This window comes from Rhipicephalus sanguineus, chromosome 5, assembly GCF_013339695.2.
Source record: "Rhipicephalus sanguineus isolate Rsan-2018 chromosome 5, BIME_Rsan_1.4, whole genome shotgun sequence".
Lineage (NCBI taxonomy): Eukaryota > Metazoa > Arthropoda > Arachnida > Ixodida > Ixodidae > Rhipicephalus > Rhipicephalus sanguineus.
Genome location: NC_051180.1, coordinates 170,462,249 through 170,606,427, shown reverse-complemented (window position 1 = coordinate 170,606,427; position 144,179 = coordinate 170,462,249). Strand labels below are relative to the sequence as shown.

Below are 144,179 nucleotides of genomic sequence, written 5' to 3'. Positions count from 1 at the left end.
GGGACCCACAGCAGCAACAACGGCCATCGAAGCCATCGAAGCTTGCCGCAATCGCCGCAATGTATGTGGAGGGAGAACTTGACAACGAGCTGACTCTCGGACTCGGGAAATACCGATGGGACGGCGCTGGGGCAAATACTTGCTCGGATGGGCACATTGAAAGCCTTGAACAAGTTGCGGTTGGTCTCGTAATCCTCAGTACGAAAGTGCAGCGAGCACACACGCAGGGTTTTTGACTGTTTAGCACACTTGCGCAATGGCATGACACTAAGCCACTTCGAGCGTAACGGTTCATTCCGCGGCACCCAGTGAAAAGACACGTAGGTTTCCTTGCTGCAGCACTGGCGTTGTGCCCCGTTCGGGCATCCACCAATATCACATGCATGCGGCATTTTTTGGAACTTTCTGTCAGAGCGACTTTCACGAGCGCGCAAGACACACGCGGCAGTACGTGATCCCGAAACTACCCCTGAGACGCGACCGCGTGATCGAAGCAGGGCGCCGGGCGAAGCGCAGTTCGGCGAAAACGGAACATTTGAACCGCGCGCGCCGTTCCCCATGGCAACGCACAGAGGTTCTTCTAGATGCTAAGCATCTTATGGCGGAGTTCAATCCGGTGGTGGTGTGCGGCGTGACCACCCCTACTGCGCATGCGCGAACCCTCTCCACACACCTTACCCACTTCCTCTCCCCCTCTCCACTTCCCCTCTGAAACGCGGGCACGACATGCCGAGATGCTGCTTCGCATCGCCTCATGGTCCCCTTTAGGGGAGATGGTGTGATTTTTTTTCCACGAATCAAACGGAAACGAACAAACAGCATTTTATTACGTCTTTTGATGCACGGAAGGTTCTTTCTTTATTGCTGCTAGTTTGATTACTAGTCAATTATTAGGCAGACTCTCATACGTCATCGGGATCACTACGAAAATGTGCCACTCGTGGCGCTCATCATGTGATACATTTAGCTTAATTTCTCGGTAAGTAGGGCACTGCTGCTGATAATATTACCGTTTTAGATGTTAAGGCAGGGTGAGACTTCGTTTTGTCAAAAAAATTTAATTTTGGGATTTTGCAATCACCTGATAGGAGCATTTATTCATCTTTCAGAAAATATATTACACTAGGGCACTCGGGGCTCGTAGACAGGAAACGCGCGTGTACCCCTACGTAATTTCTGCGTTTTTCTCAAAACAAAATCTTTGGTGTTTGCGTATCTTTTGTGGAGCTATAAGAAATAAGCAAATGAAAATTCTCACGTGTGTTAATTAGTGGTGTTCACATAATTGAAACTAGAATCAGTAGCCTAGGTGCATTTGTATTTTTGTATACAAAGAAACCGTTCATAAGCGGCAATTTTCGTACATCGACAAACAAAAAAAAAAAAACAAATCTAATTTTTCTTGTACGCTGACAATTTTAGTTCCACTTCTGTAACGCGCGGCGTTAGTGGCTACCTTTGCGCAAAATTGCAATGCCATGCAAATAGCAGATCATAACAAAAATACATATGTCGGAAAATTGAAAAAAAAAAAACCACTAAATAAAAATGGAAACTACTTTTGAACTCCACTGCAACCTGCGTCTACCTCTAACTACCTTGCATATTTTATAACCATAGCTTTCATTACCATTAAGGTACAACGAAATTTCGACACTCACTTTCAAGGTCTCCCCCCACCTTAAAACAGTTCAATTGATGCCACTTAAACCTTCCTTGACCTCTATATCCGTGGGCATAACAATTAGCACATACATACCGGATGTTTGAAGAAATGTGTGCAATATTCTCAGAAATCAGGGAAATGCGATATTTGTTTGATGCCTTCGCAATTACTTCTTCTGCAGCCGCAGTCGTCTTAAGATCGCTAAAGACATAATTTTGTACAGTAATTAGGTAAGTGTTATTACTTGAGTTTTTTAATTAGTTGAGTTAGGCGGCTATGTCAAATGGGAGAAATGAAGTCCTTCATGCGAAGAACCCGTTCAGCTTTGGGATTGCGAAAATGCGGATTGCAGTAATGATTACATGAAGCGAAATTCACCCAAATTCAGCAGCGAAACCGAAACGCAGACGAGTGCAACTGCCATGTTCTTCTCAGACGTCCAGACACCTCTGTAGTTGTTGCCTTGAATAGTGACGTCATTCTGGTTCTCTGCTCTATGCGCTCATCGGTGCTTCGGCTTGTGTTTCTCCGTTGAATTAGGTTGAATTTCATTACGCCACAATAATCACTAGAGGCCACTTTTTCTATATCTCAAGCCACGATGCGTACTTCGCATGAAGAGCTTCAATTCTCCCTTTTGAGATAACCGCCTCACTGGGAACCCGGAGATTATGCGAAGCTTCTTCGAAGAATGTTTAGGCTGCGCGAATGTATATAGTGGTATGGCTTAGTTCAGAAGTGGAAGCGTCTAGGCGTACATATCCGCTTAGCTTAGAGCCCATATGTACAGTGCATTGCCATTCACGTGGACTACTGTACTGGTCAGCCGTCACGATCTGCCAGTGGGAGAAGCCGACGAAGAATCGTGCTATATGTTGTGTCCCCGTTTTTGCTCCGTATCCTTGAACCATTTCTATGCTGAACCGGTAACCGTTATTATCTTTTTCGGTTCAGGATGAGTTTGGGTTTAGGCCTATTCCGAGAATATTGGTTGGACTTCAGCCCCGGCTAAAACTCTGGTTCGGGCACGGTTTTCGGATCGGGTACGGCTCGAAACACATGAGGGACTCTACGTACAGGTTAGCTTATTCAGTTATTACTCTCGTAACAAAAAAAAGACACCTCGCAACTTCTGAAATGTGTATTATGTTGTACTATTAAATTGCGATTGTTCATGCCAACATGAAGTTTACCAAACACGAACAAACAATGCGCGATAGAAAGCAGCAATGTTTAAAAATGAAAAATAACCTGGACTGAAAAACGAGCACTAGGAAGTTTCTCTTAATATTTCAGAAACGCGTGAAGCCCAAAGATTACTAACCTTTTGACTGCTGTAGATGCGGCGGAATCTTGCCTCGTGTTCACGTAGATTTTCCTCGGAGTTTCTTGGACGGGGCTGGAGGCCGGTTGAGACGTACGTGTCTTGGCTCTGGCCATGGCTGGATCCCTGTAATAAAATAGCACATAAATCACATATCACAGTTCGACATCAGTAAGCCATTACTTGAAGAATAGTGAATAAAACATTTGCCGCCGTGATTTTCAGCCCAATCGAAAGCTCGGGTGCTAACATTAGTTAAGACAACTTTGCTTACGGGCATAAACTGGACCAAAATAATGAATTTAATGCGTCTTTCACAACCTTCCGCGTCTATCGGCGCGTGCCGTGAACTAGAGAAGGTGACGTTTAACTTTAGTGGAAATCGGCGCGCCAGCCATGCCAGCCATCGTCCGCGTCTCTCAACCCGCTCCGGTCTCATTACGGTTCTAGAACCAGTACGAACGACACCCGCAGCAAACAATGCTCCCGGGTGTGGCATCTATGAGTGCCTTTGTGAAAAGTCGAGAGAGGGATGTAAAGGAGAGGTAGGGAAGTAGCAGGACATGAAAGCGCGTGACCTGCTTCCGCTGCGAGGACGCATGACACCACGGCCGTTGATGCGCAGCTCCGCGCACGCTGGCGTGCAGCCGCCGCACGCACGCAATCATCCAGGAATACAGCCAACGCCTCAAAAGTATGTGAAATAAACTGTTTATCGGTATAGTGCCATCTTCCCAAAGGAATTTAGGTGCTTCTTTTTCTATTTTTTTCAACCTCAGTATCCCTTTAAGGTAAAGAAAAAGATTTTAGCAAATGTATGCGTTGCTACGTTTTTAATCGTGTCTGCGATAAACAAAAATGAGCCACGTAAGCAAAAATCGAGCAGATTCTTCCCTCGTTAGGTTGTACAATAGTTCGCCTACGTCGGAAAATTCAGTGACCTGCTGCGTGGAATTCCCCTCAGGTCCGCTGCTCCATCCTTATTCATTCATACTGTGAACATTACAAAAACGACCACAGCAGGCAAAAAGAGATATTTAGGCAGGCACAGAAGCACTCGGCTGATGGGGATATGCGCTTTCACTAACGCGTTGCAAATTGCGGCACGCACTCACAAACCACCATATCACCAAGGAGTAGCTTTTGTGTACTCTTCCTAGGTATTGTGCTAGGGCTAGCTCCAAGAGCGTAGTTCCAAGTGCGTTTCAAGGGTGATCCCCATGCTTCCTCCCTTCATGCCGGGATCTGAACATTCATCCGCGTGCGTAGCAGCGCTACACTTCAGTGGCTACAAGCAACAACGACGGCCACGCGTTCATATCCAGGCAACAATGAAATGTGGCGACCTGTCATGACAAGTCGCCTCGACAAAATGATCAGATTGTCAAGTCAGAAACGGCTGATCGCCGACAAGCGCGCGATCGAGAGAGCATCAATTATTGGAAAACGGCGCATAGAAATACGCATGTGACTGGCGAACCATTCCACGGCCACATTTCTGTACGCTCACTGTTTCGTCCGTGAGTACCGCATATGCACTGCAGGAAAGCCAACTCACAGAACTGCACTATGAGCGCGCACAACAGAACAATGGGGCACGACATCGTAGAACACTACAGTTTACATTCTCAGTTGTACCGATAAAAACAATGGGAACTGCAACGCCACAAAGTGCATGAATTTGCACTGCATTACGGGAGTCACGCAATGAATTCCCGGCCGTCACCACTGGTAAAGCGCGGGTGCAGCGCACGGCATTACAAGAGGCTGCCGTACGCGAACACAAGCGCGATCTTGCCCGCAGCTAAGCCATGCTAGATCGCTACTAGTTGAAACTAACGCTGCAGAGACCCGCGATGCAACACCATTCCTGCGTTGATATCACGTTTGCAAGCAAGCTGTGTCACGTTACGGAGACCTTTTCTGGCCGTCTACCACAGCGATCACAAGACAATACTATGCAAGTGTATAGACGTCCGTGAAAGTGTGAGTGAGCGCGTATAACCAACGGCTACGTGATCCATAATAAAGGCTATGAAGCTTAAAGAAATATGTCTTCATTCATCAGAAAATACAATCCTAAACAGCCATTCAAATCAATATATTCATCGCATCGGGTCGGTCAGCATTTCTTGGATTTGTTGCGTTGTCGTTGGCTTCAGACTGATCAGTTTGCATGGGAGAAAGCTTCACGTTCAACCATCTTTCTTTAAGAAAGGTGCTTTGATTTTCTCGCGTGCGACGCCGCCACCGAAATGGTTATAACGAGCTTTGCTTAAAGGGACTGTCTACCATCCTTCATCGCTTTTCTGTTTTGTACAGCAATCGAAAGCAAACAGCCTGAAGTGTCCAACCCTGCAGCGGTTTCCCTGGAAAGTGAGTAGAAATATTTAAAACACAATTTTTCGATCTGCTTTCGGTCTTCTTCCATTGGCGTGAAACATCCCCACAACACTGGTTGGTGAACGCGATGACGATTGTAGTGCCGGCAAAAAGTAAAAGCGAAAGCACGTGCGATTTCTGCAGGATTACATTATTTTCGCTGAACACGAATGTAATAAATGTAACAGTCGTTTTCAACGCGCTACCGGTTAAATTAAGCCTTATTAAACGATTACAGAACACTTTTTCTGTAATCGCAGTCTATGCGTTTATTTTAGCACTGCTGCTGCAATCCAAGCCAAGTTTATTCATCAAAAAGGGGACTATAAATGCACGCCTTCACAGAGCAGCACATGTGAGCCATCCTAACAACAATGCAGCGGCACGTTACAACCAGCGCGGAGGGCCGCATGGCATAGCGCATGAGTTGAAGCAGACGAAATCGAAGGCGGCGCTGCGAGCAGCGCCACCGGGCGCCTTTTTAGATGCGTGAGGGGAAAAAGGCAAAAAATTACTCTCTGACGCAACTGAAAGCTGCCTCAAGTGCGTGAAATACAATTTTAAGTTACACATGTTTGTTTTTAAGCAAACTGAGTCTACCAACGAAGATTTCTTGTCCTACCAGTAGACTGAACCACAACGTCGTTGGGTGATGCTAGCGGTCGTTCTTTGACGATTTTGAACATCAAATTCAAAATATAATTCCTTTTTCATGGGACAAAAGCATGCTCGTTGCCGCCGATGGGACGAACGATCTTCTCATTTTCACCACAATCAGAAAATTTTTTCCGAGCGGTAGACAGTCCCTTTAAGAAGGCTAGAATAACGCGGTAGGCGTTGAAGGCATAGGAAACGCGAGGAAATGGGAGAGAACCAAAGACTTCTAAGAGCACGGAGAGCGAGAAGCGGTTGGGAGGTGGCTTTGCGTCCATCGCCAGCTGACCGAGAGGCGACTTACCCAAGGCAACGCCTTCCCCCTTCTACGTGCTATGACGAAAGTTTCGTACAATAAAAAAACCTGATATTCAATGCATCAACTCGCTTACGAAAACGCACAAATTGTATACATTCCAGTTAAGCATAACAGCCGGAACGCCTCCGGCCGCCCCTCTGCCAGAGTGGGCACGTCCCTTTTTTCTAGAAAGGTCCATGGCGGTTTTCGAATTGGACGCGTGCGGCCTAGTGAGTGTTTTTCACTTGCCGCCTGCTTACAAAACCCTGACTAACCATATTCAAAAAGAGTCACCCCCACTTCAAAGAGAAGAACCACTGTTTCTAGAAGAAAATACCGTATTCGATTTGCATGAAGATCAACGGGAAATGGCGAACCGGCTGGCTTAACCGAGAGATGTAGAACAGTTTAGTGGCAACGCAAAACAGCAGCGCACTTCGCCCTTCGCCTTTCCGCGACAAGCTTAAGATTCCTGCGGGCTGGTATACGATGGCATGCACCGGAAAATGAAAGAAGTCGTCATACTTGCCTTACGAGAAAGGCTTGCAGGAGAGCCCAGAAGTTGTGTGGAGTTGAACGGAATCCAGCTGCACTTGCCGCGAGCTGAGGGGTGACAGGAAGCCTCCTCAGGCAAAGCGCAAACGCAGCTATCCTGGCGAGACGCGCGATCCAGACAGGCTGTTGTCAAGGGAGTGACATGTCCATAGAGCCAATGGGGACGAAGTTTGGACACGATGGTGGCGCCGTCTGGATTCTAACGGTAGTTGCAAAAACAATTAAAAATGTTATCTTGCTCTCAGCAGAAAAAGCTTTTATCATATTTCACATGCAATTTAGTTTTACGAACTACGAATATTGTTTGTAGATTTTTTAGCTGTGTATAAAATGAAATACGTTTCAAACGCACAAGGGCGCTTTGATATGGCGGCGGGCGTTCCGCATAGCAGACGATGCCGTCGTCGTCTGCTTCTGCGTCGCCGCTGTCCCCCCGCTCGCTCCGGCAGCCCCCTCTCCGCCCTCCCTGAATTTCTCTCGTTTCCATAACGTACACTGTAGTCAATTACTCATTAGGTACTCACAAGTATCTTACATACTTACTTTAGTAGGGTAGTGCTGCCGCATACAGGTCAAGCGAAATGACAACACTGATCACACAAACTTGCTGCAATTAATTATTTTATTGCGACTGCATCAATGTTTACACAAAACGAACGACACGTAAGTAGCGTTTTAGCATGTATACCAGTTGTCGGGCCGATAGGCCCTTATCTGCAGCACGCACGTTGGAAGCAGGGGGAGGAGAACACACGCGCATTGCCCATGCGCGTGACGAGCGGCAGCGGCGGAAAGCCACAGGGGGCGTGAAGATGGCTGGCGGATAAGAAGGGAGGTGAGACAAGGCCCAGGGCTTTTTGGTGGGCGGCAGGACGATGGGATGCGGCGACGGTCGCGCTAGGCGCGACGGTTTCCTCCGTGATTGCTGCAGAGCAGAGGCCACGCCGGTTTGGGACGTCCGCTAATAGGAGTCGTTGGCTCGTCTTCTACTGCGAGTTGCGCGTGAGTTTGCTTTCCTGCCGTTATGTTTCGCGCGTAGGTTCCATTTGACCGCCAGTATGCGGGGACTGTTCGTTCCGGGCTTTTGGCTCTCCTGTATACGTTAGTGCCGTGTTGCACCGGTCTGGAAGGCCGGTGGTGATTCTTTTGAGTCGTGAATTAAAACGGTTCTTGTTCCCAGCGTTGCTGGCTTGTGTCGTGCGAATTACGGCTCACTGACCCCCCTGAGCGGAGGCGGGGCCTTCATCTGGCGCCCAACGTGGTTTTCGCACGTAGCTGACCTTCCTTTCGTTCCTTGCAACGTGGTTTCCTCATGCAGTATTTATTCTTTTCGTTTGAGTTCGCTTTCGCACCGCGAGAACCGCACGCATTAGGCCCCCGTCCTGCCGGCCCATCGCACTCGCGATATGCTTTGTGCATATTCCAATGCTCTTGCGTTCCGGTACAGTTACAGCTCGCGAAGGTGAAAGCCCTACGGACCTCAAGTCTAATATAATGCCCGACAAGGTGAAACAGGACGCGTCCGCGCCAGATACTCCTCGTATCGTCGAGCAGCTGACCGCGTTGCTAGAACGCCAGGCTACACCAGCCGACACCTTTCGCTTACCGCTGGCCGTGCCTACGTACGAGGGACACACAGACAAGAAATCGGTCACAGACTTTTTGCAAGATTTACAAGATTATCGCGACGCGCAAGCCCTCCCAAATGAGACTCTTCTGCTACGCGTTCTGCCAGTCGCCCTGTCTGGCTCTGCCGCACGTTGGCGTCGTCGCCAGTCTTTCGAAAGTTGGTCTCACTTTGAGCAGCTATTCCGTGCCGAATTTCTGCCCCCCAACTACGCCGTCCGCATGAAAGATGAACTTCGCAGCCGTACACAGGCTGAGGAGGAAAGCCTCCAAGAATACATACGGTCCTTACAGGAGCTTTACGACCGCGCGGACCCTTCGGCACCTGAAGCGGAAAGAGTGGCTCGGGCAGTTAAGCAGTCGCATCCGCGTTTTCAGGCGTATCTGAGGGGTCGTTCATTCTCTTCACTCGACGTCCTCGCTACAGCAGCGGGTGATATTCAGGCGGCGATGTTGGCGGAGCTCACGTACCAACCACCGCCACCGCCTGAATCCACTCTCGAGCCATCCTGTGCGTGGCACGGTCGGTCCAACCCAATGGCCTCACCGATGACCCCACCAAGGGCTCTAGACCCATTAAGCCACCACAATCTGCCTGCTCCGTCTGCCTTCCCGTCAACTACCCAGGAACGTGGGACACCCACACCGGGCGCCTCGACCCAAGGCCAGCCCGTAGCGGTCGCCGCCCATTCTAGTGCCGGAGGCACAAGTAGGAACCCTCCGGTATGCTTCCAGTGTGGAGGTCGGGGCCACTATAGGAGCCAGTGCCCAAGCCGACCACGTTCTGGCCGCTGGGGAAACGATCGGGGCCGGCGATGGTGAGCGCATGCCAATCGCCGGCCAGCATTCCACCGCCCCCCGGGGTCCTCTCACTTTACGCAGGTCCTGGAAGAACTACGGCGGCTCCTCTGTGGGCTACGACTCGTCTTCAAGAGCAGCCAGCCACGCTGCAGAGGCCAGGCCACCGGGTGTTTTGGTCTTCACATCATCCAGCCGCCAGGAATCACAGACGCGGCAAACCTTCGACAAAGCAACGCACGCCCAAAGGGACAAGGCCGCATCCCTTCCCGCTCGGACAACTGCCAGAGAACCAAGCAACCAACGCTCCTGCGAAGTGCTCCCCGCTCGATAACAGCCATGGTGTACTCAACAATACGGTGAGCGATCGTCCGCCTACATTCACTCCCCTCGCTGCCCACGCCGATAAAGCACCATTAGTGATTGTTTCCATGGCAGGAGTAAAGGTCCCGGCTCTGTTAGATACTGGTTCAGCTGTTTCCGTTTTCGGCGATCGCATTAAGAATGCCTGCGAGATGAAAGGCTTAACTTTGCGAAGTGTAAGCACTAATCTGCGCGTGGCCTCTGCTCATGTTGTCCCTGCTACGCTTGCAGCTCGCTTAGCGGTTAGACTCGACGGGCGAAAACTTCGGCAACGTTTCCTACACCTACCCGGACTTTCCTGCCCCGTAATTTTGGGACGCAATTTTATAGCGAAGTCGGGTATCGTGCTTGATGTCCGTACGGGCACCTACAGCCATGGCAGCAATGCAAAACCACTCGCGTTTGTGACTACTTCGCCACAACCCCAGTCTGATCTGCTTGCAACAAATGTGCACCTGTTCTTCGAGGCCAGGGAGGACTTCTTCACTATTATCGAATCCTTCAAAGGGCCATCACAGCTAAAAGCTAGAATCGAAGCAGCCCTAAAGCCCTTTGCGGCAATGTTCACAGAGGCTCCTGGCAGGGTTAATGTATTGGAACACACTATCGACACAGGCGACGTCCGCCCTATCCGTTTCAATCCTCGTCCCCTGAGCGTCCACAAGCGTGAACTTCTGGACGCTGCCCTCGACGAAATGCTCGCCACCGGTGCTGTAAGAGCGTCCAACAGTCCCTGGGCGTTTCCAGTTGTTTTAGCTCCAAAGAAGGACGGTTCTGCTCGGTTGTGCGTTGATTACCGGCGGTTAAACGCCGTCACGGTTCGAGACTCGTACCCCTTCCCATCAATCGACTCTGTTATGTACTCCCTTGGAGCCGCCAAATTCTTCACTACCCTTGACTGTAGCAGAGGCTTCCTGCAGATCCCGTTAGCAGAGCGCGATGCTCAGAAAACGGCATTTACTTGCCACAGGGGATTGTTTGAGTTTTCGAGGTTACCTTTCGGATTGTGCAATTCACCGGCCACATTTCAGCGCGTCATGGACATTGTGCTTCGAGATGCCAAATTCAACTACGCAATGGCTTACATGGACGACGTGGTAGTCTTTTTGCAAACCTTTGACGAGCACCTGACCCACCTAACCACTGTACTACAACGAATGCAGGACGCAGGCATCACCGTCAACCCCCGGAAAGTTCAGTTGGTTTCAAACAGGATCAACCTACTAGGTTTCATTGTCGAGCAAGGCACAATACGGCCAGATGAACAGAAACTTCAGGCCATCCTGCATTTTCCACCACCAACGGGCGTTAAGAGCCTGCAACGGTTTTTGGGTATGGCGGGCTTCTACCGTCACTTCATTCCTCACTGCGCCGATCTGGCAAGACCACTTCACCAGCTCCTGCGCAAGGGTGCCCATTGGTCTTGGACTAACATGGAGCAGGCAGTCTTCCAGGCTCTGTCGGAGGCTATCGCTGATACAGCACGGCTGCGCCTCCCTGACCTAAACTTACCCTTCACGGTGCAGACCGACGCAAGCGATTATGGCCTTGGAGCAGTTTTGCTCCAGGAATATCAAGGGATGCTTTACCCGCTAGCATTTGCGAGCCACACGCTCTCGGGCGCAGAAAGGAACTACACCGTAACAGAGAAAGAATGCCTTGCAATCGTATTCGCACTGAAGAAATTCGACATGTATCTGGATGGAGCTGCATTTACGATTCAAACCGATCACCAGGCGCTGTCATGGCTGTCAAAGTTACAAAACCCATCCGGTCGTCTGGCCAGGTGGGCCCTTTCTCTTCAGAAATATAACTACACAGTGGAGTACAGGAAAGGCACTGGCAACAAAGTGGCTGACGCGCTTTCCCGAGCGCCACTGTCAGGGGATGGCGAACCAGCCGCCGAGGTCCTGGTCGTGACAGTCCCTGAAGAAGTCTGGGGAACACTGGTCTCACGACAGCAGCTCCTCGACGCTCAGAGAAGCGACGACCAGTGCAAGCAGATATGCAGTGGCCTGGGCGCTGCTAGTTCCACCGGGAACACACGGTCCGCAAACACCTATGGCAGCTACTTGCAAGCCGAGGACGGCCTGCTCTTGCGTTACGTCCCCTCACTTGACACTCATGATGACGAGTCCCCGTTCCGTGTTTTCATTCCTCGGACTCTACGCAAAACTTTCATGGCGTACTTTCATGACACACGCCTCGCTGGTCACAGTGATGGCAAGAGAACTTTTGAAAAGCTGTGTCGCGTCGCCACATGGCCGCACATGAGAAAGGACGTCATAACATACGTCCAAACTTGCCCTACCTGCCAGACCGCAAAACCGAGGGGAGGCAAACCACCGGGCCTCATGCAATCTGTAGAAAGCAGGTATCCATGGGAAATAGTTGCCTGTGATGCAATGGGCCCGTACCCCAGATCAGCTAAGGGGTGTCGATACTTGTTAGTACTCACTGACCACTTTTCTAATTGGGTAGAGCTGTACCCGTTACGCCGGCTGGATTCAAAAATAATCTGGGATTGTCTGCTGCAGACGTTCACTCGCTTCGGTTTTCCAAAGCAGCTAATAACAGATAATGCCACATATTTCACAGGCAGAATATTTGCGGACACTTGCAAAGTTCTTGGTGTACACCACAAAAGAACGACACCTTACCACCCTCAGGCCAACATTACTGAGCGCGTCAACAGAAACCTTAAAACAATGTTGGTGGCTTTCACTGACCGGCACAGGGACTGGGATGCCCGCGTACAGGAAATGGCATTCGCCACGCGAACAACAGTGAATCGTTCAACTGGATTTACTCCGGCAGCCATTCTATTAGGTCGCGAGCTCAAGTTTCCTATCGAACATGAGCTCACCCATGACTCCGAATCACCGCGCTGTAACTACGCGACGTTCGCGCAAAATCTCTCCAGTCGCTGGAGCTAAACTTTACGGGAGGCCAGAGAGAACTTGGAACTGGCCCGCCTGGAACATTGCAATCAATACAACAAGGGCAGGCGACCTCTAGAGTTCGCGGTTGGTGATGAGGTGCTCCGCCGCACGCATCCACTCAGTGATGCAGCAAAAGGGTTTGCTGCTTCCCTCGCACCACGATGGGATGGTCCCTACGTGATTACAAAGCAAATTTCTAGGTTGGCATACCTTCTCAAAAACAAACGCGGTGGTCGAGTAACAGGCCCTGTAAACGTGTGCGACCTCAAAGCTTACTACGAGCGCCCGCTAGACGCGTAAACACATTCCCCCGCTACCGTCGACATTGCTGTCCTGGGTATTCGCTGTTTGTCAATCAGGATGCGGTGCCTTTTTGTTGTCCTGCTGTAATAACCTTGCCCCGCTGTAATAACCTTGCCTTTCGCAGAACACCCCGCAGCAACTTCAGTGCCAACTAGCCCGCGACAAAGCACAAGGCTGGCACCCATCACGGAACGCCGACACAGGCTGCTGTGAACGCCGACACACGCTACGTGCACGTTCCATTCTGTGCAACCGGTGGGACAGACAGGGCACGAATGGTTATGTGGTGTGACGTGTGGGCCGGCTCCGTTCGGTGTAACCATCAGGACAAAGACATGCGACGAACGGTGATGTGTTGCGGTGCCTGACAAACTGTGTAGACAAGGACATGCGACACCAGGACAAAGACATGCGACGAATGGTGATGTGTTGTGGTGCCCGACAAAGTGTGTAGACAAGGACATGCGACACATTATGAACTGTTGTGGTGCCCGACGAACTGTGTAGACTAATTCAGAACTGCTTCTCAGTTCCCCTTTTCTATTTTCTGTGGTGTTCATTATTGCCCTTAGTAGTCGGTGGAAAATGACACTCACTGGAGTGTCCATTCTTGTGTGGGGGGGAGTGTCGGGCCGATAGGCCCTTATCTGCAGCACGCACGTTGGAAGCAGGGGGAGGAGAACACACGCGCATTGCCCATGCGCGTGACGAGCGGCAGCGGCGGAAAGCCACAGGGGGCGTGAAGATGGCTGGCGGATAAGAAGGGAGGTGAGACAAGGCCCAGGGCTTTTTGGTGGGCGGCAGGACGATGGGATGCGGCGACGGTCGCGCTAGGCGCGACGGTTTCCTCCGTGAGTGCTGCAGAGCAGAGGCCACGCCGGTTTGGGACGTCCGCTAATAGGAGTCGTTGGCTCGTCTTCTACTGCGACTTGCGCGTGAGTTTGCTTTCCTGCCGTTATGTTTCGCGCGTAGGTTCCATTTGACCGCCAGTCTGCGGGGACTGTTCGTTCCGGGCTTTTGGCTCTCCTGTATACGTTAGTGCCGTGTTGCACCGGTCTGGAAGGCCGGTGGTGATTCTTTTGAGTCGTGAATTAAAACGGTTCTTGTTCCCAGCGTTGCTGGCTTGTGTCGTGCGAATTACGGCTCACTGACCCCCCTGAGCGGAGGCGGGGCCTTCACAGTGAATAACATGCATGCATAAGCATTTATATGCAAAGAAGGTACGTACTACGCATAGCCCCACCACAGATGTCCGGAGCACAGAAGCTGCCCAGCGTTGGATGATAAATACACCGAACTGCACGAAGCCTTCGCTGGTATAAGAAAGGTATGCCGCTAAAGTCTCTGCACTTGTGCTGCTCAAGATGTCGCACCACTTCATTCACAGTATTCAGCAAACTGTCTATAACTGATATGAACATATACGCGTCCCTTGCACGGCCACCAGTGCTACCAGTGCGGCGTGACTGTTTGTTTTCTGGTTTGCGCTGCCACCAAAAGTGCGTCACTTTCAAATCTTTTTAGCCTTCGCGCTATACACGCTTCTGGCAGCCTAAAATTAAATGAGAAACGGTTTTTCATGCATAGTGATCTGAAGTCTTACAAATAAAATCGGCGAAAAAAAGGCTTAGATGGCGTTTCGATTACCGCTGCCGGCGGTGCGCTGTCGTCGTTTCGATGGGGGCGACACCTGAAGGCCCGGCCGCGAAGCTCGCATCATGCCACCGGCTTGCCGTTGTCGCCGTTGTCTTCAGAGCTCGATGCCCGCGTCGCGCTCGGGCGGTTCCATTCTGAGCTAGGGGTGACGGCGGAAATGCCGCCGCGTCGGCACCGCTTGTGTTGCGGGGGCGGACAGTGTCTTGCACCATTGGCGTGGACGCAAAGGGGGGAAGTGTTGAAACCCCTACCCCGAAATTTTTTTCAAGTTTGCATGTGTGTACAACAAAAGTTCTTTATTTCCAAACCGGTTAATAGGATAATTCGGACACGTTCTCTCCTCGCGGTCAACGTATGTATTTTGTAATACACGGCTCTCAACTTCATTCCCGCAAGCCAGGGACAGAGAAGCGGAGGAGGGGTGGGGAGTGATATGAACAAAATGTCCCCTCACGCTGCCATTTTAAAGAGCTCATTTCCAATATATCATATATGGGTTATTTCAGAACAGGAGTTTTGGCGTCCGGATTCGACAAACATGTCGATACTGGTCTACAGAATGACACAAATGTGAACGCCGATTCTCAGATCTGGAGATTTTGTTCCGCGGTAATGCTTTAACACATCGTGAGCCCGTGGTGTGCCTGTCGGAAAAAGAATGCTTGAGAGCTGTCCCACCTTTGAAGGCTACCGGAACAAAGCGTTATTAATCGCAATAGGCGAGTAAACAATGCTCGGAAGGACCATTTACCAAAGTCCCAAACATCTTTTTCGTTGTGAAGCCGCGGGCCGCTAGCGAAACGTTCGCGGGCCGTGTATTTGAGACCCCTTGTTTAATGGCTTCAAGCTCTCGTTAATTCGGTCATATTTGGCCGCAGCCCGGTTAATTCGGGCTATCCTCGGAGCGCCCCAAGCACGAAGCGCCGCAAATGTGAGACGCAAAGAAGCGATAACAGCGTTCGCGAACAACCCAAACGGCCGGCGGCCTTCAGAAACGCGTGGTCTCCATACACAAGCTTACCACAATCGCATTTTGGCGACCAAGACTTCAGAAGCTGCGGCCAACTTGTTTCGTTTTCGATTTTACTCGGCTCACACAAACTGCATGCGTGGGCTCTTTTGTGATCGCGTCGATAGCGACTGGGTCAAAGCTGCCACAAGCAGGAGTATTGTTTTCGTCGCGTGACTTCAGAACTGCGTGGACGCTGCGATCGTGTCTTTGGCGACAACGGGTTCGTCCACAGCGGATGCGGCACTCAGTATCTTCGTTTTGGCATCGGGCAATGCGCGCGCAATGTCACAAAACTCAAACGTGGTGGAAGCTGTTGATGAGGAAGAGCTCCAGCCGTAGTCCGCATGCTGACACAAAACTAACTTCCTACATTGTGATAGACGAACGATCAGTTGCCGGTCATTTTGCTGGAGAAAAAATTACTGTCCCGTGCGCGCAGAGGTTCAGAGCGCGTTTCAGCTTATGGGACAGGAGTTTGAGCCGTGTTCACATTGAGAACAAAGTCGCAAATGACGAAAATTGCGGCTTTCACACAGCTGTTATGCGAAATAAGTGCCGGATTTACGTATTCATCTAGAAAATGGAAATGCATTGATGCAATAGGGACTTGTTTATTGTTTTGTTGATGCTTTCGATAATTCGGCATTCGGTTTATTCGGACATTTTTTTTTGGTCCCCTAAAATCCGAGTTATAACGAGCTTTTACTGCATAGCTTTCGTGTTCATATTCTTAAATAGTTCTAAGCATCCCCCGTAATATTCTTTCTTCCTTTCCATGGCGCTTAAGGAGTGGAAGAACTTGCGCCTTCTTCACACAAAGCGAGCTTTCGATAGCCGCGCAGTTTCCACAGCGGTAACAGCTGATAACCGCGCTCCTGTGAGTCATGCCATGCGACGACGACGCTTCTCTCGTCGGAGGCCTGTCTTCCATCTTTCGCCGGTCACCTCCTCAGCCGGTCACCTCGCTGAGCCGCTGCTCGGCACGTCGGTAACTTCGACACGTTGGGATCACCTCGACTTTTGTGCTCGTCGATCGTCGCGGGTTCGCGCAGGCGCAGTGAAGCGCCAACTGCCGCGAAAACGCATACACACCGACGAATTCAGTGCGAGCTTGCCAGCGACGGAAGAAGCTGGAAGAACCTCCCGGCGAACGAAAGAAAGTTTGCTAAGCCTCGATGTTACGACGTGCTGTTGCGGCGAGGCTTCCTGGAAAAAGCTATGCAGCTCCATTTCGTTCGTTCCGAATCGTAAAGAGTGAGTGAGTATGTCTCTACCTTTGTCACGCCATATTTTGTTGCCTTGCGCGCATAGTTTGACGCTGCGCAAATGTGGGATACTCATAATGCTTCGTGCTCCGGCAGCACTGGGCGTGTCCGCCATCTTTTGTTGGGCGCCCTCGCGGAATAGTCTCCTAGCGGCTCTGTAAGTAAAGGCCATGGAGAGGTTGAGCAGCAGTCGTTGGCGGAGCTTTCGGGCCAAGAAAAAGTGGCCGTTTTCTTCTACACCCAGAGCCGAATGGCCCGAGGATCTCACTGACTGTGCTGCCATAAATGGACGAGAACACAATATCATAGTTCTGCGCGCTTAAAAACTCATCCGAACGGCAGCTGCAACATGCGCACCGCTCCGCAAAGCCGAAATGCTGTTCTTTAGGGGCGTGCGCTTCCGATCTGAGGTAGGCGTTCAAGATGAGTGTTCGTTGCAGAGGAGTTGTGACTGTCAAATTTCTAAGATAACATTGCACTGCTGTACATCTCCATTGGATTTCCCACTGCGATTTTATACACGCGTCATAAAGACTCGTCAGATATCGACACCACTTTGTTTCTGCGCGGCCTTTGAGACGCTGTGCTGCTTTCTGATCGGCTCATTTCTTTAGCCACAAGTGTACACCCTCCGCAGTAGCGTGTGTCGTAGCTTTATCGAAATAAACAAGGCATGGACATAGGCATGAGCGGTGCGCCGCAAACCAGACAAAAATGTTGATCGTGCGTTTGAACTGTACAGAAAGAGAGCAGCCCGAGTAATGCTATTTTACTACACAATGGTTGTTTAAATGCTTCGTCGTCGAAATCTAAAGCGCGGATTTAGGATTGTCGTTTGGTTTTCTGGAACGCTATACATGTGCGTTCATTGTAATATCCTTTAAGATATTGCGTGCGCTCTTTGCTTTCGCATGCCACGGAACCGCGTCTCAGTGGTTACCGTTATGCACGGAGGCGCGCGAAAGCCCGCGATCAGCGGAAAGATGTGTGCGACGATCTACCTACCAAACAAAGAGCTCCATCTGCTGTACGGCTCCGTAACTCTTTGCTCCGTGTTCTCGGCGCACGCTGACTGAAGAAAGCAAAAAGAAAATTTCGGCAGATCCCACGCGTTGTGGGAATCGGTATTATGCGAAGAGTGAACGAATACATTTATGCTGTATTTAATGGCTTTGAGCCAAAACCAGTTTATAGACGTGGCATGGCTTTGTGGTAAAATACTCGACCGCCACGCAGAATGCTTGGATTTGATTCCTGCTGGGATCATAATTTTTATTCTTTCCATTCGTCAGGTCAACGCTGCCAATGTCCCTTTTTCTTAACGCTCTCGTATTTAAATTACCAATGTCTGTTCTCGTCGTTCCTGGGTATATATAAACTGTCAATCACATGTGGCGCATATTCGTACACTGCGGCCTGTGATAAACGGGTATGTGCCACACGTGTCTGGAGGAAAGGGTTGGACGACGTACGCGACAAGATTTTCACGTTATTCATGTCCTGACCCGACAGTCATATTCGTCAAGTCCTGTTACCCTCTCATGCCAATTGTCGTCTACACAAATTTAGAGAGGCGATCTCGAGAGCACCCAGCTGTAGGCGGCTAGATAGATAGATAGATACGTAGATAGAAACGCTAAAAATGCCAAAGGTTCGCTAAGAGATGCTTCGCATTTTAAAAAAAAATATTTGGCCGCGTACCTCCGTGCTTCGCTGCAAATGTCGTCGAAAGACGATAGTCTTCTACCGGCCGCACTAGACGAGTCCTGGTCTCATGCGCGGCCACCCGTGATGCTGTTCCCACGGCCACTGCCAGGTGGCAGCACCATATCGTCGGCAGAGGGCTTTTTAGTGCACAGCGTCGCATTTTCAGCGCAGCCTAAGAAACACTAGGTTGTTTAGAATTACATATCTATGTATCTTCTAGTAAAGGAACACACCACCTTATGCTTAAGTATTGATCTCGCGCCTCAGATATGCGTAATATTTGCCTTTTGATGGACAATGTTCACAAATATGAACGCAGCTACCAGTTCAAGATGACTGGGCGTTCAGCAAGTGCTTAAACTTTGGCCGGTTGGCTGAATCGTGTGACAGACAGACAGAAAGGCAGGCCAAACTTTCTTGTGTTAAGGACACCCTGTGGACTTGGACATTTCTGTTAAAGCGTTTCATGTATATTGTGCTTAGTGATTTGCGTATGTTAATGTCGTTGTTGTATAGAGATTGTTTCCAAGTGTTCATAGCGTCTTTTGATGGAATAATTTTTTTCTAAACACTTTCTGCGTTCAAGTATCCTAAGAAAGACTACCGTCTTCAAAAAAATGAAAGTGGAGGTATAAGGGGGTGTAAAGCGAAGGGCACACTTCGGCGCGCACTGCCTTGGGATCGAAGCTTGCAAGAGATGGAATCTTTGCGCCGATCGAGTCTCGTGTGGCGGCACTGATTTACAGAGGCCGCGCGCAGCAGCGTCTGCAGCAGCACCGTCTACACACGTATATATACAAAATCCTTGCTGTAGTCGATCTGCAAAGCCGACAAGCTAATGTTGATCAATCATGCTCTCTCGCGCGTGTGCGACGTCGGCCGTCTCTCTTAGAATGCATATATAGTATAATATTGTCCTGCAAGTCTTGCTTATGTTGAAGCGAGCAAATAAATTGCACGGAGAAATAAGAACTGAGGTTGAAGAGCGCTTTTTCGCTCGCCGATCATTTCCGAACCAAAGCAGAGTGCGGTACATTCTTTTTCTTCATTGAGGTAACTGATAAATTCGATTAAATATAGTGTTACCTACATCCCGGCATTGTCAGGGCTCCCTCGTTGCGTGAACAGCGCACGAAGCATTGGGAAGTCATCGCAGAATGAAGATAAAGAACCAGTAGCTAGCAACTGAAAGGCTGCGATATGCGACTGGTTTCGTTCTCGCGCCATACAAAACATGGCGGATTGAGCTTATGGGTTCGGCGACAGATGGCGCTGCACATTTTGAACATTTGTTCGCTGGCTAGGGCAAATTAATCTTGCCCGCCCAATACAAAGGGAATAGCCCCAAGTCATCATCATCATCATCCAGAAGGAATGACAGAAGGGATATATGACAAACTTAGAGAGATGAGAATAGACGAGGAAGGCATTAACAGCTTGGGTAGTGATCATAAACGCATAATATTACAAATGGGATATAAAACTGATAATAAGAACATAGAATCAAAGTTTGGCAGCTTGTATCTAAATGACAAACAAATAACAAATATAGCCGCAAGAGTCGAGGAAAAAGTAGACGAACTACCAGGTGAAGACTGGAGGTATAGTGAGCTGCTACATATAATCACAAAAGAAATGGAAAAAGAGAAGAAAACTATTTGTTGGAAAGTAAAGAGAAAGCCAAAAAGTTGGTGGAACAAAGAAACCCGGGAGGCGACCGAGAAGCGACGTGAGGCATCACGGGAGCACAGACAAGCAAAAAAGGAGAAGCGGCCACAGGACGAAGTCAACCAAATATGGGAAATATATTTAGAGCAAAAATCCATTGTGCAGAAATTAGTCGAGGCAAAAACTAAAGGTGAAAGTGAACGCTGAATGACAGAGATTCGCGAAAAGAAGAAGGCCGCGCCTAGGATATTTTGGAGCCACATAAAAGCGCTGGGTAGGAAGTCTGTCACAATGCAACAACATATGGTAGATGAAGGAGGAAATAAATTGGAAGGATATGAAGCGCTAGGTTACATCCGAAAGATAACAGCCGATTCGTTTAAAAAGGTCGCCCAGGGGATTCCCCCGGTGAGTAAAAGTACGCAAAGGACTGCAACCGACGAAGATGTAGTACTAGAGAATTTCAATTGGAAGAAAGCCGAAGGAAAAATTCCTAAGCGCACTACACCGGGCTTAGATGGGGTTCCCGTCAGCCTCATTAACGAACTCGGACGTAACACTAAAGAAGCACTGCTGAAAGCCATAGAAAAGTGCTTACAGGAGAGGGAAATACCAGACAGTTGGCGAAAAAGTAGAATTAACTTAATCTATAAAGGCAAGGGAGAAAAGGATAACATTCGCTCGTATAGACCGCTAACAATTACATCGGTGCTATACAGGTTGGCGATGCAGGCAGTAAAATTAAAAATAGAAGCGTGGGTAGAACAAAATGATATTTTGGGAGAACTTCAGAATGGATTTCGAATCGACAGGCGGTTAGACGATAATCTGTTTGTTCTTACCCGGTGTATAGAAATATCGAAAATAGAAAACAGGCCCTTATACGTAGCTTATCTAGATATTACCGGGGCGTATGACAACGTTAATCAGGAAATTTTGTGGGATATACTGAAAGAAGTGGGCATAGGAGACGACTGTATACGGCTTTTGAGGGAAATATACCGAGAAAATACAGTTTGTATAGAATGGGAAGGAATAAGTAGCAAGGACAGCGTTGAAATTAGCAAGGGGCTGAGACAGGGATGTCCTTTGTCCCCGCTGTTATTCATGCTGTACATGGCGAGGATGGAAAAAGCGCTAGAAGGTAGCAACATTGGATTTAATTTGTCACACAAACAGGTCGGCACGATGGTTGAGAAATATTTTCCTTTAGCATACCGCTATCATCTTCCTCTACATCCTATTATGTTTCTCGGCGAAGAGCCGCTTTTTGACGCAAAATCAGTCCTTGGCTTTTTAAAAGATGTAGTATTGAATATTTTTAGCCCAACAAGTTCATAGCGCATCCTCTGTCCAGAAGATGCCGCTGTGATAGCAGCTTTCAATGAGCCCATGCCTCGATGCCCTTGTTTTAAGGGCTCTGCCGAGGTACTAGTGCTCCACGTCAAGTTTTTATTTGATTTTCGTATTATTTTTAATGAATTTTATGTCTCCATAGCACACATCATTTGTTATTGCCATAATTTTACTCTATGTATATCTTACGCACTTACAGCGACTGTTTTTAGGCCCATTTACAGCCACGTAACATCTGTTTTATCCACACTGCGTAATGCACAGTTCATTATCATCGCTCTGGCGCTCTTTGGCCACATCTGGCCCTTGCGCCAATAAACTCCACTAATCAACGATGGTTGAGCAGAAGCTCCCAGGTCTATTTTATGCTGATGATATTGTCTTATTTGCGGACAGTCAAGATGATATACAGCGACTGGCAGATATATGCGGAAGGGAATGTGAGGCTCTAGGACTAGGATTTAGTGCAACAAAATGTGGATTGATGGTATTCAATGATCATGAAGACCATGCGGTCTTTATACAGGGCCAAAAAATACCGAGGGTAAGCCAGTACAAGTACCTCGGAGTATGGGTAAATGAGGGGGATAGATATATGGAGGTACAAGAGAAAGCATCGGTAGCAAAGGGAAAGAGGAATGCTGCAATTATGAAGCACAGAGCTTTATGGGGGTACAATAGGTACGAGGTGCTTCGAGGGCTGTGGAAGGGTGTGATGGTCCCGGGGCTTACATTTGGGAACTCAGTGGTGTGCATGAAGTCAGAGGTACAATCAGGAATGGATGTAAATCAAAGGACGGTGGGCCGCCTCGCGTTGGGCGCTCACGGGAAGACAACAAATGAGGCTGTAAAGGGTGATATGGGATGGACAGGCTTTGAAGTGAGGGAAGCGCAGAGCAAAATGAGATTCGAAGAGACGCTGAGGAAAATGAAGAAGAGTAGATGGGCAGAGAAGGTTTTCAGGTATTTGTATAGAAAAAGCGTTGACACGCAGTGGAGAAAAAGAACTAGGAGGCTCACCAGTAAATATACGGCCAGCAGTGCGGGCGATATGGCAACAAGGAACATTAAGCGGAAGGTCAGAGAGGCGGAGAGGACTTATTGGATGGCAGCGGTGGAAAAGAAGCCGGCTCTGAGTAACTACCGAAAGGGAAAAAACGAAATAAGGAGGGAAAGGTTTTATGATAATTCAAGGGGAAGCGCTTTACTGTTTGAAGCAAGGTCGGGCTGCCTTAGAACGCGTAGTTATAAAGCGAGATTCAGTAACGAAGAAGAACAATGTACATGCTGCGGGGGAACTAAGGAAACGATGGAACATGTACTGATTGAATGTGGCGATATTCACCCAGGTATACGTGTGGGCACGAGTCTACATGAAGCCTTGGGTTTTAGGGACAACAATGGAAAGCTGAACACGTCCGCGATAGAAATAAGTAAGAGACGGTTAGAGTATTGGTGGCAGAAAAGTAGAGATAAAGAACAAAAATAAATAATGGGGGAAAAATAAGGTCATTCTGCCTTAAGAGGCAGCGAGATAGACCGCGAATTTATATTTTTTTGGTATAATAACATAGATTTAATCAATGTAGATAAGGTATTAGGCCAACATGAAACAAGGAAGCTTTTCTTTTTTTTTTCTTCGAGCCTTGTGGCAGACATGTCACCGCCCCGTTACAAAGGGGACGCTCATAGCATCCATCCATCCGTTAGGTGACGACTGTGTACAGCTTTTGAGGGAAATATACCGAGAAAATACAGTTTGTATAGAATGGGAAGGAATAAGTAGCAAGGACAGCGTTGAAATTAGCAAGGGGCTGAGACAGGGATGCCCTTTGTCCCCGCTGTTATTCATGTTGTACATGGCGAGGATGGAAAAAGCGCTAGAAGGTAGCAACATTGGATTTAATTTGTCACACAAACAGGTCGGAGCGATGGCTGAGCAGAAGCTTCCAGGTCTATTTTATGCTGATGATATTGTCCTATTTGCGGACAGTCAAGATGATATACGGCGACTGGCAGATATATGTGGAAGGGAGTGTGAGGCTCTAGGACTAGGATTTAGTGCAACAAAATGTGGATTGATGGTATTCAATGATCACGGAGACCATACGGTCTTAATACAGGGCCAAAAAATACCGAGGGTAAGTGACTACAAGTACCTCGGAGTATGGGTAAATGAGGGGGATAGATATATGGAGGTACAAGAGAAAGCATCGGTAGCAAAGGGAAATAGGAATGCTGCAATTATGAAGCACAGAGCTTTATGGGGATACAATAGGTACGAGGTGCTTCGAGGGCTGTGGAAGGGTGTGATAGTTCCGGGGCTTACATTTTGGAACTCAGTGGTGTGCATGAAGTCAGAGGTGCAATCAGGAATGGATGTAAATCAAAGGACGGTGGGCCGCCTCGCGTTGGGCGCTCACGGGAAGACGACAAATGAGGCGGTAAAGGGTGATATGGGATGGACAGGCTTTGAAGTGCGGGAAGCTCAGAGCAAAATGAGATTCGAAGAGACGCTGAGGAAAATGAAGAAGAGTAGATGGGCAGAGAAGGTTTTCAGGTATTTGTATAGAAAAAGCGTTGACACGCATTGGAGAAAAAGAACTAGGAGGCTCACCAGTAAATATACGGCTGGCAGTGCGGGCGATATGGCAACAAGGAGCATTAAGCGGAAGGTCAGAGAGGCGGAGAGGACTTATTGGATGACAGCGATGGAAAAGAAGCCGGCTCTGAGTAACTACCGAAAAGGAAAAAACGAAATAAGGAGGGAAAGGTTTTATGATAATTCAAGGGCGTAGAACGCGTAGTTATAAAGCGAGATTAAGTAACGAAGAAGAACAATGTACATGCTGCGGGGGAACTAAGGAAACGATGGAACATGTACTGATTGAATGTGGCGATATTCACCCAGGTATACGTGTGGGCACGAGTCTACATGAAGCCTTGGGTTTTAGGGACAACAATGGAAAGCTGAACACGCCCGCGATAGAAATAAGTAAGAGACGGTTAGAGTATTGGTGGCAGAAAAGTAGAGATAAAGTACAAAAATAAATAATTGGGGGAAAAAAAGGTCATTCTGCCTTAAGAGGCAGAGAGATGGACCGTGAATTTATATTTTTTGGAATAATAACATAGATTTAATCAATGTAGATAAGGTATTAGGCCAACATAAAACAAGGAAGGTTTTTTTTTTTCTTCGAGCCTGGTGGCAGACATGTCACCGCCCCGTTATAAAGGGGACGCTCATAGCATCCATCCAACCATCCATCTGGCCTTCAATGCAAAGAAGTCTGCTACGTTACAGTTTATCAGGATCCCACCCTACTGCCGACATATACCTGCCAGGAGGAGGTCAGATACAGTGGGCCACTGAATATCGGTACCTCGGGGTGGTATTGAGCACCTCCGGTGACTTGTTGGGGGTGCATGAAGAAAATCTGTGCGTAAGACTTCGCAGAGAGCAGCAAACGTGCTGCGCCGGAAAAGCCTATGGGGACGCAACCGTTTTCTCCTCATCCGAGACTTGCGGAAGGCTGTTCACGTCCCAGGCCTCAGATTTGCCAATGCCATACTGTGCCTCACTGTGACAACCAACTAATGCTACATACGAAGGACGCCAGTGACTCATGGACGACGAACGGTGTCCCAGGCGACTGACTGCTCAGATATGCGAGCCTAACCGGCACACAAACGCAGTGGTGCAGGCGCCTGGGCAACCTGAAAAGAAAGTTTGCCTTCTCTGCAAAACCTGTGATTGATGACAAGATGTACAAGACTGGGCCCATGCCGTGAAGACGCAGGTGTGTGAGGAGATGGAGCAGTGACGGCGTACCATGGAGGATAAATCCACACTGCTCTCATACCGCACTCACAAGGCCGACATTGGCATGGAGCCCCTTTATGACAACAGCGGTGGCAGTGCACTCCTTTTTGAGCCACGTGCAGGAGCGCTGCGGACGTTGGGATACCGTCGCAAGTTCGACACACTTGCGGTCGTGGCCCGGGCCATATGCCGAATATGCGGCGTGAGGAGAAGATCACAGCACACTTCGTCCCCCGATGCGCTGACTTGTGCCTCGGTCATGTAGAGGGCACCACTTTCCCGCTGGCACTGGAATTACGAAGACATACGGACAACAACACAGTGGTGGCCAGAGCGATCCACATCACAAAACAGATTGGTGCAGTGGTGGCGCAGAACGCACAGACAATGCCGACTGGCATACAATGTAGCTGGTCTGCAAGGAGACACTGGCTGGCTGCGGCGAACGTCATAATTCGTTTTGTGTGTGTGTATCGCAATTTTATTTTCTTTCTCTCTTCTCTCCACCTTTTTTTTCTGGTTAAGGCACTTGAGAGCTGCCTACCCGTTACAAAGGGCAGGACCAAAATTCATCATCATCATAATCCCCTACTTTGTCGAAACTTCGTAAATATGCGTAGCGTATCCTGGACGCCAGCGCCGATTAGCTCGATCTGTTCCGCCTTTCTGCTGGTCTCGACGTCCGCTTGAGTCCTAACGAAGCGCTTCTTTATCGTTCCGCCCTGTGGTGTTCTTGGAAAAACTTCGCATGTTTGTCATATGCCATAAGGATTCCTGGGTCAATCGCGGCAGGTCATGAATTCGTGATGCCTGATGTGTATACCTACTTTTCATTCTCGGAATATGCTCTTAGTCCTAAAAGTTCAGAGTGAATATTTGGCCACAATAAACCTTCATACTCAGTTACTGTGAAGCGAGCGCTGAAAGTTCCATACAATCTCAAGTGAAAAAATTCCTACTGGTTCTAGCTGTAACCACTTGAACCGTGTTATAGAAAAATTTCCGGATGGAACCAGATGCCAGCTGGAAGCAGTTGCCTACTTGTCCCAGTTGAAACCAGCAGCCAGCTCGTCCCCACTAAGCCTTGTTGGCTTCTGGTCCCAACTTCGACCAGTGCCAACAAATACCATTCACACAAGGTACGCACTACATAAGCACAAGCCATATATTTTCACAAGCGCACGTACGAACGTGTCAGTTTGAGAGGACATATACAATGCAGCTGTGGATGCATGCGGTTCGGTGTGCGTATGACATCAGCATAACTGAAAATTTTGACTTGCAACCAAACCTATTGTAATAAGCAAGTATTGTTTACGACAGCGTTCCAATTTGAGATCATAGGGCAAAGAACTTTTGGGGAAAGAGATCTGGATTTACTCTAAGTCCTAAATTTCATTTCCTCTGTCGTCGTGTAACATAGCTTGTGTTGTAACACGTGCATCACCGACTTGAGCACTCGAAGACCACCTGTGAGAGCTAATTTATTTCTCGCAGATGAACCGCATCATTTCCACACGTAATCCTGGGCGCAATTACCCTGGGGTGCAGCTGCTTCTACACAAACAAAAATATTGCTGCTTGGTCACTAGTAATCACGTTCTGCCTCCAGGCCACTTGGTTTACGTCATTTCGAGACCAACTGCTTATAGCTGGTTTTCAGACCACTTGGGCCCAGCTGGCTGTTTCCTGACCAACTGGTACAAGTTGGTTCCATTACCAAAATACTGGTTGCAGCAGGTTCCAGTTCCAGACGAGTGGTTCCTGTGGGGACCAACTGGAACCAGTTGGTAACCAGCTGGCTTGCGGCTGGTCCCAGCTGGTTCCACTTAAAGCCAGTTAAGTACTGTCACCAGGACAGGCCTCAGGCATTGACGCTCAGACTCCTGCAGGTCGGGGCATATCCCAGTCCCGCACTCTTGCACAAAATTTACCCAGAAATTCAGACGTCAAACGCGCTTTGCTCAGACTTTGCCAGCTTAGATCATATGCTCTGGCGGTGCCCTGCATTACGGGTTCAAAACGTTACATCGTCAAAGTGGGATGCTGCGCTACGCAGTACGGATTTCAGGACGCAGCTATGGGCAGTCCAACGGACCCACGACGTGGCGGACAGGTTAGGCCTATCTGTCCCGACGTGGGAGCGGCCCGCTACGTGCTAGTTCACGCCCCGACGGACCTAAATAAAGTTTTTCCATACCATACCAGGGATATTGCAGTTAAAATAGAAAGTACGATGGATTGAGTGGATGAAACGCTTGACGAAATATTAAGTTGCCATATTTGAAGTTTTAAGGCGCGACTAAGACACGGACGAAGAATAGGAACACACACACGGAGCGCCACTTCCAACATAGATTTATTTCGAAAGAGCACAGAACATATTTATACACCACGCGCGCCGTTATCGTGCCTCAAGGCGCAGTCGCATTCAAGTAGCGTAACTCTTTTGGCGATAATGATATGGAGGCAACGCTGACGCATAGATCACCTGATTCGATTATTTTAGGTGATCTATGCGTCAGCGTTGCCTCCATTTCATTATCGCCAAACGAGCTACGCTACTTGAATGCGACTGCGCATTGAGGCATGATAACGGCGCGCGTGGTGTATAAATATGTTCTGTGCTCTTTCGAAATAAATCTATGTTAGAAGTGGCGCTCCGTGTGTGTGTTCGTATTCTTAGTCCGTGTCTTAGTCGCGCCTTAAAACTTCAAATATGTTAAACCAACAAGCCCAGTCTGCCATTCTTACAACATAAGTTGCCATATTCGCACTAGAAGACAGTGGTATATCATACCGAAGATTAAACCACCCTAAACAAAGCACTGAATCGACTTAGATCACATAAAATGGGATTTTTTCGTACACCAAGTAATTTCAATATCGCACTGGGCTCCTAAGGTCTGTGCTAACTTATTCTGGCTAATCTAGAGCACTTCCGGCCACATGCAAATACCTGTCATGAAATCTAGGAGGCACGTACAAACGAGTAGTCTAAATAAACGGTATATTTTGTGTCAGACAATAGGTCACTCGTACACATAAAAGAACGTCTACTTTATTACTATTAATTATACTGCTACAGAACTGACAGCCAAGCTTAGCTGCTCTTTGAGTGAATACGCTTATGCCGCGAAAGGTTCGCTCTAAGGGCGAATCTCTTCCCACATATGTCACACGCATGGGGTCGCTCACCGGTGTGGGTCAGAACGTGCCTTTTTAGAGCCCCCGATTCCGCGAATGCAGCAGGGCATTGGCGGCAGAGGTACGGCTTCTCGCCTGTATGCTTGCGGGTGTGCGTTGTGAGTCTGTTTACAACTAAGTTTGAGGCCACATGATTGACAACTGTACTTCTTTATCGCCGACTGACCAAGCTTATGGCATGAGAGGTTCCACCGAGTAGCAAAACTTTTCTCGCATATGCCGCACGCATGAGGTCTCTCACCGGTGTGGGTCAGAACATGTCGTTTTAGAGTACCTGCCTCCGCGAATTCAGCGGGACAAAGGTGGCAGTGGTACGGCTTCTCACCCGTATGCTTGCGAATGTGCCTCGTTAGTCCTTGTTTCAAACTAAAAGCGCGGCCGCAGTGCTCACAAGTAAACTTCTTCACACCCGAGTGAATGAACTTATGCTGCCAAAGGTTGCATCTCGATGTGAAACTCCGTCCAATTGCGTCGCACTTGTGAGGTCGCTCGCCGGTGTGGCTCACAACGTGCGTTTTCAGCGTAGGCAAGTGCGAAAACGTAGCGGGACACAAGTGGCACGCGTACGGCCTCTCGCCTGTGTGCGTACGGGCGTGGCGCTGGAGGTTGTCTCTCCGGGAAAACTTTCGGCCGCACACGTGGCAGGGAAACGCCTTCTTCCCCGAATGAGTCAGTGCGTGGTCCACGAGCCTTGCTTTCGTGGCAAATCTCTTTCCACAGATGTTGCACTCGTGCGGTCTTTCGCCGGTGTGGGTCATCATGTGTCTTTTCCGACTGTCGCGGCTGGCGAACGTGGCCGGGCACGACGACCACTCGAAGGGCCTCTCTCCGGTGTGCGTGCGACTGTGGATCACAAGGTTCTTCTTTTCCGTGTATTTCCTGCGCATACGCCACATGTGTACCGTTTGACGCAAGCGTGAGAAAACAAGTGTCTTCGCAGGTTCGACCTGCCGCTGAAAACTTTGTCACGCACGCCGCACTGCAAGGACCTCTTGCCGCCTCTTTCTGTGTGGGAGCCATGGAGCTCATCAGGGGACCTGGCATTGGAGGAAATATGCATAGAACATTAGGGACATCTTAGACAAGACAAGAGCTCTTTATTCCTCATTCATGAAAACGAAAATCAGACCGCACAAAATCTACAGCTCTTTCCACCTGCAATAGCTAGCTGTCTAAATGTGATGAGGGCATTTCATTTCATTACACTTCATTTCATTCATAGTGGGCAAAAGTGAGGTAGAATTACCCCCACAATTAACGTATAGGCTCGCATGCCAGATTGGCCATCTCCTTGGCCGTGCAGGAGCTCGGTAGGGGTGTCAAATTAGGTACATCCACGAGGCAGGTTAACTTAGAGCCATCGAAAATGAAAAAAAAAATTCACAATTTCACCGCAAGGGCGAAGCAATGAAGGGATGAACAAATTGTGATGTCATACGAGGTAAGGCTGGCAGCCAATTCTTTTGGATCCGATCTCGGGTAACTGTACAAAACGCTGGTGTAAGGAAACACGGCCGCTCCAGGAAGATAAGCGGATTTCGCACAGTCTCTTTGCCTAGAGACCACAGCACGTAGAAGGGTACACGAACCGCCCGCTGATGCCTGCCGAGATAGCGCGCGCGCCAGCGATCGCGCCCTTAGAATCGAGGTTCATAATCGCTACTCGAGTTATCCTCCACCGCGTCCCAGCATGCTCGTTCAAGACGGTCGGGGCTTTTTCTCTCTGACTGAGCAGCATTCGACGGCATGCCTAACACGCGGGGGGATGTTATCGCATGCACCCTGAGAGCTACGGAGGTGGGCCGGCTCGTTTCATTTCTGCTCCAGACGCGTTCATCGCACCCGCTCGCGCGCTTTTACCCTCCGGTAGAACATACCATGTGATAAAGGAGATTAATCGACTTAGACTTTATACGGAGCATGACGGCGACGGCAAAAACCGTTGAAAGTGTCCACATAACTGCCATCGCAATAAAATTAAGCCCAGTTAAGCGCACGTGCAATCTCAGTAAACAGCGGAGCTGACAAGCAAGCGCCGCAACTTAAAGAACGCAGATTGAGTTTTCAACTGTCTTGATGGTTTTTTCTTATGCTTCTTTTTTCCATATCTTTTTCCACATCTTGTTTCTTTTTTTTTCCTTATCCTTTTCTATTTGCCCTCTCACGTGCTATGCTATACTGTTCATGGTTATAATATCGTTTACACTGACCCCTCCTCCTCAATTCCCTTTTCCACCCCTTGCTAAACTATACTAGACAAGGCTATGCCATGCTTTACCCTCTCCACTCAACCTTTCCTGCCTCCTCACCCTTACATCACACCTCGTCCTCACTTTCCTTTACCACCCCTTTATTATACCACATTTGGCTATGCTATGCTAGGATCTGCTTGACACATACCCGCTTATTGTGGCGTATACCCGCGTTACACTCTCCCCTCCTTCTTTCCTCCTCACCCTCGTTTCTCCTTCCCACCCCCTTGCTGTACTCTACTATGGATGGCTACGCAATGATAGGAACTACTTGGCACGTACCCGCTTTCTGATGGTCACGCAAATAGGCGGAACGAAAAGCTTCAACGGCTCCGCTGTCAAACGGATTGTTCTAATTGCATATGCACATAAACTGTCCATCGGGCTCAGCAATGAAAGAGGAAGAGTGCATACAAATGTTCTCCTTGAAAGAAAGTTGCGACAGGCAGCTTCAGGTGCCACTAAGTCGTTATGCATATTTTCAAGTTTACGCATGTTGCAGACAATAACAGTCCTCCGAATCGTAAATATTTCATCAAGAACTCTATCTTGACTCAGATTCATGACAAGAATTGGTTACCTGTTACAGTTGTAAAACCGCCTTACATGGTCAAATCATGTCAACGTAACATGCTCATCTGCTTATCACGCAAAAACAAACAGTGTCATCAAAGATCAAACTATTGGCCTGTTATATGAGACAACGATGCAATCAAGCTAGAGTCAAGAGTCGCTTGGGTCCCACATCTATACATATAAAAAGTTGACAAACTTGCATTTGTACAACTAAAAGCGCTCTCACTTGTGTTGCGTGCTTACCAGAGAAATAACTGGCCATCAACTTTCATTGCCACTAATAACGTCACTTTTTAGAATACTGAATTGTAACTCCTCGGCTTGAATTACTCTACTCACTCATTCAACAATGCACCTCATGAACGTGTAACACCGCTCCTCTCTGTGGCACCGCAATGGCATTGAGAGTTTTTTCAATAAATAAATAAATTTAGGTCACGCATTTGGTGTTAGAAAATGTGAAATTACTAAAATGCAACTTTTTAAAAATAATGTACAGTTGTGGGTGAGCAAGAAAGTAGAACACTAGAAAAATACGCAGAAGGGCAAAGCGATATCTAGAAGGAAAAGAGAATCTGGGTTGAATGAGGAGGAAGAATAAACTTTATTATCAACCAGCAATTTAAGTTCCTTGGCCTAGGCCTCGCGCAATAATCTTTGTACAACATTTCAGTAACGCGTGGCGCACGTAGGTTACTAACCTTTCTACTGTTCGCAATGTGGCTTGCCCTGGCCTCGTATTCACGCCGCTCTTTCCTGGAGTAGCTTGGAGCGAACTGCATGGAGCTGGTTGACACGCGTGTTCTGGCCTTGGTAACAGGTAGATTCCTGTAGTAAAATGGTACACAAATCACGTATGAGGACTAAACATTAGTAAAATACTACAATAGCATGGAAAGTTGGGCTAGTTCGTAAGGTAGCATGTGTGGTACAGCACGTAAAGACAGACAGAGTAAAACATGTGATGCGCAAGAGCGCCGACTCGCTCATCGTCTGGCTGATCACCTGTTTTTGCCGATGCAACGATATTGTGAAGACACAGTTCCCATGCAACTAGAGAGGTGATAGAGGCCTGCCATATTAAGCAATTAAGTGACGCATGCGTAAGTCGGGCATTGTTCTCATACGGAGAAGGGGTTTGCGTATCTGCTCAGCACGCGTGCCGTTACGTGATACGCAATGTTTCTTTTCCCAACGTTTTGAACACTTCTGCGCAACCTTGATATGTCATTGGTCTAACCTTCATGTGTTCCTCACATAAATATTTTCAGTTGCGATTCAGCAATTCTTGTCCGTGTCCCTCCTGTGTTGCTCCGTCTTCGTTGATTTTGCGCTGCGCCAAACATATTAGCAAAATAGCACGCGTAGCGAAGAGCGATTACCGAAAAATTGTGCTTTGACACGTTTTGCGTAGTAGTTTTGATAAGTAAAAATGAACCAATGAGCACCAATACAGCTTCATCTGTCCTCGTAAGATTGCTAATTCGTAAACGCAAGCTTTCGTGGGAAGGGGGAGGGAAGGATTGCATTGATCCCCACTCACCCCACGAAAGCTTTCTGACCCCAATGTCGTTTTGCAGTGCCTTCGAGATCCGAGACGTTGGCAGCACCTCGCGTAATCTCGCAGTCCCTCCAGGAATGGCCGGCCTTTGACCACGCGACGACGTCATGTCGTGAAGTCATGATATCCTAGTTATCACATGACAATGATTTTATGCCTCACTCGTGTCGACGGCAATGCTACCGACGTATCACTCTTCGTGTTTAGTGAGGCATCTAAGACTTCTGCCTTAATTAATTTAGTAAATTATAGTGACGCGTCATGGGCGCAGAATGCTAACACTTTTTCTGCTGTCGATGCGGAGAAACCGTGCCCTCTATTCATGCCGCCTGTTCCTGGAGATCCCGGGACAGAGCTGGATCCTTTCTCACTGGTTCGTCTTTTGGCTCTGGTCATATATGGATTCCTGTTGTAAAGAAAGTACAGAAATCGCCACTTATAGCTCTGCGTTAGTAAGATAGCATGTAAAGTAAAGAAAGAAGCGATTATCGCTAAATTGTGTTTTCACACATTTTGCATCCTGGTTGTGATGATTACACATGAGCCAAGAGAGCATGTATTTAACACAATGTGCCCTCGCTAGGCTGTTTATCCGTAAGCAGTAACAGCATTTATTGAAGAGCGGCATGCAATTCGCCTCGGTTTGGCTGCTGCGGCGTTGGAGTTCATTATAGGAATATTGGCCGCGTATCTGCGTGCTTCGCTGCAAATGTCGTCTAAAGACGATAGAAGAGGCGCTGCGTGACATATGGACGCCATCTGGCAATACGTCGGGAAACATGAGTGCAGTATTGCGGGCTGGTAGTCCCGGCACAGCAGCAGGTGAAGACCGGCGGTGACCAACGCGACCGGCGGGGACGCCAGCCAGCCCGAAGACGCGGTTTGGCGCGAAGCGCTGAAGCAGAAGAAACGTCCGCACTCAACGAGTACTCTCCACACACTCTTTTATATACACGTCGCCTGGGTAAAACAGGAATGCCAGAACGGCGCCCCATGGCATTTGTACAGTGCAATACAGAACCGAAACCGAAACACAACAATGAGCTTGTGCAGAGGGCACGGAGGAAGGCAAGTTTCAGTGCAGTCGCATTTTCAGCGCAGCTTAAGAAATTATGGTCTTTATAATTACGTATATATGCACTTTCTATTGAAGGAACACACCACCTAATACTTACCTAGTGATGCTGCGCCTCAGATATGCGTAATGTTTCCTTTTTGATCGACAATGTACACAAGAATGAACCTAGTCAGCCGTTCAAGATGTCTGGCCCTTGGGCAAGTGGTTCAACTTTGGCCGAGTGGCTGAATCGAGTGACGCGCCGCCAAACAGACAGACAGACAGACCAAAATTTCTCCGTTTAAGTATCCCAAGAAAGACTATCGTCTTTAAAATACGAAAGAAAGTCAGCCGGTCCCTGATGCATTTGCCTATGAATGATGACCCAAAGGTGCAAGCCGTCTTCTTCCCCTTTTTCTCCGTCGATTCTATTGATTCCTCCCTTCCATGAAAGCTTTCTGCGCCCGACGTGATTTTGCACTGCCTCACGTGGGAGCGTACAGCTTTGGGCTAGGAAACTAGCGCGACCCAATGGACCTCAATGAAGCTTTACCATTCATCCATCCGTCCCGCAAAAAGGGAGGCATTCGAGCTTTTCTGCAACTCACGTGGTTTTGCATTGCCTCCGGGATCAGCTCACTTTCGAACAGGCCAAGGTGTCATGTGATGACCTCATCGTGATGTCAAGTTATTCTACTTCATTGTGACTTCATCTTAATGTCACGAAGTGTGACGCCCTGCGACGTTATCGCCGCATGATTTTTTTGTAATCACTCGTGTTCACGCGGTTGCCACCGACGGTCACATTTCGCGTGTGATAAGGCATCTATTGCTTTCGCCTGGGGAAGTACCGCACGTCACGACAACTCTTTAAGCAGGCACAGAGGCGCTCGATCGAATGCGATTCACGCTTTTACAATTTGCAGCATGTACAGCGACCAGCATACGACTGTGAAGTGGCAGTTCCTAGGCATTCTGCAAAGGCTACTGAAGAGACATCCAGTTCGCACTGGCTTCGCATGATCTTGCAAATGTGCAAGCGAATATGATGATCATGTGCAGGTTGAGAGTGCTCGTGGCTTTCTCAAGCTGCTGATTCGTTCAGCAGATCTTCCTGCCACCATTACATAAACGAACCTGACATGCAGTACGTTTAGTGCAGTGAGATGACCTGGTAGTAGAGATATTCTAGCAGCCATATTGGGATCCCGAAGATCATGCGAATCTACTTCGAACAATGTTTCGGCTGTGCAACGTAAGTGGCATCACCTAGTTCAGAAGAGGAAGCGCCTAGGTGTGCATATCGGGATAGCATAGAGCTCATATCTACAGTGCATTGCCATTCATTCACGTAGACTACAGTACTCGCTAACCGTCACGATCTGCTAGTGGGAGAAACGGACGACGAATTGTGTTGCATGTCGTGCTCCTGTTCTCACAATGTACGCTTGAACGATTTCTAAGCTGAATCGATAACTTTTAATAACTTTTTCGGCAAAGGATGAGTTTGGGTATAGACACGTTCTGAGAATACTGGTTCGGTTTCGGTTCTGGCTAACTCTGGTTCGGACACTGTTTTCGGATCAGCTACGGTTAGACACACGGCTGCCACTGTCGGTGCATTTTATTTTAATAACAGCCGAGCTGTTAGGACGGCCGTAAAAGCTTTGGTGTGTATAAAAAAACCCTTGGAGCGCCTCGCGTTGCCTAGCAACCGCTAATGCCACAGCTGCGCCGCGCCTGCTCCGCAAGACCGGCGCGCGTTCTTTTCATCCTCTTCATCTTTTGCTTCGCTGTCAAAACACGTCCACCGATTGCTGCGGCGTGGGATGCAATAGCTCTGATGGGTGCGACAGCGAGTAGAGAGAGAGAGAAAGAAAGCGAAATAAAGATAGAGAATGAGAGAAATTCTAGTGGCAAAAAATTCATCGCAAAGCGATCGTCTTAAGCACTCGGCTATCCAGACACGCTACCAGAGCGTAGCATAGCCTTGTATAGTATAGTATAGTATAGTATAGTATAGTATAGTATAGTCTAGTATGGCATCGCAAAACTTAGCAAAAACTGCAACAGCCAGGACTACCCAGGTGCCCATCAGGTCAACTGTCTCAAGTATAGTACTGTATACCACAGTATAGTATAGCACGGAGGTAGGAATGACAAGTGAGGGTGAGGAGGAGGAGAGAGAGTAAAGCATAGTATAAAAAAGAGAGAGAGAAAGAAAGACACAAATAAAAAAGAGGGAAACAGAGAGAATCAAAGAAACAGTGAAAAAACTTGCAGTGGCTTAGTTCGGCTATGCCAGGATATACGTAGCGTTAGCAAAGAATCATCTGATTATTCTTAGATTTCCAGATTGTCTAGGATTATTAGCCTTCTTCTGTTCATTCTTCGTACACTGAACAGCTAACTGCCAGGAAACTACTTCGGTATCCGATGACATAAGCTTCTCGGCTCTTCAGCGCCGTTCAGCAGCATTTGCGCTCTCCTTCTCCATGGCGTTACCCACCTGAAGACGCCAGTCAGAGACGCTATCAAGCGGCCCCAGCGGACTGTCAAACGGCGACTGCACAGCGAAGGCGAATAGCTGTGCGCGCGCTGGCGCCAGTGTGTCTACCATGGTTACGACGTCACTCCTCTCGAATGCGCAGACCAGCAGCGGCGAGTCGCGCATGGCGGTGGCGGAGCCCGCGCGCGCGCCGGCGCCAGTTTGTCTGCCGCGGCTACGACGCCACTCCTCCCGAACGCGCAGACAAGCAGCGGCGAGCCGCGCGCGGCGGTGGCGGAGAGCGCGTGAGATGCCGGCTCCGGTGAGCCAGCTGTGTGGCATCACTGATCCTCGCGCATGCGCAGCACGGCTCATGACGATCCACGCGAAATCCTCTCCGGCTAGGCAAGTGTAGCTAACGCTACAAAATAGAGTGATAGAACGAGAAGGCGAGACCCGCCGCAGTGGTCTAGTGGTTATGGTGCTCGACTGCTGAGCGGAAGGTCGCGGGATGGATCGAATCCCGGCCGCGGCGGCCACGTTTTCGACGTAGGCGGAAATGCTTGAGGCCCGTGTAGTTATATTGCCACCTGTAGTAGTGGGTTATATGCAAAGGCAGAGGCACAGGCCTCGAAAGGAAGAAGTGCGCGCGCTGTCGTTTTTGCGAACAAGCCCAACCGACGCGTTTGGCAAGAGCCTTGTTGCTCTACGTTAAATAAACCCTGCCTGGACCTCTGAAGCGACGTGACAAGTGGTGGAGGTGCTGGGTATCCCTCACGAATACTGCAGACCCCTCCTGGAAGTCGCACCACAAGCCCAGTGCTAGTCCACACTCCCGTGCATCGGGCCAGCCGCAGGATCAGAGGATTACCTCCCGAAGCCGAAGCGGACGTTACGGTGCGTACCACTTCGAGCGGTATGACCAGCACTTCCGTTCAAACCACCCCAAGCGGTACGGAAAGCACGATGGTGAATCGCTACACACTTGAGAGCCCACAAGTCCCGACGCCATTCCATGGCACCGTGCTCGAAGACGTCGAAGACTGCTTGGTCGACTTCGAGCGCGTGGCTGCCTTGAACGCCACCTGGCTCATCACCTGATAACTTTTCTCTTCTTGCTGATTACATCAACATGCACAACTTCCATGCATGTAGTCTAGTTCTAATGGGCGACTTTAACACGCCTGGTATTCACTGGCCCTCCCTTTCATATCATGGTTCTTCAGGTAACGATCTGGTTAATTTTTCGCTGTTTTTCGGGCTTACGCAAGTAGTTGATGGGGCTACAAGACAGAATGCATGCCTAGACCTGGTTTTCTTTAGTGCAGACCTTGTTGATGAGCTGAAAGAATGCGAAATAGTTGATGGGATTTCCGATCACAAGGCAGTGTTCATATCTTTCAAACGCCCAGTCTGCAAGCCACACAATACCATTCAAACTATCTTCGACTTCAATCGCTCTGACGATTCATCCATTCTTGAAGCTTTATCTGAAAACTATGAACCATTCGTTATGCTTAGTAGGGACAGTGATGTGAATGCATTAGTTCGAGAGTTTGAGAACATTGTACATCTATGCATTCATCGCTTTGTTCCCATTAAAAACAAAAAAAGAAATCGCGCCATTCCTTGGATGACCAGAGAGATATTGCAGCTATCTCGCCGTGTTAGGCGCCTCAGGCGCTCTAAATGCAATGACGACCCCATTGCCAATGCCAGATTCACATCCGCCAAGGAGGAACTTCAGCAGAAAACAATGCTCGCCAGGGACTTCTTCTATGGTGTCGAGGTATCGGCGCTGCTCAGAAATAACCCACGAAAGTTTTGGCGTTCGGTCATGCCTATTACTGAGTCTGCATCTTCATTTACTATCAAAGGTGAAAGTATAAATGATCCCATGCGCATATCTAACGCATTCAACGAATACTTTCATTCTGTCTACGCGTCTGATTGTCAAGCGCATCCGGTTTTTGATAATGATTCAGATCATTCCATTCAAGACATTACAATTAGTGCTAGCGGTGTTCTTAATTTGATTTTAAAACTAGACACCAAAAAAGCTAGTGGCTCAGATGATGTTCCGAACTCTTTTTTACTGCGTTATTCTCAATGGACCTCTCGTTACCTTGTTATTATATTTAAGAAATCTTTAGAAACTAGTACCGTTCCTTCATCTTGGAAGCTTGCAAGAGTAATACCTTTGTATAAATCAGGTAGCAAGTCCGACATAACTAATTATAGACCCATTTCTTTAACTCCCTATTCATGCAAAATGCTAGAGCATATATTCTACAAGCACATAATGGATTTTCTCGAGTCAAACCATATTTTAACTAATGCACAGCATGGCTTCAGAAGTGGTTTCAGCACCGTCACGCAATTGACCGAATTCACCCACGACATTGCGTATCATTTAGACCAGGGCAATCAAATCGATGCACTTTTTATCGACTTCTCCAAAGCCTTTGATACGGTACTACATCCTCATCTTCTGCATAAATTGCACATCATCCTAAAAAATTCACGTTTAGTCGATTGGATTGCTAGCTTCCTTCATAATCGCTCTCAGTACGTCGACTTCAGTTCCACAAGGTCATCAGTTCTAGAGGTAGCTTCTGGGGTTCCACAAGGGTCCGTCCTGGGCCCTTTATTATTTTTAATTTATATAAATGACCTTCCAGAACATGTATCCTCGAACATTCGCCTTTACGCCGATGATTGTGCTTTATATGACGTGATCGTTTCCACAGCTGACCAAAGGCGTCTGAGCGATTCCTTTAACTCGTTTTGTGTTTGGTGTGAGAAATGGAAAATGAACATTAATTTCAAAAAGACCGTTGTTTTGTCCTTCACAAAAAAAGTAATGCCGGTTATTGCAACATACTCTTTCAATGGTTCCCCTTTAATCAGAGTTATGCAGTACAAGTATCTTGGTGTCACATTTACTCATGATCTCTCATGGTCTACTCACATTGCCCTAACATGTTCTAAAGCCCTAAAAAAATTAGGATATTTACGTCGAACAATGCAGAATGCCCCAAAAGATATTAAACTTTTAATGTATAAATCTCTTGTTCGCCCTATCATCGATTATGCCTCCACGGTCTGGTCACCTTATCGACAATGCGACATAATCAGACTGGAAGCGGTTCAAAAGAAAGCTGCGCGTTTCATTTTTCGCAGGTACGACCGCTATTTCTCACCCTCATCAGCCCTACATGAGCTAAAGCTAGAACCTCTTTCGGTACGTCGTGATGTGGAATCATTAAAATTTTTGCACAACATAATCAATAATTCATATCGCATTTCAAACACAGCTTTTTGTCCTTTGCCAATCCTTCCTCTACGCGTAACTTCCATAAACTTAATCTTTCTACCTTATTTGCGCGCACTGACACATTTAAGTATAGTTTCTTTCCCCGCACTATAGAATTATGGAATTCCATACCTGGCCACATTCGTTCACTCCCCCTGAATGATTATGTTTCTATTCTTGTTGAAAGTCATTATGTATAACAAAAGTGTAATTCCTTAATTGTTGCAAATTGTTCTTGTTGTTACTTTTCGTGTATCTTTTGTTTGCTGCGACCTTTTCTGCACTGTATAATCCCACTCCTGCAATAGCCCTTTCACAGGGCTGCAGTATGTAAAAATAAATAAATAAATAAAAAAACGAATGGGACGACGCAGCGAAACTACGACGCGTGTACTTCTACTTGGAGGACGGAGCACGTACATGGTATCAGAACCGCGAGGAACAGCCGACGTCGTGGCGCGAATTCTGCCGTCGGCTGCTAGACACTTACACCAGTGTTGATCGCCACGAACGAGCGGAACGAGAGATACAGGCCCGCATCCAGATGCCCAATGAAACTGTGGCGACCTATGTCGAAGATATGACGCGCCTGTTCAGACGAGCTGATCCAAGAATGGCGGAGGAGAAGACGTTGCGGCATCTGATGCGAGGAGTCAAGGAGCAGCTTTTCGCTGGTCTTGTACGGAGCCCTCCGAAGACGGTCGCCGAGTTCTCATCCGAGGCCGTCACAATGGAAAAGATGCTTCAGCATCGGTCCACCCTGTACGAGCGGCAAGTCAACAGTACGTCTGCTGCTCAGGTTTTCACGGCTATCGGGAGCAACACCGAGTATCTGCGAGAACTCATTCGCTCTGTAGTACGCGAGGAGCTGCAAAAGGCTGCCGCACCACCCCTACCTACGGTGAGCTCCATTGCAAGCATCATAAAGGACGAGTTACACCAGGCCCTCCGAGATCCTGTGACTCTTGATAACACCACAGCAGTGCCGACTTAATACCGCCGTGCGACCTACGCGGAAGCCTTGAAGCGCCCTGCTTCCTCTCCCCCGCTATTCGTACATGCACCTCCCACGGTTTCCCTCCAGTCGGCGCAGCAGCTACAGTACTGCGAAGATACACGCACATCGCCTTTCGTTTACGGCGGTCCTGTTGCACATCGTTCGGAACAACCAGTGCATTACATCGGCGATAGACGCCCGTCCCCTCGGAAATCCGATGTTTGGCGCACTCCAGATCACCGGCCTCTGTGCTTCCACTGTGGTGAAGCAGATCATTTGTACCGCCAGTGCCCATACCGGCGTCTCGGACTGCGGAGCTTTTCTGCTTATTCGCCGCCTCCCCGGTATGGCCAGCGACCCCGGGACATCGAGGACTACCTGGCTCAGCAGCGCGTGCCACCGCCTCCCAGGCGGCAGTCGCGCTCACCGTCGCCGAGGCGATTTTCATCTCCGCCCCAGCGATATGCTGGCGCTCGGTCCCCCAGTCCCCGCCGGGAAAACTAACTAAAGCGACCTTTGGAGGCGAGGTCGCTGGCAGTCTACGTGCTGAAGACCTCCGATCGACGCAAGCAAGAAAGAGTGCAGATACGATTGAACGCGATGGCCGGCGTTCTCTCGATATACCGGTGCTTATTGACGGTTATGGGGTTAATGCTTTAGTGGATACCGGGGCTGACTATTCGATATTAAGCGGGAAAATGGCCACACTTCTGAAGAAGGTAATCACGCCCTGGCATGGCTCGCAGATTCGAACGGCTGGTGGCCACGTCGTCACTCCGCTGGGAACCTGCACGAGTAGAGTTCGAATTTGCGGTTCTACCTTTGTAGCAAGTTGCCTTGTGCTACGTGAATGTTCCCGCGACGTCATTCTTGGTGTCGACTTCCTGCAAGAGTATGGGGCTGTTATTGATCTCCAAGAGTGTCGCATCACCTTCTCAGCAGACCGAGCAATCGACGGGCAGGACGATCAACGACGTGCCGACGTTCTTCGTGTTTCCGCCGACAGTGTAACGCTCCCGCCACGAGCCAGTGTCATAGTCGACGTCACATGCTGTGGATTACGAAATGGTGAAGCGCTCGCAGAAAGTAACCTGGAAAACCCGCTGACCCAAGGTGTTTGTGCGGCTCGGAGTATCATACGGCTTCGTAATGGCCGATCTCAATTGCTTGTTACAAATTTCAGTAACGAACATCGACACCGTTTGCGCGGCACTTCATTAGCGTTTGCAGACGAAATACCAAACGTTCGGAACTGCTTCACATCTGAGGCAGTCGAGCCCGCAGATACGTCACTGGCCAATATCGATATAAATTCTGACCTGTCGTTCGATAACCAGACAGCACTGCGGAGGCTCTTGCTTGAATTCAAGTCATGCTTCCCTAGTTGTTCTAAGGTGCGCCAGACTTCCATCACTCGGCACAGGATAATTACTTACGACGACGCACGCCCGATACACCAGCAACCTTACCGCGTGTCAACAAGAGAACGCGAAGCGATTCGAACGCAAGTCCGAGAAATGCTTGACGACGGCATCATCGAACCTTCCAACAGCGCGTGGTCATCTCCGGTCGTCCTCGTCTAAAAGTAAGACGGAACGCTACGTTTTTGCGTCGACTACCGCAAGCTGAACAACGTGACAAAAAAGGACGTGTACCCGCTGCCACGTATCGACGACTCATTAGATAGGCTACGCCGTGCCCAGTATTTTTCCCCCCTGGATTTAAAAAGCGGGTATTGGCAGATCGAGGTAGACGAGAGGGACCGCGAGAAAACGGCATTTGTGACCCCCGACGGCCTCTATGAATTTCGAGTACTTCCTTTCGGTTTGTGTTCAGCACCGGCAACTTTCCAGCGAATGATGGACACTGTACTCTCTGGACTGAAGTGGCAGACTTGTCTCGTGTACCTCGATGATGTAGTCGTCTTTTCTGAAACGTTCGAGCAACATCTCCACCGCCTGCGGAGTGTCCTAGAGGCTATTCGATCAGCAGATCTCACACTCAAACCAGAAAAGTGTCACTTTGGTTATGAAGAGCTCAAGTTCCTCGGCCATGTAGTGAGCGCCAGAGGAGTCCAACCCGATCCTGACAAGCTTACAGCTGTAGTAACATTTCCGGCTCCTACCGTCAAGAAGGCTGTCCGGCGCTTCCTGGGCTTGTGCGCCTATTATCGACGATTTATTAAAGGCTTTTCCAAGATAGCGGAACCCTTGACTCGCCTTACAAGAGACGACACGCCATTTGTTTGGGATAACGAGCAACAGACCGCTTTTGCCGAACTACGACAGCGCATGCAGTCAGCACCCGTTCTTGCACATTTTGACGATGATGCTGACACAGAGGTGCATACTGACGCCAGTAACGTCGGCCTCGGCGCAGTGCTCGTCCAGCATTAACACGGAGAGGAAAGAGTAATAGCCTATGCCAGCCGCTCCCTGTCCCGTGCCGAGGCGAATTACTCGACCACAGAGAAAGAGTGCCTCGCAGTCGTATGGGCGATCACCAAGTTTCGCCCTTACCTCTATGGTCGTCCATTCAAAGTGGTGACAGACCACCATGCCCTCTGCTGGTTGGCAAACATACGTGATTCCTCAGGACGACTGGCCCGGTGGAGCTTGCGCCTACAGGAATTTGATGTAACCATCGTCTATAAGTCTGGCCGGAAGCACGAAGACGCTGATACACTGTCACGTGCACCCATTCATCTCGTCAAACAAGAAGCAGAGGACGATGACGGTTTCCTGGGCGCCCTTAGCTCGTCGGACTTGAGCAGACGGCAGCGAGACGATGAGGAAATTCGACCGGTCATCGATTATTTAGAGGGTCGTAGCGCAGTTATACCCCGCCATCTATCCCGCGTGTTGACATCATTCTGCCTCCGAGACAATGTCCTGTACAAGAAAAACACTCGTTCTACGAGCCGCGCTTACCTCATCGTGGTTCCAAGGGACATGCGGGACGACGTCCTCTTCGCTTGTCATGACGAGCCCACATCTGGCCACCTAGGCTACTCACGAACACTCGCTAGAGTAGGCGAGACTTACTATTGGCCCGGACTTTAGGCAAGCGTCAAGCGGTACGTCAAAGGCTGTCGTGAATGCCAGCGCCGGAAGACATCATCCCGTAAGCTGGCTGGACTACTCCAGCCAATTGACCCTCCTCATAAGCCATTTGACCAAGTCGGCATGGACCTTCTCGGCCATTTTCCTCTGTCTACCGACGGCAACAAATGGGTGATTGTCGGTATGCCGAGACAGAGGCGGTCCCACGAGCCACGGCTTCCGAGGTAGCACAGTTCTTCATGTGCCACGTCGTACTGCGTCACGGGGCTCCATCTGCAGTCATAACAGATAGAGGCACAGCGTTCACTGCGCAGCTCATGGATGAAGTTTTTCGATTAAGCAACACTAAACACCGAAAGACGACTGCCTACCATCCGCAGAGCAACGGACTTACCGAGCGGCTAAATAAGACCGTCACAGACATGATCTCCATGTACATTGACGTCCAACACAAAACATGGGATCGAATTTTACCTTACGTGACGTTCGCTTATAACACCGCCGTGCAAGAGACAACACGATTCACACCATTTCGCCTTCTCTACGGCCGCGAGGTTCAGACGATGTTGGACGCTATGCTTCCTTGTCAAGACGCTGATCAGTTAACAACTGACGCCGAAGAATTTGCAGAGCGTGCCGAGGAAGCTCGCCAGCTCGCGCGGCTGCACATCGGTCTGCAGCAACGGGCAGATGCACGACGCTACAACATCCGCCGCAGAGACGTATCCTAAAGTCCAGGAGACAAAGTTTGGGTGTGGACCCCTGTTGGTCGCCGGGGCCTCTCAGAAAAGTTGCTGAGCAGATACTTCGGTCCGTATAAGGTCTTAACGCCGCGTGAGCGACGTAAACTACGAAGTGGTTCCGGACACTGCGTCGTCAACAGGAACACAACGAAGACAACCGAGCTCCGACGTAGTTCATGTCGTGCGCATGAAGCCTTATTTTTCGCGTTCATAATTTCTCCTACAGTTCACTTTCTTTTTTGTTTCCTTTATTTGTGCCATTAGCATCGCCTCACCGTTTATTGACTGTGCGCGAGTGACATTTCACCATTGTCCATTCGCGTTGTGTAAGCCGCTTTATGTTTTTTCTTTTTTTTTTTACAACTACCTTGCAGCATCGAGTCGATGCTCTTTTTCGCGGAGGAGGGAATAATGCCACCTGTAGTAGTGGGTTATATGCAAAGGCAGAGGCACAGGCCTCGAAAGGAAGAAGTGCGCGCGCTGTCCTTTTTGCGAACAAGCCCAACCGACGCGTTTGGCAAGAGCCTTGTTGCTCTACGTTAAATAAACCCTGCCTGGACCTCTGAAGCGACGTGACAATATTTAGGTGCACGGTAAAGCACCCCAGGTGGTCGATATTTCCGGAGCCCTCCACTACGGCGTCCCTGAAAATCATATCGTGGTTTTGGGACGTTAAACCCCGACAATTATTATTAGAAAGAGAAGCGACAAATACCGAAGAGAGAGAAACAGAAGAGAGAGATAGAGAGACCGAAACAGAGATACAGATAGAAATAAACAGAGGCATACACAAAAACAGAGAGACGAGAAAAAAAAAGAAAGAAATATACGAAGAAAGAAAATTTGCAAAACTTAGCAAAAACAGCAACATACGGCACTACCTAGGCGCCCATCAGCTTCGCAGTCTCTTTAGCAGTGCGCCTTCAGTGCATGCTACACTAACTTTTTAAGGTATTATTCTCCTAAAAAAAACAAAGATACCATATAGTAACATCGCATCTTCCGCAGCAAATATTAGGTAATGTTCTACTTTATTAAAGCACAATTGTTTATGCTAATATAATGTTTAGTAGTGCAAAAGCTACGAAAGCTCTAAGCAAAACCGAACGCGGCAGGAAAGATCAATTTTTATCAATGAAAGCTAATCTGGGTGGAGTATCGAGCACTAAGAAATTTCTTACAGCATTTCAGAAACGTGCGACATACACAGATTACTAACCCTCTGTCTTCCCTCGATGCAGCGGAATCTTGTCTCCTATTCACGCAGACTTTCCTTGGAGATCATCCTTGAATAGGGCTGGAGGCCTCTTCACAGGTCGGTCTTTTGGCTTTGCCCATAGCTGGATGATTGTAATAAAATAGTGCAAGAGTCAGCTATCATTGCTCGGCATTAGTAACCTAGGACGTAAAGTGAACCGCGATTATTGCAAAAGAACCTTTCATACGTTCTGTATCCGGGCTGCGATTATTACAAACGAACCACTCGAGCACATATCAAGTAGAATCTTCCCTCATTAGTGTGTCGAAATATTCGCCGGATGCCTGAGGATTCAGTGACGTGCGGCATGGAATTCTTCTGAGATCTGTCTGGTACTCCAGCATTCTACTTCACACTATGAATATTACAAATTAAATTAGTACGGAGTCATAACAATTATTTAGACAAGCACAGAAGCACTGAATTGATGGCGATATTCTCTTTCACTAACACGCTGCGTTTTAACTAACACCAAGGAGAAGTTGTACTTTTGCTAGGTATAGCGCTAGGGCTAGGAACAAGAGCGCAGTGCCAGTCGGTTTTCAAGGTGACCACTATATAAGTGAGAAGAGGTGGTCTATATGTCATTTTCATAGGTGTTCTACGGCTGCTTCCAACATGGTTCCAAGAGTGACCACCATTCAAGTTGTCGTTTCTATAGCTTGTGTTCCTATGTATACTACTGTCGATCCAAAATACAGGTGGGAACCGAAGTATGAAAACACAATTTGCTATAGAGGGTGTGTGAAGAGGAATATGTGCCTCAGACACGCTGACTGACAGCCGTTTCGGTAGTTGGAGGCCTATTTTCAGCAAAGGCACCTTATCAACCTTTGTGTGTTAATTTTCGAACGGTTAGTTATTTATATCACCACGTGGTTCCGCTGCCGTTACTTGCCGAAAAGTACTTGAAGAGGAAATCAGAATCGCCATTGCATGCCTGTGAGGATCGTAATAGGGGGAAAAAGCCTGTTGTTGATGTTAAAAAAGGAAGGGTGGCAGCTCACTCTTTCGGATCCGATCTCGCGTGACTGTACAAGACGTCAGTGTAAGAGAATACGGCCTCTCCAGCGAGCGACGCGCTTTTCGTCCTGTCTGTCGTAAGAGCTGAGAGCGCAAAAAACATATAAAAAATAATGCACCTTCGCACTAGTGGTGCCAAGCATGAAGCAAGAACGGAGCTGGGCGGCCTGCCTTGTTTCTCCTTATTTTTTCTTTCTTTCTTCCTCTATTTCTGTTTTTTTCTATCTGTCTTGTCTCTGTTTATTTCTATTTCTGTCTCTCACACACTATTTCCTTATTTTTCTCGCTCTTTGAATCTGTTTCTACCTCTCTTTCTACTTCTACCTCTTTCTAACTCTCTCTTTCTATTTCTCGCTTCCTCTTTCTTTCTACATCTATCTATCTTTCTTTGATTCTCTCGCCTTTTTGCCCCTTTTTGCTATCTCTGTTTGGTGTCTGTTCCTTTTTTTATATCTTTCTCTGCCCTTCATTCTTTCCTCTCTTTTCCTCTTTCTCTCGCATACTCGTTATCACGGCCATCAGAGTTATTGTATCCCACGCCGTGTGAACAAAGCAGATGAAGAAGATGAGAAAGGGAGCGCGCGTGGGTTTATGGTGGTATTTTTCCGTTCGCTCTGCGCCACTAACGGTCGGCATAAACAACTCCGCTGTTAAAAGATCGGTCTAGCGATGTATATCAAGATAACGCGCGCGCCAGCCCTCGCGACGGCGCCCTTATCAAAGTTCTCATCTGCTGCTCGAGCAACGCAGCCACCTCCTTCATCCCCAACGGCGCCCCTTCGCCCGAGGAAAGACGGGCGTTGCGTTTCCTCTCTGCCTGACGAGCCATCGACGTCAGGCCTCGCACGCTGGTCGAATTTTATCGCATGCGCCCTTCGTGCGACGGAGTCGACCGGCACTTTTCATCTCTGCTTCAGCCGCGCTCGTCCCCAGCGCTCGCGCGGTTTTATTAGCGCGTAGAGCAAACGATGCGCGGGCCGATGTTGTGTATTTGGACTTTAAACAGAACATGACGGCGACAGCAACAACCAGCTCATAGTGTCCATATCTAATTGCTATCGAAAAATAAAACTCACAGGGTCCCCTACACAATCGCCTACGGCGATTCGAAGGCGAAAGCCATCTTTTTCTTCTCACTCGATGTACTGATGCTCCCAGGCTACCCCTCCGAAAGTTTTGGGCACTTAACATGTTTTTCCACTTCCTCCAAGATCGGGGGCACTGCAAGCTTTCTGCACTTCAAGCTTTATTTGCGCTGCCTCCGTTATCGGCCAACCTTTGACAAACAACGATGTGGTGATGTCATCATGTGACGTCACGCACGTTATATGACGGCACAGTGACGTCATATTGACGCCATCATGTGATTTGTTCCATCACTTGTGTTGACGCGGCCGACGCTGACGGTCGATTTGCGCGTTTCATGAGGCGTCTAAATTTCGCCTTGATAATTCTAAGACCACTGACAACGAGACAAGACACTGTAAAGGGTTTAATAATAATAATAATAATAATATCTGGGGTTTAACGTCCCAAAACCAAGATATGATTATGAGAGACGCCGTAGTGGAGGGCTCCGGAAATTTCGACCACCTGGGGTTCTTTAACGTGCACCAAAATCTAAGTACACGGGCCTCAAACATCTTCGCCTCCATCGAAAATGCAGCCGCTGCGGCCGGGATTCGATCTCGCGACGTTCGGGTCAGCAGTCGAGCGCCATAACCACTAGACCACCGTGGCGGGGCCACTGTAAAGGGTTTGGGAAATGGCTTTGCCTCCATCGTCAGCTGACCGAGAAGCGACTTCCCCAACGCAAAGCTATCCCCTTCTACCAGCTACGAAGAATGTTTTAGACAGCGTTACAAGTGCGGGTATTCAATGCATCAACTCGCTTGCGTGAATTCGCATAAATTTTACTGTACATTACAGCCAAGGAGAACAGCCGAAACTCCGGTAACCAGTGCTCCTTCTTGCCGCTGCCCCTCTGCCGGAGTGGACGCGTCCAGTTTTCGAATTCGACGCATGCGGCTTACTGAGTGCTTCTCGCTTGCCGCATGCCTACAAAACACTCACTAACCATATTCGAGAAGAGTCACCCTCACTTCGCAGAAAAGAACCACTGCTTTGAGAAGTAACGAATACCGTGTTCGATCTGCATAAAGATAGCGAACCGGCTGCTCTAACGCAAGAGATGCAGAACAGTTTTATGGCAACGGACAACATAAGCGCACTTCGCCTTTCCTCGACATGTTTAATATTTAAACCGGCTACTACGATAGCATGCAACGGAAAATGGAGTTGTCGTCATACCTGCCTTGCGAGAAAGGCTTGCACGAGAGCCGAGCAGTTGTGTCAAGTTGAAGAAAACCCAGACGCACTTGCCAAGAGCGGATGGTGGCGACGGAAAAGCACCTCAGGCGACGCACAGACACAACTTCCGTAGCGGGACGCGCGATCCAGACAGGCCGTTGTGGGCGGTGTCTAGGATGCTCCATTCGCGCGTCGTGCTCGGGCGGTTCCATTCTTGAATGGGGGAGACGGCGGAAATGCCGTCGCTTCCGTAGCGCTGCTCTTGCTGGTCTTGCGGGGTGCCCCGCAAGTATACTCGTGCAAATTTGTAACTCCGTCCGCGACGTTCAAGGAAAGCGCAAAGGGCGCGTATTTGCACTCTAAATAAATATTCCTGAACTTTCTGCATGTGTAGGCATATGAATTCCAGTAAAAATAAAGATGTTTGCGGCCCACTGCCCGTAGTTTTTAAATGCGAAGCATTTCTTAGCGAACTTCTGCGACTTTGAGCGTATCTATCTATCTATCTATCTATCTAGCCGCCTACGACTTTGTGCTCTCCTGGTCGCTTGGTTCATCGAATGTGCACCAAAATTGGTATGGCGTAACATGACTGTATGACGAACATAAATGACAAGTCATAACATGAAAATCATGACACGCATGTCATGTACAGCATGATTTACATGCCACGCTCATGGTGCGCTGGCGGCCGTTTCGCTAGTTTGATATACACCAAAATTGGTTTCTTGCGACGTGACTGTGTGACGAACATAAATAACATGAGTTAACATGAAAATCATGACACGCATGTCATGCACAGCATGACTTACGTGCCACGCTCATGGTGCGCTGGCGTACGTTTCGCTAGCTTTATATACACCCAAATTGGTATCTTGCGATGTGACTGTGTAACGAACATAAATAACACAAGTCAACATGATAATCATGACACGCATGTCATGTACAGCATGACTTACGTGCCACGCTCATGGGGCGCTGGCGGCCGTTTCGCTAGATTTATATACACCAAAATTGGTATCTTGCGATGTGACTGTGTAACGAACATAAATAACACGAGTTAACATGAAAATCATGACACGCATGTCATGTACAGCATGACTTACGTGCCACGCTCATGGGGCGCTGGCGGCCGTTTCGCTAGATTTATATACACCAAAATTGGTATCTTGTGACGTGACTGTATAACGAACATTAATTACACGAGTTAACACGAAAATCATGACACGCATGTCATATACAGCATGACTTACGTGCCACGCTCATGGGGCGCTGGCGGCGGTTTCGCTAGATTTATATGCACAAAAATTGGTATCTTGTGACGTGACTGTGTGACGAACATAAAAACACGAGTTAACATGAAAATCATGACACGCGTGTCATGTACAGCATGACTTCCGTGCACGCTCATGGTGCGCTGGCGGCCGTTTCGCTAGCTTGATCTACCCCGAAATTGGTATTGCGCGACGTGACTGTGTGACGAACATAAAAACACGAGTTAACATGACAATCATGACACGCATGTCATGTACAGCATGACTTACATGCCATGCTCATGGGGCGCTGGCGGCGGTTTCGCTAGATTTATATACACCAAAATTGGTATCTTGTGACGTGACTGTGTGACGAACATAAAAACACGAGTTAACATGACAATCATGACACGCATGTCATGTACAGCATGACTTACGTGCCACGCTCATGGGGTGCTGGCGGCGGTTTCGCTAGCTTGATCTACCCCGAAATTGGTATTGCGCGACGTGACTGTGTAACGAACATAAATAACATGAGTTAACATGAAAATCATGACACGCATGTCATGTACAGCATGACTTACGTGCCACGCTCATGGAGCGCTGGCGGCCATTTCGCTAGCTTGATCTACCCCGAAATTGGTATTGCGCGACGTGACTGTGTGGCGAACATAAAAACACGAGTTAACATGAAAGTCATGACACGTATGTCGTGTACAGCATGACTTACGTGCCACGCTCATGGGGCGCTGACGGCCGTTTCTCTAGCTTGATCGACCCCGAAGTTGGTATAGCGCGACGTTACTGTGTGACGAACATAAATAATAGGAGTTAACATGAAAACCATGACACGCATTTTCCTCACTGACATACAAGACGATGTATGCAGCTCTTTGCTGGCTGCTTCGCATTACATCGATTCCCACAATGCGTGGGATCTGCCGGCTTTTTATTAATATATATTTGCCGCTGATATATATAAACTCGACTTTTAAAAATTCGGGGGGAGGGGGAATAGATCAGCGCATGATCTCGGCAGATAGTGTTTGCAGTATGAATTTTTAGAAGGTAGGTCTGCTGTGTATGTCTATAAAATGATATGACACTTCTGAGACTTGCATGAAACATGTTACCTCTTATTTTGCAGCAACGCTGTTTCATTGGTCACGGGTGAATGACACAGATTCATCAGCTGCGCAGCCTGAAACTTCACCAGTTTCACTGAGAAAATGCAGGACTGCATAAAAGGCGAGCGGAGGAAATCATTGCACTGAATGTGCAACCATGGTGCTGGTTCAAACCCGCTACAACAGGAAATGCCTAGAGCTGTGTAATATTTTCGTGTGTAATATTAATAAATCATGATCTTTTACCCCTAACATGGAGTGTCAGGTGTTTCTTTGAATTTGTTGTGCTCAGAAAACATTATTTGCACGTTCAAGATTGTTTGAGCTAGTTTGGGTACATGCATGTACATTTGGGCACCAACGGGGAATGGGACCTGTTCACAACTGGGAAAGTATTTCCAACTGGTTCCAGTTTCCAACTGGAAATACACTCCCAATTGGTCCCAGTCGCCGACTGGGAATGTATTTCCAACTGGTCCCAGTCGCCAACTGGGAATGCGTTCCCAACTGGTCCCAGTTACCAACTGGGAATAGTTCCATAAACCAGTTGAAGTGGAACCAGTTGAAACCAGTTGGAATCCCAGTTACACATTTTCACCTGGGACGTAACGGAAATACGTCAGTGGAGCCGTGGTGGACCCCGGCATATAACACTTTCGTGTTAAAAGTTTTCGATTGGACGTGTTACCCGATGCACGCGGTAACGTGAAGATTATGATCGGATGTTAAATACAATCAGGAGCATTATACCGTTGCGTGCACATTGCGCAATGCACAGTTATGCTTTCCCGCATACAACTGGCCCCAAACGCGCACACATGAGCGTGCATTCACATGGGGACTCCCGGAAACTGCAGAGGCCATAGGATTTCTGGAGAAAGTTAGATGAGGCGCAACAGTACTCGATCATGTTCATAGTACTCACGCAGTGTTGTACACGTTCCTCTAAAACGCGAACGAAAGCTCATTCCTCGTTCCTTCCCAATTTTGGAACGAGTTCCCGTTACAAGTTCATTTAGCGTGAAAGGAACTCGTTCCAGTTTCATTTCGAAAATTGGAACGTGTCGTTACATTAACGTTACATTTGATTCTGTAATCAAAATATAGTGCCGGATAATTTCGAGGCGGAATAAAGACAGCAATTTAAAGCTATCATTGAGCTACATATATTTTACGACTTTGACATCGCCGGCAGTAGGTTATATGTAGATAAAATGAATATAAAAAACGCTCCTAGACGAAATTGTTTAGAGACGTGTCTAACTGCAACTTTCGTGCTCGTCTATTACAAACTAGTGCAACACCACAGGCACTATCCACGTCAGTCCTCAAATGCGCCGTTAGAATATTGTGCTTCAGATATTTAAATAGAAATTCCACGCATGCACCAATATAAGCAAGTTTCTTGCACAGGAAACCACATGGAAATGAACAGTACACAGGCGTTTAATGTGTGCTGATAGAATATCGCAGTGTGAGTAGAAAATGATGTCCAGGATACACATTCGCAACTTAGTGAAGTCCTTTGTTCGCACTCAGCAAGAGTTGAATCTCGATGTTGGTATCCGACTGAGGAACCTGTTTTCTCGTCCACACTTCTTTGGCAATGTTGAAGAGCCTTTCCATCCAAGTGCTTGAGGGTACTGCCATCTTGTACATAAATAGGTACAAGTCAACCGTAGTCGTAGGGGTGAGGGCAGGCTCAGCGGGCGCAACAAGAATGTAGCGCTAGATGTACGCGTATCGTTTATTGCATGACAGGCATTATAGGTGCGGCTGCTGTCGAACTGAACTATAATAAAGGTTATAGGCCAATAGTCGCGCATATAACTCGCATGGTGAAGGGATGCCTGCCCAAATTGAAACCATCGAAGGCACCGGATAGGCACCACTGCAGCAACCGCGTCCACAACGTTTCGGTCCTCTTCCAGGCTATCCACGCAACCGGGTGTCAAAAGACAGATGTGTCGATAGCTGTCGGCGGCATGCACGGGATACTAAAGGGGCGATCGAGCCAGCCGCTAAACACCACGCGAGGAGAGAAACATTCCCAGGAACTGGGCCGAAGCTTCATAGTCGGCAGCGCGCGAACATAACACCAATAAAACGTCGGAAGAGTGCGCTGCACGCAGCAAGGCGCTCACTGCCAAAGAGTAGAACCAAAGTGTAACTTCGTCACCGTTACGTTGGGGCCGAAGACCATTCATGCGCAGTGGGAGGCCACCAGCACAGTCAAGTGACAGGCGAGCGGTAGATTCTTGCGCCCCGCGTGGTCGCCCATCCACCCGGTTCTGCATGATGTGCTGTGTGCAGGTGCCTTTTTAGTGCCGAGGAACGTTTACAGAAGGAACGCCGTTCCCTATGCCGTTCCTACGTAAACGTAACGTCCTACCGTTGCAGTTCCACCAATCATTAATGGAACGGTGGCGTTCCTCCAAAAAGGAACTAGTTCCTGGAACGTCGTTCCTTAGAACGCCGTTCCGTACAACACTGTACTCACGTCTCACAATCACACACACGCACACACGCATACACACACAGGCGCACACACACACTCACTCATAGGGGTTTCACTCACCTCATATTCGCATATTCTCAGACTCAAGTACGCCTTCATGTTCATACTGACATCTTGCTGCACCCTGGTGGGTATTTACTCAAGCTCACCGTCTAAATGAATGTGAGTGATTTGATACATGAGTGAGTGTGCTTGCCTATATATTCTCGATGTGTGCTCGCTTTCATCGGCCAGAAGGATCGTGTACTGCGAGACTCTTTCATACGTTGTCGTTGAACAAACTGTCGCAAGTTGTCTTATGAGCATTGTTACTGCCGTCCACGTTTAATGTAGCCCAAACATCACTTCGCGTTTTACCCCACTTCGTGTTCACTCCGACGCCGCCGACGATCACTTTCCGCCTTTAGTGAGACATTTCTTTCGCCTTAAAAAGTGGGGACGATTTAAATTACCAAGTATTATACTACGAGAGAACGGCATGCAGTCCCTCATAGCAAGGGACCGGACTTTCACCCACGTGCTTAGCAGCTCAGCACTTCAGTTGCTAGAGGCAACAACGACTGACATGCGTTGGTATCCAGGCAACAACGAAATGTGGCAACGTCAAGCGATAAAGGATCACAATGCCGAGCTAGCAGCACTTCATGAAAAACGGAGCATTGAAATAACGCATGTGACCTAGGCAGCTCGCATTTGTGTACGCCCGCATTACCGATTACTCGCCGGCGCCTAGTTTTTCGCGAACTATGGCGCCGCCGCCGCCACTGAAATCTGTAACTCATAAAAGCTTCACTCGAAAAAATTCCGGCAGATCGCGCGCATATGTGAGAATCTGTCTCGTGCAAAGCAAACTTGCAAGTCGCGCTCATAGCTCAGCTCAAGGCTGTCAGACGGCCCGGGCCGTCGCCGAAGGACTCTGTCTACCGGCCCCGACCTGGGTGGAGCGGCCGGATTGATTGGCGGCGCCTTCAGCACCGCTTTCTTTCTCCTCAGGACCTGAATAAAGTTCATACTCACTCACTCCAGTTCACGAAGTCAAATGCCACTGCAAACTTTGCTGGTAGCGGGGCTGATGCCAAGGGTGCTACCCTTGACCCCAACACTGTGAAAAGAAATAGATGTTCAGGGTCATCGAGCGAGATGTCATCGTGTTTGTCCCCGCGACCACACACTATGCCCGATAACTTATTAGCACGAGAATGTTTTCTCCGTCTGGCCGCCTTGTTTCTCTTGGCTCGCAATGCCCATCATCCGCGACGTTTCGGCTTCGCTCTCCGGTTCCCCTCTATACTGGTTACACTATGTGCTTGTCACGCGGTTGGCCTGGGTTCAAAGCCCCATTGTGGATGTGTGACTCATGCCTTTCTGTCCAGTGTCTTAATGATTTATTTATTTTATTTATTTCCAAATACTGTTGGCCGTCATGGCCGTAACAGGGTGGGTACAGTGATTTTAATGATAACACAGAATATAGTAAGTAGAACATAGTATAATGAAAACAAAACTGTAGAAAAGAATACATATTTTTCAAAAACCAATAAGAAACTGTAGGAAGAAAAAAAAATACATATAGACAAGACATTCGGATGATGTTACAGTATGCAATATGAAAAAAGAAAACTACAGAATTTCGAACATCATCAGAACTCATGACAATGTACGTACAACACTAGCAATAATCATTTTTGTAATAATTTTTAATTCGCTCTTCAAAACTTTCAATGCTCGTTGAAGTCAATACAGACACTGGCAACTCGTTCCACTCTTTTATCGTTCGAGGAAAAAAAGAATACGCGTACGCATCAAGACAGCATTTTGGAACCAAGAACAAAAATTGATTGCTTGATCTGACGTTGCTGGTTTGCCTGGAAACAAGATAAGGCTTAGTTTCAATACAGTCTTACACGCAAGCTTACGTGCGTCATCTAAGAATTGCATATACGCGTACAAGCACTTCAGGCAAAAGGCGAAAAAAAAAGGCATGCACAACCGGAAAAAGAGTATGATAATTTCTTTTTTTTTTCATACAAATTGCGAAAAGTACGGCCTATTAGGTAGGACAAATTTGTTCCAATGTCCCGCATAACAAGATTGTCGGTATGCGGCCCATTGTAAGCGGCCTTGTAAAGCAAGAAAAACTACTTCACAATAGGCCGAATAAGAAGAGCCGCACGTGCATGGGACGCATACTTTTGACCCTTATATGCGCCCCGCCACGGTGGTCTAGTGGTTATGGCGCTCGACTGCTGACCAGAAGGTCGCGGGATCGAATCCCGGCCGCGGCGGCTGCATTTTCGATGGTGGCAAAAATGTTTGAGGCCCGTGTACTTAGATTTAGGTGCACGGTAAAGAACCCCAGGTGGTCGAAATTTCCGGAGCCCTTCACTACGGCATCTCTCATAATCATGTCGTGGTTTTGGGACGTTAAACCCCAGATATTATTATTATTATTGACCTTTATATGCATAAGCCGCATATACAAAAGCCTCATAAAATAGGCCGCTTAATAGTGGGCTGCGTAGGTTTACGCCACTTACAGTGAGCCATTTATAAGCGTCAAAAATTTGACCTATTCTCCTAGTTATATGCATTGTTTTAGCGAGGACCTGGCTAAGAGTGTAGATGGCATTGCTTTGCGCGGACACATACGGACACACTCTACGAAGCCGATTTCTTAGATGGCGCACGTAAGCTTGCGTGTAAGACTTCTAAATGATTATGAACATATATGTTTACAGCGCAAGCAAGTTATACTTCGATCCACGCAAGCTATTGCTACCAGAGCAACTGGTTTGCACAAAACAGTCAATAACGTCTCAGGGCTCCTTTAATGCCAAACTTGTTTCGTTCCATGGCTCACTACGTGTTCCTTAACATTTCCCTTGCGAATATATAACCCCTATGTTGCTGTCCCATTTGTCGCAATCTGTAGTACTCCACAAGTGTGCACTTTTGAAGCAAGGAAATCAGCAGGTTATGAATTAGTGATGCTCGCTGTATGTACCCAGTTTTCATTAACGGAATATCGTAATCGTCTTTTATTTCAAGTTATGTTAGTACAGGAAAAGGCACAACACTGGTGAGATCCACAGCCATTGGCTAGCAGGGATTCTCAATAAATATGCAATTACATGAGCAGATTATGTTAACAAAGCAGGTAAGTACACTTCAAGGTTTTGTGCAACGTTATGGTTACAATAACACGCATGATGGGTTCAGCGCTACAAACACTTTCCTCATTTTGAAGTTCGCGATTCACGCTAGAACCGAGTGAGCGGTATGTCATAGTGAAGATTTAAGCGCCCCAAGTAAAGCACTCAATAACACTGGATAACATAACATTGGATATTTTGCCTGGAGGAAATAATCTCGACTTTGCACTGCGCTCAAAAGTTCCATATTAGTTGTCATTTTCCCCCTGATCTAAAACACTTCGGTCCACATGCGCATGCGCGCAGAAGAATCTGGGCACACACGTACGAAAGCGTACAGTCTTAAATAAAGGGTACAGTTCATTCTCTCAGAAAACAGGTCACTTATATATAAAAAACACTTTCAAAAGTAGCAACAATAGAATGTTCCTCAGATTCTTTCATAGTGAATCTGGCGATGGTATCCGATAGTCCGACACGTGGCATTGGCCACACTGACTCTCAGGCTTAGCGACTCGCTGAGTGAGTACGCTTATGGCGCGAAAGGTGCCCGCTTTGGGTAGAGCTCTTCCCGCATACGTCGCACCCATGAGGTCGCTCGCCGGTGTGGGTCAGAACATGATTCTTCAGGTTACTACTCTGCACGAATGCAGCAGGACAAAGGTGGCAGAGATACGGCTTCTCGCCAGTGTGCGTGCGGGTGTGCGTTGTTAGGTTGTGTTTAGAACCAAATTTCCGGCTACAGGACTGACAACTGAACTTCTTGATCCCCGAGTGAACGCTCCTATGCCGCCGAAGGCTCCATCTCGATGTGAAACTCTGCCCGCATACGTCGCACTTGTGAGGTCGCTCGCCGGTGTGGCTTGCAACGTGCTTTTTCAGCGTGCCCAAGAGTGCGAACGTAGCGGGACAGAGGTGGCAGACGTAGGGCTTCTCGCCAGTGTGCGTACGGGCGTGGCTCCGGAGTGCGTCTCTTCGGAAAAAAATTCGGCCGCACACGTGGCAGGCGACCGTCTTCTTGCCCGATGAATCAGTGCGTGGTAGGCGAGGCTTGTTTTTGTGGCGAATCTCCGTCCGCAATTGTTGCATTCGTGCGGTCGTTCCCCAGTGTGGGTCAACATGTGTTTTTTTCAGATTGGTGCTGCTGGTGAACGACAGCCGGGCACGAAGCACACTCGAAGGGCCTCTCTCCCGTGTGCGTCCGACTGTGGATCACCAGACTGGCCTTTAGCATGTATTTCCTGCCGCACACGCCACAGCCGTACCGCTTGACGCGAGCGTGAGCAAACAAGTGTGTTCGCAGCTGCGACCTGCGCTTGAAAAGTTTGTTACAAAGTCCGCACTGCAGAGACCTCGTGGCCGTAGTCTTGCCGTCTCTTTCTGGTTTGGAGACACTGACCTTGTCAGTGGACCTGCGATAGAAATAATTTTTTTTTCACTGATAAGATATTGAGGAGATGTTGGCGCACAAACAGGGTGCTGGCTCATAGGCGTATCTATTGGGGGGGCAAGGGGGGCGCTAGCACCCCCCCCCCACTGAGAAATGTTGCCCCCCCACTTTTGACAGCGGTTATTTTCGGCTGCAGACTGGGAAACTAACAAGTCAGGCAAAGTTTTACTTGAACGCAGGAATGACGTAATTTTGTAATAAAATTTGTGCTACGGTCATCTGTGACGACTGTCCTCCGTGTGTCATGAACACGCAGTGTAGGCTACCTGCGGTGTGGGCTGCCTATTCCACGCTTGTTTGTCTTGCGCTCGAGCATTGCAGAGGAGGCTATCGCTCAGCTGGGGCTCTATAAAAGTACATCAATCTCTCATGATTTTATATTGTTCTGCCTGGCCTGAAATTTATGTAATCCGCGACGGAAATATGGGCGGGAACCAGTAAACGTTTGATAGCCCGATGAAACGCTCTCCTTTTTCAGAAAATTCAGTTTCTTTGAAAACGAATAGCATCGTCGCTGCTCCATATTCAAGCTGCTGTGAGTTGATGAGTGTGCAGAAGTGTCCAGTATTTTAGTTGTGCCTAGCTAGGACAGCCAAAATAGGTTCACACTTTAGTCTCCGATTAACCTGCTTCACCTTGCTTATCATATGGTAGCCTGCAGCGATCGTGGCGGCTTCTAACAAGGCAGTGGACTCGAGCACATTGAGAAGCCCAGCTTTCAAGTTTGCCCCGTTACTTGATCTACCTCACCAGGGAGATGATAAGCGTCCACGGTTTTCTGGACTAAGAAGGCTGCCTACCTGCAAAGGATTGTGCCTGTTCCTAATACTGTTTATTTCTCTCTCTACCTCTATGTCAGCAGCTATGAGTTCACAGAGAGTTGTACACGCGCAAAAACAGCTCAGCATCGTTATACTACAACTGAAAGTCTCTATCATACACATATGAATCCATCTCGCCCAAAGCAGCCGCTGCCAATGTGATTGAAGGGCAGCCATCTTAAATTACGTTCAGAAAGCGAAACTGTCTGGCTATTCCGAAAAAAATGAGTTATTGTTCAGCACAGTAATGTGCTGCTTATTGTGCACCCCTCATTTTGGCGCCGCGAGTTTTCGCAGACTTGTGACGTCGCGTCACAAGGAGGCGATTTTAATGCACATTGTAAAATTTTTTGACGAATAGCGAAGAACCACTGACAAACAATATGCCGTATGGAAAATATTTGATTATTATTATTTTTGATGCACTCATGCGTACGTGGCAATTACGCGGTGGATCACTTAAGGTACGTACACACTGGCGGAAAGCATGCCGCGGCGGCGTCTCGCCCGTCGGAACCTCCGCGCGGAAAGAAGCGGCACGCTGTCCACATTGCCGGCCCGAGAATCACGAGACAAAAGTGGACATGTCGAGGCGCGCGCGCCCGCCGGCTCGCGATTTCCCCACGAAAGACGGAGAGCGGTGGCGTGGGTGAGGAGAACAATGTCTGGTTGCTATGACGACAGCCCTTGTGAGAAGAAAGGGGAGGAAAAGGAGGCGCTGATTGGTGGTTTGCTTGCGCGGCAGTCGGCGGCAGCGACAAAAATAGGCCCCGGAGCGATTGGGTTGGCGGCAGAAAAGCGCTGACGCTCCGCGGGAGAAAGAGAGAAAAGCTGCGTCTCGCGAGCGGTGAGCGGCGCGCGGGAGAGTGCCGCGCCGCCCTGTGTGTTCGTACCTGTACGCGTCATTTGTTGCGTCGTTTTACGAGTAGGTGCTGTGAACATGACCCAGAAAATTTCGACCAATCATTAACAACTAACGACCTATACGGAAGGAAACAATGCGGGGTAGTTAAACGTTATAATCACCCACATTTTTTCAAGGACAATTTGAGCTTACACAGTTTACATAGGCTATTTACTTGGAGGAACCGGAGGGGATGAGTAAAGGGCCACTTCACCGCTTTTCCGTCCACCCCCCACCCAAGCTGATAAAAGTAGGAGGGCAAGGAAGTGCACCTAGTATATAAATTCGTTGTCATTTATAATCTTATAACTATACACAACCAGCTCAATGTGGTTTGCTTAAGTATTAATCGGCTGAACTTGGTCTTCTTCTTAAGAAAGACTATATTAGAGGGCTCTAACAGTAAAAGAAATTCGCACTCGGCTTATCCTGAAGACTTCTGCGAAGTACCTTGCTTTGTCAGCCAAATGTTTTGTTCAAGAAGTAAAAATGTAAGGTACTAGAGTCATAGCAGGTTCTTCATACTCATCCTATCTACAACGCCAAACTAAGAATCGGAAGTTCGCTGATGGAATGCTCAGATGATCAGGTAAAATTTGAGTGTACTTTTTAAACTTCACGGTAACATTTCCAAACTGTTATTAAACACTGCTGTTTTGTCGCGGTATAGGGCGGCACAGCCTGCACAATCTGTTTCTGGAGATTCTTCCTGATTTAAAACAGTTTTGAAAAGCAAGTCATCTGATCAGCTCTATGAACATAAAAAATCACCTCACATCATATATATATATATATATATATATATATATATATATATATATATATATATATATATATATATATATATATATATATATATATATAGACACACACACACACATGGCGGATAGAGTGAGCGACGCGAACCCCCCCCACTCGCGAACGAGTTGGTACGCCACTGTGCTGGCTACTTCATTGCTCTTGAAGATGGATCGAACATATAAGACAGCGAATAAACACACAAACAGTAGGATATAAAAAAGATTTTGGGCATCTACGCACTATTGGTGCGAATACTAAAAAAACAGCGGAGAAGCAGGGGTAGCATTCCCCTACTTCTCACACTAACTTCCCTTACTCAGCCCTTGCTATACTATACTATACAATACTATGCTATTCTTTACCCTCTACCCTCCTCATTTACCTCCCCCTCCCCCTCACTTCCCTTTCCCACCCCCTTGCTACATTTATACAAGGCTACGCTGCCCTAGAAGCTGCTTGGCACATAGATACGATACAACAAATAAACACGCAAACAGTAGGATGCGGAAAGAAATAAAAAACACACACACATGTCCAACAATAGCATCGTAACGTAAAAGAAACTGTCCGGATGCAATTAGTAAAAAAATCCCTAACGATGTCTTTAGTCGTGATAGCACTGAATCCCCGCATATGGGCAACATAGCAGTCAACACACCATGACCAGGATATATGTAGGACATATATAAAATAAGTAACCTTAAAGTAATAGGAAGATAATTGCCTCATTAATTGCCAACAATGCCGCTGTATTCAAGAAATCATTTGAACGCTTTTAAAACGCACATAAAGCTCTCCGAGGCCACGTACGGGCCCAGAAGTTTCTTCATACTGATTGCTCTGCAGTCTAATGCAATTGGTTTTGATTAACACATTGAGTATTATAGAGACATCTTCGAACGAGGGGAATGTTTCGTCAAGGGGGTGGTTTCTTTGTTAGACACAAGAAAATGACTGCAACATTTAATTAGGCCAAACAAGGCGTAGGGGGCAGTAATTGTTGTCCTTAAGGGTAGCTTAGTAATGAGGACGCAAACGGAAGTGAATTTAAGTGACGGGAAAACGCCTTGCGTCGTAGCTCAATCGGTACAGCGTCGGACAGGTGATTCGAAGGTTCTGGATTCGCATCCTATAGAAGGAAAGCGTGACGTTTCGTCCACTTTATTTCATTTCAATTTACATCATATCCACAGTTAAAGGCAACAATTATTGTCCCCTATGCTTTCCATGGCCTAATTGTCTGTTTGATTCATTTGGTAGAGTGCTAAAATAAATGAAGTGCAAAAGAGCCCCAATCCCTCATTTATGAAAACACCAATCAGAGCACCCGAAATATGCAGCTGTATTTCCATCTGCATTAGCTCTCTAAATGTAATGAATGAGGACATTGTATTTCCGAGTGGGCAAAAGAGATCCAGACGAGAACATCAATATCTAAAAAGAAACAATAACCTTGGTTGAATGACGAGCACACTAAATTTCTCACAATATTTCAGTAACGCATGATGCATTCAAATTACGAACCCTTTGTCCGCTGTCAGTGAGGAGGAACCTTACCTTCTATTCATGCCGCTTGTTCCTGGAGAATCTTGGAGAGAGCTGGATTGGGCTGGTTGACAAGTCTGTCTCTTGGCTTTGGTCACAGGTGGACTCCTGCAGTAAAATAGTACAGAAATCACGTATCAGGACTAAACATTAGTACAATAGCACGCGTAGTGAAGAAAAAGCGATTATCGGCAAATTGTGCTTTCACATTTTGCATCGCGGCTGTGATGAATAAAAAAATTCACCCAATGAGCACAAGTAGAACTGAATCTGTCCTTACTTGGCGGTTGATTCGCAAACAGCAGCGATACTCATTGAAGTGCGGCATGCTCTTTCATTCAAAAGCGTCAGCTCTTTCCGTGAACTCAATCAACTAATTTTCATTAAATAGGGTGATTCCACGTAAGATCGAACAAACTATGGCTGGTCGACCTCTTACATTTATTTCAAAATTTTATATATCATTGCCTGATGAGTGGAAAGAAGAGATCCGCAATTTGTTTTGCCGGGCTAAAAATTTTTTCGAAGCACAGGAAATCCAAAATGACGAAGAGGTGGAGTGAAGCGCTCATCTGCTCTGCTGTATTGGCCAACTTTTGTTATGAATTGCACAAATTATATTAAAATCAGGTAGCTGAAATTTATTTAACTAAATATATGCATGTTTTTTCTTCTGCTCAGGTATTTTTAGTTTTTATGTGTAGTGTAATGTTTTTATAAAAAACCTCAAAATTGGCCCAGGAAGCATTATTTTACTTACTTTGAAAGTCTTTATCTCAGAAAAGCCTTGTAGCAGAGCACCAAAAATTCCGCATTACGTTCTTCGCATACTTATCTATCAAAATGCCGATTCTTATATTTCTATAACTTTTCAGCAAAGCGAATTTCAAGAAAACACCGAACAATGGAAACATTTGACAATTACAAAAAAATTTTTGTATTTCCTAAACTGTGTCCACTTATTCTCCTCCACATCATCTTTCACAATCATTGAAAACATATTGCATAATTTGGTTGCACTAATAGTAACGGCCCCTTCAATGAGACGCTTAGGCAAGGCTGAGCGCACCATGTAGGTCTGAACATCCGATGCTTCCATGCTTAAGACATAAGCTTCTTAATCTAATTTTTCGCTAGTGTAGATGGCAAGAGAGTGAGGTGTTTACAGCGTTCCCGGGGTCCCGTCGTTGCTGCATGAACTTGCGGTAAGCTTTCGGTCCAATGCGTTCAGAACCAGCACTTTCAGCTGAATTTCCCGATGCATCACCTTAACTTTACGCCCGCAGTATCATGCAGCGAACATTTTCGGCTACCACCTTCTGCCACCTTCTGCACCTCAGTTTGTTTTCTCTTGATGTAGGCTGGCCTGAACCGACTTCTAACTGTGCTAGGAGGTTTCAAAGAGGACACGCCGGTAGTCGCAGTGATCTAGTTAACGACGTCGATTTCTTTTTCAGGGGGCATGAGAATGTCATCGTTCAAGTGCGCATTCCATCGGTAACTCTGCGAAATTTTGGCTTCTTTGCCATATTAAGCTTCTTGTGCTTCGAAAGATAGTTTCCACAATATACACTCATTCAGAGCTATAGTTTCTCGCCATGAGACGCACAGGAGGAGTAGAGTAAGAGCAAAGCGCAAGCTCTGTTGGCATTGAATGAAGTGTGAACAGCGGACCGAACGCGCGGCCAGTTCAGGCCGTCTGCTGCCGACATCTAAGATAGGCAAGCGCATCCGGTTACCGATAGTTTTGCTTTTTAAATGAGAAGCATTTCTTAGCGACCTTCTGTCACATTTGAGCGTATCTATCTATCTATCTATCTATCTATCTATCTATCTATCTATCTATCTATCTATCTATCTATCTATCTATCTATCTATCTATCTATCTATCTATCTATCTAGCCAGCCACCTACGACTTTGTGCTCTCCTGGTCATTTCGTTAATGGTATGTATACCAAAATTGGTATGGCATAACATGACTGTATGACGAATATATATGGCAGGTCATAACATAAAAGTCATGACACGCATGTCATGAGTGGCATGATTTACATGCCACGGTGTTGGTGCTCTTGCGGCCGTTTTGTTAATTTGATACATACCAAAATTAGTATGACGTGACAACAGTACATGACAAACATAAGTGACAGGTCCTATCATAAAAATCATGACACGCATGTCATGTAGAGCGTGATTTACTTGACATGGTCTCCGAGTGCTCACGGCCGTTTAATTAGACGGATATGTACTAAAATTGATACGACGAGACATTTCTCTATGGGGGACATAAATGGCATGTGGTAACATGAAAATCATGACGTATGTCATTTACTCCATGACATACATGCCCCACTCATGGTGCGCTTGCGGCAGTTTCGCTATCTTGACATGTACCAAATTTCGTATTCCACGACGTGACTGTATGAAGAACATAAATCACAGGTGGTAACTTGAAAATCATGATATCCACGTCATGTACAGCATGATTGACATGCCATGCTCATGCTCCGCTCGCGGCCGTTTCGCTAGCTTGGTATACCCCAAAATTGGTATTTCGTGACGTGACTGTACGACAAACATAAATGGCAGGTGGTGACACGATAATTATGATATGAATGTCATGTAGAGCACGATTTACATGCCACGGCCATGATAGGCTAGCGGCCGGTTCGGTAGCTTGGTATACCCCAAAACTGGTATTTCGTGACGTGACTATATCACGAACATAATTGGCAGGAAGTAACATGAAAATAATGATATGCGTGTCATGTAGGCCCTGATTTGCATGCGATGCTCATGGTGCGCTCGCGGCTGTTTAGCTGGCTTGATATAGACCAACATTGGTATTGCATGACGTGTCTGTACGACGAACATAAATGACAGGTGGTAACATGCAAATCTTGACATAGTCATGTAGGGCATGATTTACATGACATGATCATTGTGCGCTTGCGGCCGGTTCTCTAGCTTGGTATACCCCAAAACTGGTATTTCGTGACGTGACTGTATGACGAACATAATTGACAATTGGTAACGTGAAAATTATGACAGGCATGTCGTGGAGGGCTTGATTTACATGCCACGCTCGTGGTCTGCTCGCAGCTGTTTCGCTAGCTTGACATACACCAATATTGGTATTGCGCGACGCGACTGTATGATGAACACTAATAGAAAGTGGTGACATGACAATCATGACATACACTTCATGTACAGCAGGATTTACATACCGCGCTCATGGTGTGCTCGCGGCCGTTTCCCTGGTTTGATATACACCAAAACTGGTATTGCGTGACGTAAGTATACGACGAATATAAATGACAGGTCATGCATTGTATATAGTACCAGAATATCGTTTCATTATATGAAAGATTGTACATACATTCATGCGTGACAAACATGGGATATATAGTGAACTAGATGACATTACGTGAAACAAGGCGATGTATGCAGCTCTCTGCAGGCTGGTTCGCATTGCATCGATTCCCACGGTGCGTGGAATCTGCCGCTTTTCTTTCCTTTGGCATTCCATATTTTGCTTTCCCACTAGAGTGCCACGTTCATGCTTTCCACTGTTCGCAACTGGCGCTGCGCAGTTTCTCTGGCAGCATCGTGCTCACGTGAAGCGAGCGCTCATAGCTCCCTTATAGAGTTTTCATCTTACTTCCATCCTCCGCCGTGTTGTCAGCGCCTAGCTGCGACGCGAACAGAGAGCGGATGGAATAGCGAAGCTCCAGTGCACGTGCGTTCAAGTCACCCGAGAGGTGTTGCTGTTTCGAACTCAGTCGGTCTGAGGACGCGAAAGCGAGCTCTCACTGCGCCGTCTCTTACTAACGAGCGTCTCGCGTGCGCGCGCGCCTGCTTGGTAGCTCCGCGCTCGTGGCAGCTGCAGTGGCCACATAATTTCAAAATTAACGTCTTCAGTGCCGCCGACAACTTTTTCGGTACTGCTGACCTTTTAATAAAAAAAATTCAATCCTGCCTGCATTTTATACACTTGCTGGGCAAGAAGTTGAAATTTCCAAACCTTGCCTAAGGGTCTCATTGGAGGGGCCGTAACTATTAGTGCAACGAAATTATGCAATATGTTTTCAATGACTGTGAAAGCTGATGTAGAGGAAAATAAGTGAACAAAGTTTAGGAAATATAAAAAATGGTTTTTTTTATTGTCGTCAGAATTTCCATTGTTCGGTGTTTTCTTGAACTTAGGCTAATCGTATCTCTTTACTGAAAAGCTATATAAACATAAGATTCGGCAGTTTGATAGATAAGCATGCGAAGAACGTAATGTGGAACTTTTGTCCCTCAGCTCCAAGGCTTTTTTGAGATAAAGACCTTCAATGTAAAAACAAATAACGTTTCCTGCGCCAGATTTGAGGTTTTTTATAAAAACATCTACACTACACATAAAAACTAAATATACCTGAGCAGAAGCAAAGACGTGCATATATTTAGGTAAATAAACTTCAGCTACCTAACTTTGATACATTTTGTGCAATTCATAACGAAAGTTGTCCAAAACAGCAAAGCCGATGAGCGCTCCACTTCACCTCTTTGTCATCGATTTCCTGTGTTTCGAAAAAATTTTAGCGGCAAATCAAATTGCAGATCTCTTCTTTCCACTCAACAGGCAATAATATATAAACATTTTGAAATAAATTTAAGAGGTCGACCCGCCATCGTTTGTTCGATCTTACGTGGAATCACCCAACTATCCTGACAGTTCATTGGCCCTTATCTTATGAAACATATGCTCCGATATCAGATGAATATTCAGATGAATATTCGGGAACCAGAAGTGCTCGACCGGAAGTGCTTGAAAGAGAAACAAGACTGTAACTAATCAAATTAATATTACTAATAATTATTCTGTCTTCGTACTGTCGCTTACAGGTAAGCGTTACCTAAACAAGCCTTGGCATGCAGTGCTGTTAGTGCAGTGTAATGAGATGACTTAGATAGTAGAGAGATATTCTCGCAGCCATGTTGAGAGCGCGGAGATTATGCGAAGCTTCTTGGAACTATGTTTCGGCTGCGCAACGGTAGTGGTACGGCTTAGTTCAGAAGTGGAAGGGTCTAGGCGTACATATCCGCATAGATTAGAGCCCGCATCTGCAGTGCATTGCCATTCGCGTGGACTACTGCACTCGTTAGCCGTCACGATCGACTACTGTGAGGAGCCGACGAAGAATCGTGCTACATGTTGTCATGCTCCCGTTCTTGGTCGATATGCTGGAACCATTTCTAAGCTGAACCAGAAACCAGAATTACCTTTTTTCGGGTCAGGATTAGTTCGCGTGCCGGCGCGTTCTGAGAATATTGGTTCCGCTTTAGTTACAGCTCAAACTCCGGTTCAGACACGGTTTTCGGATCGTGTATAGTTCGACACACATCTGCATCAGTCGGTGCATGTTAGCTTATGAAGTTATCACTCTTGTAAAAGACAACAAGAGACCATATAATAACCTCGCCACTTCAGCACTGAGAATTATGTCGTACACTATCAAACTACCGATTGTTTATGCTATTATGAAGTTTAGCAAAACACGAAAAAGAAATGGGCGATAGAAAGCAGCAAGTGTTATAAATGAAAAATAACTTGGATTGAAAAAACACCAGGCCTGCGCTGAAACCTCAGCACAGTCACAGCGAAAGCTGGAAGAGCGGCGTTTCTAGAGCCCGTTAAGCTCTCTTGGGGCTACAATACAAGTACACTAGAAAGGTACCCACTACGCCGTAAATCACAATTTTTGTGAAGTTGGGAAGCACCTACTAAGCCATTATTCATCATTCTGCGGAGAAGCGAGGCACCAGCTACGCGTCTGTAAGGCATTATGTGCACTTTGTTGACGCGACGACTGATGACGATGAAGAATTATGGCTCAGCCCTTTGTAATGGGTTGGAATCTTTAAACGGCCCACCAGTTATGTAATTTGCATTGGGTGACGCCCAGTCACTATTTCCCTCTCCCGTCATGCTGTATAACATACGTTGACGTGGGAAAGAGACGGGGGGGGGGGCGAATAACTTTACTGAGAACCCGAGGAAATGGATCATGCGCTTATGGGCTTCCTTGGCAACCAAACAAGTGCACTTGGGAGGAACCCACTACGCTATAAATCATTGTAATTTTACTGAGACCCCGAGGAAGTGGATCATGCGCTTATGGGCTTCCTTGGCAACCAATTACAAGTGCACTTGCGAGGAACCCACTACGTTATAAATCATTGTAATTTTTGAGAAGTAGGGTAGCAGGCACTGTGCCATTTTTCGTCATTCTACGGAGAGCGTTGGTACCTGCTAAACGCATGTAAGGCATTATGCGCACTTTGTTGATGCTGTGCCTGATGACGATGAAGAATTATGGCAGAGCCCTTTGTAATGGGTTGGCATTATTTAGCAACCTGCTCGTTGCGCATTTCGCATTGTGTGACGCCTGGTGACAGAATTCGCGTTGTGCGACGCTTGGTGCTTATTTTACTCTTCTACCACGCTATATTGCATATGCTAATGTAGTTCCTTCCCGACATGAAGCCTGTATAGGGCCTTTTTGCAGAGCAGTTTCAAGCACCGGCATGGCTCAGAGGTTGAATACTGGGCTCCCACGCAGAGGGCCCAGGTTCGAACCTCGTTCCATCCTGTAATTTTTTCTTCATTTTTTTTCTTATTTCGAGCGATACTGGTTACGGACACCGGCGGCGGCGGCAGCGGCGGCGGCGGTGGCGGCGGCGGACAACTACGGCGCCAAAAACGGCCGGTGAAATGATCTCATAACAGCTTTCGCTGTAAAACGAGCACAAGGAAATTTCTTACATTTCAGAAACGTGTGACGCACACAGATTACTTACCCTTTGTCTGCTGTCAATGTGGCGGAGTCTCGACTCCTCGCAGATGTTCCTTGGGGATCTCTGGACAGGGCTGGAGGCCTGTTGAGACCTCCGTGTCTTGGCTTTGGCCATGGCTGGATGCCTGTTATAAAATAGAACATAAATAAGCTATCATAGTCCGACATCAGTAAGCCATGACTTGAAGGGATACTGAACAAAGTTTTGCTGCCGAGATTTCCAGCCCCATTGAAAGCTTTGGCGCTGGAACTGGTTAACACAACCTTGTTTTTAGGCCTAAACGTGGAAGAAATAATGAATTCAATGCGTTTTTTACAAACTGCCGCGTCTATCGGCCGGCAGTGAACTAGAAGGGGTAACGTTTAATTTCAGCGGAAATGGCCGTGTCAACCATGGCATCCGTCGCCCGCGTCTCTCAACCCGCTCCGCTCCCACTACGGTTCCTAGAACCAACACAAACGGCACATGCAGCGAACAATGCTCCCGGGTGGAGCGTTTCTCAGTGCCTTTGTGGAAAGTGGAGAGAAGGCTGCAAAGGAGAAATGGAGAAAGGGAAGTAACAGGACAGGAAAGCGCTCAACCTGATTCCGTTGCCGGGATCGCTTGGTGTCACGGCCGTCGATGCGCAGGTCCGCGCGCGCAGAATCCAACTCCTCAAAATATGTGAAATAAACTCTGTTTATCGGAACAGTCACAACTTCGCGGTAGAATTTCCGTGTTTATCTCATCTTTACCTGATTCAATTCAGCGTCCCTTTAAGGTAAAGAAAAATATTTTAGGAAATGTATGCGTTGCTACGTTTTTAATCTTGTCTGCGATAAACAAAAAATGAGCCATGTAAGCAAAAATCGAGCAAAATCTTTCCTCGTTAGGCTGTCCAATAAATCGCCCCACGTCGGAAAATTCAGTGACGTGCTGCATGGAATTTCCCTCGGGTCCGCTGCTCCATCCTTATTCATTAATACTCCGTCATAGGAATCGGTATAACACGAAAATGAAACGTGTCTTCACAGAAGTAGTGCTTATTGTGTGGGGATATATGAGAGCTTGTACAATGTCTATTCCTGTTTGGCAGCGTTAGCACCGTTTGACGTGGATGCACCCATGTTGACGGCATGTCTCTATCGTGACGACTAACGCCCATGATCATGATTAAACCGTTGTGGTAGCTGCCGTTGTGAACATATATTTGGACACAGCGAATCGTGAATCCCGCGTAAGGATGATACCAACAATCTCATAATCAACACTGGTGCCCGGTATGCACTTCTTCAAAGCGTCGTCAATTAACGAGAGAAACGGCACGGGGTGCGCTTTCTAGCAATGGGAGACCGACGCCTGCGCTCATGCATACACTACCACACACTGCGCTTCAGCAACACGGGAGGCAGAGTTCGTAGCCTGAGCCACAAACGCGTGCGTCCCGCTGGCCTCTGTCTCGCAGGCGCTGGTCTCGCTCCACCAATGCATTACATTCGCCCGTCGAAATCGCGTCCTTTCTGCAACGCGTATTGCAGCAGTTTTGTTAGTCGGTGCTATCGCAATCGAAGCAGTCGGCGGCGGAGAAATCCCGTAGGTGCATGTGGAAGCTGCACTACTCCGATGAGACGACGCACGCTAACGCGAAGCGAAAGGCAAACAACGAACTGTGTCAAGGGTGCCTCGGCGATGCCAGCGCGCCGACGCACACCGAGACGTTTTAACCATGATACCATGACCTCCGATTTCGCGCGCAATCTCGGAGTAAGCGCTAGTAAATGTCGATCGTGAACCATTCCTTCTTTTCACCTCTCACACACGGCGGCACCGCCCCGCCCCGCTCGGCTCTGCCCCGCCTACCTACATCGCCAACAGATAGCACCGTGCGAAAGAGAATGTGTGAAAGACATAGGGCGCATTCGCGCCGCGACCTGCATCTGCCGAGCTGCCTTAGTCGGTAGGGCGTCGGGCGCTTGCCGTCGCGGCCGCAAGGTCGTGGGTTCGATTCCCAGCGCGGATCTTTTTTCTTGATTTTTTTTCTGACCCGTTGGCGTCCATTTTACATCGTCATATCCATGACGGATGTACTTGGTGGACCCCGGCATAAAACACTTTCGTGTTAAAAAAGTCACAGTTTCGCGCGAAGGGCGAAGCAATGAATGCGATAGCAAGAAACTAATGCTATACGAAGCGAGGCTCGCCAATGAATACTCTCAGTTTGAACAGCGCTCCTGTTGCAAAGGCGGCCGAAGCAGCGAAGGAAACTAGCGTGCTTCAAGTGTCGAGCTGTGACACTTGATATTTCGCGCTCATCTTGAGCGCGAACTATCACGGTGAAAGCTCTAAACATCCCTCTTCCCCTCACCACAAGAAAACCGCGCGAGCAGACAGCGGAAGGGCAAGGTTCTCCCTGTGGAAATATAAGAAGCGAGCGAGCTCGCCGACGACTTTTAAATCCGTCCGTCGAGCTCCTCGCGCCATCTCGCTGGTAATGAAGAAATGCTTATAAGCGTCTGCCGTCTCCGAGTCCTGCCAGCAGTAAAGAGTGTGTATATAACGCTCGCCGTTAGCTACCTCAAGGATCTGCGCTTTCTGGCGTAGTGGTTAGCGTCACACGCTGCGGAACGAGAGGTCGCTGGTTCGATCCGCGCTTCGGAAGCATTTTTCTGAATTATTTTTCTTTGGGACTTTGATATATATATATATATATATATATATATATATATATATATATATATACATACATACTTTTACATATACGGTGCATGACGGTGGCGACGGCGACGACAAAATCCAGCCGAGACTGTCCATATAATTGCTATCGCAATAAAACGACCACAGTTGGCAACAACAAATATGACAGGCATAGAAGCACTCGACTGATCGGGATATGCGCTTTCACTAACACGCTCTAACGGCGAATTCCATTGGGAGAGCAGGAGCACTCAAAAGCACGCTGAAAGTGCTCTCTTCAGAGCCGGCGTGTTTCAGTGGTCGAACAGGAGTTGGAGCACCGTCATCCATTGGTAGAGCGAGAGCGCTTTTGCTGCGCCGAGAGCAGCGAAGAGCAGTTCAGTCTGCTCCCCGTTGAAAAGCGGAGTGAGCGGAGAACGCAGGAAGTCACGTGACTTGTTAACGTCATATCTGCTCATACCCTCCCAACAATCCTCCTCACTTGTTTGTATTCTGCTTGCTCGTGTACGGCGGCAATGGCGGCAGCGAAGCGTGTGTGATGCTCTGGCTTCAACAATTCTGACGTCGTTGCGGTAGATTCTGGTAGTGTTCGTCTACCTTGCCTGTCGTCAAATGCACGGGGGACGGTGGCAGCAAAGCGTCGTCGTCTTGCCAAAATACTTGACAATCTTGAATTTCGGTCCGGGACAAGCAAGCCCCCCCCCCTCCCGCCCCTCTTCAAATCTGGTCGGATTATCCTTCCCCGTAAGGGGGGCGCTTGCTCGGCATTTTACGGTAAGACTAGTGGGCTAGGGTCCCTACATACAATCACTAAACGCGTGGCCGCGCGCGCAAAAATGCATGTGAGACGTGCGCGCTCAAGCAAAAAAGCAATCAAATTCACTTTAACTTCTGTAGTAGACGGTGGCTGACGTTGCATCGAAGAAAGCAGGATGCGCTGAGCTTGCGATTCCATTATGTAATAGTAGGAAGCGGCAACTTTGCAGGATGGCGAGCAAGCGACTGCGTCCTACCGATCACCGCCACATGTGCTTTCCCTGGCCGCCCGGCTCAGATCACACGTGCTTCGCAGCAGAGGATGCTGGGATGCATAACATTTCTCCTCACTCGTTTTTTTTTTACTCCCTCCCACCTGCTCTCTGGAAGCGTGCCGCATTCCAGTGGCAGATTGAGTGACACTGCTCTCAGTAGTGCTCTGCCCCCCACTCCTCACTGCACGGCGCCCCTACTCCTGTTCTCTCAATGGAATTCGCCATAAGTTGCGCGACGCACTCATATCAGCAAGGAGTAGTTTTTATGTACTCTTCCTAGGTATTGTGCTAGGGCTAGGCCCAAGAGCGTAGTTGCAAGTGCGTTTCAAGGGTGACCCTCACATGTTTCCTCCCTTCATGCGGGGAATTGAACATTCATCCGCGTGCCTAGCAGCGCAACACTTGAGTTGCTAAAGGCAACAACGACGGTCACGCGTTCATAGCAGGTAACAATGAAATGTGGCGGCCTGAAATGCGAAGTCGCCTGGACAAAAAGATCAGATTGTCAAATCAGAAACGGCTGACTGCCGGCCAGCCCATGATCCAGAAAGCATCAATTAGAACACGGCGCATACAAATGCAAATGTGACCGGCGCACCCTCCGAGGGCCACATTTCTGTACGCTCACTGATTCATTCGTGAGCGTCAAATACGCACTGCAGGAAAGCCAACTTACACAACAGCACTATCTGTGCGCACAATGGAACAATGTCGCATGACATGAGTATAGTAGAACACTACAGAGTACATTCGCAGTTGCAAGGATAAGAACAACGTGAACTGCAGCGCCACGCTACCCAGACGAACTGTATGTATTCTGCATTGTATGCGGCGCGTCACGCAATGCATTCCCGGCCGTCATGATGGGTAGAGCGCGGGTGCAGCGCACGGCAGAACAGGCTGCCGTACGCAAACGTAAGCGCGAGTGCGATCGTGCTCGCAGCTAGATCATGCTAGATAGCTATTCGTTGAACGTACGCTGCAGAGACCCACGATACAACACCGTGCCTCCATCGATCTCACGTTTGCAAGCAAGCTGTGTCACGTTACGCATGCAGAGCTCCTGACCGTCACCAAAGCGATCACAAGGCAATACTGTGCAAGTGCAGAGTCGTCCGCGAAAGCGTGAATGTGTGTCCGTAATGAACGGCGACGTGGTTTAAAAATGAAGCATATGCAACTTAAAGGGGCCCTGCAACACCTTTCTTAGTTATATTGGAATAGTCTCATTATTGACGTATGACTCTTCACGAGGCATATGCCGCAAAAATTTTTCGAATCCGTCAAGTCTAAGTGGTGTTACCAAATTATAGAGATCACGTTCCGCAGCTTTCTCCCTCAACTCAACGCCGCGAGCGCGCGGAACGAGTCGACGGAGGGAGCGCAGAGGAGCAAGGCTCCGCCCAAGAGCGCCGGTGGAGTTTTTTTCTTCATTTTTTTCTCTCTGACGTCTGGGCGCAACCACGTGGTCTGTGCCGCCACTTCCGGTCGGCTTGCGTCGTTCTCGTCGAGCAGAGTCGATCGCTCTGTGTATCGCGCGTGCTTGAAAACTGCGCGTCGGTTTGGTAATGTTGGGTGTGCACCTCGAACGCCGTAGTGTTTTCATCGCTCTGCCAACCATGGAAGCAAACCTGCGCGCTCGTTTGGAACGAATGACAGCTGAGATCGGTTTCGGCCCATACTCCGATACACCGCCTCGTAAGACGGCACTGGCAGACGACCCCGAAGCGCCGCCATTACCGGACGCCAGCATTGTTATCGGAGACACGCTGCGCCCGTGCCTCGGTCGGTCGTGAGAACGTGCCGACGATGTAGTTCCCAGCTGACGAGGCAACAATGGAACGGCTGCCACTCTCAACGGCAACCGGCGATGGTCAAAAGCACAGAAATATTCACGTTTTCGGCACTGCGCATGGCGAAGAAAACGGAACCACGCAACTACGAGCAGACGAGCTGTCGGTGAGACCGGAAGTGCTAATATTAATGTTTCTTCGGTGTTTTTAACGTGATAAGATAATATAAACATACATATTATCTACTTATTGAACTCAGAATTAACAACGAAAGTAATAATGAGGGTGTTATCGTGATTATAACATCAGCCAATGGTGCAACTACGGCAATCACGTCATATTTCGCGGACTAATACATCATTTTTCGAGAGAAGAGGGAGCGATTTTCAGCTGACTTTGAGAATTTATTGTAAATTCCAGGCCTTGGGGATCGCTATAATATTTGGCTCGCGTGTTCTGGGGAGCCTCGACTACCGATCGGCAGCGCTTTTTGAGCATGCTCGAAAAGTGTTGCAGGGCCCCTTTAAAGCGACAGTAAAAGCAAATATTAAGTCGACGTTGACTGTTGAAATAGCGTTCCAGAAACATCGTAGTGCTTGTTTCGTGCCAAGGAAATGCTTATTTTGAAAGAAAATCACGTTTTAGCGGTCAGCACGGTGTTAGTGCACTTCAAATAACCCGCTGAACGGTCCTTCTGACGTAGGAGTTGCCGTGCCCAACGTTGCCATCTTTTACTGCCCGGCCTACCCTGCCGCCTACCCTACGGCTTCTTGCGCAACAGCGGCCGTCAACATTGCCAAGACGCAGCCATGGGCTGCTCCGAAATTGTATAGTTCACTGCAACGGAGCTTATAGCTTGGCCAGCAGCAGCAGTAGATTATCATTAGAGCGAAAATAGCGAGAGCCAAGCACACGCAGCAGTACCCGATAGCGAAACTACCACTGATACGCGCACCTCGACGAAAACGGAACTTTTCAACCACTCGCGCCGTTCCCAATGGTAGCGGTTCTTTTTTCCATGAATCAAACAGAAACGAACAAGCAGCATTTTAATACGTCTTGTGATGCACAGAAGGTTCTTTTTTTATTGAAACTAGTTTGATTAGTAATGGTTAATTGTACTCGGGACTCTTGACGTCATCGGGATCATTTCCAAAACGTCCCACTCGTGGTGCACATCGTGTCCGACATTTACCTTAATTTCTCGATTACTAGAGCACTGCTGTTGATACTATTGACGTTTTAGACGCTTCTCACACATTGACCTTTCACTCTGACATAAACTGTCCTTTGCCTTTGGTGTCCATTTAATGATATGTGCCTTCATTCAACTTCAACGTTCAGAAAATACAATCGTAAACCGGCAATCAAATCAAATATCTGCATCGCATCGGGTCGGTCGACATTGCTTGGGTTCGTTGCGTGGTCGCTGGCTTTGGACTTTGATTCAGTTTGCATGGGAGAAAGGTTCGCGTTCGTTTATCCTTCTTTTTGGAAGGGCCGTTGATTTAGAAAAAGAAAGAATTCCAAGAGCACAGACAGCGAGAGAAGAGAGCACAAACGGTTGGGCGGTGGCTTTGCATCCATCGTCAGCTGACCCTGGGGCGACTTCCCCAACGCAAAGCCATCGGCCTTCTACGTGTTATGACGAAAGTTTCAGACAGGGTCATAAAAGCGGCTATTCAATGCATCAACTCGCTTGCGTGAAAGCACAAATTGTACATTCCAGCCAAGGCGAACAGCCGAAAGTCTGGCTACGAGAGCTCCGGCTTGCCGGCATCCCCTCTGCCGGAATGCGAGCGTCCTTTTTTCTAGAAAGGTCCATCGCGGTTTTCGAACTCGACGGACGCGGCCTAGGAAATGTTCTTCACTTGCCGCATTCATTTGCATCGATTGCAAATACCGCACTCGATCTGCATGGAGATCAACGATAAATGGCGAGCCGGCTGCGTTAACCGAGACATGTAGAACACTTTAGTGGCGACGCAAAACTGCACCGCACTTCGCATATCCGCGACATATTTAATATTGTTTATGCGGCCTGGTTACGATAGCATGCTATGGAAAATGAAGATGTCGTCATACCTGCCTAGCCAGAAAGGCTTGCACGATAGCCCAGCAGTTGTCTGGAGTTGAACGGAGTCCGGCCGCACGTGCGGCCAGCGGATCGGGGCGACGGGAAGGCCTCTCAGGCAACGCACAGACGCAGCTTTCTTGGCGAGACGCACGATCCAGGCAGGCCGTTTTCTAGAGAGTTCGACGCGCGCGTCGCGCTCGGGCGGTTCCATACTAAGAGAGGGGTGACGGCGGAAATGCCGTCGCGTCGGTAGCGCTGGTCTTGCAGGGCGCCGCGTCGCCATGGAGTCTTGTACCATTGGCGTAGACGCAAAGGGGGGAAGGGTACAAACCCCTCCCCCAAAATTTATTTAAAATTTGGGTGTGGGTACAACAAGTGTTCTTTTATTAGACCCCTCTAAATTAAAAAAAAAAGTCTGATAATTCCGACGAGTTCTCTGGTCGCGGTCAACGTATGTGTTGTTTATTGCGGGACCGTGAAGAAGGTTGACGGAGGAGAGGGGGGGAGGGGGTTGGAGTGATTTGAACAAAATGTCACCTCACGCAGCCATTTGAAAGAACTCATTACCCATATCTCATATACGGATCATTTCTGAACGCGATTTGGCGTCTGGTTCCAAGAAACATGTCGATACTGATCTCCAGAGTGACTCATATATGGACGCCGATTCTCAAATAGTGCGAGTCCTTTTCTCTTTGTCTCATTCAAACGCATTCCACTTTAGCACACAACAGAGCGTGGGGCCGGCACGTGCCGGCCCCGGTACTTATGCACCCCAAAAATGCTTGATTGTGAGAAATTAGCTGACCTCTGTGAGTACCTGGCCGCCCCGGTGGTACAGTGGTTGCGGTTCCACACAGCTGCTAGGGCTTTTCTGTCCAGAACGGAACTTCGCGCAGTCACGACGAATGGCCCAGATATATACAAGCTTCGCAGTAAAGAAAGAAAGTACCTTACATAGTACTATGTTCTCTACTACGTGAGAGTAGTGGCCTGCCCGCAATGCCTGTGTTTACAGCACTTTGTACTCTACTATATTTCAGAATCGGCGTGTAGATTTCATTCATTCTGGAGAACGGTATCGAACTCCAGAATAACTGAAATTTTAGGGTAGACAAAGGGCCTTCAGATGGTGTGGGATACTGTCTCGAGTGCTTGTGCGCATGTGCACTGTCATAAGTGGTGGTTTGATGTCACAAACGAGCGCGTCAATAAAGCGCGCGCGCTGCCGCTTTCAAACGGCAGCGGGATAGCATGGCGCCAGCCGTGCTATGCCGCTGTATCAAGCATCAAAAGACGCCACGAGCGCGCCTCCTCGTCCCAACTGATAGTCTCGGATCAAACGCCCGGCAAAGCCTGGAAGCATCTCGAAGGAAAGCATGACGCGACGCCGAGTGACGCCACCGCGAGCGGAATCTGCTGGAAAATTGTCGCCCTTTCTCTAGCTTTGACTGTGCTGCACGACGATGTACACTCCCGAGGCTTCTGGAACACGGGGTAGAAGAGATAAAAGCGTGCATCGACGACCGGCGAGCAGTGAGTCAGCTGGTCTGGAGATGGTGAAGTTATGCTGAGTGTGGCTCCGTCAGCCAAAGAAGACGTGTTTATGATGTTGTGGGGTCAGTCGATCGTCGATCTGGAATAATCAAATGACGACGCCGTGTGAGCAGTGACAAGTTAGGTGATTGTTTCCTGGAAGAGAGACATTCGGGGCCGACGACCGAAGTAGGAACACAACGACGATCAGCGCTGGAGTTTGCGTGAGTGTTTCCTGGAAGAGAAGCATTCAAGTACCGTCCAGGAATTGTGGACTGGATACGCTGTTGAATATTCAGGACTTTAACTGCTCTTGAATAGTTGTAATGGCATGAGATTACATTTGTAGCGCGTGATCTGTTTGTTTAGTTCGCGTTGTGTTAACACCATCTGAGTTGTGATGTGAAGTTGTAACTGATACCAGCCGAGTGTGCATGTGTTTGTGATGTTTGTACCACCTTAACTGAGAATATATTTCGTTTGTCTTATCGACTCTCGGCTGACTCGGCATTTGGACCACAACCGGCTTCGCTGGCGCACTAAAAGGACCAACTCTAAATTGTCTGCGCTTTCGTGGTGCGTTTCGGCGGGCCGATACGTCTGCCCTTGGAATCTGCCCGGCGAGTGCCAACCCGATTAACGGGATTAGTGACATTTGCCCCGCCACGGTGGTCTAGTGGTTATGGCGCTCGAATGCTGACTCGAAGGTCGCGGGATCGAATCCCGGCCGCGGGGGCTGAATTTTCGATGGAAGCGAAAATGTTTGAGGCCCGTGTACTTAGATTTAGGTGCACGTTAAAGAACCCCAGGTGGTCGAAATTTCCGGAGCCCTCCCCTACGGCGTCTCTCATAATCATTTCGTGGTTTTGGGACGTTAAACCCCAGATATTATTATTATTAGTGACATTTGATGTTTTCGATAAGTCCAGCTGTTAGTCTGCACCAGTCCTGTCCACTTCTGCTACTTGTGTTCCGTCACCCGCGCGTTTTGTTTCAGTTTCAATGTCGTGGCACCTAGCCCCCCAATGCCCATTACAGGGTATCGATGCTTCCCAGTCCTGAGGTTCGATCCCGATCAGAAATGACCTATAAATGAGATTGGGAAGGGCCGCCTTCTTTGAAATGGCAGCGTACCGTCTGACATTTCCTTGAAAGTCCCCCTCTTCCACCGTTCCAACCTTTACTGTACCGTCCCCAGGGCGATCAGATTTCGCAACTGTGACCCGCTAGCTAAGGCGAGCTTCAGACCTCCGATCTAGGAGATCACAATACGCGCTCGACTGGCATAGTTCTCAGGGCATACTTAACCGTCACGCAAGTGAAATATGTTGTTTGAATCTCAAGGGGGGTGGCACTTGCAAGAGGTGTAGCCTGAACGCAAGGGGAGTCGCAAGCCAGTGGACAGCAGTCACTGGGGTTTATTCTCCACGCTGTAGTGCGGTTGCTAAGATAATTACGCACCGCTTTGAAAGAGCACTTTTCCTTTTAACACCGGTGCTTCCTGGGGCCTCGATGTCAGCCTGCCCATACATCTGTTTTGAACTCGGCGTGTTCAGAACCTCCCCCTTTTTTTGCGTGTATCGGAAGAACGGTGACGAGGGCTTTTAGTCGCGGCATGCGGTTTTTAAGATAATGCTTGCAATATCTGCACACGAATGAACACTCGTCGGAAACAGCCCTGTTTTTCAGGATGATATACCATCGGTAAGGAGCGGTCGTTGGTACGCCATAATATATGGTCCTTAATAAGCTCCCGAACCACTCTTCCAAGTAATCATCGATCGAATTGAGTATCGGAGATTATTGCCACACGAATCGGTTGCCGCAAAAATTTCTCGAATCCGCTAAGAACGTGCGCAGTTACAGGGATTTGTTGCGCGCTGTAAGCGCTTTCTCGCGTCCCGAGGAGCATGCTAGAAGCTACACAGGGAGCGATGGTAAACGGGAAAGAAGTTACGTCAGCACGCGTCATCTCCTTGAGCATACCCTTACGGAAATGTCATATATGGCACTTATATAAATTATATGCGGCCATACATGAGTATATATGTCTGCATATGTGGCTACCGCTTACCATATATGGATGTAAATAGGGCCATATATGGCGCGATTGGCCCATATATGGAGACAAATACAGCCATATATGGCGCGGCTGGTCCATATATAGAGTGAAATGCTGTCATATATGGCACGGCCACACCATATATGTACATCAAGTAGATCCATATATGGGGTTGTGCTACCATATATGGGATGAACAACGTATATACGGCACGAGTTACTAACATATATGGGGATTGTCATATATGGCAATACGTACAGGAAAGTGGCCTAATTGGTATCTACACCAACAAGAGTATCAAGTATAAACATTGTTGCAATGCAATCATAAAAGATAAAATAATAAGGTATATGTACGTGTCAGTGCATGGTTCACGCGTGTATAGCTTGTACTGAGTTTTACATGAACTTTAGGTTTCCAACAATAAGTGGCAATTATTACGACGTCATTATTATATATACGAGATGTTTTACAAGGGCGCTGTCCTGTCCGCACATATAATACATGCAAGCTCCCAAACCTCGCTATTCTCATTAACCAAGCCGATGTGTATTGTTGTGGTATATAAAAAACGCCATGCATGCAACTTCTATTGTTCACAGTAATGCATGGTTAAATAAAAGCTAGTTTTAATGCAGCTTTTTATCTCGCACATCAGTGGACAAACTTGCTGATAATTCGAAGTTGGTGATGGCTATATGCTGGACACTTCATTTAACGAGGTTTCTGTGAACGTTGTTTACTCACATCTGGGATCACTTTCAGTTGACATTTACCATAATAGTATGCGCAGAGCAATATTTGAGGCAGTATTTTCAAAAACAAAAATAAGACAGTACAACTCGCAGGCCTTATGCTTACATTAAAAATTGGTGTCGTGCTCATGTCTTGCAAGGATGCGCTTTGCGTTTCATTTGGCTGCGTATAAACTTCTTGAATGTGCAGATTGTCACCTTAATGTCCATTTGTAATGAGTACATTCAAAGAATTCATTTGATGCGAGGTTTGAAAGCAAAGCGTCAGTTGAACCTCACTCGATACATACTTAAGGGGTATACGTTAAGAAGTGTCCAATTGACGCACACACGATGCACATTTAATTCACCAATTATTAAGCGCTCAGAATGCTGCAGTTTTATAACACCGAACTCACCAGACTTCTATTTTGTGCGTGTCATTTCTTGATCGGGATCGCTAATAACGTGCATCAATTGCCTTAAATGTTACCTTGGAAATGCATTTATCACGAGACGTTTTTGTGAATAATTAAGGGCCTTACATAAACCAGACTGGCCATTCTATTTACAGCGCTCCGTAGAGCAGCCACGTAATAAATAAAACTACATGGGGCTATGTCCTTTCAACACTAATAGTGTGGCGCGTATGCTTGTGAACTACACGCGAATACGTATACATATGCGCGCACATGCATAATTACACGCTCGCACGCAGCGGCTCATGGGTACGCGGACACACCCGTTTGTTTCAATTGGGCCATATGATTTTTTGCCATGGGAGTAATATCGTTGATTCAACGTTCATCTAGGGGTTGTAGGAACAGTACATTTATTATTATTATTATTATTATTATTATTATTATTATTATTATTATTATTATTATTATTATTTTGGAAGTATATACGTAAACGGTCCAGCAAAAGCGGAGAGTCTTTCAGACTACTAGACTCAAATGGGGTAGAAGTGCATGCCGTCGCTGACTGTTTTGCCGCACATTTCTCATCCGTTTATAAGGCCTCAGACTCTAGCACTGATATCAGACCGCCTAAGGCAGTTCGCTCACCCAGTGCTTTGTCGCTGGATGAAAATCTTATCTGCGAATGCATTAAGTGCTTAAAACCATCCTTATCATGTGGCCCAGATGGCATCCCCTCCGCCATACTAAAAGCTTATAGTAGTATATTTGTCCCAGTACTGACTACGATATTTAATAACTGCCTGGACACTTCCACATTTCCTAGCATGTGGAAAACTGCTCGTGTTTTCCCAGTATTTAAGTCGGGCTCTAAAACAGATGTTTCTAATTATCGCCCGATTTCTCTACTATGTGCCACATCAAAGATCTTCGAGCTGGCTCTTCACAAGATATTGTCTTTTAGTGTTAAAAGCTCATTGATTCCTAATCAACATGGTTTTCTCGCTGGCCGCTCAACTACCACAAATCTTGCTAGTTTCATGACGCAGATCTCCACACCTATATTTCTCAGAGAGGACAGGTTGACGTAATCTACTGTGACCTGAGCAAGGCTTTTGACGTAGTCAGCCACACACTGATTATGGATAAACTTGCGCAATTTGATGTTGACTTGTCGGTTGTGAATCTCCTGCAGAGCTATCTGCTCAATAGATATTGTTATGTAGCGGTAAATGGCCAATCATCTTCTTTGTATAAAGTGACTAGTGGGGTCCCTCAAGGGTCAGTATTAGGCCCACTCCTATTTTTAATTTACGTTAATGATGTTTCTTTTGCCATTCGTAATTCTTCTTTCCTCTTGTATGCCGATGACATCAAGATTTTTAAGGAAATTCATTCAGTTAACGACTGTCGCTTGCTGCAGTCAGATTTGCGCTCTTTTTCCGAATGGTGCAACGCTAATAACCTTTCTCTGAATGCCTCGAAGACAAAATTCATGTCTATCACTCGCAAAACATCTAGCGTGTCATTCCAATACTCTGTCAATTCTGTGTCCTTATGCAAGGTTTATGAGATCAGTGATCTTGGTGTTGTTGTTGATAGCACGTTAAACTTTTCTGCTCACGCTAAGCGTGTTGCTTTGCGGGGTCTTCGCACCCTAGGCTGTGTTTGCAGATTGTCTAGAGAATTCCGTTCTCCTATGCCCTTCCGAAAATTGTACACCGCGCTATGTCTTCCTCAACTGGAGTATGCGTCCGTGATATGGAATGGCATTGCTCAATCCAGCGGTAACACCATTGAACGAGTCCAGAAAAAATTCCTTAGCATATATAACCATCGCTTTGCTAAAACATCTCGTTCAAATACTGCTGAATTATTATCATTGCCATCACTTCACTGCCGACGAAATCGTTCTGATCTCTTGTTTCTTTACAAGCTAGTCCACGGTACCATATCCTGCCCTGTACTTCTCAATTGTGTTAATTTTCGAATTCCGCGTAAGTTAACCAGAGAGAACAGACCGTTTCATGTACCCGCCTGCTTCTTCCAACACTCTACCGTTCACAGAATACAAAGTCTCTATAATGTTAATTTTCTTGATCTTGACATTTTTCATAGTCCACAATCATTGTTTTTATCCGAGCTTTGTACTGTTTTGACATAGTATGGCACAATGTACAAAGTCTTCCCTTCTCCGTCTTTCCGCATAGTTGTATATATGCAATCTAATTTTTCATTCCCCTTCAATATTTCTCGTGTTGTCTTATTTTACTCCTCCCCTTTTGTGTTCATTTCTCTTTGTCTACGTGTATTTGCTCTTTTTATTTGTGAAGACTGTCTGTATTGTATAGTTTATTTTTATTGTTTTTTTTTGCGTGCGCCTGCACAAAGACCTTACGGTTGTTCCTGGGCACGTTAAATGATTGATTGACTGATTATTATTATTATTATTATTATTATTATTATTATTATTATTATTATTATTATTATTATTATTATTATTATTATTATTATTATTATTATTAAAGCATGAGAAGAAAGATAAATATCCGGATCGAACACGTCGTGGCAGCCAGCGTACGTGAAGCAGCGAATTGCAGATTCTACGAACGCCTCCCTCAAAGGACATGCACCTGTGCCTCTCGGCAGCCAGCGGGGATAGAGCGAGCCCTATTGTCCCGAAACCTGCGTGACTAGTTAGACGCGGGGCTGCTTGCACTCGGCGGACACAAGCGTGGACAAGCGATTCCGGTCTGAGGGGTTGCACGCAGGAACACAGACGACCAGAAGGCGCGTGGCCCATCTACGGTTGCGATAAAGAAAATAGCACACGCAAAGTTTAACTTGTAAGGTGTTAATATTTCGTTAATAATTATGAAGAGTTGAAACTTTGTTTGCCAATAAGCTTCGCAAAATTTACTGCAGCGACAACTGTGTAAATTGGTGATCTCACGGACACCTTAGCGCTGCATCATGATCGAGGCTGTATCCATCCGCGCCGCTGTTGCTTCTTTGCTGACCGGAGCAGCATGCGCGGCTAATGTTCGTCACTTGTGATCTCTCTTGCTCTTATTTCGTGTTCAGCGACTGATTTGATTTTGCACTGACTTCAACGCAGACCTGAGGAATTTAGTTCTCTGCACGTGGTGCAATTGTGGATGCAGAGGCAAGTGTGTTTTTGTGGAGAGGCCGTTGGTTTGACCATCGTTAACTTTTGGTGCGGAAAAATGGACGCCTAAGCTTGCGTGCAAGTTTTCCTCGCATCTTCCTTTCTGAAAAGCTGTACGGATAAGTGTGGTCGTCTTAAGTTGTGATTAAGTTCCTTTGGATTTACTGGCTCAGTACATCACAGCCTCTGCTAAATTTTAAGGTAAGTTTATCGTTTTCATTGCCTCCTTACGCTGTACTCAAAAATTATGAAAACTCACAAAGCGTAGTGCATTGCATGTTTTGATTAGTATATGACTGCATAATAATTGTGGTTACGTGATTAAGACGTCGTATTCTAGCTATTTTATTTTTACAACACCATTTTGTTTTGTTTTTTCTATTTCTTCCAGACATGACTCCCCCAATTTATCGGAAGCAAGCGCTGTACCAACTAAATTATGGCTTTCGTGTTATTGTAGTTTTCGTAAAAATAAAAAAAAACATAAATATATCTGGATATTTTTTTTGCTTTGACATTTGAGAGAACACCAAAAGTCAATTACAACTTACGCAATTAACAAATGAAAAACGGTTGGCAATCCGCAACCCCAAGTATGTGTCATGACATTTATGTGCCCGTGTCCTAAATTGTCGGTTCTCGCCCAGCTTTTACCTTGTTTTTAGAATTACGCTTGTCTTGAAGATAAGTGCACACGGCTAAAACGTCTTGCGAGGGCAATTCTAGAAGACGGTGTACAGTACTCACGGATTCAAACGGGACAATGTATTTCGTCTCCACCGTCTTCAGTTGGGGTCATATCGGCGTAATTTCGACTCGAACGCGTAGACCAGAGCAACATTATATGTAGAGACCAGATTAGTTGTGATATGATGTGGTTATCTCGAGCGGTTGCGCATACCAGTCGTTATACTAAAAAATGTGATGTCGCCTTTGAATCCGTGAGCACTGTACGTAATTTTGTACAAGTCGACAAATTAAACCCGACTGATCTGCTTAGGGCTTGCAACTGATTAAAATATTAATGTTTTAGTAGCTGTATCAAAAGCAGGCAACGTTTTGAAAACACAATTTTTTAGCGTCTGGTTTTCAACAAATGTCACTCCATTTCTACTCGCACAGAGACTTATAGCCGCCATTTTTTCACTATACTTGCATATCACAAGCTTGCGTACCAGCCGCTATTGGTCGAACTCCATAAAGGTTAAATATCATGTCCCCTAAATCATTCAATGCACACGCAGTCCACATGGTCAGTGGCAAGTAGATAATTTAATTTGTCTCGCAAAAGAATCCCAATTGACACGCAAAAATATTCTCAATAAAAACACGGTGGACAATGTGTTTATGAAACTGAATAGTAAAAATACGTTCTTTGTGCGCAAAACGTTTCAGAAAAGACAGATAGGACAGACCGCACTCCTATCTGTCTTTCCTGAAACGTTTTGCGCACAAAGAACGTATTTTTCCTTTTAGAATGCAGTACCAACCAGCCCAAGTAGCCACCCTGTTGAAACTCAATAGAATATGTCGATAAGCACTCAATTTACACACAATGTATCTTTTCGTGAAAAGTTGATATAGCCTGAATGAAATCACTAAAAAGAAACTAGAGCGCAACTTATTTGCATGCTTTTTAGCTACATGGGCACAGAATGCTTCGATCGTGCATGTTAAAAGAATATAACTGATCTGAATCTTAGCTGCCTTGCCAAACTGTTGTTGTGCAGTGAATGTCTCCATACATTAAAATAACTTGACTAACAGTCATGTGCTGACCCCAAACAGTAATGAACAGCAAAATGACAGTTCTAGCAATAAAGCTTTGAGGATAACTGTAATTTTTCTTGGGAGGGCAGTGAAACAGCTCACAACCCTCGTGTTGAAAACACGACTGCTACTGCAGACCGTTGGGTGGCATCAATAATCATGGAGCATTAATTCTAGCCGTAGAATGATTTCTGCAGCTTTAATTTATGCCGTGCTCACAAGCGGAATTCATATGTAGCATTCATCTATATATGGCTATATATAAAAGTACCCATATAAAGCCATATATGGCTTGCATTCATATATAGACCTCATCCATATATGGGTATATCAGGAATTGGGCATATCAGGCCATATATGGCCATATATGGCACATATCAGGAATTGGGCATATCAAGCCATATATGGCTATATATGGCACATATATGGCGAATATTCATATATGGGCCTGATATGCCCAATTCCTGATGTGGCCATATATGGGAATTTTTATATATGTCCATATATGGGATTTTTGTAAGGGTAGGCGTGTGCAGGGGGGGGCAAGGGGGGCGAGAAGGGGGGGCGCAAAGTCAGCCCTATACATTGTAGGGGGGGCGAGAAGAGGGGCGCAAAGGCAGCCGCATACATTGACATAATAGGGAGGGCGGGGCGCTGCGACGAACCTTCGCCCCCCCTGAAGGGGAACCCTGCGCACGCTTATGTCCTTGAGCACGCCTGACGCGCAATCCTGTTGCAATTCCGGTGCGCTTGCGTGGCTACCATGGCGGCTCAACGTGTACTGTTAGCAGACTATTGGGCGCGGTGTGGGCACCCTGTGGCAAGGATCGCATCTGATCTCGATGCCGCTCTATATTTAGGTCGGCTACTGGCCAATAGCGTGCCATCTGCTGTTCGACGTCAAACAGCAGATGACACGCGGAGTTGCATGCACCTGCAGGTGCAGCCAGCCCCGAGGAGTGTGAGTGCACGCCTGAATGAAAAGAGGGCACCTCAGAAAATGGCAAATTTCACGCTCCGCCTCTAAACTCTTTGCCGCGCACAACTCCAAGATTTGGCGGTCATGTTCATAGCAGTGTCTGCTATCCACAGGATCTGTTTTCTCAGCTAACCCGAGGGGTGGTTCATGACTGCTTTAACATTTCCCTTTCAAATATTTACCTTCTCTGACACTGCCCCATATTGCAACGCGCGCTTTCACGCAACCGATACGATGCACGTATAACGACTGCATTACGCACGCCGCGCCGCGGTATCTCGAACATTCCCGATTGCATTGGGTTCTGACAAACATGAGCTTTCAACGCGAACAGTGGATATTATTCTGGGACTAGCGCGGTCCCCAACGATAAGCCTGGAATCTTCGATGCCGCATGTATAAATGCTGACGCATCTTACCGCTGATGAGCACGGCGAACACTCGAAGGGCCTCTCGCCCGTGTGCTTGCGACTGTGGATCACCAGGTTGTTGTTCTGCGCGTATTTCCTGCCGCACACGTCGCAGGCATACTGTTTTTCGCCTACGTGAGCGAACAAGTGTGTTCGCAGGTGCGACCTGCGCTTGAAAACTTTGTTACAAACGGCACACTGCAAGGACCTCGTGGCCGTAGTCGTGCCGTCGATGAGTCATGACCTTGAGCGCGCCTGACGCGCAATCCTGTTGCGATTCTGGTGAGCTTGCGTTGCTACCATGGCGGCTCACTGTGCGCTGCTAGCAGACTATTGAGCGCGGTGTGGGCACCATGTGGCAAGGATGAGATTATACGACGGCCGACGCCTGTTCTCGCCGCTATCAGTCTACAGCGTGAATCGCTTGTGCGTTGATTTTTCATTTGCCGGGCACAAATTCGCCCAAATAAAACATTCTGTATTTCCCAGTCTTGCTGCAGCCCACTTCACCGTGACAACCACGTACAAATATGCTATGGTCAGTAATACTGAACTAGTGTGTACTCTTGAAGGATGTAAATCTGTGGGTTATGAATTCATGCCTGCTGTATGTACAGAATCTTCATTCTGGGAATATCTTCCTATCACAGAAGTTCCGTGTAAACAAGTGACCAATATAAACATCCACACTCGGTGACTACGAACTCACTGCAGGGAGTTTTGTGCAATGCTACAGCTTTAATAAAAAGTACGATGAGCTAAGTGGTAGAAACACTTGCCAAAGTTTTAAATTGGCCACTCACACTAGAAGCGAGTGACATGTCATATTCAAGGTGGTTCAAGATGGCAACCAGCATAAAGAGGGCACTGAATCATATTGTAACATAAAGTGGAATCTTTTCATAGTGCAAAGAATGTCGACTTTGCACTGGGCTCTACAGTTCCATATCAAGTTACACTCTGGCTGATCTAAAGCTTTTCGGTATACATGCACATTCGAGTAAAAAAATCTCAACGCCAAGAATGAAAGACGTAAATAAAAGGTATATGTTATTGTCTCAGACAACGGGTCGCACAATAAGAAAGCTTTTGAAAACAGCAGCAATAAGTAATAATGTTCATCAGATAATTTCCAGTAAATCTTTCGATGGTATCTCGCAGTCCCTAGGAAAAAAAAACGCGCAGGCACGCTCATCTGAAATCACACATGCCAAAGAACTTGCCTACTTGGCATTGCCCACACGTGTCCTGAAAGGTACAATGTGACACAGTGGCCGCGACTCCTCAGACCAATTCACAAATGCACGGCGTCTGCCGTGCATTTGTGAATGCACGGCAGACGCCGTGCATGGCTGGGGGCAATCTGCATGCTGAAGACTATGTTTTGCTGCCTACTTCCTATTCATGGTGTGCCCGGGTGAAAGATATCAGCATTCACTATTGTTAAGCATACTGCAACGCTCTGAAAATACTATGCAGTTCGAGCTGCAGTCGTTGCGGTTTTCGTAGATGTGGATGTGAGAACTGAGGTTTGCTGTACTATTGACATGAACTGCTGCAGATGTGACACTTTGAACTTTGAATCTTATTATTATTAAACAAAATACAGTAAAACAAAGACGTGTTAGCAATATCTGGATCCTTAGCAGAATGCTAGTATGGATCCATGCAACTATAGCATGCATAACGTACAGGCAGGAGACAGCGCTATACAATGAACGACATTTTAGCTTTAGATACAGATCATTTTGAACAACATTTAACTTATACACAGATACAGAACACATTGAAAAACATATAACTTATACACAACAGTTGAACAGGTTTTGGTTTGCATAAGGAATATAAATATTACATCTAATATTTCTATACATCTGTTTATTAGCATTCCTAGTCAGCATACAAGCATGCATTAGTTAGTTTAACATCATGTCATTTTTAGTACTAAACATAAGTAGTCTTATACGGGTCCTTGTAATGACGTTTGAGCATGAAAATGAAAGCAGTGTGTTGTTTCATTCCACAGTGGCGTGCCAACACTATAACGTCGCCTTTTGCCATAAACATTTTTAACCAGAGGTTTTAGGAAGTTACCGCAATGACGGGCTCTTGGTTGCAATTGCCATTGGCATAAAAAGGGAGTGATGAAGAGGGACATTGCTTGTTACAGACTTGTACACCATTATTGTTGTTTTATAATTTATGACTAGTTGTAGTGGCATGACTTGGTACTGACGAAAGAGTGGTTTAAGTGAGGCCATCTAGTTTAAGTTTGATATAAAACGGATAGCACGTTTTTGCAAAACTATAAGTGGCTTTAGGTATGAATCGTATGTGTGGCCCCAATATTCAATACAGTATGAGAGTTGGCCGTGAAATATAGCAAAGTAAATAGTTCTCAAAGTCGCTGCATCGAAGTACCGGCGACATTTGAAAAGCGTAAAGCAGGTAGTCGCGAGTTTTTCGCAGAGAGAGCCAATATGCATTTTCCAGCTGAAACGATGATCTAGTACAATTCCAAGGTATGTTAAGTACTCACTCTTTCTATGGCTTCGCTCTGAGCCTGAAGCACACACGAGTCCAAAGCAATAACATTGTATGGTGAATGAATCACCACTCAAGCTTAGCTACTCGTTGAGTGAATACGCTTATGACGAGAGAGGTGCCCACTTTGAGTAAACCTCTTCCCGCATACGTCGCACCTATGAGGTTGCTCGCCAGTGTGACTCAGAACATGCACTTTTAGCGTACTAATCCGTGCGAACGCAGCGGGACATAGGTGACAGAGGTACGGCTTCTCGCCCGTATGCGTGCGGGTGTGCCTGGTTAATCCTTCCTTCAAGCTAAATGTACGGCTACAAAACTTGCAACTGTACTTCTTTACAGGTGACTGCATCATCTTATGCTGCCAAAGGTTTGATCTCCATCGGAAGCTCTGCCCGCATACGTCACACCTGTGAGGTCGCTCGCCGTTGTGGCTTGAAACGTGCCCTTTCAGCGTATTTGTGTTCGTGAATTTAGCGGGACACAGGCGGCAGGCGTACAGCTTCTTTCCCGAATGGGTCAGCGCGTGGCGCGTCAAGTTTTCTTTGAAGGCGAATCTCCTTCCACAAACGTTGCACTCGTGCGGTCGCTCGCCGGTGTGAGTCAACATGTGCCTCCTCCGAGTCTCGATGCTGGTGGAAGTGGCCGGGCATGACGAACACTCGAAGGGTCTCTCTCCCGTGTGCGTGCGACTGTGGATCACGAGGCCCTTCTTTCGGGCGTATTTCCTGCCGCACACGTCGCAGGCGTACTTTTTTTCGGCTGCGTGAGCGAAGAGGTGTGCTCGCAGCTCCGACCTGTGCTTGAAAACTTTGTTACAAACGCCGCATTTCAAGGACCTCGTGGCCGTAAGCTTGTCAGGGGACCTGCGATTGAAATGGATGGATGCAAAGCTTTACTGAACGTCCTGAGGTGCACAACTCAGCGCGCAGCGGGCCGCCCCGACGTTGGGACAGTCAGGCCAAGCCCGACCTCCGCATCGCGGGCGCTCTGGTCAGCCCATAGTTGAGCCCCGGCATCGGAGCCGGTGCCTCATTTGTGCGCCATCTTCACATAATATCAATGAAAGAAATTTTTTTCAATTGCAGAAGACAAGTGGCTATCTGCCATCGAAGGATATTTTTTTTCATTGAAAAGAGAAAACAGCATTAATGAGGAAGCAAGCGAGAAAGAAAGAGAAGAGAAAGAGATCATGGTGAGGAGGAAAATGAGGACGGGAGAGAGTAAAGCATGGCATAGACAGAATGGGCAAGAGAGGAATAGAGAGAAAATAAATGTAGAAAGAGAGAGTGAAAGAGAGAATCAAAGAAAGAGAAAAAGAGACAAAAAGAAAGAGGAAGCAAGCGAGAAATAGGAAGAAAAATATAAAGAGCGAGAGAAAAAATAGATAGGAATAAAGAGCGAATAAAAAGAGAAAAAACGAAAAGAGAGAAGAAGACAGAGAGAGAAAACTAAAGAAAAACAAAGGCCGCCCAGCTCCCCACTTCCTTCAGTTTTGGCACTACTGCAGTCTGAAGCTGCCTTCATTTTTTTTCTTCCTAATGTAAAGTATTGGTGTGCGAAAACGTAGAAGACTGGAAAGATATCCAGAAGAGAACAGCAATATCTATAAAGAAAGCAGTATCTCGGTTGAATGAGGGCACACTGAATTTCTCAGAACATTTCAGTAAAGCATGATGCATGCATATTGCTAACCTTTCGTCGTCTGTCGATGCGGCGTAGCCTTGCCTTTTATTCATGCCGCTTGTTCCTGGAGAGCCTTGGGCCGAGTTAGCTTGAGCTGGTTGAGACTTCTGTCTTTTGCTCTTGGTCACAGCTGAATTCCTGTAGTAAAATAGTACAGAAATCATGTATGAGGACTCGAGATTAGTAAAACAGCTCGCGTACAGAAAAAGCGCTTATCGCAGAATTGTGCCTTGAGACATCTTGCATCGCGGCTGTGGTGACCAAAAATACGACCCAAACGAGCAAAAAGCGAACTGAATCTGTTTTCCTTCGGCTGTTAATTCGCAAACGCAAGCGATACTCATTGAAGTACGGCATGCTCTTTAATTGAAAAACGTCTGCCCTTTCAATGAACTCATTCAATTATTTTCACTAATTATCCTGAAGTTAAGTGACTTGTGTAAACTGATGCTCCGATGTCATATGTATGCCCTACAAGTATTAAGTTGAACCAGAAGCATCGATTTCATAGCAGCTTTATTTTTAGAAGACTTTTTCTGAATATTCGGGAAACAAGAAGTGCTCGACCGGAAGTAGAGAAACGAGACTGCCGCTAGTCAAATTATTATTAATTAGTCTGTCCTTGTGCTGTCGCTAATAGGTCCCCATTACTAAACAAACCTTGGCAAACAATAGGGTTAGTGCAATGTAGTGAGATGACTTAGACAGTAGAGAGATATTTTCGCAGTAATATTGGCAGCCCTGAGATTACGTGAAGCTCCTTCGAACAATGCTTCGGCTGCGCAAAGCAAGTGCTATGGCTTAGATCAGAATTGGAAGCGTCTAGGCGTCCATATATGCACATACATTTGAGCCCATATCTACAGTGCATTGCCATTCGCGTAGACTACTGCACTCATTAGCCGTCACGATCTGGTCAGGATGGGTTCGGGCACGGGTACGGCATGAAAATATTGGTTCGGCTTCAATTCCGGCTAAAACTTTGGTTCAGACACCGATTTCGGATCATGTACAGTTTGATCACGCATCTGCAGCTGTCGGTATTAAGTTATTACTCTCGTAAAAGCAAAACAAAAAAGAGACGGTATAATAACGTCGCATCTTCCAAAGTGACTATTATGCCATGTTCTACACTATGAAACTGCCATTGTTTAGGCTAATATAAAATTTAGTGGTGCAAAAGCCACGGAAGATTCAAGAAAAATTATTTCATAGAGAACAGCAATTTTTATATTGGGAAATAACCTGCAGGTTGAACAACGAGCACTAGAAAATTTCCTATAACATTTCAGAAACGTGTGACGCACACAGATTACTAACCCTTTTTTGGCTGTCGATGCGGCGGAATCTTGTCTCCTATTCACGCAGACTTTCCTTGGAGATTCTTGGATAGGGCTGGAGGCTTCTTCACAGGTCCGTCTTTTAGCCTTGCCCATAGCTGAATGCCTGAAATAACATCATTTAGAAATCACCCATCATTGCTCGACATCAGTGATCTAGGACATGAAGTGAAAGTGATTATTGCAAGGATATCTTTCATTCGTTTTGTATCTTGGCAGTGATTATTACAAACGAACCGCGTCAGCCTAAACAGAGCAGAATCTTCCATCACTAGGCTGTCCAAATATTCACCTGACGCCAGAAAATTCAATGGCGTGCGGCGCGGAATTCGTCTCGGGTCCGCTGCTCCAGCCTTCTACTTGATACCACGAGTATTACAAAAAGCGAGTACGGCAGGCACTGGACCACTCGACTAATAGCGATATGAGATTTCACTAACGCTTTGCAACTTATGGCACATGCACTAACCACCACGTCACCAAGGAGAAGTTGTTTCTATGTAATTTTCGTAGATACTGCGCTACGGCTAGGAACAACAGCATAGTTGGAAGTCTCTTTCAATGGCGACCACTATATAACTGAGGAGAGCTGCTTTCTGTGTTCTTTTCGGGGGTGTTGTACGGCTACTTCCAAGTTCGTTCCAGTCGTGGTTGCCATAGGTTCTCGCTCCTGTCAATCGAAAATAAAGGCGGGAACCGACGGATGGTAACGCAATGTGCTATAGAGGTTGTCTGAGCAGCAATACGTTTCTCAGACGGGCTGACCGATGTTTCTATAGGTGTAAACCTACCTTCGGGAAAAGCACCTTATCATCCATGGTGTGTTAGTCTTGAAACGTTAATCATCACGTGGTGTCAGTGTCGGTACATGTAATCTGCCAACGAAGAACCTGGAGAGGGTATCGGCATGGTCATTTCACGCCTGTGAGGATCGTAATAGGAGAAAAACGTCTGGTTTTAAAGTTACCAAAGAAAGGCTAGCAGCGAAATTTTTTGGATCCGATCCCGCGTACTTTTACAAAACGTTAGTGTAAAGGAATACGGCCGCTCCAGCGAGCGGTGCGGTTTTAGATGCGAATCAGCTTTTGCTCGGGGCTGTGTCCGTCCTCGGTTGTGGCTTCCGCGCTGCACTGCGCATGCGCCTACTCTCTCTCCTACTCTCCCCCTTTAAGCAGGTGTTCGGTCGCCTTCTCTCCACTGCTCCCCCACGCTCCAGCCGCGGCGCAGCCTCTCCTCCCACGTGATGCAGCCGCGCCGCAGCCAAATACAGCCTGTAACCCACTCTCTCCTCTCCCTCCCCCATTTCATGTGCCTATAAGCGCGTGCGCTCGGGCGGCTTCCGTCATTCTCGTTTCGCTCTCGTTCAGATGAGTTCTAACGTCAACGTCGGCGCCACTCGTTCACTCGGCGCTAACGGAGAGCAACACACAAACACAACTTAATGCTAACACAAACACTAAATACAAACTCCACACACTAACGGAAACGCCGATTGAACGTAACGGAAACTTGGTGTGCGCCCCCAATGCTGCTTCGCATCCCCTCATGTTTCCCTTGAGTGGGAGATGGTGTAATTTTTTGTGCTGTCTGACGTAAGAACTGAAAACACACACACACAAATGGTGCCAAGCTGAAGCAAGTGTGGAGCTGCCTTGTCTCTCTTTATTTTTCTCCTTCCATCTTGCTCCCTTTCTCTCTATCTGTCTTGTCTCTGTTTATTTGCATTCTGTGTTCAACACTTTATTTATTTCTCTTTCTCGCACTTTCAATCTCTCCTTCTATTTCTTCCCTTTCTATCTATCGCTTCCTCTTTCTTTCACTATCTCGCTTTCTCTCTGTCTCTTGCCTCTTTCTACATTTTTCTTCCCTTCCTTTCTAGCCCTTTCTCTCTCGTGTACTAGCTCGTTCTCTCGGCCATCAGAGTTCTTGTATCCGATGTCATGTGAGCGAAGCAGAAGATCAACAGGACGAAGGAAGCGCATGCAGGTTCATCAGAGTGATAGTTTTCCTTTTGCTCTGCACGCAATAACGGTCGGCTCAAACAGCTCCGCGGAAAAAAAGCCGTCTAGCGACGTCTATCAAGATAACGCGCGCGCCGGCGCTCGCGACCGCACCCTGATCATCAAAGTTCGCATTTGCTGCTGGAGCGACGCAGCGCCCACGCACATCCCTAGCGGCGCCTCTTCACGCTCCTTCGCCCTATGAAAGACAGGCGGGGAGTTTCCTCTCTGCCTGACGAGCCATCGACGCCAGGAGTTGCACGCTGGGCGATGTTATCGCATGTGCCCTTCGTGCGACGGAGACGGCCGGCTCTTTTCATCTCTGCTTCAGCCGCGGTCCCGCCCAGCGCTCGCGCGGCTTTATTAGCGCGTAAAACAAACGATGCGTGTGCCGATGTTATCGATTCGGAGTTTATACGGAGCATGACGGCGACAGCAAAACCGCGCCCAGAGTGTCCATATCTAATTGCTATCGCGAAATAAAACTCGCAGGGTCATTTACGCAATCGCCTAAGACGATTAAAAGACGAAAGCCATCTTTTATTTCTTCTCAGTCGATACACTGATGCTCCCACGCCACCGCCACTCCCCCCCCCCCCCAAAACATTTCTACACCTAACGTGGTTTTTGACTTCCCCCAAGATCGCAAGCTTTCTGCACATCACATTTTTTGCGCTGCCTCCAAGACCTTTGCAAACCAACGATGTCATGTGGTGACGTCATCATGTGAAGTCACGCTTATATGACGGTGCAGTGAGGTCATATAGACGTCATAACATGATTCTTTGCATCACTCGTGTTGAGGCGGTCGAAGCTAATGGTCGATTTTCGCGTTTCATGAGGCATCTAAGGGTTTCGCCTCAATAATTCTAACAGCACGGAACGCGAGACAACATAGTATAAACCGACTAAGAAATGCCTGTGCGTCCATCGTCAGCTGACCGAGGGGCGACTTCCCCAACGGAAGGCCACCCCGCTTCTTCGTCCTATGACGAGCTTCAGCCAGGCTTTGATAAAAGCGGCTATTCAATGCAACAACTCACTTACATGAACTGGCACAAATAGTGCATACCAGCCAAGACGAACAGCCGAAACTGCGGCGACCGGTACTCCGTCTTGCCGTCGCCCATGGGTGCAACAGCCGAAATAGGATTTGGAACAATTTTTGGAGCAGGAAAATGTTGCTTTTGGAGCACAAAAGTCCATATTTGGAACAGGTGCGAAAAAAAAAACCTGAATTTTTTAGCCCAAAATTCCTACTTTGGAGCAGTATAACAAAGAAGGCTTACTTTTAGAAAAGAAAACAAAAATACATAAAAACCATTCAACATCAGATAATTCGTGCACAGTGCACGTGAACTCTGCTATTTCAATAAAAGCAGTGTGTTGAGACACCCCACAGTGCGAGCAATGACTAAGTCCACTTTAGCATTTGCAGAACCTGTCAAATAATTTGACACGCACAGGAAATGCTAATGTGGACCTGCGAACCTGGTAACCTAGAAATTTGGGAGATTCGTAAAGCAGGAGCAAGTGGGGGTAGCGAAAAAATCACACTATGTCCCGCTCACGGTGTTAGAATAGGTTAGGTGTACCGACGCTCCGCCTCCGCCGCGCAGCCTCCCCGCCGAACACGGAGACGCGTTTCGAATTTTTTCCGACAGGCTGCGCTGGGTGTATTGAGGCTTCACGTCAGCCGCTTCAACGGGGGCTGCATTTGTGACAACTCTGCAACTGCTGGCCGTTTGTTTTTTATCAGGGTAACCGCACATGTCACTCTGATTTGAAAGTAAATGCACAACATCAAGAAAATTCAGTGGCGGTAGCCAACAGATGGAAACAGCTAAGAAATATATTCTGCGCTTCTGCGAACAGCGATAATGAGTTTACAGGTGAACACAAATTTCAAAAATATTTTAGCTCGTGCACAAATAAGGCCATCGTGGCAAACTGGGTCAGGGCGCCGTGACGAACTGGGGTAATAATCACTGGGTCAGTAGCCGAGCACCTTAGCCACCTGCCACCGTGGCGGACCCGAACTGGGTTAGTCAAAAAGAAAATGTATTCCCTGCAAAAGAAAGCGGAGGCGAGAGGGGGGGGGGGCGTTGACGTTTCACTAAATGGTGGTTGTCAGAAGAAAGCAACACATTTGGCAATGGTAGGTTAGAAATTCCTCTCAAGGGTTGTCGTTGTGCATGCGCCATATCTGATGGATTCAAGCAGCCGCCTTTGCAACGTTTACACGTGCTGGCTGGCGCGTGGTAATGACGGTTAACGTCCGTTTAACGAGCAATCCATCATAACTCACCATGTGTCATTCTGATTGGGCCTCTCGTTATTCGCCACAGACATGCTGTTTGTTACAGTAGCAGAAGTGGAACTTCGTGCCCCGCTCTGGGTGCACAAACGTGAAATGCTCGTGCTCGTTTCCTTTTCATCGTCCTAACCATTTGCTTTCCAGTTTCTTCTTTCGCGAATGACAGGAATTGAGAGTGACACCGTGTTCCGTGACGTCACTGTCTGACCCGTTGAAACTAACACGCCAAACCAGATGAGGCCCCATTCGTGCACATACGTTATTCGCCAGTCGAAACGCCAATCGATACGTTCGCCAGCCCAAACTTTCTTTCTCACACGTAAACCCAAGAAACACCGAAAAAATGCGCGTGAAGTTGCAACGCAGCTGTTCAGCCTCAGTATCGCAAACGGTTTAGAATTTTACTTGCAGAAGGGAACGCTTGGCTTATGCAATGTAAAAGGGACAGTTCATTTTATGGTAAGGATGAATAACCTGTTCGATGCTTTCAACCGCAAGCACCCCTAGGAAGGCCTCAGGGAAGGAAGCAAAGATTTCAGCATCCTAGAATCAACATTGCAATGGCTGAACAACTGGGAGAAAGATGTCAATCTAGGTAAAGTAAATCCTCACAACTTCCTGTCTCAACTGCTGAAGGTATGCGAGTAACGTTACTTTCTACAATTCAGCTTTTAAAGTATTTGTTAGAACAGTGTGACTTTAAATATGTGCTAACAGCTAAATTAAACCAGGACGTTCTTGAAAAATTCTTTGGCGTATCATTCTGCATTCTTTCGTATCGTTTAGCCGCCCCATACAATACTTGAGCTAAGGCAGCTTTTTCACGCTAAAATATGCAAAATTCGTAGATCGTGCCAGTAGTGTGATCAAATTTTTGGCGCACCATAACGTATATCTCTTGCAGTCTACTTATTTTGAATATATCAAAGAACGGCTTCGTAGCCATCGGTCACAAGCTGTCGCCCACTTTATTGCATTCTCTTTCAATCCTGTATTTTCCGGCGTGGGAGTGGCGCATCACGTGCTGGTGCACGCCCCGTAATACCTAAATAGAGTTATTATATTTCATTGCATTAAATCAATCGTCGTCTTGCAAATGTTTACGGAATTTGCAAATAAGCGGTTCGTAGTAAAAGATTCTGTAGGGTCACTTAATCTCATATGCGAAATGCCCCTTACGCATGATACATATATGATGCTGACCACAAATACATCAATTAATTTTTCGAGGGCAAATGAAGGCTGAGTTCAACACGCGTCACGAAACTGCAGATTTAGTTTTGTAGACAAAATACGGGCACAATCGCCTAGGCCACGGTGCTGCCGAGGCCGAAGGTGTTTATGAGTTTCACGCCGCATGCCGAGCCGTCATGCATAAAACACTACTAAGTCTTTATATTTAACTTATGTGTACGATATTACAATACCACACAATCCTCACAGGGCCTTGCGATATCGCTAAAACATTGAATATTAGAAGCGTCAGGTGTGTGCTGGTTTAGCCAGATGGCCACCGTCCCGCGCGCGCCTCCTTTCGGCAAGAAAGGGAAAGAGGTCCCCGATTTCTTCTCATTACGACGCACCGTCGCTCCACCTAAACTATTCTAACACCGTGGTCCCGCTAAAGGGGACCTGACTCCTGAGGCGATGCGAAGCAGCGTTTCGGCATGTAGAGCGCGCGTTTCAGAGGGGGAGTGTAGACTGTAGTGATGCAGAACTATCGATACTATCGATAGTTGAGTCACTATCGAACTATCGATGGTAAAAAAATACTATCGATAGTGCTATCGATAGTGATAAAATCGATGGTACTACCGATAGCATAAAATCAACAGCACGACCTCATCGCAGAATAAACTTGGTTCCCCGCGCGCGTGGTAATTAGGGGAGCCGGAGGAGCAGGCTGAAGGGCAAGAAAGTTGACATGCTTGTGTTCTTCACCTGAGTGCTTTGCTGACGCATGATCATAAAGTCAAGCTATTCAGCTGTAGTGGAAAGGAAGGCGTAACATATATAATGGAACTGCGCGGCTTCAAATTTATTTTGCATTTATGATTTCAAAATGCAAAAAAGATATCATGAACTATGTTTGTTAATTGTAAGGTGTAAATGGTTGCTTTTGGATGTGAATTTATTCATTTATTGATGGACATATTCCGCCATTTTCACTGCGGAAATAATTTATTTCTTTTGCCAAGAATTGCTCATAAAATAAGCGGAACTGATAGTAGGCTATCACAAATATTTTGGCCATATGGCCGGCCGGTAACAGCATCATTATTCACACCATTATCGATAGCGTTGCCACGTGGTTGTGACGGTGAAGAATGCCGCAACAAGACTGGGTCATACGGAGCTCTTTATTTGGGCGATCTTGTGCCCTGAATATCAAATCTCAAAATACAAGTGATACAGGCTGCGCATTGATTGCGGCGAGAACAGTCGCCGGCCGTCGAGTAATCTGATCATCGCTGGAAAGCGTGTTCTTTTATACATCAGTCATCGAACCTTCCAGCGTTATCGGTGGTGCTCGCGTAAGCTCTTGAATAAACTTGACTATTCGCGTCTGGCACATAATCTTAACAAAATGATCTCAAACAATCCTGAAGCTTCTCAAACATTACGGTGAGGTCTGAGTCAAACGTTGCAAACAGTCTTTGTGGGGTAAACCCGAGTACATAAAAAAAGCAATAAACACGCATGGCAGTAATATCGCTAGTAATATTAACCATCGATTGCACTATCGATAGTTTGTCGATAGTAGTACTATCGATTGTTTGTCTACATTATCGATAGTTTCAAATAAACTATCGATGCTATCGATAGTCAATTTGCCGATAGTTCAGCATCACTAGTGGAGAGAAGATGGGAGAGAGGCAAAGGGGAGAGGGGGAGGGAATGGGGAGAGAACGAAATGGGAGAGGGGAAGTGGAGAGGGGGATGGGAGGAAGAGTGAGAGGAGGTGTGTGGAAAGGGCTTGCGCATGCGCAGTAAGGATGGTCACGCCGCACACCACCACCACCGGATTGAACTCCGCTAAAGATGCTTCACATCCAAATGAAAACTGGCATACGCTTTTTTCTATTGTTTCTCAAGGTCGCAGAAATGCCATACACAGCAGCTCTAAATGATTGCCAATAATTTTTTAGACGTCAGCGATGATACTAGTACTCAAAAAAATTACTTAGCGCAATACAAACACAGCACACAAGGAAGGTGGTACACAAAGCGCAATACAAACACAGCAGACAAGGAAGTACACAAGTCCCTTGTGTACCACCTTCCTTGTGTGCTGTGTTTGTATTGCGCTAAGTAATTTTTTTGAGTACTATGCACCAACTAGGCCCCCGAAAGGTCCTATTAAGTCATTCTAGTACTCGTAATACATGGCGCCTGCACGAATGAGTAATTAAGGAAAAAATGTGCTGTGTCCCTGACAGCTAGTACTAATAGCCCCTTCTAAATCTCAGTATGCTTTTCCGCAGGACACCATCGTGCTGCGGCAAAAGTGGCTTAAAAAGCGTTCTGCACGCAATAAAACAAGCATCGGGAAATTTGAGAACTACTGTCCTTTTCTATTGAGGTAGCAACTATAGGGCACTCTCGACGAGTTTTTGCCGTCATCTCCCGTGTAAAGTCCAAACTGATAACATATCATTGTGCATAGTATGTTCTACCGTGGGTAAAAGCGCGCGAGTGCGTGCGACGAACGCGGCTGAAGCAGATATCAAACGAGCCAGCCCATCTCCGTCGCTCAGAGGGCGCACGCGATAACACCACTCCGCTCGGGAAGCCCGCCATCGAAGCATACAGGAAACGCCCCGCCCGTCTTGAACGAGCATGAAAAGACGCGAGAGGGGGTGGGGTGTCGCTCGAGCAGCAACTTTTGAACTTTGATTCTAAGGGCGCGGTCGCGATCGATGGCGCGCGCGCTATCTCGGGAGCCATCAGCGGGCGGCTCGTATATCCTGCTACGTGCTGCGCTCTCAATGCGAAGACACTGTGCAGAAAGCATCTTTCCTTGGAAACGCCGTATTCTCTTACACCGTTTTGTAAAGTTGCGCGAGATCGGATACAAAAGAGTTTGCTGCCAGCCTCATTTCGTATAGCATTACAATTTGTTGCTGTTACATTCATTCCTTCGTCGTTCCGGTGAAACAGACTTTTTTCTTTTCTTTCGCGGGGGGTTAGGGTTAGGGTCTGCGCGTCTGTATTGGATGACGATGCCCGCACTGCAGATGACTAACGCGGCCTCCATTTCTCGCCCAAATTTGCGCAACTGAGAAAATTTTAAGCTGGTCGGGCATTTTGGCGCAGCGAGGCGCAATTTTAACAAATTTCGCGTTTTAGCTCAGCTTGGCGCAAAAACAAGGAATTGTATCAAATTGGCGCAGCTGTTGCATACCTGCGTCGCCCCTCTGCCGGAGTGGCAGCGTCCTATTTTCTAGAAAGTTCCATCGCGGTTTTCGAATTCGACGCATGCGGCCTAGGGAGTTTCTCGCTTGCCGCGTGCCTGCAAAACTCTCACAAACCATATTGTGGAACAGTCACCCTCACAGAAAACAACCGCTCTTTCGAGAAGGAAAGAATACCGTGTCCACTTTGCACGATTTGCAAGAGATGCAGAACAGTTTTATGACAACGCAAAAGAGCAGCGCACTTAGTCTTTCCGCGACATGATTAATATTTATCCGGGCTGGCATACGATAGCATGCAGCGGAAAATGAAGATGCCGCCATACCTGCCTTGCGAGAAAGGCTTGCACGATAGCCGAGCAGTTGTGTGGAGTTGAAGAAAACCCAGCCGCACTGGCGAAGAGCGGATGGGGGCAACGGGAAGGCGCGTCAGGCGGCGCACGGACGCAACTTTCGTAGCTAGACGCGCTATCGAGACAGGCCGTTGTGGCCGTTGTCTGGGACGCTCGATGCGCACGTCGCGCTCGGTCGGTTCCATTCTTGGATGGGGGAGACGGCGGAAATGCCGTCGCGTCGGTATGCGTATGGTCTTGCGGGGCACCCCCACGCCACTATCTTGGACCTTTGGGGTAGCCAAGCGTCGGTCCCCTCTCCCCAAAATTTTTCAATTTTGAATGGATACATATACACGCACACGTACAGACAGACGCATGAACGAATATAAAGTGTGATTGAACCCTCCCGAAAAAAATTCCTGGCGAAGCCTTTGTCTTGCTCATATTACCTTCAGCGAAAGTGTGAAGTATGGCAGCGGGCTTTCTTGGCGCGCTCCCTCTACAATGTATGCATGGGCAGCGCGTGCACTAGATTAAAAAAAGAAAATAGCGGTGGCGTTGGCCTGGGTTTTGCATTTGCATTTGCGGCGGAATCGTTAGGTAAATGGTCGAGTACTATATTTTTTTTTTGTTAAGGATCCAAGCATAATGCCAGTACGGGCCGCTAACATAAACAACTGGCATTAGAAAGAGTGGGCTCGGTGGCACCGTCAAGGACGCCATGAAAAAGCACTTTCTTCTTCTCGTACAGACGCTGCTCGGACTAGCGGGGACCACTGCTGGCTGCGACAGGTTTTCGAGAATTTGGCACTATGACTCGGGAACGTTGGCTATCCTGCATCGCGAACAGCACCCCGCTGTGCTGTTATCACGGCTGACGGCGGTAATCCTTCCTCCTGCGAATCCAGATATTCGGACCATCGCGCCTCACCGCCCCTTCGGCCAACCAGCGATATCAGCGACATCGGAGGAAACGCACAGAAGGCCCCATCAGTCACGTGCACCCTTCAGTGGGCTCGGTGGCACCGTCAAGGACGCCATGAAAAACCACTTTCTTCTTCTCGTACAGACGCTGCTCGGACTAGCGGGGACCACTGCTGGCTGCGACAGGTTTTCGAGAATTTGGCACTATGACTCGGGAACGTTGGCTATCCTGCATCGCGAACAGCACCCCGCTGTGCTGTTATCACGGCTGACGGCGGTAATCCTTCCTCCTGCGAATCCAGATATTCGGACCATCGCGCCTCACCGCCCCTTCGGCCAACCAGCGATATCAGCGACATCGGAGGAAACGCACAGAAGGCCCCATCAGTCACGTGCACCCTTCAGTGGGCTCGGTGGCACCGTCAAGGACGCCATGAAAAACCACGTTCTTCTTCTCGTACAGACGCTGCTCGGACTAGCGGGGACCACTGCTGGCTGCGGCAGGTTTTCGAGAATTTGGCACTATGACTCGGGAACGTTGGCTATCCTGCATCGCGAACAGCACCCCGCTGTGCTGTTATCACGGCTGACGGCGGTAATCCTTCCTCCTGCGAATCCAGATATTCGGACCATCGCGCCTCACCGCCCCTTCGGCCAACCAGCGATATCAGCGACATCGGAGGAAACGCACAGAAGGCCCCATCAGTCACGTGCACCCTTCAGTGGGCTCGGTGGCACCGTCAAGGACGCCATGAAAAACCACGTTCTTCTTCTCGTACAGACGCTGCTCGGACTAGCGGGGACCACTGCTGGCTGCGACAGGTTTTCGAGAATTTGGCACTATGACTCGGGGACGTTGGCTATCCTGCATCGCGAACAGCACCCCGCTGTGCTGTTATCACGGCTGACGGCGGTAATCCTTCCTCCTGCGAATCCAGATATTCGGACCATCGCGCCTCACCGCCCCTTCGGCCAACCAGCGACATCAGCGACATCGGACGAAACGCACAGAAGGCCCCATCAGTCACGTGCTCCCTTCAGTGGGCTCGGTGGCACCGTCAAGGACGCCATGAAAAACCACGTTCTTCTTCTCGTACAGGTTAGAAGGGACTATCTATTTTGTAAGTGTCACAAAACTGATGTTCTTTGCTTTGTGGTGCTCCCGAGCCCTGAGTGTATTTTGTGTTGCGTTTATGAATCGCTCAGAATTGCTCGCTCACTGTTGTTGTTGCTTAGCGGTGATATAGAAGAAAATCGTGGCCCAAGCACGCTCGACGAGATCCTAAGAGGGGTTACAGAAATTAAAACGTCGCAACGAACATTGGAAGAAGGCTTGCAAGAAGTTCAATCCAGACTGGCAAAGATAGAAGGTACTCTAGCTTCGATAAAACAGTCCCATCAAAAAGTGGAGCAGTGCGAGCAGCATGTCGCCACAATGAGTAAGCACATCAGGACTCTGAGCAAAAAAATAGACGACATGGAAAACAGGAGCCGCAGGAATAACGTTATTATTTACGGGTTGGAAGAAAGACTGCATGAAAATAGTAGCAATTTGGAACAAGCGGTAGTGAAAGGAGTGTTCAAAGACAAACTCGGGGTAGAAACAAGATCAGTCGAGCGTGTACATCGCATTGGAAAGAAAAGGCCAAACAGTACAAGGCCAGTGATTATAAGGTTTTACAACTTCACAGAAAAGATGACCATACTTCGTAACCGCAAGAAGCTCAAAAATAGCTCGATATCTATATCGGAAGACTTCTCGGCCTCAGTACGGGACGTGCGCAGTAAACTTTGGCAGTCTTCTAAAGCAGAGCGCGATGCGGGCGATAAGGTAATACTACTTTACGATAAGCTCCAAGTGAACGACCAACTGTACCTATGGAATGATGAACAAAAATGCAGACTGCCCTTGAACGGCGTGCGTCACGACGGCGCCGGAAAGTCCAAGGACCACAACGCATGACGAGTACGGGTTGTGAATTCGCTTTCCTTAATAAGCTTTAATGCAAGGAGTATTGTGAATAAAGTTGCAAAACTAGAAGATATATTGCTCATTCACTCTCCTGACATTGTGTGCATAACCGAAACATGGCTACACGGCGATATTCATGATTCAGAAATAGTTCCTCCCTCCTATTCTCTTATACGCACCGACCGCGATAGTCGCGGCGGCGGAGTCGCTATCGCAGTTCGTAAGGGTTTATCGTTTCGTAAAGAGCAAGGCATTCCAGATCATGAAAGTGTGTGGTGCACTGTATATGCCCATGAATCCCCCGTGCTGATTGGTGGTATTTATAGGAAGCCGAACGCGTCTGACGAATACATCATAAAAATTCACGACTACCTTTACGGCAAGTTGAAAGACCGTACTAAGTTAATTCTTGCCGGGGATTTTAATTTGCCTACTATTGACTGGAATACGCTGACAGCTGGTAGTAGAGATGTTTCTAGTTCTGAGCTGCTTTTAAATGTAGCGTTCAGTTTTTCATTATCCCAGCTTGTCACAGAACCAACGCGCATTCAGGGGCATACGCTTTCAATACTAGACCTTGCATTTATCTCTAACCATCTAACAGCTGACGTCACACTAGAAGAGGGCATATCTGATCATAAACTTGTTCTTCTAACAATCACCATCGGCCACAGCGTACCAGTTCCTAAATCGCGTGTAGCTGTTAAAAACTACAATAGAGCTGATGATGTCAGCATTATTGACTATCTCGAAGTAGCGTTAGAAACCTTTTCCATTGAAAATCAACATACAGTGAATAATCTGTGGCTTAAACTAAAAGATATAATAAAATATTGTGAGGAAACATTTGTTCCCACGCGACTCAAAGGTACAAAACGCAGAAACCCGTGGATTACGCGTGGTGTGATCCACCTGAAAAGAAGGCTGCAAAGAATGCGAAAGAAGAAACGTAATCCTGACGATATCCGCCGACTTTCTGATGAGCTAAAGGCATCTATTAGGAACGCAAGGGACGTTTTCTTTTCAACGACATTAACAAATTTCATGACACGGCATCCACAAAAGTTTTGGCGCTATCTATCCAAGCCCGCGGACCACGTTACTCAAATCGATGCTATTACGGATGAAGCTCTCACTATTGTCAACACATTTAACAGGTACTTTCAGTCGGTCTTTACACGCCCTTCTGCGTCTGAAGAAAGCAAAACTGTGCTAGATTCTGCGTTATCAATGTCGGAACTAGTGATAACTCATGATGGAATACTTAACTTGTTGCTACGGATTGACGTTAAAAAATCTTCAGGCCCTGACAACCTTTCAAATGCCTTTCTACGGCGCTACGCAGAGCAAGTAACTCCCTTTCTACATGCAATTTTCGTATCATCGCTCCAAACAGCCACTCTGCCGACGGACTGGCTTCGTCCTTCCTATTCATAAAGGGGGTGACAAGTTACTTGTGACCAATTACAGGCCGATTTCACTGACTAGGTCTTGCTGCAAACTAATGGAGCATATAATCAACAAGGCAATCACCACCTACTTAGAAGATAACAACCTACTTTACTCCAAACAACACGGCTTTCGGAAAGGGCTCTCTACCATAACTCAACTTTTCGAAATAACACATGACTTTGCTATCGTAATTAACTCAAGACTTCAATGTGACGCAATATTCATAGATTTCTCCAAAGCATTTGATAAGGTGCCCCATCAAAAACTGATTGACAAGCTGAAGATTATCGGGATTGAAGCCAATATAGTACACTGGATAGCCGCCTACCTCTCAAACCGCAGTCAGCACGTTAAAGTAAACGACGCCGAATCTGAAGAGTTAGACGTTTACTCGGGTGTCCCACAAGGGTCTGTGCTAGGCCCGATTCTTTTTCTAATTTTCGTTAATGACATTCATTGTCATGTCGAACCTGACGTAACACTTAGACTGTTTGCTGACGACTGTGTCATTTATACCACAGTGCGAACGATCGACGATCAGTTACGGCTTAATACCTCCCTAACTAACATTTCAAGGTGGTGTGAAGAATGGGGAATGGAAATAAACGTAGGAAAAACCTCGTACATGTATATAACCCGAAAGAGAGCACCCTTAAAATTTGCGTATCATTTAATGGGACTACACGTAGCAGAGGCCGCTTTGGTGAAATATTTGGGCGTTACCATCACAAACACATTAAAATGGGATGTTCACATTAACCAGACGTGCACAAAAGCGTACAGACAGCTGGGATATCTTGCAGGAAACTCGCTCTAGCCCCTTCCAAAGTTAGACTAACATGTTATAAATGCCTTGTACGACCAATCCTCGAATACGGCAGTGTAATCTGGAATCCGCACCAAACTTACCTTCTTACCCAACTGGAGGGAATTCAAAATAAAGCGCTCCGATTTGTGTATTCTCAGTATTCTCGAGATGTCAGCATAACCGCGCTACGCAATAGGGCAACCATTCAAACACTGGCGATCCGGCGACGCGTAGCTGCATTAAAATTTCTTTATCTGCTTTACCATGACAACATTAACATCAACAAACACGAGTACTTGAAACAACCATATCAGCGCTCCGCCAGAACAAACCATGACAAGAGTATCAGGCCTTTCATCTCCCGTTGCAATTCATTTAAGTATTCCTACTTTCCGTCAGTCATAGAAATATGGAATAACCTGCCACGTGATATAGTGTCCTCAGAATCTTTCGAATCATTCACTACCAATCTCGAAAAGTTTTTGGATCAGTAAGTTGCAGCGTTGTATAATAATGGGGCAACTTTTCATGGAATGTACGTTTTTGATTCGTATGCCACTCGATGTTTCAATTCTCAGACCTGTGTCTAATATGTACTCTTCCCTGTTAGCCTATGGTGTTTTTATTCTCTTTTATTTCTTGGTTCTTCGACCAGATGTATAGTTAAAATCTGTAATTGTTTGGAGTAGTCTGTACTCTTCTATTTTTTTATTTTTTCCTTTTTTATTTTGCTTATTATTATTTGTTCTGTGGTCTAATGTGAAGAAGTCAATCTGTATCATTTTTTCCCACTCCTGTAAGAGCCTGTTAAGGCTTACAGTATCAGTAAAATAAATAAATAAATAAATAATATAGCACTGCCTTGCTATACGGCAGGCACAGCAAGAGGGGGGGGGGCGCAGGCCCTCTCCGCCCCCCCCCTCCCCCTTCACGGAATTCGTCCAGTCGGCCATTACCGCAAAAGTATAGAGGCACAAGTAGAGGCAAATGGAACATCATGATTCAGTCGCATTGTTTGGAGAAGCACTTCCTGAGATAGTTCGCTAACTTTAAGAGTTCATGGACACCTTCCGAGACAAAGCAACAGCGTCCACCGCTCATCGCCTCCATCAACGAATTGTTCGCCCAACTTTCTTATATGCCTCGCTGTTAGTGAGACGTGTCTGGGCCTCACACATCACGTGTATGTGTCTTTGTAGAGCCCATCTATTCACATGAGCGTCTCCTTGGAGCAGGTTGGCTTGGTGCTGACTAAACTAGAAGAGATGGGAACTAACGCGGAGGCAGAACTCCACAAAACATTTTCTCTATGTCAAGATATAACGGCGGAGTTCGGAGTGAAGTGCGAGATTCCACGGGTGGCAGGATCACAGAGATACCGGGCAAATCACGCTTGTAGTTATGCGGAAGAATACTACAGACGAGCCACGTTCATTCCGTACATAGATGACCCGAAAGCTTCCCTCAAACGGCGCTTTGCAAGCCATCGAAAAACACTGCAAAGTTTGCAATTCATGTTGCCAAAGCACGCCTTCAAAAGGCAAATTTGGATCTGTCCAGCCGGCCTTCGATTTTTACCTGAGAGATGCGACAACTCATATCCTTACACTAAAACGCCAATGAGAAACCTGTAAAAATAAATGGCAAGCCCTGCAAGAGGAGGAATTTCCCCGCTTTGCGATGGACGGTTTCGCTGAATGCGACAAAGCCCTCATCCCAAACGTTACACACTCCTCAAGATAACGGCAACGCTACCAGTGAGTACAGCTGCTGCAGTACGCAGCCTCTCGACAATGAAAAGAGTAAAAACATATTTGAGGAACCAGGCGGCTGATATTTGATGAAGCATCGCACAAAAGGACAAATTCACGCACACATAAAACGACACAAACACAAGCGGTGTTTGACGCAAAATGACACAAACACAAGAGCGGCTTAATGACATTGCCCTTTTGTCCACTCACCGGATGCAAGTCAGTGTCGACGGAGTTATCGCTGTGTTTATGTAGAAACCACGACGCATGAAAATTGCAGCGTGAACCGCACTCTTCGGCCAGGCTACATGTCCGTTTTTTCTTTTCTTTTGCATTGACCTTTACTATATGGTAAGACCATTCGCAATGCCATTCTTTAAAATTCCTTGCTAAAATGAATGTTAGCGTTCGGCATCTTTTGTGTCATAAAAGCATCCGTCTTTTGGCTCTTTGTTGTTCAATAAAATTGTTTTCCCGAATCTGTCTGTTCTTTGTTTAAGAATTGCTGTCATAAAATGGCTCACGTTCATCTCGCAGGCGTTTTTCTGAGACAGTGTGTGAGAAGTTCGGTAAAAACTAGCGTCCAATTTTTTTTTTTTTTGCCGCGGAAAGACTTTCTTTCGACCAGTTAGGCCTTGCCCCCCCCCCCCCCTCCGAAAAAAAGATCCTGTCTACGTGCCTGCTATACGGTGTACGCTGGCCACTTTTGGTTTCTTATTGGTGCACCGCGGTTATCTAAAACGTTTGCAATTGGACGTGGTACTCGATAAACGCGGTAACGTGATGATGATGATGATGATGATGGTGATGAGTGGTTACTTACCATCAGGAGAATTGTATCTTTACGTGCTTACTGCGCAATGCACACTTATGCTTGCCCGCATACAACTGTCCCCAACACGCGCACACATGAGCGTGCATTCACGCGGCGACCCACGGAAGCTGCAGAAGTCATAGGATTTCCGTAGAAAGGCACATAAGGTGCCAAGGTACTCGGTCATCTTCATAGTACTCACATCTCACACACACCCACACACACAAACACAGAAACACGCACACACACTCTAGGTGTTTCACTCACCTCATACTCGCACCTTCTCAGACTCAGGTAATCCTTCATGTTCATACTCCAATCTTGCGGCAAACAGTTCCCAGAGACAATAAATCTCAGCAACGCTAGCACGCCTCGAGGAGCAGCCGCTTTCTGAACAATCAATTTTGGAGTGCCGGAACGTTGGAGCTTTCAACCAGAGAGCGACGAAGGCGCTGCTGAAGTTTCTGGGCTCAACCGACCTCTCTAAACGACTATGACACTCCCGTGTTTGTGCGTTTTTTCTTCACTTTTTTACTCTTTTTTCCTTCCTTACCTTACCCCTTCCCCAAAAGAGGGTAGCAAACCAAACAACTTTCTTCTGCTTAACCTCGCTGTCTTTCACGTAACCTTTCTCTCTCTGTCTCTCTCTTTCATGGGTACTTACTCAAACTCACCTTCCAAATGAAAGTGAGTGAGTTGATACATGAGTGAGTGTGCTTGCTATATGTATGCACGATGTGTAGTGCCTTTCATTTCATTCATCGGCCAGAACGATCATGCACTACAAGACTGTTTCCTACGTGGTCGTTGGACAAATTCTTGCAAGTTGTCTTATTAGCATTGTTACTGCTGTCCACGTTTAATATAGCCCAGACACCACTTCATGTTGTGCCACACTTCGTGTTCAATCCGACGCCTTTCGTGTTTGGTGAGGCACGTATTTCGCCTTAGGCACAGTTTAGAGCTCTGAGTACTCTACTGCGAGAGAATGGCATGATGTCCTTCACAGCCATGGACACCGCACGAAGAATGACTTAGTGTTTAGACAAAAAAATCCGGACGATGTATACATAGAGAACTTTATACTTTGCTATGACAGCGCGGTACGCCGTCCCATAAAGATGCCCATGTGCTTAGAAAAAAAAAAAGTCACAGTTTCGCCGCAAGGGCGAAGCAATGAACGCGATAGCAAGAAACTGTAATGCTGTACGAAGTGAGGCTCGCCAACGGATACTCTCAGTTTAAACAGCGCTCCTGTTGCAAAGGTGGCCGAAGCAGCGAAGGAAACCAGCGCGCTTCAAGTGTCGAGCTGTGACACTTGATAAATCGCGCTCATCTTCTGTTTCTTCGTTGAGCGGCGTCCCTTGAGCTCGAGTGACTTTCGTACGCTCCGTAACATGAGCGCGGACATCACGGTAGAAGCTCGAAACATCCCTACTTTCCTCACCACGACATAACGCGCGAGCCGACAGCGGAAGGGCAAGGTTCTCCCTGCGCAAATATTAGAAGCGAGCGAGCTGGCCGACGACTTTTAAATCCGCCCGTTGCGCTCCTCGTGCCATCTCGATGGTAATGAAGAAACGCTTATAAGCGCCTGCCGTCTCGGAGTACTGCCAGCGGTAAAGGGTGTGTATATAACGCTCGCCGTTAGCTACCTGAAAGATCTGCGTTTTGTGGCGTAGTGGATAGCGCCACGCGCTGCGGAGCGAGGGGTCGCCGGTTCGATTCCGCGCTTCGGAAGAATTTTTCTGTATTATATTTCTTTGGGACTTTATATATATATATATATATATATATATATATATACATGCATATACATATACGGTGCATGACGACGGCGACGGCAAAAACCATCCGAGACTGTCCATATAAATGCTCTCGCAATAAAAAAAAGTTTGGCGTGTGTTACAATCTGTAACACAAGATGGCTGCACTCGTGTAAGACAAATGAGCCGCGATGAGTGCGTACACGTGTTTGGCGTGACATCGACGTCCTAAACGATGCATTCGAGCACGTTTGTATTTTTATGTCGTTTTCAACGGTCCACGCTTGCTGCAGTGAGAGGCGTGGTAAGCGAGAAAACGCGCGAAAAGAAAATGCGGGTGGCGACGCCACATTGAAGTTCCCGCACCAAACGTTACGATGTCACAGGTTTTGACGACATCTACTAGATGCTACGTATTTCCTAAATGGTAAAAATGAAGTACGTTGTCATACCAATATAACATACCAAGTTTCAGGAAATCTCGTTGAGCGAATGTCGCCAAAATACGAAAAATGCATTTCAAAATCCATGACGTCACATGCGTAGATTCCGGCGCAAAGTTTAAAAAAGATGAATCTTTTCACTTGATTTTCTCCTTTATAATAAACCTGTGATCGTGACATTAACGATATTAAAGTTTTCAGAGTACAATTAATCAATGTAAAACGATTCATTGTTTGAGTTTAGTGTCTCTTTTTAAGTGTTTCTCAAGCTCGGCATCCAAAACGCATCACCACCTTGGCTTCAATATCGTTTTTGTGAGCACGGAGCAGGACAATCCTCTTTTTCAGTGGTATATACTTACACGGCCGGCCGTGATCCGGAGGGCGTGGACGCTCCATCGCTTGCCCCTCAGCCGTCGACTAGCGCTGCCGACAACCGCCACCGCCGCAGCTGCTCCGAGTGTGGCGTCATTGGGCTGTGTGCGCGCACCGACTTTTATGTGCACTTATGCCTATTACTCAGCGAGGTAGTTGACCGCTGTAAGTTTTCGCAGGACGCCTACTGCAATTACTATCGCGAACGGTTGGCGTACTGCGCAAACACGAAGGAATGCGTACTGCACTCTTGCCTGCCTCTCTTTCTTCTACCCTCCTTCGTGCTGCGCAGAACGCCACCCGTTCGCTATGAACAAACTAGCGTGCAAGTTGCGAACCACTTACTACGCGCCTGTAAAGTGATACGCACCCCTACGTAGGTGCACACTTTATTGATGCTCTGCACTTCGCTTTGGTGACGGCAGAGCAGAAGCCACATTTGACACGCAACTGCTAGCATACGCTGCTACTGATGGCAATGAATAATGGCTGGGGCCCTTGTAACGGGTGTGCAGCTTCAACCGCCCATCCACTAGTTGCGCAATTCACCCGGTGTGACGCTTGGAGCGATTCTACCCTTTTGCCACGCAATATTACATCTGTCAACGTGAGTCCTTGCCGAAATAGACAACTGTACAGGGCCTTTTTTCTAAGTAGCTTCAAGCTCTGGCGTAGCTCTGTGGTAGAATGCCCGACTGCCTCGCAGAATACCTGGGTTCGCTTCCGCCTCAAACCTTGGAAAAACGCTTCCGTTCACCTCGTAGCTTACCCTTGTAGCTAGTGAACTCGCGGAAGCGTTCTTTACCAAAATCATGGGCGATGATTGCATATCTGAACCTTCAATTTATTTCTTGATTGCGAGGTGTGCACGCTTAGCAATTTCTTTCACGTGACATAAAATGGTGTTGGCTTTTAGTGGTTGGTTTTTAGTGGTTTTTAGTTTTTAGTGTTGGTTTTTAGCACGCATGGTGTTGGTTTTTAGTGTGTTCAGTTTTGTTTGAATAAACATTAGTTGTTAGACAGCGCTCGTACTTCGTCCTTCTCGTCTTGTGTTTCCCTCGTGCTCGCGCTGATTTTCCAAGTTTGCGAGGGAACATGCACTTAGAAAAAACATTCTGGAGCCCTTGCCCTAACCGGAAAGTTGGGGCAAGCAAAGCTTCGCGTGTGGTGAGCCTGACGCACAACCTTTCTCCTTTTTTCTTTCTCTTGCATTGCTCTATGCTCTCTCACAGCTGTTTCGTTCCTCAATGCCGAGAACCGGACTTTCACCCACGTGCTTATCAGTGCAACACTTCACTTGCTACAGGCAACAACCACTGCCATGCGTTCATATCCACGCAACAACGAAATGTGGCAACGAGAAGCGACAAGGGGCCTCGATAAAAGGTCACAATGCCATATCAGAAATGCTGGTCGCCGACCACCCTGGTCGAGCAAGCAGCAGTTAATGAAAAACGAAGCATTAAATAACGCACGTGACCGGCGCAGCCCGCATTTCTTATTACTAGCCGGCGCCGAGTTTTTCGCGAACTATGGCGCCGCCGCTGCCACCGAACTCTTTAACTCAAAAGCTTCACTCAAAAATATTCCGGCAGGTCCCACGCACATGTGAGAATCGGTTTCGTGCGAAGCAAACGCATATTTTAAATAAAAAGAGAAAGGTCCGGGTCAGCGCTTTTTTGACCTCCTTTTGCACATGCGACGGCACCCGCTCGCTTGCAACTCGCTCGAGTTCACGTAGTGAAACGGCAGTCTAAATTTCGCTGGCAGCGGGGCTGATGACAAGGGTGATGTACTGCTACACCTTGACCCCCCCCCCCCTACTGAGAAACGAAAATGATATTGGGGGTCATGGAGTGAGATGTATTCGTATTTGCCCCTGCGACCAGACACAATGCCCGATAACTTAACACGAGAATGTTTCCTCCGTCCAGCGGCGTTGGTGCTCTTGGCTCACAATGCCCATCCTCCGCGACGTTTCGTCTTCGCTCTCCGGTTCCCCTCTGTACTGGTTACAGTGTCTGCTTGCCACGCGGTAGGCCTGGGTTCAAAACCCTATTGTGGATGTGTGTTGACTCATGCCTCTCTTTCCAGTGCCTTAGTGATGTCTGTATGCATGCTCATGAGGTAAAAGGCTGAAAACAAGCAAAAGAAAAAAAGGCATGCACAACCAAAAAAAAAAGAGTATGATAATTTGTTTTTGCTTCAAAAAAATTGCGAGCAGTACCGCCTATAAGGCAGGACAAATTTGATCTAACGTCCTGCATAACCGGACTGTCGATATGCGGGCCATTCTCAGCGGCCTTGTAAGGCAAGAAAAACTACTTGACAATAGGCCGAATATAGAAGAGCCGTACGTGCACGGGACGCATACTTTTGGCCTTTATGTGCATAAACCCCGTATACAAAAACTTCATAAAATAGGCCGCTTAATATTGGTCTGCGTAGGTTTAGGCCACTTAGAGTGAGCCATTTATAAGCGTCGAAATTTCGAGCTACTCTCCCGGTTATATGAATTGTTTTAAGCCGGACCTGGCTAAGAGTGTATATGACATTGCTTTGCGCGGACACATACGGGCACACTGCACGACGCCGATTTCACAGGTGGTGCACGTAAGTTTTCGTGTAAGACTTCTAAATGATTATGAATATATATGTTTACAGCGCAACCAAGTTATTAATCGATCCACGAAAGCTGTTGCTACCGGCGCAACAGGTTTGCACAAAACTATCAATACCGTCTCAGACCTCCTTTATGTTTATGCCGAAGTTTTTTCGTTCCATGGCTCATTACGTATTCCTTAACATTTCCCTTGCTAATACTTAACCCGTATGTTGCTGTCCCATATGTTGCAACCAGTAGTACTAAACAAGTGTGCACTTTTGAAGCAAGGAAATCTGCAGGTTATGAATTCGTGATGCTTGCGGTATGTACACAGTCTTCATTATCGGAATATCGTAATCTTCTTTTATTTCAAGTTCTCTTAGTACATGAAAAGGCACAACACTGGTGAGATCCATAGCAATTGGCTAGCAGGGAGTATCAATAAATATGTAACCAAAGCAGATGTTGTAGAAGCCCACTTCAAAAAAATAAGGGATGAAAAAAAGTAAGACATAGAGAAAAGAAACGTATTTATAATAAGACAACTGCAGTATTAGACATGTTACATGCATGAAACAGATTCTATCTATACTGAACGAAAATATAAATACGGAAAAGAATGTCAAACATCATTTTGTTAGCCATTTAATCAACTTGTAATGCAACAGACAACACAGCAAAAGCGAGTGCTAGTAATATTGTTCATTCGTTTTTCTGGAGAAAGTATATTTTAAGTGCACTGGAACAGCTTTCTGTTATTTGAAACAGTATATCGTTCCAGACACTCTCCCAAAGTGCAGTAGTCGTTTTCTATAAGCATTGTTAGTAGGCGGAAGAATGAAATTTTGTAAAGTGCCGCGTCTAGTAAGTTGGCACGAGGAAGAAATTATTGATATATGATATCCTTATAAATATGAAAGTTCCGTGAGAAAGTAACTGACCAAAATAAACGTTTATGTTCGGTGACTATTAACCAAGTGCAGGGCGTTTTGTGCAATGTTATGGTTACAATAAAACGCATGATGGGTTCAGCGTTACAAACACTTGCCAAAGTTTTAAGTTGGCAATTCACACTTTAAGCGAGTTAGCGGTACGTCATAGTGAAGATTTAACCGCCCCAAATATAGAACAAAATAACATTGGGTAACATAAAATTGGATTTTTTTTTTCTAGAGGAAATAATCTCGACATTGCACTGCGCTCAGAAGTTCCATATTAGTTGTCATTGTGCCGCTGATCAAAACACTTAGGTCCACATGCGCATGCGCGAAAAAGAATCTGGGCAGACACGTACCAAAGCGTACAATCAAAATAAAGGGTGCATTTTATTGTCTAAGAAAACAGGTCAGTGATATATACAAAAGAACTTTCAACAGCAGCAACAATATGCGTTAATGTTCGTCAGATGCTTTCATAGCGAATCTGGCGATGGTATCCGATAGTCTCTGGGGACACCTCTACAAGAAAAATCGCGCGTACGCTCACAGCTGAAAAGATCTACTGATGCCAAAGGGCTTGCCTACTTGGCATTGGCCACACGTGTCCTGTAATGTAGAATGTGGTATAGGGGCCGCGACTCCTTCGTCCAATTTATACATGCACGGCGTCTCCCGGCTGCATGGCTGGGGGCAATATGCGCGCCAAAGAGTGTGTATTGCTGCCTACTTGCTGTGTGTGATATTTCAGACGTGGATGATATAAGCACGCACTTCCTTAGAATACTACAACGGTCTCAATATATCCTGCTGCTGGAGCTGCAGTCATGGCGACATTGAGGTATACCTTACCGTAGAATGTACCGCTACAGAACTGACACTCAGGCTTAGCGACTCGCTGAGTGAATACTCTCATGGCGCGAAAGCTTCCCTCTTCGGGTAAATCCCTTCCCGCATACGTCGCACCTGTAATGTCGCTCGCCGGTGTGGCTTGCTACGTGCCCTTTCAGCGTGCTCAAGTGCGCGAACGTGGCGGGACAGAGGTGGCAGACGTAGGGCTTCTCGCCAGTGTGCGTACGGGCGTGGCTCCGGAGTGCGTATGTCCGAGAAAATTTTCGGCCGCACACGTGGCAGGCGAACGTCTTCTCGCCCGAATGAGTCAGTGCGTGGAACGCGAGGCTTGATTTCAATGCAAACCTGCGTCCACAGATATTGCACTCGTGCGGTCGTTGGCCGGTGTGGGTCAACGTGTGCTTTTTCAGAATGTCGCTTCTGGTGAACGTGGCCGGGCACGACGAACACTCGAAGGGCCTCTCGCCCGTGTGCGTGCGACTGTGGATCACGAGGCTCTTCTTTTGCTTGTATTTCCTGCCGCACACGTCGCAGGCGCACTGTTTTCCGCCTACGTGAGCGAACAAGTGTGTTCGCAGTTGCGCCTTGCGGTTGAAAACGTTGTCACACACGCCGCACTGCAAGGACCTCGTGGCCGTAGTCTTGCCGTCTCTCTCTTGTTGGGAGACTTTGACGTTCTTAGGGGATCTGCGATTGAAAGAAATGTTTTTTATTCATATGATGTGGAGGAGATGTTGGCGGAAAAATAAGGTGCCAGCTACTGTCTTAGCTCTTAAACGGATCGAGCCTACAAGGCAACAAATAAACACACAAACAGTGGAATATGGAAAAACATAAAACACTTATGTCAATGAACAGCGTAATAACGTAAAAGAAAGTGTATCCAATTGAATTATAAAGTCCCTCATACGGTCCATAGTTATCAAGGAAATGAATGCTCACATAAGGGCAAAATAGCATTAACACATCATAATTATATAGGACATACATGTAAGTACAATCTCGGTGATACGAACCCTGCTGATACGAATTCGTGAAATTCCCGGCCGAATCGCGCTGTGTCCAATGGGCCAAAATTCGGTTGTTCCGAACACTTTCCCGCGTCGCGACGGGTGATACGAATTTTGGCACCGAAACCGTCGAGCAACGACCGAAAGGAGCGAGCGCACACTCTGTGAGAACAATGGCTATGGTTTGCCACAATCGCTGTGGACGAAACCTTGGTCGCTGTCGACGCGATCGGGTATGGTGGCGACGAAACCAGACGAAACTACGAAAATATACATGCGCATCCGACGTTAAGTGTCAAAGCGCCATTGCTTGCCGCAACCGCGGCGAACCAAAACCGCGGTAGACGCGATCATAGATAGCAACGACGTAGTTCTGAAGGCACGTGCGTGGCCCTCGCACACGGATTGAAAACGAAACTACCGTTTGCCACGACCACGAAACCACCACGACCTCGAAACCACGGCCGATGTCGACACAATCATCGACAGTGACGCTAGACGCAGCGGTAGATTAAAGGATATGATGTCGTCAAAAGGCACGCGGCGTTCCTGTGGTTCTTTGCTTATGACGGTGGTGGAGCGGACTATGGCACTTAGTTTTCGGGTCATCTCACGCGAAGCTTTCAGGCGCGCGTTCGCGGCAGCCAGCTGCACCGTCCCTTTTAGATGCGAAGCATCTTATGGCCGAGTTCAGTACGGTGGTGGTGGTGGTGTGCGGCGTGACCACCCTTACTGCGCGTGCGCAAACCCTCTCCGCACACCTCCTCCCCATCCCCCTCTCTACTACCCCTCCACCTCTCCAGCGCAACGCCGCGATGAGCGCCAGCGCATGCGCGTCCCCTCCCTCTCTCTATTCTCCTACGCTGCCCCCCTCGCGCGCCTGTCGACCGCTTTCCCCGCTCGCATGAGAATTACCGGCCAGGCTAGCGGAAAGACATGACGCGCGTAGTGTTCCTCTTCGCGTTCCACGACGCGAGGTCGGTAGCATGCCCAACAAACGCCAACGGAACGCGATCGTGCAAGTGCTCCGGCTTTGCATCGCCTCATGGTCCCCTTTAGCGGGAGATGGTGTAACTTTTTGGTCCGTTCGCGTGTACCAGAAAGACCTACACGAGTTATTTCAACGGAAATAAACGTTTCGTGCGTATATTGTGGTTTGAAAACAGAATTTAACAGTTTTTACAAAATTTCGGGTGATACGAATATTTTCGCTCCCCCTTGAGATTTTTATCACCGAGGTTCTACCTAATAAGTAGGACATACATATATTAGGTGACCTTAAATTGCCCTAGTAGTTTCGAGCAATGCCGCAGTCTTCAAATAAACGTTTCGTGCGTATATTGTGGTTTGAAAACAGAATTTAACAGTTTTTACAAAATTTCGAGTGATACGAATATTTTCGCCCCCCCTTGAGATTTTTATCACCGAGGTTCTACTTAATAAGTAGGACATACATATATTAGGTGACCTTAAATTGCCCTAGTAGTTTCGAGCAATGCCGCACCCTTTTAAAGCGCATGTAAGTCTATCGTTGGCAACGTACGGGCCCAGAAGTTTCTCTATACTGAGCACTCCGCGTTCTAATGTCATTAGTTCTGATTGATACATTCAGAATTATACAGAAAGCTTAGAACGAAAGCAGAGAAGTTTTTTTCGTCTTTAACGCTAGTTTAGTCATCACGATGTACACGGAAATGAATTAGGGTGACGGGGAAGGGCCTTCGGTCACAGCTCAATCGGTAGAGCATCGGATGCGTACTGCGAAGGTTGCGGGTTCGGATCCCACCCACCCACTGAAAGGGTAAGAGAGAGAGAGAGCTTTTTCATGAAAAACAGAGAATTCTGTGGGCGTATGTAAAGGCACCTACATGCGGCTCGGTATAGGGGAAAGGCATTCAGGACAGAAAGGCCCTAGGAGGACGAGAGCAGAAAAGGAGAAGGAAAAAGGAAAAAGAAGATATTACGATCGTGTTATGTGCATGTCACAACGTAATGGTTGTGATGTAAGTTACATTACAGTTGATCAAGTAGAAGGGAATCTTAGGGTCTTGTTTCCCTCTTGATTGAAAACTCACTATTGAAAACTCATAAATATTGCAGAGAAGGAAGGCATAGAAGACGTTAAATGAACTGTTCGAGGTGCATTGTAGTAAATGTGATAAAGATGTGGAGAAAGCGGACGAAAAGACAACTCGCCTCTGGCAGGGACCGGACCTGCCGGCGGCAAGTTGTCTTTTCGTCCGCTTTACTTTGTTCACGTCTACGTCACAATCACAACGATACACGACACTAAAGGCACATATTAAGTCGACGTTGATTGTTGAAATAGCGGTCCAGAAACCTCGTAGTGCTACTTTTATGCCGAGGAAGTGCTTATATTGAAATAAAATCACGTTTTAGTGGTCCGCATCGCGTTAGCGCACTTCAAGTCACCCGCCTGAAATCAGACTTTCATACGTCACTGCTGCCGTGCCCAATGTTGCCCGCCTTTACTGCGCGGCCGCCGACACTAGTAGCAGCAGAGCGAAAGTAGCGGGACCCACAGCAGCAACAACGGCCATTGAAGCCATCGAAGCTTGCCGCAATAGCCGCAATGGATGTGGACGGAGAACTTGACAACGAGACTTCGAGCGTAAGGGTTCATTCCGCGGCACCCAGTGAAAAGACACATCGGCCTCCTTGCTACAGCACTGGCGTTGTGCACCATTCGGGCACCCGGCAATATGACATGCATGCGGCATTTTGTCGAACTTTCTGTCAGAGCGACTTTCACGAGCGCGCAAGACACACGCGGCAGTACGCGATCCCGAAACTACCACTGAGACGCGACCGCGTGGTCGCGTCTTAGTGGTAGGGCGCCGGGCGAAGCGCAGTTTGGCGAAAACGGAACTTTTGAACCACGCGCGCCGTTCCCCATGGCAACGCCACAGAGGTTCTATTAGATGCGAAGCATCTTATGGCGGAGTTCAATCCGGTGGTGGTGTGCGGCGTGACCACCCCTACTGCGCATGCGCTAACCCTCTCCACACACGTCCTCTCCCACTTCCCCTCCCTTTCTCCTCCCCCTCTCCACTTCCCCTCTGAAACGCGGGCTCGACATGCCGAAATGCTGCTTCGCATCGCCTCATGGTCCCTTTTAGCGGAGATGGGGTGATTTGTTTTTCCATGAATCAAACGGAAACAAACAGCATTTTATTACGTCTTTTGATGCACGGAAGGTTCTTTATTGCTGCTAGTTTGATTACTAGTGATTTATTGTAGGAAGACTCTCATACGTCATCGGAATCACTTCGAAAATGTGCCACTCGTGGCACTCATCATGTGATACATTTAGCTTAATTTCTCGGTAAGTAGTGCACTGCTGCTGATAATATTGCCGTTTTACTTGTGATACATTGAGCTTTCACTCTGACATAAATTGTTATTTGCCTTTAGTGTCCCTTTAAGGTAGGGTGAGACTTCGTTTTGACAAATGAAATTTTGGGATTTTGCAATCACCTGACAGGAGCATTTATTCATCTTTCAGAAAATATATCACACTAGGGCACTCGGGGCTTCAAAAATAATTTTTGGTCCTTTTTTCTTTGACTCGTAGACAGGAAACGCGAGTGTACCCCTACGTAATTTCTGCGTTTTTCTCAAAACAAGATCTTTGGTGTTCGTGTATCTTTTGTGGAGCTATAAGAAATAAGCAAATGAAAATTCGCACGTGTGTTAATTAGTTGTGTTCACATAACTGAAACTAGAATCAGTAGCCTAGGTGCATTTGTATTTTTTAGTATACAAAGAAACCATTCATAAGCGGCAATTTTCGTACATCGACAAACATAAAAAAAAACAAATCTAATTTTTCTTGTACGCTGAGAATTTTAGTTCCACTTCTGTAACGCGCGGCGTTAGTGGCTACCTTTGCGCAAAATTGCAATGCTCTGCAAATAGCAGATCATAACAAAAATACATATGTCGAAAAATTGAAAAAAAAAAAACAAAAAATAAAACATGTAACTACTTTTGAACTCCACTGCAACCTGCGTCTACCTCTAACTACCTTGCATATTGTCACGTGGTCGTGACGTGGACGAAGACAGCAGTCAGCACGTCCGAGATGAAACTGTTTATTTGGCCGAACTTGTGGCCGGGAAACTGAAACTCAAACTACAGCAATACACTGATAGCGTCGAACAGAGCGTCGACCGTCGATCAACTGACCAGCGGCCAAGTGCGTCGGCTTTTATACATTCGCAATCGAACTTTCCAGCGATATCGCTGGTGGCGGCGTTATCTCTCGATAAAGCTGGAACCTTCGCGTGCGGCGCGAAATCTTAACAAAACGATCTACTACAATCGAGAAGCTTCTCGAACACTACTTCACGGACAGCCTCGAGCGTTGATAACCGTCCTTGCTGGTCAAACCCAAAAAACATAAAATGAAACAAGAAGTGGGCGTGGCATTGCCCCCCTCTGAAAAAGCATCGTCCCGATGCTTGTGAAAGATCAAAGAAGAGAGAGAGAAAAAAAAAACAAGTGCATACATAAATAAATTACAATAACAAAGGTAAAAGTAGAGTCCCCAGGTTCTCTAACGTGCAAAAAACGGCTTAAGGCGCACGACATGAACGACTTCAGGTCGTGCGCGGCGTCGCTGGGAGTTCGTAATGCCGTCCGGGATGACCTCGTAGTCAAGAGCGCCGAGACGTCGAAGAACCTTGTATGGGCCGAAGTATCGCCGAAGGAGTTTTTCGCTAAGCCCACGTCGGCGTATCGGCGTCCAGACCCAGACACGGTCACCGGGCTGGTATTCCACGAAGCGTCGTCGAAGATTGTAGCGACGGCTGTCTGTGTGCTGCTGGGTCTTGATGCGCAGGCGGGCGAGCTGTCGAGCTTCCTCGGCACGTTGTAAGTAAGCGGCGGCGTCGAGGTTTTCTTCGTCGGTGACGTTCGGTAGCATGGCGTCGAGCGTCGTCACCGGGCTCCTTCCGTAGACCAACTTGTGCGGCGTCATCTGCGTCGTTTCTTGGACGGCCGTGTTGTAAGCGAAGGTCACGTACGGAAGGACGGCGTCCCACGTCTTGTGCTCAACGTCGACGTACATGGCCAGCATGTCGGCGATGGTCTTATTTAGACGCTCGGTGAGGCCATTGGTCTGCGGGTGGTAGGCGGCGGTGCGGCGGTGGCTCGTCTCGCTGTATTTTAATATCGCCTGAGTTAGGTCCGCAGTAAAAGCGGTACCTCTGTCTGTGATGAGGACCTCTGGGGCGCCATGTCGCAAGACGATGTTCTCCACGAAGAACTTGGCTACCTCGGCGGCACTGCCTTTGGGCAAGGCCTTTGTCTCGGCGTAGCGGGTGAGGTAGTCAGTTGCTACGACGATCCACTTGTTGCCGGAAGTCGACGTCGGGAACGGCCCAAGTAGGTCCATCCCGATTTGCTGGAATGGCCGGTGAGGTGGCTCGATTGGCTGCAGAAGTCCCGCGGGCCTCGTCGGCGGTGTCTTCCGTCGCTGGCAATCTCGGCAAGTCTTAACGTAGTGGGCGACGTCGGCAGCAAGGCGTGGCCAGTAGTATTTTTCCTGTATTCTGGCGAGCGTCCGGGCAACACCGAGGTGCCCAGCCGTCGGGTCGTCGTGTAGGGCCTGGAGGACCTCTAGTCGCAATGATGAGGGCACGACAAGAAGGTAGTCGGTTCGAAGTGCCGAAAAGTTCTTCTTCATGAGAACGCCGTTTCGTAAGAAAAACGACGGCAGTGCTCGCTTGAATACCTTCGGAACAACGGCGGTCTTGCACTCGAGGTACTCCATAAGGCCCCCCAGTTCCGCGTCGGCTCGTTGCCTTTCGGCGAAGTCGTCGGCACTTATAGTTTCGAGGAAGCAGTCGTCGTCGTCCTCTTGCGGCGGCGCGTCGACGGGGGCTCGGGACAGGCAGTCGGCGTCAGAGTGTTTTCGTCCGGACTTGTACACGACGGTAATGTCAAATTCTTGAAGCCTCAGACTCCATCGTGCGAGACGACCTGAAGGGTCCTTCAAGTTAGCTAGCCAACATAAGGCGTGATGGTCACTGACAACTTTGAAGGGCCTGCCATAGAGGTAGGGACGAAACTTTGACGTAGCCCAGATGATGGCAAGGCATTCCTTTTCTGTTGTGGAATAGTTGGCTTCTGCATTGGATAGTGACCGGCTAGCATAACTGATAACCCTTTCAAGCCCGTCAGTCTTTTGCACAAGGACGGCACCGAGTCCTACGCTGCTTGCGTCGGTGTGTATTTCCGTATCGGCGCAATCGTCGAAATGCGCAAGTATGGGTGGCGTCTGCAGGCGTCGTTTAAGTTCTTGAAATGCTTGCACTTGCGCCGTTTCCCACCTGAATTCCACGTTAGCCTTCGTGAGAAGCGTCAGTGGTTCGGCGATCCGTGAAAAGTTTTTGACGAAGCGTCTGTAATAGGCGCATAAGCCGAGAAATCGGCGCACAGCCTTCTTGTCGGTCGGTGGCGCGAAGTCGGCGATGGCAGCTGTTTTCCGCGGGTCTGGGCGCACTCCAGACTTGCTGATCACATGACCCAGAAACAGGAGCTCGTCGTATGCGAATCGGCACTTTTCTGGCTTCAGGGTCAGTCCAGAGGTCTTGATTGCTTGAAGTACTGCCTCAAGCCGCCGTAGATGCTCGCCGAAGGTCGAGGAAAACACGACGACGTCGTCCAAATACACAAGGCACGTCTGCCACTTCAATCCGGCCAGTACGGTATCCATGACGCGCTGGAACGTCGCAGGTGCCGAGCAAAGACCGAAAGGCATGACCTTGAACTCAAAGAGGGCGTCGGGCGTTATAAAAGCGGTCTTTTCTCGGTCTCTTTCGTCTACTTCGATCTGCCAATAGCCGGTCTTGAGGGCCATCGACGAAAAGTACGTCGCGTTGTGAAGTCGATCCAGGGTGTCGTCTATCCGTGGGAGGGGGTACACGTCCTTCTTCGTGATTTTATTCAGGCGCCGATAATCAACGCAGAAGCGCAGTGTCCCGTCCTTCTTCTTCACTAACACCGCGGGTGACGCCCACGGACTCTTGGACGGCTGGATGATGTTGTCGCATAGCATCTCGTCCACTTGTTTCTTTACGGCCTCACGTTCTCGCGTCGAAACTCTGTAGGGGCTCTGTCGGAGTGGTCGAGAATTTTCTTCTGTTATAATGCGGTGCTTAGCAAGGGGCGTTTGTCGGACCCGAGATGACGACGAGAAACAGTCCTTGTATTGCAGGAGCAGGGTTTTGAGCGGGTCTTGCTTAATCTTCGGAAGGCTCGGGTTGACGTCAAAATCCGGTTCGGGACCTCTATTCGTCGAAGCAGGTTCGGCAGCATCCAAGAGGGCGAAAGCATCGCTGGCGGCTACACATTCTTCGATGTAGGCAACCGTCGCACCCATGCTGAGGTGCCTATATTCGTGGGTGAAGTTTGTCAGCAGTACCTTTGCTTTACCGTCATGCAGCTGGGCGATACCTCTTGCGACGCAAATTTGACGGTTAAGGAGTAGTTGCTGATCGCCGTCGATTACACCTTCAAGGTTCGCAGGTTTTTCGGTGCCGACGGAAATAATGACGCTGGAGCGCGGCGGAACGGTCACCTGATCTTCTATCACCTTCAGTGCATGGTTCCCTGGCGTGGCGTGGGGTGGGAGCGCTTTGTCTGAGGTTAGTGTTATCGACTCAGACCTCAGGTCGATAACGGCGCCGTGGTCACTTAGGAAGTCCATTCCGAGTATCACATCCCTGGAGCAGTTTCGTAGGATTACAAAGCTCGCAGGATAAGTCCGGTTATCGATGGTGACTCTCGCCGTGCAGACACCAATCGGCGTTATCAGGTGGCCTCCAGCTGTCCGGATTTCGGGTCCGCTCCAAGCGGTCTTTACATTCTTCAGCTTGGTGGCGAATGGCTCACTGACGACGGAATAGTCGGCTCCGGTGTCGACGAGAGCTGTGATGCTGTGGCCATCGATAAGAACATCGAGGTCGCTAGTCCGTCGTCTTGCGTTGCGGTTAGGTCGTGGCGTCGGATCACGGCTTCGTCGATTGGTCCCGCTGTTTCGACGTTGCGTCGTCAGGTTTTCTTCGGGCCGCGAAATTTCGTCGTGAGGGCTCCGTCCGGTTTGCGTCGTGTTCTGAAGGTCTCGTCGCGTTGTCGTCGTCGGCGGCCGCGGAGGATCTTCGGCATTTCGTCGTACAGCAACCGCACCTCCATCGGTTGCTGCCCTTAGTTTCCCGGATACGGGCTAGGCGACCGGCCCCGGTTTGGGCCAGTGTACTGCCGGCGGTGCGGTGGCATGTAGCGGCCGGGCGACGGTGATCGGGAAGGTCGTCGTTCTTGCCACTCTGTTCCGGTGAGGTAGTCGTCTATGTCGCGAGGCCGTTCGCCTGGCTGCGGGCGCGGCGCGTTGATGGCGAATCCGCGTAGCCCCATCTGTCGGTATTGGCAGCGGCGGTACGTGTGGCCGGCCTCCCCGCAGTGGTAGCAGAGCGGGCGGTTGTCAGGGGCACGCCAAACGTCGGTCTTTCGGGGGGCGCATCCTTGTCCTGTCGGCGGGCGGTATGGCGTCGCTGGTGGTGGCGGCGGTGCCTGGCGGCGGAACTGCTGCGGCGGCGCGGCGTCTTGACGCGGACGAGGAGGGGGGGGGGGCGTTGCGTCGGGCTGCAGCAGCATAGTTCATTGCTGGCAGCTGCGGCTGCGCTGCATAGGGGGTGCCCAGCGACTGCTGGATTTCCTCGCGGACCATGTCGGCGATCGAATCCACTTGAGGCTGCGCTGAAGGCAACAGCTTGCGCAGCTCCTCCCGCACTATCGCTCTGATGGTTTCCCGTAGGTCGTCGGTGCCTAGCGAGTGCGCTTCGGTGTAGCCTGTTGACAGAGTTGAGCGGTTGTACTGCTTCGTCCTAATCTCGAGGGATTTTTCAATTGTTGTAGCCTCCTTTAGGAATTCGGTCACAGTTTTCGGTGGGTTCCGCACCAATCCTGCAAACAGGTCTTGTTTCACTCCCCGCATAAGGAAGCGCACCTTTTTTTCCTCAGGCATGGCAGCATCGGCCAGGCGGAAAAGTCGCGTCATCTCTTCCGTGTAGATAGTGACCGTCTCATTCGGTAGCTGTGCTCTTGTCTCCAGCAAAGCAGCGGCCTTTTCCTTGCGGACGATGCTCGCGAAGGTATTGAGGAACGTCGTCCGAAAGAGGTCCCAGGATTGAAGGCTCGATTCATGGTTTTCGAACCACGTCTTCGCGGCGTCTTCTAAGTAGAAGTAGACGTGGCGCAGCTTCTCTTCAGTGTCCCAGTGGTTGAAGGCGGCGACTCGCTCGTACGTCTCCAGCCAGCTCTCCGGGTCTTCAAACGACGATCCACGGAAAGTTGGTGGCTCCCTTGGCTGCTGCATCACTACTGTTGTAGGCGGCAGGGGGTCTGTCATCGTCTCGGCAGTCGATGTGACGGTCTTCGGCTGCCTGGCGTTTTCGGGAAGGAGCCCGTACTCTGGTTGTAGTCCCTTCTGCCGGCGACTGGTTCGAGGATCCGGGTTGTCCTTAGAGTCGTCTTCTTCGCGGCTTGGGCTTGGGTCAGCGCTCCGCGGTGGCGTCCGGATCATGAAGCAGCACCTCCACCAGATGTCACGTGGTCGTGACGTCGACGAAGACAGCAGTCAGCACGTCCGAGATGAAACTGTTTATTTGGCCGAACTTGTGGCCGGGAAACTGAAACTCAAACTACAGCAATACACTGATAGCGTCGAACAGAGCGTCGACCGTCGATCAACTGACCAGCGGCCAAGTGCGTCGGCTTTTATACATTCGCTATCGAACTTTCCAGCAATATCGCTGGTGGCGGCGTTATCTCTCGATAAAGCTGGAACCTTCGCGTGCGGCGCGAAATCTTAACAAAACGATCTACTACAATCGAGAAGCTTCTCGAACACTACTTCACGGACAGCCTCGAGCGTTGATAACCGTCCTTGCTGGTCAAACCCAAAAAACATAAAATGAAACAAGAAGTGGGCGTGGCAATATTTTATAACCATTGCTTTCATTACCGTTGATGTACAACGAAATTTTGAAACTCACTTTCAAGGTCTCCCCCCACCTCAAAACAGTTCAACTGATGCCACTTAAACCTTCCCTGACCTCATTATCCGTGGGTATAATAATTAGGACATACATACTGGGTGTTTGAAGAAATGTGTGCAATATTCTCAGAAATCAGGGAAATGCGATATTTGTTTGATGCCTTCGCAATTACTTCTTCTGCAGCCGCAGTCGTCCTATTATCGCTAAAGACATTTTGTACAGTAATTAGGTAAGTGTTATTACCTGAGTTTTTTAATTAGTTGAGTTAGGCGGCTATGTCAAATGGGAGAATTGAAGTCCTTCATGCGAAGAACCCGTTCAGCTTTGGGATTGCGAAAATGAGGCCTCCAGTAATGATTAGATGAAGCGAAATTCACCCAAATTCAGGAGCGAAACCGAAACCGAAACGCAGAAGAGTGGAACTGCCATGTTCTTCTCAGACCTCCAGACACCTCTGTAGTTGTTGCCTTGAACAGTGACGTCATTCTGGTTCTCTGCTCTATGCGCTCATCGGTGCTTCGGCTTGTGTTTCTCCGTTTAATTTGGTTGAATTTCATTACGCCACAATAATCACTAGAGGCCGCTTTTCCTATATCTCAAAGCCGCGATGCGTACTTCGCATGAAGAGCTTCAATCCTCCCTTTTGAGATAACCGCCTGACTGGGAACCCGGAGATTATGCGAAGCTTCTTCGAACAATGTTTAGGCTGCGCGAATGTATATAGTGGTATGGCTTAGTTCAGAAGTGGAAGCGTCTAGGCGTACATATCCGCTTAGCTTAGAGCCCATATCTACAGTGCATTGCCATTCACGTGGACTACTGTACTGGTCAGCCTTCACGAACTGCCAGTGGGAGAAGCCGACGAAGAATCGTGCTATATGTTGTGTCCCCGTTTATGCTCTGTATCCTTGAACCATTTCTAAGCTGAACCGGTAACCGTTATTATCTTTTTCGGTTTAGGATGAGTTTGGGTTTAGGCCCATTCCGAGAATATTGGTTGGACTTGAGCCCCGGCTAAAACTCTCGTTCGGACACGGTTTTCGGATCGGGTACGGCTCGAAACACATCAACGACTCTATGTACAGGTTAGCTTATTCAGTTATTGCTCTCGTAACAAAAAAAACACCATAAACAACCTCGCAACTTCTGCAATGAGTATGAGGTACATTATTAAACTGCGATTGTTCATGCTAACATGAAGTTTAGCAAAACACGAACAAAGAATGCGCAATAGAAAGCAGCAATGTTTATAAATGAAAAATAACCTGGACTGAAAAACGAGCACTAGGAGATTTCTTTTAACATTTCAGAAACGTGTGAAGCGCAAAGGTTACTAACCTTTTGACTGCTCTCGATGCGGCGGAATCTTGCCTCGTGTTCACGTACATTTTCCTTGGAGTTTCTTGGACGGGGCTGGAGGCCTCTTGAGACGTCCGTGTCTTGGGTTTGGCCATGGCTGGATCCCTGTAATAAAATAGCACATAAATCGCCTATCACAGTTCGACATCAGTAAGCCATTACTTGAAGGACACTGAACAAAACATTTGCCGCCGAGATTTTCAGCCCAAATGAAAGCTTGGGTGCTAAAATTAGTTAACACAACGTTGCTTACAGGCATAAACTGGACCAAAATAATGAATTTAATGCGTTTTTCACAAACTGCCGCGTCAATCGGCCGTGCCGTGAACTTGGGAAGGTGACGTTTAACATTAGTGGAAATCGGCGCGCCAGCCATGCCAGCCATCGTCCGCGTCTCTCAACCCGCGCCGCTCTCATTACAGTTCTAGAACCAGTACGAACGGCACCCGCAGCGAACAATGCTCCCGGGTGTGGCATGTATCAGTGCCTTTGCGAAAAGTGGAGAGAGGGATGTAAAGGAGAGGTAGGGAAGTAGCAGGACATGAAAGCGCGTGACCTGCTTCCGCTGCGAGGACGCTTGACGTCAGGACCGTCGATGCGCCGCTCCGCGCGCGCTGGCGTGCAGCCGCCGCGCGCACACAATCCTTCAGGAAGACAGCCAACGCCTCAAAAGTATGTGAAATAAACTGTTTATCGGAATAGTGTCATCTTCCCAAAAGAATTTCGATGTTTCTTTTTCTATTTTTTTTCAACTTCAGTATCCATTTAAGCTAAAGAAAAAGATTTTAGGAAATGTATGCGTTGCTACGATTTTAATCTTGTCTGTGATAAACAAAAATGAGCCATGTAAGCAAAAATCGAGCAGAATCTTTCCTCGTTACGTTGTACAATAGTTCGTCGGAAATCCCACGTCGGAAAATTCAGTGACGTGCTGCGTGGAATTGCCCTCAGGTCCGCTGCTCCATCCTTATTCATTCATACTGTGAATATTACAAAAACGACCAGAGCGGGCAAAAAGAGATATTTAAGCAGGCACAGAAGCGCTCGACTGATGGGGATATGCGCTTTCACTAACGCGTTGCAAGTTGCGGCACGCACCCACTAACCACCATATCACCAAGGAGTAGCTTTTACGTACTCTTCCTAGGTATTGCGGTAGGGCTAGCTCCAAGAGCGTAGTTGCAAGTGCGTTTCAAGGGTGATCCCCATGCTTCCTCCCTTCATGCGGGGAATTGAACATTCATCCGCGTGCCTAGCAGCGCAACACTTCAGTGGCTACAGGCAACAACGACGGCCACGCGTTCATAGCAGGCAACAATGAAATGTGGCGACCTATCGTGACAAGTCACCTCGACAAAATGATCACATTGTCAAGTTAGAAACGGCTGATTGCCGGCCAGCACACGATCCAGAAAGCATCAATTAGAACACGGCGCACACAGATGCGAATGTGACCGACGCACCCTCCGAGGGCCACATTTCTGTACTCTCACTGGTTCGTCCGTGAGTGCCGCATATGCACTGCAGGAAAGCCAACTTACAGAACTGCACTATGTGCGCGCACAACAGAACAATGGAGCACGACATCGTAGAACACTACAGTTTACATTCGCAGTTGTACCGATAAGAACAATGGGAACTGCAACGCCACGAAGTGTGTGAATCTGCATTGCATTACGGGAGTCACACAATGCATTCCCGGCCGTCACCACTGGTAAAGCGCGGGTGCAGCGCACGGCATAACAAGAGGCTGCCGTACGCGAACGCAAGCGCGCTCTTGCCCGCAGCTAGACCATGCTAGATCGCTACTCGTTGAAACTAACGCTGCAGAGACCCGCGATGCAACGCCATTCCTGCATTGATATCACGTTTGCAAGCAAGCTGTGTCACTTTACGGAGACCTTTTTGGCCGTCTACCACAGCGATCACAAGACAATACTGTGCAAGTGTATAGAGGTCCGTGAAAGTGTGAGTGAGCGTGGGTAACCAACGGCTACGTGATCCATAATAAAGCCTATGAAGCTTAAAGAAATATGTCTCCATTCATCAGAAAATACAATCCTAAACAGCCATTCAAATGGATATATTCATCGCATCGGGTCGGTCAGCATTTCTTGGATTTGTTGCGTGGTCGTTGGCTTCAGACTTTGATTCAGTTTGCATGGGAGAAAGCTTCGCGTTCAACCATATTTCTTTAAGAAAGGTGCTTTGATTTTTTCGCGTACGACTCCACCACCGAAATGGTTATAACGAGCTTTGCTTAAAGGAACTGTCTACCGTCCTTCATCGCTTTTCTGTTTTGTACAGCAATCGAAAGCAAACAGCCTAAAGTGTCCAACCCTGCAGCGGTTTCCCTGGAAAGTGAGTAGAAATATTTAACACAATTTTTCGATCTGCTTTCGGTCTTCTTCCATTGGCGTGAAACATGCCCACAACACTGGTTGGTGAACGCGATGACGATTGTAGTACTGGCAAAAAGTAAAAGCGAAAGCACGTGCGATTTCTGTAGGATTACATTATTTTCGCTGAACACGAATGTATTAAATGTAACAGTCGTTTTCAACGCGCTACCGGTTAAATTAAGCCTTATGAAGCGATTACAGAACACTTCTTTTTCTGTAATCGCAGTCTATGCGTTTATTTGAGCACTGCTGCTGCAATCCAAGCCAAGTTGATTCATCAAAAGGGGACTATAAATGCACGCCTTCACAGCGCAGCACATGTGAGACATCCTAACAGCAATACAGCGGCACGGTACGACCAGCGCGGAGGGCCGCATGGCTATAGTGTACTAGAATAATCTAGTACACTATACGCATGGCATAGCGCATGAGTTGAAGCAGACGAAATCGAAGGCGGCGCTGCAAGCAGCGCCACCGGGCGCCTTTTTAGACGCGTGAGGGAAAAAAGGCAAAAAATTACTCTGACGCAACTGAAAGCTGCCTCAAGTGCGTGAAATAGAAATTTAAGTTACACATGTTTGTTTTTAAGCAAAATGAGTCTACCTGCGAAGATTTCTTGTCCTACCAGTAGACTGAACCACAACGCCGTTGGGTGATGCTAGCGGTCGTTCTTTGACGATTTTGAACATCAAATAAAAATATCATTCATTTTTATGGGACAAAAGCATGCTCGTTGCCGCCGATGTGACGAACGATCTTCTCATTTTCACCACAATCAGAAAAATTTTCCCGAGCGGTAGACAGTCCCTTTAAGAAGGCTAGAATAACGCGGTAGGCGTTTAAGGCATAAGAAACGCGAGGAAATGGGAGAAAACCAAAGACTTCTAAGAGCACGGAGAGCGAGAGAAGCGATTGGTAGGTGGCTTTGCGTCCATCGTCAGCTGACCGAGGGGCGACTTACCCATCGCAACGCCTTCCCCCTTCTACGTGCTATGACGAAAGTTTCATACAGGGTAATAAAAAAACCGGACATTCAATGCATCAACTCGCTTAAGAAAACGCACAAATTGTATACATTCCAGTTAATACTAACAGCCGGAACGCCTCCGGCCGCCCCTCTGCCAGAGTGGGCACGTCCCTTTTTTCTACAAAGGTCCATGGCGGTTTTCGAATTGGACGCGTGCGGCCTAGGGAGTGTTTTTCACTTGCCGCCTGTCTACAAAACTCAGAATAACCATATTCAAAAAGAGTCACCCTCACTTCAAAGAAAAGAACCGCTGTTTCTAGAAGAAAATACCGTATTCGATTTGCATGAAGATCAACGGGAAATGGCGAACCGGCTGGCTTAACCGAGAGATGTAGAACAGTTTAGTGGCAACGCAAAACAGCAGCGCACTTCGCCTTTCCGCGACAAGCTTAAGATTCCTGCGGGCTGGTATACGATGGCATGCACCGGAAAATGAAAGAAGTCGTCATACTTGCCTTGCGAGAAAGGCTTGCAGGAGAGCCCAGAAGTTGTGTGGAGTTGAACGGAATACAGCCGCACTTGCCGCGAGCTGAGGGGTGACGGGAAGGCGCCTCAGGCAAAGCACAAACGCAGCTATCCTGGCGAGACGCGCGATCCAGACAGGCCGTTGTCGCCGTTGTCTTGAAAGCTCGATGCCCGCGTCGCGCTCGGGCGGTTCCATTCTGAGCTAGGGGTGACGGCGGAAATGCCACCGCGTCGGCAGCGCTTGTCTTGCGGGCGAGGCCAGTGTCTTGCACCATTGGCGTGGACGCAAAGGGGGGAAGGGTTGTAACTAGGGGTGTGCGAATATTCGAAAGTTTCGAATATTTGTCGAATATTACATTCGGAATATTCGTATCCGATTCGAAAATCGCTTATTCGAAAAGTTTCGAATATTCTAATAACTTCTAATATTCGAAAAATTCGAATATGCGATTCGGTTATTATGCATAAAATAACTCATCTTCCACATTTCTACTGCGTTCCTATCGCTAAAAACGTTGCCGAGAGGAGCGATAAACATCGTAATTACACGGAGGCACGATATCTGCCTGCGACGAGCGCCCCAATACGTATGATTTATTGCTGGTGCATCTACGACGTGCAGCGCTGTTGGCGATCATGTAACCGTACATTTTCAATAATATGCGGATGTAACGTGCCGCACTACCACTCGTTCACTATGCGGGACCACTTCTGAAGAAAGACAGTGACCCATGTGACTGAGCACCTTCAGATACCCCAGTCTGGCAAATATTTGCCTCATGTACCTCCCTATAACAGCCACTTCTGTTCCAAGCGAGCGTGCCTTTTCAGTGGCAGCGGGGGGGGCGGGGGGGTTGTCTCTGTTAGAAGGGAGCGCCTGCTGCCTGATCATGTGGAGCAGCTCATAGTTCTTCATGATAACATCTAGGCATTACTTTCATTGTGCCGTGATATTTGCTTGTGTTGTGATGTGCAGTGTGCTAGCCTGGACATTGTGTTCTGGAGATAGCAGTGTATGTTTTGTTGCCAGTCAGGCTGTTAATGTTTTTTTTTTTTCAAATAGCTACATGTTAAATAAAATATTATTTCTCTGGAGGCATTTTTCTTTTGATATTCGATTCGATATTCGAAGGTGGATATTCGTATTCGATTCGTATTCGAAAAATTTGATATTCGCACACCCCGAATTGTAACCCCTACCCCGAATTTTTTTTCAAGTTTGCGTGTGTGTACAACAAAAGTTCTTTATTTCCAAACCTGTTAATCGGATAATTCGGACATGTTCTCTCCTCGCGGTCAACGTATGTATTTTTTAATACAGGGCTCTCAATTTCATTCCCGCAAGGCAGGGACAGAGAAACGGAGGAGGGGTGGGGAGTGATATGAACAAAATGTCCCCTCACGCTGCCATTTCAAAGAGCTCATTTCCAATATATCATATATGGGTTATTCCAGAACAGGATTTTTGGCGTCCGGATTCGACAAACATGTCGATACTGGTCTCCAGAATGACACAAATGTGAACGCCAATTCTCAGATCTGGAGATTTTGTTCCGCGGTAATGTTTTAACACATCGTGAGCCCATGGTGTGCCTGTCGGAAAAAGAATGCTTGAGGCCTGCCGCACCTTTGAAGGCTACTCGAACAAAGCATGAACATGCTGTTCGATGCTTTGAACAGTTCGAGTCCAAAAAAGAATGCTCAGAAGATGAGGTACGCAATTATTAAAGGTCAGCCTGAAGTGCTCGACTTCCTTGAGGCAGCTGCTCCATAGATTGCTACTTGGAGCTTTGAAGGCAGGCGGCAGCCACATACGGTCACAGGGTGGCAGGTCACTATTAGAGCAATCCTGATGCTTTGGGAAGAGCTCTCGAATAAGTACAACTTCAGATTCATCCTCACCAGGCGGCTACAACAGGACCCTTTAGAAAACATGTTTCGAAGCATTCGACAAAGGCAAGGATGCAACATGAACCCCACTGTTCCCCATTTTATAAGTGGTCTGAAGCACATTATGATCCAAAGAATTATGAAACTTTCAGATAAAGGAAACGTTGAGGAGGACAGACGTGTACTTCTTCAAGAGCTCTCGCCATTTTCATTCCACAAGCCGTCGCTTGCAGATCATGTTCAGCCACCTTGCTCGGATGACTTCCCTCTACTTGAGGATATAAGTCTGCTTGCTTCACTGAACCAGTCGCATGCTGTCGATGATGCAGCATCTTACTACGTCGCAGGGTTTCTTATTAAGAAGTTTCTTGAAAAGTGCCCTGAGAATTGCCATTGTTTGACATTTCTGAAGGATGATGAAAATGATTTGAGGCAGGAACACCAGTATTTTATGATGCTGAAAGCTTATCATGTACCTGGCAAGTTGTTTGGAAATTTGACTGTTCCGTCTGCCAGAGCGTTTAAAATGTTCGAGGAATTGGAATCTGCCTTTCTTTCCATTGTTGAAAGTGTGGTTCATTGCCATGGCATCTGCTCTATCTTGTCTGCTAAACTGTCATCCACAAATTTCCACCTTTGTTCACTGGATTGCCATGCTAGGTTTCTGAAGATGTACTGTCGAATACGCTTGTGTTGGCATGTCAGATTTGTTAACCGCGACTTGGACAAAGTTCGCTTTCAGTCCTCTGTTTCCGGCTTGCAGCTTGACAAGTTTAAGTCTTAAACCAAAGGATGTGGGTTTTATGTGATGTAAAGGTGTGAGGCTTAGAAAACCTCCTAGTGTGATGTTTGTGCGAGATGCATTGAAATTGCATAATGCTTCGTGAAAAATGTGAAACTAATCCTTAAAAAAAAGGGGGGGGGGGGCAGAATGATTTGTTTTGCACTGTGCGCGATAGCTACTTGTATACCTAATAAGAAAGGTTGGGCTTCGAAAGATTATTGTAGTCCTCTGTGATGCTAATGCTGTCTTCTGCACTTTTATTGTATTGTGGGAATTTTCTAAATATCGCCTATTTATTCCTACTGTGCAATTTCTCAACATGTGGCAGCTGTCTTGCATTGTGCAGTGCACCCATCGTTTGTACGTGCTTACCGAGAATGTGACTTGAAATAAAATGTTTCGTTTCTCCCAACGATTGTCATGTCTGCATAAACAATGGCATTGGTGCTCGCCGCTCTGGCGTTGTGGCTTACACGAAGCTACTTATGCATGCAACGCGTAAATATATATATATATATATATATATATACATATATATATATATATATATATATATATATATATATATATAATATTAATGAGAACTAACAGACAATAACGCCAAGGAAAGTACAGGGGGTGTTATTTGTAGTATTTAGAATATAAATGTGAAGAAAGTAAAGTGGACGAAAAGATGACTTGCCGCCGGCAGGTTTAAATCACTCCTAGGTTTAAATCAACATATATACCCCAGAAAGTGGACGGGAGGATGACCGCCGCCGTAGCTCAGTGGTAGAGCATCGGACGCGTTATTCGAAGGTCGCAGGTTCGGTCCCTGCCGGCGGCAAGTCATCTTTTCGTCCACTTTACTTTCTTCACATTTATATTCTAAATACTACAAATAACACCCCCTGTACTTTCCTTGGCGTTATTGTCTGTTAGTTCTCATTAATATTGTGTCTAACAAAGATAAACGAGCCCTTGAAAAATCATCTGCATTCCTATATATATATATATATATATATATATATATATATATATATATGACCTCCGAGACAATCACACGAACAGAAGTGGTCTCGGGGGTCGTGTAATTTTACCTATAGCTGAATAATGGCCTCTGAGATCGGCATTTTAAATTTTTTTTTTTGCGATTTCCCATTTCTGAGGCGACTGTTCGGATTCCCCACTTCCGTTTGGTGCGCTGCGAACTCAAATCAGCCGCAGGGGCCTACCGGAGTGTCCTCTCTTAACTTTTTTTATATTACTCTATGCATACACACCGACGAATTCAGTGCGAGCTTGCCAGCGACGGAGGAAGCTGGAAGAACCTCCCGGCGAACGAAAGTTTGCTAAGCCTCGATGTTACGCCGTGCTGTTGCTGCGAGGCTTCCTGGAAAAAGCTATGCAGCTCCATTTCGTTCATTCCGAATCGTAAAGAGTGAGTGAGTATGTCTCCACCTTTTTCACGCCATATTTTGTTGCCTTGCGCGCATAGTTTGACGCTGCGCCAATGGGGGATACTCGTAATGCTTCGTGCTCCGGCAGCACTGGGCGCATCCGCCATCTTTTGTTCGGCGCCGTCGCGGAATAGTCTGCTAGCGGCTCCGTGAGTAAAGGCCATGGAGAGGTTGAGCAGCAGTCGTTGGCGGAGCTTTCGGGCCAAGAAAAAGTGGCCGTTTTCTTCGACGCCCAGAGCCGAATGGTCCGAGGATCTCACTGACTGTGCTGCCATAAATCGACGAGAACACAATATCAGAGTTCCGCGCATTTAAAAACTCATCCGAACGGCAGCTGCAACCGGCGCGCCGCTTCGCAAAGCCGAAATGCTGTTCTCTAGGGCGTGCGCTTTCGATCTGAGGTAGGCGTTCAAGATGAGTGTTCGTTGCAGAGGAGTTGTGAGTGTCAAACTTCTAAGATAACATTGCACTGCTGGGTGATTCCACGAGAGATCGAACATGCCTGTCCGGTCGCATTTTTTGTTTTGCCTGGATTTTTTATATGTTATGTGGGCACATTCAAAGTGCACGGAACTGAAAATTTTATTTCCAAGAAACGCTCCCAGCGCGCCCAAAAAATATTTGAAGGTGGCGGCGCGGGCCTGCTGTTTTTGCTCACTGCAATGTTTTCGCATTTCACGGCCAAATTTAGCGCGAACTATAAATGATGTGTCCAAAATTTTTTTGCTGGTTTTAATACGCATTACTGTGAATTACATCCATGCTTTTTTTATGCCGTCCTCAAAAAGACGAAAATGTGAAAAAATGGCAAACACGGCCGAAATCAAAAAAGTGTGTTAAGTTTGAGGCGCCTTGGCGCCTTTGGTATTACAAACAGAAACTTGAAAACAATGTCAAATATAGAAAACAGCCTTCGCAACATTTATACTGAAGATCATTTTCCTACGAGCAGCGCAAAAAAAGAAAAAACTAGTTAAAGAAGCGAGTTTTTTCAAAAAAGCACATTTTCAAAAAAGAAAATAAAAAAAAATCCGGTCTCAATTTTGACGACAATTTTTTATCGAAGAGCGCTTATGTCAATGAACACACGGTTTTAATATCATATGTCCTCATTTGCTTTGTTTACGAGATATAACTGGCCAAAATGACCCTTGCTGTGTGTGCTCACTTCAGTGCGACCGATGGTTGTTATCAGCTTGCATTGTGCGTAAATCTCAGTTTTAATTATTCTGCTGCAGCAAAACCTTGCTCTGGTGGCTTTCCGTCAAGAAAAATGTGTTCTCAGATTTTATTTGTGTCTAGCGTGTGCAAAAGTGGGCTGCTGCCGCCCTCTAAAGGGTGATTCCACGAGAGATCGAACATGCCTGTCCGGTCGATATTTTTGTTTTGCCTGGGTTTTTTTATATGATATGTGGGCACATTCAAAGTGCACGGAACCGAAAATTTTATTTCCAAGAAACGCTCCCAGCGCGCCGAAAAAATATTTGAAGGTGGCGGCGCGGACCTTCTGTTTTTGTTCACTGCAATGTTTTCGGATTTCACGGCCGAATTTAACGCGAAATATAAATGATGTGTCGAAAATCTTTTGTTGGTTTTAATACGCATTACTGTGAATTATATCCATGCTTTTTTATGCCGTCCTAAAGAGGAAAGAAAATGTGAAAAAAAATGACAAACCCGGTTCAAATCAACAAAGTTTGCTAAGTTTGATGTGCCTTGGCGCCTTTCCTATTTCACACAGAAACTTCAAAACAGTGTCAAGTATTTCAAGGAGCCTTTGCAACCTTTATGCGGAACAGCGTTTTCCTACAGGCAGCGCAAAATAAGAAGAAAATAGTTAAAGAAGCGTGTTTTTTTTTCAAAATGTACATCTTCAAAAAAAAAAAAAGCTCAGGCCTCAATTTTGACATTTTTTTTATCGAAGAGCGCTTATGTCAGTGAAAACACCGTGTTAATATGTATGTCCTAATTTGCTTTGTTCACGAGATTTAACGGGCCAGAATGGCCCTTGCTGTGTACAGTGCTCACTTCAGTGCGATTGATAGTTGTCATCAGCTTGCATTGCACGTAAATCTAGTTTAAATTATTTTCCTGCAGTAAAACTTTGATCTGGTGCCTTGTCGTCAAGAAAAATGTATTCTCAAACTAATTATGTCTAGCGTGTGCGGGGGTGGGCTTCTGCCGCTCTCTTAAGGGCTAACGCGTACTCAGTTTGCAGCTTACAACCTCAACTTACCCCGCCAGTATTCGCTAATCAGAAGCACGCGAGACACCGCGAGCATATGGTTTAGGGCACTTTGTCAAAACTCTCCTTGCACACAGAATAAAGCATCTGTCTGCAGTGAAGGCCAACTTAATCTGTAACTAAATGCCACAATCAGCAGGCTCGCTGTTATGCAGTTGTTTTCTCACTGCCTGCTTGCTTCCCTTCCATTACGTGCATTCTACGCTCTAACCATCTTCCCCATTGGACGCACCCTGTGCCTAAACAACATTTGTAAAAAGTTAGCTCAATCATTTCCGAGCCGTTTATTTCACTTCCCGCTATCACATGTTTTCGGCGTCGCAGATAACGTCTTCCTGTATCATCTCGACCTTTACCTCAGCGTTTCAACAGCCAGAAAACGTGCGGTGCGGCATGATTAAGCCATGAGTGGCCGAAGCTGCCCAATTGATGATGTTTTGTTGCCACTTTACTAAAGTGCTTTCCCACGTCGAGGACAGCAGAGGTCATTGGTGGCGCCAGACGGACATTACCCTTAGTTTCGACAATGAGTGTGGCCTACAAATTAATTATTACAGCCCAAAGTTGTTAGACACCCTTAGTCATAAAATGTTAAACCGTGAGCAGTTCTGGATACGCATTCATGACAGCTGCGCAGATGTGAGATAATTTGTGCGGCGCCGTTCAGTATGAACGTTTCGACTTGATCTAGGTCTAGCTGTTCACTACACGCGATGCGCGCGGCCCATGACTACGTCCGATTGTTCTGCGCAGATTATTTACGCGTTCACAGAAAGAATATTGCTGAGGAAAACATTTTCGTTGCGCAAAATTTTTTTTTTTGCTCTTTTTGTTGTTGTCTACCTCCAGAAGCTACTGTCATAGGCTGAGGATCTTCGCGACACCTGCGAAGTCTGCTTGCATTGCTTTACGCTCCTCAAGGAAAACCTGTCTACAGCTAACCGCGACGAGGTAGACCAGGCATTTCTTCACGAAGAAGAAGTGATTGATATTTTGAAGAGGCGCGCCCATCTTTCCTCAGATGATTGTAGGCGTGGTTGTCGGCTGCAAACTGTTTACAAGTTAGCCATTTAGAGGGCGGCAGCAGCCCACTTTTGCACACGCTAGACACAAATAAAATCTGAGAACACATTTTTCTTGACGAAAAGCCACCAGAGCAAGGTTTTGCTGCAGCAGAATAATTAAAACTGAGATTTACGCACAATGCAACCTGATAACAACCATCGGTCGCAATGAAGTGAACACACACAGCAAGGGTCATTTTGGCCAGTTATATCTCGTAAACAAAGCAAATGAGGACATATGATATTAAAACCGTGTGTGCATTGACATAAGCGCTCTTCGATAAAAAATTGTCAAAATTGAGACCGGAGTTTTTTTTATTTTCTTTTTTGAAAATGTGCTTTTTTGAAAAAGCTCGCTTCTTTAACTATTTTTTTCTTTTTTTGCGCTTATCGTAGGAAAATGATCTCCGGTATAAATGTTGCGAATGCAGTTTTCTATATTTGACATCGTTTTCAAGTTTCTGTTTGTAATACCAAAGGCGCCAAGGCGCCTCAAACTTAGCACACTTTTTTGATTTCGGCCGTGTTTGCCATTTTTTCACATTTTCGTCTTTTTGAGGACGGCATAAAAAAAGCATGGATGTAATTCACAGTAATGCGTATTAAAATTGGCAAAAAAAATTTTCGACACATCATTTATAGTTCGCGCTAAATTTGGCCGTGAAATGCGAAAACATTGCAGTGAGCAAAAACAGGAGGCCTGCGCCGCCACCTTCAAATATTTTTTGGGCGCGCTGGGAGCGTTTCTTGGAAATAAAATTTTCAGTTCCGTGCACTTTGAATGTGCCCGCATAACATATAAAAAATCCAGGCAAAACAAAAAATGCGACCGGACAGGCATGTTCGATCTCTCGTGGAATCACCCTGCTGTACATCTCCATTGTATTTCCCACTGCAATTTTATACACGCGTTATAAACACTTGTCAGATATCGACACCACTTTGTTTCTGCGCGGCCTTTGAGACACTGTGCTGCTTTCTGATCGGCTCATTTCTTTAGCCACAAGTGTATCTACACCCTCCGCAGTAGCGTGTGTTGTAGCTTTATCGAAATAAACAAGGCATGGACATAGGCATGAGCGGTGTGCCGCAAACCAGACAAAAATGTTGATCGTGCGTTTGAACTGTACACAAAGAGAGCAGCCCGAGTAATGCTCTTTTACTACACAATGGTTGTTTAAATGCTTCGTCGTCGTAATCTAAAGCGTGGATTTAGGATTGTCGTTTGGTTTTCTTGAACGCTATGCATGTGCGTTCATTGTAATATCCTTTAAGATATTGCGTGCGCTCTTTGCTTTCGCATGCCACGGAACCGCGCCTCAGTAGTTATCGTTATGCACGGAGGCGTGTGAAAGCCCGCGATCAGCGGAAAGATGTGTGCGACTATCTACCTACCTAAAGTCACTGGAACGGGAAAAGTACCGCGACCGCGTCCTGCCCACCGCCATATTTGGTCCAGCGCGGCCGAAGCTTCGACGGCGCGGTGTTGATTTCACGCGGAGTAACGCATGTTTTACGCATTGCGTGCGCTTCTGCAGCCCCGAAGGAAGCATACCGTTGTTCTCTAACTGATTAGGAAAGAAATAGCGGCAGTTTTCACTTTCCTACACGCGCACGCATGCGTACTAACGCGATAAAGAAGTGCGAACTGCGCGGCATTTACGCGCTCGGCTGTCGGCATTTATTAAATGCGAATCATTTCTTAGCGAACTTCTGCGAGTTTGAACGTAGTATCTATCTATCTATCTATCTATCTATCTATCTATCTATCTATCTATCTATCTATCTATCTATCTATCTATCTATCTATCTATCTATCTATCTATCTATCTATCTATCTATCTATCTATCTAGCCACCTACGACTATGCGCTCTCCTGGCCGTTTCGTTAATGGGATGTATACAAATTTGGTATGGCATAACATGCCTGTATGACGAATATAAACTATAGGTGGTAACATGAAAATAATGACATGTACGGCATGATTTACATGTCACGCTCATGGTGCCCTCGCGGCCGCCTCGCTAGCGTGATACACACCAAAATTGATATGGCGTGACAAGAGTGTATGACGAACTAAAGTTACTGGTCATAACGTGCAAATCATGGCAGGCATACCATGTAAAACATAATTTACATGACATGGTCTCAGGGCGCTCGAGGTCGTTTAGTGAAATGCATAAACACCAAAATTGATATGACGAGATATTTCTGTATGATGAACGTTAGTGACAGGTGGTAATACGAAAATCATGACTTGCATGTCATGTACAGCATCACTTACTTGCCACGCTCATGGTGCGCTCGCGGCCGGTTCGGCAGCTTGATATACACCAAAATTGGTATAGCGCGGGGCGAATGTATGACGAACATGAATGACAGGTGGTAACGTGAAAACCATGACATGCATTACATGTACGGCATGGTTTACATTACACTGTCTTTGTGCGCTTCCGGCCGTTTTGTTAACTGGATGTACACCGAATTTGGTATGGCATGATGTGGATGCGTGACGAACATAAATTATAGGTCATGCGTTCTATATACCGGATTCTACATGCATGCATACATGACGAACATGCGATATATAGTGAACTAGATGTCATGAGATGAATGATTTCATCTGCCTCAAAGACGAACAAGGCGATATATACAGCTCTTTGCTGGCTGCTTAGCATTAGATTGATTCCCACAATGCGTGGGATCTGCCGGACAGCCATAAATGGCACAATTATACACTCACGTCACGCGCTATCAA

At 47.3% G+C, this 144,179-nt stretch overlaps 1 protein-coding gene across 1 annotated transcript; it reads right to left on the bottom strand.

Moving 5' to 3' along the window:
* Nucleotides 1–27,044: 27,044 nt before the first annotated feature.
* Nucleotides 27,045–130,199, bottom strand: LOC119395095 (zinc finger protein 157-like). Its single transcript, XM_037662387.2, has 4 exons — nucleotides 130,084–130,199; nucleotides 29,158–29,484; nucleotides 28,772–28,989; nucleotides 27,045–27,226 (listed from the first exon to the last, which is right to left on the bottom strand). Exons 1-4 carry the CDS (start codon nucleotides 130,197–130,199, stop codon nucleotides 27,045–27,047), a joined length of 843 nt encoding a protein of 280 aa, XP_037518315.2.
* Nucleotides 130,200–144,179: the final 13,980 nt, after the last annotated feature.

Coding starts and splice junctions, on each gene's coding strand:
- LOC119395095 (XM_037662387.2), bottom strand. CDS start 130,199: ATGGCCAAACCCAAGACACGGACGTCTCAAGAGGCCTCCAGCCCCGTC. Junction 29,485..130,083: donor GCATCGAGAGCAGTCAAAAG/GTTAGTAACCTT, acceptor GCGTATGCGCAG/GAAATACACGGAAAAGAAGA. Junction 27,227..28,771: donor CCTCTCATGCCATAAGCTTG/GTCAGTCGGCGA, acceptor ACTGGCTTTAAG/TGGAACCAGCTGGGACCAGC.